Source organism: Coregonus lavaretus, assembly GCF_964263955.1.
Source record: "Coregonus lavaretus genome assembly, contig: HAP1_SCAFFOLD_910, whole genome shotgun sequence".
Taxonomy (NCBI): domain Eukaryota; kingdom Metazoa; phylum Chordata; class Actinopteri; order Salmoniformes; family Salmonidae; genus Coregonus; species Coregonus lavaretus.
Genome location: NW_028158115.1, coordinates 457 through 144,635, shown reverse-complemented (window position 1 = coordinate 144,635; position 144,179 = coordinate 457). Strand labels below are relative to the sequence as shown.

At 43.8% G+C, this 144,179-nt stretch overlaps 8 protein-coding genes and 2 long non-coding RNA genes across 10 annotated transcripts; 3 read left to right on the top strand and 7 right to left on the bottom strand.

Annotated features, from left to right (window-relative positions):
• Positions 1–5,664: 5,664 nt before the first annotated feature.
• On the bottom strand, positions 5,665–14,658 carry LOC311124407 (uncharacterized protein). The gene is made up of 2 exons (XM_084198564.1): positions 14,404–14,658; positions 5,665–8,395 (listed from the first exon to the last, which is right to left on the bottom strand). The coding sequence occupies exon 2, from the start codon at positions 8,094–8,096 to the stop codon at positions 6,444–6,446; it is 1,653 nt and encodes a 550-aa protein (XP_084054690.1). The 5' UTR covers positions 8,097–8,395; positions 14,404–14,658; the 3' UTR covers positions 5,665–6,443.
• Positions 14,659–29,175: 14,517 nt separating this feature from the next.
• On the bottom strand, positions 29,176–32,763 carry LOC311124408 (uncharacterized protein). Its single transcript, XM_084198565.1, has 2 exons — positions 32,535–32,763; positions 29,176–31,600 (listed from the first exon to the last, which is right to left on the bottom strand). Exon 2 carries the CDS (start codon positions 31,454–31,456, stop codon positions 30,191–30,193), a length of 1,266 nt encoding a protein of 421 aa, XP_084054691.1. The 5' UTR covers positions 31,457–31,600; positions 32,535–32,763; the 3' UTR covers positions 29,176–30,190.
• Positions 32,764–58,466: 25,703 nt separating this feature from the next.
• On the bottom strand, positions 58,467–61,942 carry klf1 (Kruppel like factor 1 (erythroid)). The gene is made up of 3 exons (XM_084198560.1): positions 61,571–61,942; positions 60,201–61,128; positions 58,467–59,056 (listed from the first exon to the last, which is right to left on the bottom strand). Exons 1-3 carry the CDS (start codon positions 61,646–61,648, stop codon positions 58,881–58,883), a joined length of 1,182 nt encoding a protein of 393 aa, XP_084054686.1. The 5' UTR covers positions 61,649–61,942; the 3' UTR covers positions 58,467–58,880.
• A 1,898-nt stretch (positions 61,943–63,840) lies between these two features.
• On the bottom strand, positions 63,841–65,191 carry LOC311124401 (uncharacterized protein). The gene is made up of 3 exons (XM_084198559.1): positions 64,351–65,191; positions 64,231–64,290; positions 63,841–64,200 (listed from the first exon to the last, which is right to left on the bottom strand). The coding sequence occupies exon 1, from the start codon at positions 65,016–65,018 to the stop codon at positions 64,500–64,502; it is 519 nt and encodes a 172-aa protein (XP_084054685.1). The 5' UTR covers positions 65,019–65,191; the 3' UTR covers positions 63,841–64,200; positions 64,231–64,290; positions 64,351–64,499.
• Positions 65,192–70,894: 5,703 nt separating this feature from the next.
• LOC311124402 lies at positions 70,895–72,603 on the top strand. Its single transcript, XR_014612747.1, has 3 exons — positions 70,895–70,979; positions 71,372–71,689; positions 72,320–72,603. It is a non-coding gene; the product is annotated as an uncharacterized lncRNA (long non-coding RNA).
• A 144-nt stretch (positions 72,604–72,747) lies between these two features.
• On the top strand, positions 72,748–76,342 carry LOC311124405 (uncharacterized protein; the record flags this gene model as incomplete). Its single annotated transcript, XM_084198562.1, has 8 exons — positions 72,748–72,757; positions 72,800–73,156; positions 73,270–73,302; positions 74,039–74,140; positions 74,392–74,422; positions 74,732–74,781; positions 74,903–74,937; positions 75,870–76,342. 8 exons carry the CDS (start codon positions 72,748–72,750, stop codon positions 75,963–75,965), a joined length of 714 nt encoding a protein of 237 aa, XP_084054688.1. The 3' UTR covers positions 75,966–76,342.
• Positions 76,343–80,190: 3,848 nt separating this feature from the next.
• LOC311124404 (uncharacterized protein) lies at positions 80,191–84,768 on the top strand (the record flags this gene model as incomplete). The annotated part of the gene is made up of 8 exons (XM_084198561.1): positions 80,191–80,235; positions 81,703–81,808; positions 81,922–81,954; positions 82,691–82,792; positions 83,044–83,074; positions 83,384–83,433; positions 83,555–83,589; positions 84,428–84,768. The coding sequence occupies 8 exons, from the start codon at positions 80,191–80,193 to the stop codon at positions 84,521–84,523; spliced, it is 498 nt and encodes a 165-aa protein (XP_084054687.1). The 3' UTR covers positions 84,524–84,768.
• A 6,832-nt stretch (positions 84,769–91,600) lies between these two features.
• misp3 (MISP family member 3) lies at positions 91,601–99,935 on the bottom strand. Its single transcript, XM_084198558.1, has 3 exons — positions 98,441–99,935; positions 97,475–97,548; positions 91,601–93,668 (listed from the first exon to the last, which is right to left on the bottom strand). The coding sequence occupies exons 1-3, from the start codon at positions 99,705–99,707 to the stop codon at positions 93,570–93,572; spliced, it is 1,440 nt and encodes a 479-aa protein (XP_084054684.1). The 5' UTR covers positions 99,708–99,935; the 3' UTR covers positions 91,601–93,569.
• Positions 99,936–108,774: 8,839 nt separating this feature from the next.
• Positions 108,775–112,060, bottom strand: LOC311124399. The gene is made up of 3 exons (XR_014612746.1): positions 111,886–112,060; positions 110,552–110,726; positions 108,775–110,278 (listed from the first exon to the last, which is right to left on the bottom strand). It is a non-coding gene; the product is annotated as an uncharacterized lncRNA (long non-coding RNA).
• A 226-nt stretch (positions 112,061–112,286) lies between these two features.
• palm3 (paralemmin 3) lies at positions 112,287–140,651 on the bottom strand. The gene is made up of 8 exons (XM_084198557.1): positions 140,206–140,651; positions 126,022–126,073; positions 125,535–125,615; positions 122,288–122,403; positions 117,788–117,860; positions 116,435–116,465; positions 116,045–116,101; positions 112,287–115,263 (listed from the first exon to the last, which is right to left on the bottom strand). The coding sequence occupies exons 2-8, from the start codon at positions 126,064–126,066 to the stop codon at positions 114,026–114,028; spliced, it is 1,641 nt and encodes a 546-aa protein (XP_084054683.1). The 5' UTR covers positions 126,067–126,073; positions 140,206–140,651; the 3' UTR covers positions 112,287–114,025.
• Positions 140,652–144,179: the final 3,528 nt, after the last annotated feature.

Sequence of the window (144,179 nt, the reverse complement as noted above, 5' to 3'; positions counted from 1 at the left end):
CAGACAAACACAAATGCACACGCACTCACTAACTCCCTCACCCCCTCCATATTCACTCACTAACTCCCTCACCCCCTCCATACTCACTCACGAACTCCCTCACCCCCTCCATATTCACTCACTAACTCCCTCACCCCCTCCATACTCACTCACTCACCAACATACAGTGTTAACACACACCCTCCCTGCACTCTGTGTTTTTCCTCACTGCCTCCCTCCCTCCTCATTCCATCCCTCCATCCCGCCCTCCTCTCTGACCTACATCCAGCATCAGAGTGGTGGTTATGTAACTCTGGGTTGTGTTGTTCACCACAGGCTCAAACCCAGACCTCTGGCTTCGCTTCGCCCAGGGGCGGACCACTATACTCTGCAGTCACACACACACACACACACACACACACACACACACACACACACACACACACACACACACACACACAGACACACACACACACACAAACACAGACACACACACACACACACACACACACACAAACAAACAAAACCTACAGTCAGAGCTGCACTGTGCTCTATAGTATTAAACTGTATTTCCAGACAGGAAGTTGGGTAGACCGGGAGCCCAGAAACCACACCAGAGGCACTAATGCTATATTATAGGCTACTGTACACCTGTGTGTGAGTGAAAGTATAAAAATAGCAGAATATAATATTTCTTGATGAAAGAAAACAGTGTTCTAGTGCTGCGTATCCCAGGGTAACAGGGCGGGACAGTGGTAAGCCTGTTACCTAATTTCCTGCTACTGGTCATGGCAAACATTTCAAATCCCACCTGTGGCTGTTCTACACGGGTTAGTGTTTTTTGTCATGAATCTTGTTCTGGAGGCAGCTTTGCAGAATGGTCACTAGCTGGCACAGCAAAAAAATCTGATTTTAAACCTAACCTTAACCACACTTCACCCTAATGCCTAACTCTAACCTTAAATTAAGACCAAAAAGCATTTTTTTGTTTTCATTAATTTTTACTATACAGACAATTTTGACTTTGCAATAGCTCAGTTCTGCCTCCAGGACAAGACTCATGACAATAAACATCAACCTGCCTGTTCTACAATGATGACACATCTTTGCACCAAAATGGTGGCACTCCTTACAGCCTTTTGCCCCTAGCCTCAAACCTCTCAAATTTCTTTCATTCAAGACGAATCAAAACGGAAACGTGCACGAGCTTATCAGATGGTATCAGTGTGAACATCAAAGTCTCCCACGTTTTGCTTTTACTTCAGCTGAAGTTACGTCAGTAACAATAGCAGGAAGTCAACAAGGTCTGTGACCTCTCGCATTAGGTTAAAAAAACACCCATTGTGTGTGAGTTCTACCCATAGTGATTTGTCTATGTACAATGTGAGGAGGCTGTATGTGTAATAGGGGTTGAGTCACTGGTCTTCTGTATTGTTCTACCGACCAGCTTCAACCTGTGTGTGTGTGTGTGTGTGTGTGTGTGTGTGTGTGTGTGTGTGTGTGTGTGTGTGTGTGTGTGTGTGTGTGTGTGTGTGTGTGTGTGTGTGTGTGTGTGTGTGTGTGTGTGTGTGTGTGTGTGTGTGTGTGTGTGTGCGCGTGTGTGCGTGTGTGAGAGCGAGCGTGTGTGAGAGCTGCTTTTGATGAATTTGTCCAAGTTTACACTGCAGAGGCATGTGACGTAACCTCCCTCCCTCCCTCCTTCCTTCCCTCCCTCTCTCTCCACTCCTCACTCTGAATTCCCCTTCTCTTCCCTCAACCCTCATCCTCCTCTCTGCCCCTCCCTAATGACCTACTTTTCCATTGAATTGCTTTCGCAAGCTTCTGCATACTACAGCTTTTGAAAAAAAAAAGGTTGAAAAAAAGAAAGAAAAGAGAGGGGGAGGGATGGGGGGAAAGAGGGAGCGAGAAGGCAAGTGAAGCGGTAGAGTCTATCTATACTTTACATACACAAAGCACTGCGGATCTCGACGGAATGTCACCTTGAGTATGTCCCAAATGGCCCTCTATTCCCTATATAGTGCACAACCTTTGACCAGAACCATATGGACTATACAGGGAATAGGGTACCATTTGGGACACAGCCTTGCTATGACTGACTGGCTGCCGTGGCAACATCTGTAAGCCCAGCCAGAGGGGAAATGTATAAGCTAGGATAGAGCCCATAGCTCTCTGGTAACTAATCACCAACAATAGGGTGTCTGTATTCCTGAACTTATTCACAGAATACCATTAAGTCTTAAGATCTATACTATATCTATTGATTCACTGATACAAGATGGAGGAAGACTGAGTGATTGTTATTCTTGTTTAGAGGAAATGAATGGTTAATGATTTGCTTATTATGCAATGATTTCATTATTGTAATTATATTCAAGGCTTGTTATAGAATGTAATATGTAATACACCTTTTAGGGTATATATTACCATATTCCCAATAGATTTACTATAAATATCATGGTGTATTAACTTGTGAATGGCACTTGGAGTGTTTCATTATATTATTTCAAGTGATTTATTATTAATAATGGAACCTATAAATACTAGTTAATCATAGTCACTGATATTCTCATCATGTAAGAATACTGTGAAATATTACCACCACATCAAAGTGACTTGTAGATAGCACTTGGGAACGTTTGATTGATATTATTGTACGTAATTTATTGATAACTTACTCATAATTGCTAATAGATAGACTAATTATAATGTTGATCACGTAACCATACTGTGAAATATCATCTTGTTCCTGACATTCCAGTGAAACTGAGCGCGTGTGCTATTTCTTACAGTGACAGTATGTAACTGAGGTGCCAACCTACTCAAATTCCTCTAGAGGCGTTTTCTTCTTCCAAGCTGTTATATCATTTGTTGCCGTGGTGGGGTGCATTCTGGGACGGATCCCAGTCGGTCACATAAAAGCCATTACTGTTTCAGAGCTAGTGTAACTTGACGATCGTTTACAAAAAATCTAATCATGATGTAACGGGGTAAAATAAATAAATATATATATATAAATAAATATATATATGTGGTGTATATACTGTACAGTATATGGGGGGTGTGTGTATAAGTATGTATAGATATATATGACTTTACTAGACATTCGTTTTTATCAAGAGACATACCTTGTACAGCATAGCTTCTATGGTGTTACATAACCTGACCTGAGACCAATGAGTCTACAGTAATAACTCATGATTATGGGGCTCAGTGGACATTCTCATTCTGTAGATGTATTTCTTTATAAAGAGACACACCTTTATATAATAGCTGATGCAGTGTTGTATAAACTGAGACAAATTAGTTTATTCTCTCATGAGATGGATTATGTGGATATTTCCATAACAGATAGCCTAAGCCTACTGTAGTATATATTATGTAACCTTGTAAGATGTATGAATTAACTGCATTAGCTTTCCTGCAGTCAAATGACCTAGTGGCCTCATGGGTGGAATGTTATTCATTTTTTTGCATAATTTCATAATTCGTAAACAATTAATTTTTTTAAGCAGCCGAAAATCCTATGTCAAACGGTTTTGTTATATTTCAGGCTTCTGTGATGTATATAAAGTGTAATATTGAGATGCAAACTCAAAATGTAATACATTTCAACTCTAAATCTGACATGGTTTAGATATCTTCTTTTTAAGCCCATAACCATGTGTGTGAGTTGTATACTTTCTTTTCAAGAAAAGAAACACTCTGTGTGACCCTGATTTAGCCCACTGCAGTAAAGGGTTCAATTAATCTATTTAGAGACAAGCTTTATACTATTGCCAAATTAGTTTATTATCCCATGATGATTGGGGTATGTGATATTTACATAACAGGAAGCCTGGGCCTAGTGTACTATATTATAACTGTGTTAGGCATATTAGTTTATCAAGAGACAGATGATGCACTGTAGCTACACTATTATATAAACTGAACCCAAAAGTTTTCTGCAAAATGTTGAGGAGCAAAAGCCTCTCACCCATTATGTGATTACTGACTAGAGTGTGAGAGTGTGTAGTAGCTTAGTGTGTGTTTATGTGTTGTACTCAGGACTCTGCCGCCCGGCGGCTTGTTTGTGTCCGTTGGTGGAGTTTAGAGTTTATGACAGTAAGTAGGTCACCACGGTTACGTCATGGATGTTAGATTCCGGTGCCCTAACACGGCCGTTGGGACACAGTGTGCTTGTGTGTGTGTCACGCTGATGCTCCTCACATTACTATTAATCCTCTTTGCCAGGAAAGATGGGAGAGAGGGAGGGAGGGAAGAAGGAGAGGAGATGGGGAACACTAGAATACTGAAGCTATTTGTATGTGTGTAGATTTTAACGGCCTCGTTTTAAAAGTTTAGTTCAGTACAGTACTGGACGGAGGAGAAGAGGGGAGGAACACTAAAATACTGAAGATATTTATGTTGTATCTGTGCAGATTTCTAGCTGTGTTTATAGGAGTACAGGACAGAGTCGAAATGATCAGTGTGTTCTGTGCTAAGATGTGTCCTGTAATAAATCATATTTTGGGGAGTTTTCTACTTGTATATGTTTTATGTCATATAATATATGTCTACTTTTAAACTGCATAAGTAATCTGCAAACTTGATTGATATCAATTTTTTCCCTCAATTTCACTGGTGTTCCATTTACGACCATTTTATCGTGTGTTTGTGTGAATGATGTTTCACAATTAGACCAGAAAGAGTGCAACAAAAGTTTAAAAATCACATTAAACACTATTTTTTATTTATAATGTATTTTTCAACACCCTTTTATTTTTCAATCTTTTCAATCTTTCAACAATCAAAATGAGTTGTTGTCATTATAACCATTGCATTATCCATTTCTGGACAATCAATTTCCTTAACCATCCGGCAAACCACAAACGTTGAACAATATCACAGAGTACAAATGTCAAGGGATAGGGACATGGGTGAAATACATACATTACAGTATCACAATCAGGAAGATACCAGGGGACGGAAAAACACACAGTAACCCCCCAAATAACTGAATAAAATAGAAAAGAATCACAATTATAATAATAACATAATAAAATAATAATAATAACAGTATCCAAGAGAGATAGAGAACTTTACATTTATACAGAACGGCCAGTAGGCAGGCACGTGGATGTGAGACGTTTAACTGGTACAGCCTGTTTGATCCACAGCTGATAAAGCAACTCAATGTAAAGGCCAAGATTGGGGATTGGTTGTATAGGCCTATGAAAAGTAGAAGCACCTTTGAGTGAGAAGAGAGCAGTTTCCCCATTGCTTCTCAAGTGCACTTACTACTTGATTCCTATGATCAGTAAGTCTAATTAATTGAGAATTTGTTGAGCTCTGGATTGCACTGTGCTTTTGTATTCATGGTTTTACCATTCAAAAAGTGTAGTGTGTAGTCTTGTGATATGCTCGTAACTGGCCTTGACAAGGGCTTTCTGTATGTGTGTAAGAGGTCAGTAAAAGGTAAATTGACATTAGGTTGCTCCAGGCATTTTCTAGTGACATGGAATCTAAAATAAAGAGTTTCTTAAAGCGGTGGTTCATACAGACATCTTTAAAGAAAATAACTTGAGGCATTTCAATGACATTGAGAACGGACTGTACAAAAACTTTCTCACAAGGACAAACTGATTGCTTTTCCTTTCCACTTCCATTTCTCCTTGTTATTTTTTGTTGTTTTTCTTTTTTTTCTTTGTAAAATATATTTAAATATATGTACATGTTATATATCACAGTTATGTACAATCCAAGTGCTTGAAAAATGATTGGGTGTCCTATTCTGCATAAAGCAGGGATAGGGGTTTAGGGAGTAACGGAAACTGGTACAGCTGTTTTGTTGGTGGGGAGGAAGAATGGAACTCATTGTCGGGGGGGTGGACGTGTTTCTTTGGTCATGGGAATGTTCCCAGAATGCCTTACCACCCACAAAGAAATGGGCCACTTGAGAGTTCAAACCAGAGCCTGAAAACAGCCTTCCATTCCAACGTTCATTCTAACCTTCCATTGTGATGTAATGTTTGTATTTTCCCGAAGGAAACAGAATCACAGAAATGTGAGTTCCATCCATTCCATTCCCCTCATTCTTTTCACTCCACCACCTTTGCTGAACCAATAAGTGATATATTATTATCATTGTTCATGGATTGGATTGATGATGGAGTGAGGGAAGGAGAAGGGTCCATGTAAAAACATGGTGACACAGTGAACCAAGTCTGATGAATCTGTCTGTGGTGATTGTGAACATCAGTTTGTTTGTCCTTGTTATTATTATCATCGAAGTGGACTGTCTGTTGGCATAGTGGTGACCAGGAGAGAGACACCTGATGATGAGGCAGAACTGAGGTTGGTTGTTGGTCACAGTATCTCAAAGAGTCTTTGGTGCTCTCTTATTCACACCTCTTATTCTTCCTCCCTGCGCTGGATCCCTTTTTGCGTTCCTTCCACACCTCCTCTCTTTCTCTTGCTTCCCTCTGCTAGCAGAACTCTGACTCGTTCTCTGCCTCTTTGCTTTCCCCGTTGCTATGGCTGCCATGTTGGTGGTTGCTAGGCAGGGCCAGGTAGGGATGCTGGGGATGAGAGGGTGAGGGGGATGTGGAGGAGGCGGGGCTACTGTTTGGAGCCTCCCCCTGATTGGACAGTGCTCTGTATTTCAGGCGGAGCTTGTGGGGCAGGTAGGTGGCCTGATCGTCTCCGCTCTGACTCTGTGGCGCCGACGTCTGTGATGTCGCCCTCTGGTTGTAGCTTCCGACCTCGGAAGACGAAGATGACGGTGACTCCTCATCGCTGGTGGAACCACCTTCTTTGTCTGAGCTCCTTTGGTCACCATCACTGGATGAAGTGTCTTTCCCAGGGTGGGACTCTGTGTAGTAGCCCTCTCCGGCCCTGGGGCCGCCCTCGTACGTGAGCACTGGGGGCTCCTCCTCATCCAGGGTACTGACATAGGCGCTGTTGTGGTGGCGCTGGTTGGAGGAGTGGCTTGACTTGTTGCCTTCTTCGCTACTGTGGTGAAGGAGCTCTGGGGCGAATCCTTCCTTGTGCCCGCCATCTTGGTTCTGATAAGAGCTGTACTGGCTTCTCTGTGTCTCCTGATGTCTTTGCTGCTCCTCGCGGGCTCGGTACCTTTGGACCTCCTCTGTGATGGTCTCTGTGTTGTCGGACTGCCTGCTTTGTTGGGCCTGGGACTGTTGTTGTTCCATGTCCTCTGCTTGCCTCTGGTTCTGGCTCTCCATATAGGAGGAGCTAGGGGAGCGGTACATCTGGATCACGCTCCTCTGGGCTGGGGCCGCCGCCTGCTGGGGTGCTGGGCTGGCAGACTCCTGGTGGTAGTTGTTCTGGTGGTTGTGGTGGAAGTCCATGGCACAGTCGGCCTCTTGGGACATGTGTTGGTGGCCACCGTTGAAAGAGATCCCAGTGGGGAGACCAGCATCCATGTCAGTGTCGTTGGACTCCATCTTGATCTCATAACCCATGGGCTCAGGGCTGGAGGAGTCGTCAGACATGCACCCGTCGGAGAGGGATCCTCTTGGGGAGTATTTTGGGAGTGGGGTGTGGCGTTCGCCTCTGGTGGACTGTTCTGCTTCGGACGAGTCGGAGTTCAGCAGAGTGTTACCACAGGCACTGGAGTACCCGCTACTTGAGAAGTAGGGGTTACCAGCACTGGACTGCCCGTTTCCACTGTTGGAGAGCTGCTGGCTCTTCTCCATGTAGGAGGCAGTGCTGATGAGGCCGAAGCGAAGCTTCAGCTGCAGGAGTTCCGTCTTCAGACGGCTGTTCTCATCGTTGAGCGCCATCACACGGTTCTCCAGCACCATGTCGTTCATCCTCCTCTTCTCTCTGGAACGCTTGGCCGCCTCGTTGTTCTTGCGCCGCTTCTCCCAGTAGGAAGCGTCCTTCTTTTCGTCTGAGATGAACTCCCGCTTGCGACGGCTGGACATGCTGTTCTTTGAGCCGCCTTTGGTCTGGCGGCGCGGGACGTCATCGTCACCGGGTCTGGGAGACAGTGGCGGGAGGCTCTCGCTGTAGTTAGAGTATGTGTCTATGTCCAGGTCGTTGTTGTTGGGCGATGCGAAGTGAAGATTCAGGCTTTCCATTGTTGAGTCCTTTTGACCAGATTGGTGATCTGGCATTAAGGGCAAAGGGGGGTAAGGGAGAGGACGAAAGTTCGTTGGAGAGAGAACTTATTTGTATTTTCTTTCTCTTTAAGTCGCAGGATCTGCGAAAAACTCGGGGTGAGGTATTTGTGCTTCTCTAAGGCTGAACCTCATTGGTTAAATTACGTGACAAAGTTTGTGAAATTTGAGGTTCAACTGCTCGAAGTAGGTTCTTCTGTAATCCTTGAAGTCTCTAGGATGTAGAAGTGAATTAGGTCAGTTCGTCTACTGGAAGACTTTTCCTTTGAGGCTGAGATCGCTCACGAGGAAACGCACTATAGAAAGAGAGATAATATGAGAGAGAAGATTCATTAGTTACCATAAATACTGTGCCTTCCCACTGTGACATACATTAGGCATTCAATGTATTTCAATGTTACCGTACAATGGTGATGATCTAGACAAAACATACAGTCCTAGAAACTCATGATGCGATTAGTTCAGGGTATTCTTGAGTTCACATGACTTCATAACTGCAAATCTGACACTACTATGACATAATCATTACATTATGTAAGAAATGTTTAATCTTGGATTTGCATCTGAACATTCCTTTTGATCACCTTTCACAATCCCTCATACTCAAAACTACTTTACTTTGCTAGACGTAACCCTTATCGGAGTTCCGTGGAGGAGATGGTGGGGTATTGACGTGGGCCAGCCCGGATGTATACAGAGAGGGAGGGTGAGTAGGGCAGCGGCACGACTGGTACCCTTTCCACTCCACTCACAGGAATATCGGTCAACTCTGCTCGGAGGGTGCTAGGCAGGCGGCGCGGGTAAGGGAAGTTCTGAGCTGCAGTGTCTAAAGCTCTCTCTGTATAGTGTTGTATAACAGCGCTGCACCAGACAGTCACATAACAGGGCCAGTCTGACCTAGTGCCAGGGCTGCAGTTACTGAGTGACGGGCATTCAGGGAGGGAGAAAGGGAAGGCGGGGAAGGGAGGCCAAACCGTCTATGTATCGACTTCTAATAATGTCCCTCTATAACCTTTATCAGTTGCCAGGTGTGCTATTTGTAAATGTGGCTGTAAGGTCACATTGGTCTCTTATGGCAATATTATCTACAATAATCTATCAAAGACTTCTAAACATGTAGGTGAATGATACACCTCTGCAAATCACTAACTTGTGACTTATTGCTTAGTCTGTCTGTGTGTCATAACAGTGGGTACTGAAGCTGACATATAGACAGACGTGACTTGTTATTCAACTGGCTGTGACTCCCCAACGGCCACACCAGAGGAGAGAGCCAAGGTCTCTGTTACTTTATAAAATGCCAGCTAGAGAGCCTGCCAGGTATTACACAACCACGGTTGGTTAGTATGTATCGAGTGCACTCTGTGCCCCTACCCACGGGAAACATTGCTCAACATCCCCTTTTCTCACAAGTCACCAACATCGCTCGGTGGTGTTGCTGCATACGCAGTTCAGTTGACTCATCTAGATGTTACATAACGTAAATGCGCTAATTCTAGATCTGTTGCACTGATGATTCAGAGACATTAATAATGCATCACTTCACATGGAACGGTGTGTCCTATCTAGATTGTATATTTCTACACCAGAAAAACAGATCTGTGCGGATTCAACCTAATGATCTATCTAGGTCATTACTGTGTTACAATTACTCCTTGTTTCTTTTTTTTTGAAGCAACTCCCTAAGCCAACATGACTGCATCAGTCAAAACATTGACAGAGTCCGTTGTGACAGAGTCCGTTGCCATTTGTGATTCTGATAACAGATCAAACAGAACGCTGAGGTAATCATGATGGCCTGTTCTGATTGGTTGCTGTCTTATTGATTCCAATTTTGGTCAGACAGGAAAACCTGTAGATCAGTAACAGAAGCTTTTGGTCAGATATTGTTTTCTTATCTCTTTTTCTATAGATTCAATATTGTTTCTAATGTTAGGTATTTCATCCGTTCATTTCTGGTCTTTGCTACCACTACTATCAGGCTGCCACCACTATATCTAACAATAGCTCAAGTAAGACTAAATAAGGTCTGGTTTTACTTTTGGGATCTGATCTAAAGCTGGCTCTACTCCGTCTGACACTGACACACTAACTGAACTCAGTACAAGTAGAGTACTTTCTAGCCACTTCATCTGGCTATAGAGCTTGTCTGGGTTACACTACCTGACCTAGTCTCAACCTCATCATAACAACCTGACCTAGTATCAACCTCATCATAACAACCTAGACCTAGTTTCAACCTCGTTATAACAACTTGACCTAGCATCAACCTCATCATAACAATCTAGAGTATGACCTTTGTATTACATAATAATACTAGTTTACAGTATATCTTTCTCACAGTGGCAGCTCGCTTCCTCCTTTCCTCATTTGCATAATATTCTTAGTGGTTACACCTTCCTGGACACTTTTCTCAGTCTTTTTTTTCAGTGGGAGACAGTCAGATACGAATTCCCTCCTCTTTTGCTCTGCTGTCTTTCTTCCCCCCAAAGAATCACCACAGCCACCAGTTGAGCCATCTTTCTGTCTGTCTCAGTTTTGGTTTTCGCCCAGACATAATACTAGAGGATGTAGTATGTTTTAGAGACAAAGTAGCGAGAGATAACAGAAAATTAGAACGTCACAATGTTTCCACGCATCGATCAAAAGAAGGGCGAGAGGGAGGGAGGAAGAGGGAGGGGGAGAGAGAAAGAGGGCGCACTGCATGTCCCACTGACCTAGAAACGGAGCGCTGCGCATCTTCATCTACCGCAACTACCTCGTACCCATGCACATTGATATGGTACTGGTACTCCCTGTATATAGCTTCATTCTTGTGTATTTTATTCCTCACGTTATTATTTTGATTTTTCTTATTTCTTTAACTATGCATGGTTGGGAAAGGGCTCATCAGTAAGCATTTCATGGTAAAGTTCTATCCGGCGCATGTGACAAATAAATGTGATTTGATTTAAACAGAGCTTGCTCTCTGTCTTTGACTGCGTGCCATAAAATAGGTAAATAGAGAGGGGGAGGGATTATAGTGCGCTCTAAAAATAGAGTGATAGAGAATGGGTATTGGGGAGGAAGGCTGGAGGGGAGGGCTTAGAGGATTTCAATTGGTGGACACGACATGAGAGGAATTTTACAGACACTGCGGTACGATGTAATTATTTATTTATTTTAAACTTGAATAGCCTACGTCAGCAGCGCAAAATCGGATTATAAAACCCCTGGTGATACGCAACATTAATTCCTGGATACTCTCTTTGACACCGGGAGGGGTCTCTAGACTCTAGGCTATCTCTATGCAGATGATAAACAGCATGCATTAGAGACAATTTGTTTTTTAATATGATTTTTTAAAAGAAAAATAAGCATTGACGTCAGAGATGGCACACACCCATGTTCCATGCCAAAATCCGACATATCATATTTCATAGAGCTGTGAGCGACCGGGCTGATGTGCTCGTGTTCTGAATGTCATTGTGACAAGCTTACAAAGCAGAGCTTGTTTAATGCTAAATATTAGCCACACCTACAGGTCACCCACTGAGGTTGAATTCTCTCTGTAATATTGCAGTAAATACTGTATGCTATAGCCAAATTATCATCCCAAAGGGATAATACAAAGAAAAAAGCATTGAAGATTTTCAAAAGCCAGAATCTCCCTTGCTTCCCACACAATTATCAAGCCCTAGGAATGACTCACTCACAGCCAGGATTTCACCACCAGCGAGTTTAGCTGGGGGGAGATGTTAAAGACGGATGGGAAATGTTAGCACAGCCAAAGCAGTTCTCAGGCGTTTCACCATCACCTTTGATCCCCCAAAGGCAAGACTGAGTAATGCAAAGCATCCCTTTTTCCCTCCATCTCCCAGACATGATGAGCCACCCACATAAATGGACGCGTGCTGGAGAGGCCGGTCAGGGCGCCTCCATTTTAGGTCTTCTAAGAAAAGGCAACTAGAATCTAGGAAGACATTCTAGGTCAACTCTGAGTTCTATATAAGCATGTCCTCCTCTCTGTCACATGGGCTTGGGGACGAGGCTACCTCCTTCTTTTCTGTCTGCTTCTAGGGAAATGCACCTTATTAATGTTCAATGTTACTTATTAATGTTCTTATCAATGTCCATTTATGATGTACTTAACATAATTTGAATAGGCCAATAAGTTCCAATTGACCAACAAAGTTGGCACCAAACCTCACTAATCACTCTATAACTCCTACCCATAAAGATCTGTAATAATGTAACATGGACTTCTGCTCTCCATTCACTTGCAATAAAATGAGGGTGTTGTTTGCTAGGTGTAAATCCAGGCACCCTTCAAGGTTAAAGCCTAGATTAAAGTACCCTAAAAGTGACTTCACTATCGGGCAGCCAAAGTGTTCAGCTACTTCGGATTCCACAGAGGCTAACTCTAGGAGCGGCAGGAGTCAACTAAGTACTACGTTCTAGTGTTATATGGCCAGCGCATACCAGGCAGGTACACACTTAATTAGAAGTCGGTCAAAGAGGCAGTATGGCAAAGTTAAAGAAAAGCCCTCCTGATTAAGTGTTAGGAGGGCGTTACAGTGAACCGAGTTGTAGACCAAAATGTAGCTCTGAGTCTTTCCACACATCCTGCTTTCCCCCAGTCTGAGTTAGACTAGTTTGACCAATATTGAAATGACTGGGAAAGAAAGGCTGTTTTGTAAACAGACCAACTGGCAGCATCCTAAAAATCTCACAGTGACTGCTGCTCTGCCGGCTGAGGGGTTTCCCTCTATTGCATCATGTCCCGGAGTTGGCCAACTCAACACACACAAGTCCTGTTTTTGATTTATTCTTTTAATTACGCAATAGAGCTAGTCCCAATATGATCCCATGGGAACAAAAACTTTATACAGACTGGAGGAAAATACCTGAATTAAACCACCTGATATAATTGGTGTAATTACACCTAAATACGACTTGAGTGTTTTAGTACAGGTTTTGCAAGAAATATATAAATATAGTTGTATTGATTTAGAAATGACTGTAACATCATTTGCTTAGGCTCTGGGAAATCATGTATCGGCTAGTGGTAAACGTTAAACATATGGCCAGTGGAAACCTCAGGGCATAAGTCTTGATTGGCAACACCTGGTTTTACTTTCCACCAGCCCTCATGAAAGACTCCCTGATTGTATTCATTCTCCTCCTCTCATTCTCCTGTGTAGCTTACTAGTGCATAGCTATTATGTCATATGCCATTCCACCCCTCAGCCAGCCAAAGACTGCTTCGCACTGCTTATAGATGTGTAATAACATGATTATAACTATCCTTTATGCCAAAATTCCATGAGATATCTAGTTTTGACCAGATATTTATCACATAGAATGACTAATGACATAGAAAGGGTGCAAATGCAAGACTTATAGCTAGTAATAACTCTTGTTCCAAGTTCCAGAGAAAAGCTACACGTGACGGCCGAACGTCCTCGCCAGGCACATGGAATGCCTGAGGTTCTGACTTACAACACGACAAAAGGAGGTCACCGATAGGAACGAAATCAATAATGACAAACTTGCCTGCACCAGCAGACAATTTATTGCACTTGAATAAAGAAAATGTTATATTCGTTTTCAGTACACTTTGCCTATAATTAACCTACTTGTCTATTATTAGAACTAGCAAAGCTATTAATGACAACCATAAATAAAATATAGGTCACACACCTACTATTTAGATTTAGCAGCATGTTAATAAACCAAATATTTAAATAAACGATTAAACAAATATTTTTAAGTAAAGAAAGAAAAAACATGTTTTAAACTACAATTATTCTTCAAACTCCAGACAATGCTCTTCACAGCAAGAGGCCACCCCCCAAAACGGGTTCATATTCCAATCTATTGCAGTGGACCTACTATCCATCCATTGACCAAATACCATGAGGGAAAAAACGCCCGACCTGACATTGAGCGCATTGAGCAATGTGCATCGGCTTCTCTTTACGACAGCACCCACCACTTTACAATACAGTGCATTGAATTAAACTGATAATTTGCTAAGCTTGAGGAATATACACTATGAATAAATAATTGTGAAAGGGAATTGGTTTAAAATAAACCACAAATACTCCAAATAAGTCAAAGTCACACATACAGTGGCTGTCTACGGGTAGGGGCGAGTCGCCCGCATGTGAACAATACCCATACCTAAAAGCATCATGAGAATCTGAATCCGCAACAGTGTAGGAATTTTAACCACATCACATTCTAAATAATTCATTATCCAGCATTCAAACCAATTGAACATTTACACAGAAGTACACACATAAATGGTGCTCCAACGTACCTTTTACGAACAAGTGACGTGTCTCCAGGAAAAAATGCACAATGCCGGACACAAAGCAATCGCCTTCCGCAGTTGAAGTTGGTTCGTATCCTCTATTCCTTTCAATAGAAATGATCAAATAGCTAGTTGTTTCAGTTGTTTGAGAGAGAAAAAAAACCTTACGGTGCAGCTCTAGCTCCTTTTACTTGCTCTGAGGTTAGTCAGTCTGGTTGTAGCGTACTAGTAGCCGTGTCTCCCCCTTTTGCTTTGAGTCCCGACTGTTATGTTGGGCGCTTGCTCCAGTTTCTCTCCCTCTCCCCTCTAGAATGTGTGTTAGTGGGTCAGTGGTTGCGTAACAGCTCATAGGCTGCCTCGTCACGTCTTTTTTGTTGGCGCGCGCGCTCCCTGTTTCCCCCACCGTACTGATCCTTATTGCTTCGACCTGATGCAACACGATTTGGCAGGACCGGGCCACCGGGACAGTAGTATCTGAATAGAATAGCGCCAGACAGAATCAGAATGAGATTTCGGTCAAAGATTTGGTTAGGTTGCCCAAAGGGCAAGGTGAAGGCAAGCTTTTTTAGCCTACCTGTGCGTGTGTGCGCGTGTGTGTGTATGTGTGTGTATACACGTTGTAATATACTTGTAAGCAGTGGCGGCTGGTGAAAAATATTCTCGGTGGGGCTGTGCCATACTTTTTTTTTCCTGTAACCATCGCGATATATTTTAACACAAACTGCAGGACAGCAGTGCTCAGTGAAACATTCAGTAATTATTTAATGCCAATATTAAAAAGTTGAGGCATTCTTACACAAAAACATATTACACAAACCCAAGCCTTTCATTTGCATTTAAAGTGAACTTTTCACCATTGGTAGTAAACAGGCAACGCAACAGGCATGCTGTCAGAACAGAGTGGAAAGTGGACAATAACATGAAATTATTATAAAGTTTATAGGAAATCTTACACTGTATAAAAGGATGTATAATATAGAAATGGATATCAAGTGGATGAACTCAAACCTTTGACTGGAAGAATAGCATACAGTATTTTATGATCATACTAAATGTGACTAATTGTTAATGTGCTCCAGAACTGCAACAATTAATTGATACAAAACAACATATATACAGTAATATTAGCAAATACACTATTAAGACTTTCTAGAGTACCATATATAACTGGATTTTTTATGCTAAGGTCAACTATATACAAAGAAACATGCGGCCAGAGCTGCTCTGTGTGTGTGTGTCTGTCATCTTATTTGTACAGGAATTTTATATATATATATAGACAGACAGACAGACAGACAGACAGATAGTGTGTATATACACACAAACTATGTCTAGTAACTGCTTTTAACCTGTGATGTACATAATTAACTGATGTTATTACGTTTTAAAGCCTTTTTCTATTACATTTGTGAGAGGGATGCAACATCATTTTGTTCTGCTGTGCACTTAGCAATAAAGTTAATCTTCAATAACAACTAGGCCTCTTCTAGAAATTGACCTGGTGGACACCTGAATAATTATTACAAACTGTGTAGTACTTTCCTGCATTATTATCAACGTCTGATTGTGTCTTCTCTTTCCTTTTAAAATACTAAAACAAATATAATTGTGACGGCTCTATGATAATCACTCACTTTGATGACCAGACACATTTAGGCTTTTAAACTGTTGTAAGTGAACTATTCATCTTTCTAACAACATCTTTATCAGCCAATAGTAAATATAGTTATTTACCTGATTGTTAGCATGCTGTCTGTGAACCTCTGGACAAGTGCTTTAATGAAGACAGGGTCGATGTTCCTCTTCTGCAGCTGGCTGAAAAGCATGTCCACATTTGGCATGATCTTGTGGAACAGTGCCAGGAAAAAACAGAAAGCCTCGTCTTCGAGCATCCTCACAAAGCCCCCCGCCTCTCTGACAGTCGGGGCATCAAAGTTCCCAGAGTCTCTGATGGTCTGGAAACACGTTAGTGGGTGGAAACGTCAGTCGTCTCGTCAGCTTGAATGGCGATAAAATCAGCACTCTTTACTTCCTCCAGGATGTAATCCTTAAGCACTGACAGCATACATTCCAACAGCTCGTTCTGTATCGTCTTTGACGTGCCCTTAAAAACGGTAGCTGTCTTCAGGTGCTCCTCCAGCACACTGTCGAGGGAGGCAACAAAATCCACTAAGCCCCGGAAAATGCCGGGGTTGTCCGAGGAGTCAGTCTCCTCGTGCCCACGCAAGGCCAACTCAAAAGCCCCACAGAACTTCACACAATCGATAATTTTGGATAGAATGTGCCTGTTTTTATCCACCTCCTCATTGTGTTTCCTCACCGCAATCCTGTGGCCGTCATCCAGCTGCGTAGCAATGTTCACCCTTCCTAATACAGCTAGCTTTACAGAGTTGTCCATGTGTGCCCTGGTGTTCTCATGTTTCTTTACCTTCTCTGACAGGTGCTTCATATCCCTCACTCCGGTACCTGTCCATGCTGAATCTGACCCCGTCGTTTTAAAAAGCAAGCACGGAAAGCAAAATAAAGCATTAGCATCAGTGCACCCAGCTAGCCAAGCCTTCCTGGTGTACCAGCTACGGGAGAAGCCGCGCATATACTGCTTCCCTTTCTCGCTAGCCTGCTGTCTGATTGAGAGGTCAGGTTGATCTGGGCCCAGCTCTTTCACCCGAACTTTCTCTGACAAAGTTCTCCTCTCAAACGGATCTTGGAGGAGAGATTTCACCGAGTTAGGGTTGGGTCTTGGAGGAGTAACGTTTGCGCTCGCCATTGTCGTCTAGTAAAAATGGCGCCACTGGAGCCCGGTCCTTATTTTATCAGGGGCGAGCTTGGGGCGATAAAATAATCGCCCTCCTTGGATTCGAATTAAAATCGCTGATTAGCTACATTTTATGTCATACATTCATATCTTAAATTAGCAATTGGCTTAACTGCTACGTAGACCCGCCTCCTCGGGGCACTTTCTGTATCGCCCAGAGCTGACGAGGCGTTTGACAGGCAGAGGAAAGGTTGCGATTGCGAATATGATTTTCTATCATATCTTACACATATTACTGTGTGCATTCCATATTTCAAACACACAAATATTGACATACTGATGTTTTTATTATTATTATTATTATTTTTATTTATTTTTTATTTTATTTTTTTAAATAATTTTATTTAAGGGGGCGGCGCCCTAGCGCCCTCTATCGGCCAGCCGCCACTGCTTGTAAGTACCAGAAGTCCTCACAAGAATAGTAAACCAACAAAAATTCAGAGAAGTGAGGACATTGTGCTTGTCCTTACTTGCAAAAAGGGTATTTTAGGTTTAGGGTTTACAGTTAGAATTAGGTTTAGGGTTGGGGTTAGGTTTACATTTAGGGTTTGGGATTACGTTTAGAGTTAGTGGTTAGGGAAAATAGGATTTTGAATGGGAATCAATAGTTGGTCCCCAAAAAGTCCTCACAAAGTGTGTGTGTGTGCAAGATACAAGATACAAGATTCTATACAAGATATGCCATACCATATGTGATTGAAGTGTATCATTGCATTGTGTGTATGTTATTATAGGTGTGTGTGTGCGTAAAAGAGCCAGGATGGGGGCATAGAGAGAGAATTACAGCAAGGGTGAGGTCATCACACAATTTATTACACAACAACTAAAATTACATCACAGCTACAACCTGCTATTCAATTCAAGGGTGCACCCTATTCCCTATATAGTGCACTACCTTTGACCCCATAGGGCTCTGGTCAAAAAAGGTGCACTACATAGGGAATAGGGTGCATTGGGACGCAACCCCAAGTCATTTTTCATAGCAAAAGCACTCAGGGCCCAATTCAGCTCACCTCAAAATACATTCAAAGGAAACCCATCAATCACAATGGGTATGAGTGTTCAAATGAACCACTCTAGATAAAATAATGAGATTAGTCAATAAATCCTAATCTTCGACCTATTAGATGATGTGTTACATCTTAAACATGCATAATCGTCAGAATGATGCTTATAAGCATATAATTAATCTGTTTTTATGTATATGCTTCCCCCCTTTTGAGGATTATATATGGACATTGTTTGGGGTTAAATAGCATCACAAACTTCTACCTTTTTGGATATATATATACAGTGAGGGAAAAAGTATTTGATCCCCTGCTGATTTTGTACGTTTACCCACTGGCAAAGACATGATCAGTCTATAATTTTAATGGTAGGTTTATTTGAACAGTGAGAGACAAAATAACAACAAAAAAATCCAGAAAAGTCCATGTCAAAAATGTTATAAATTGATTTGCATTTTAATGAGGGAAATAAGTATTTGACCCTTCTGCAAAACATTACTTAGTACTTGGTGGCAAAACCCTTGTTGGCAATCACAGAGGTCAGACGTTTCTTGTAGTTGGCCACCAGGTTTGCACACATCTCGGAAGGGATTTTGTCCCACTACTCTTTGCAGATCTTCTCCAAGTCATTAAGGTTTCGAGGCTGACGTTTGGCAACTCGAACCTTCAGCTCCCTCCACAGATTTTCTATGGGATTAAGGTCTGGAGACTGGCTAGGCCACTCCAGGACCTTAATGTGCTTCTTCTTGAGCCACTCCTTTGTTGCCTTGGCCGTGTGTTTTGGGTCATTGTCATGCTGGAATACCCATCCACGACCCATTTTCAATGCCCTGGCTGAGGGAAGGAGGTTCTCACCCAAGATTTGACGGTACATGGCCCCATCCATCGTCCCTTTGATGCGGTGAAGTTGTCCTGTCCCCTTAGCAGAAAAACACCCCCAAAGCATAATGTTTCCACCTCCATGTTTGACGGTGGGGATGGTGTTCTTGGGGTCATAGGCAACATTCCCCCTCCTCCAAACACGGCGAGTTGAGTTGATGCCAAAGAGCTCGATTTTGGTCTCATCTGACCACAACACTTTCACCCAGTTCTCCTCTGAATCATTCAGATGTTCATTGGCAAACTTCAGACGGGCCTGTATATGTGCTTTCTTGAGCAGGGGGACCTTGCAGGCGCTGCAGGATTTCAGTCCTTCACGGCGCAGTGTGTTACCAATTGTTTTCTTGGTGACTATGGTCCCAGCTGCCTTGAGATCATTGACAAGATCCTCCCGTGTAGTTCTGGGCTGATTCCTCACCATTCTCATGATCATTGCAACTCCACAAGGTGAGATCTTGCATGGAGCCCCAGGCCGAGGGAGATTGACAGTTATTTTGTGTTTCTTCCATTTGCGAATAATCGCACCAACTGTTGTCACCTTCTCACCAAGCTGCTTGGCGATGGTCTTGTAGCCCATTCCAGCCTTGTGTAGGTCTACAATCTTGTCCCTGACATCCTTGGAGAGCTCTTTGGTCTTGGCCATGGTGGAGAGTTTGGAATCTGATTGATCGATTGCTTCTGTGGACAGGTGTCTTTTATACAGGTAACAAGCTGAGATTAGGAGCACTCCCTTTAAGAGTGTGCTCCTAATCTCAGCTCATTACCTGTATAAAAGACACCTGGGAGCCAGAAATATTTCTGATTGAGAGGGGGTCAAATACTTATTTCCCTCATTAAAATGCAAATCAATTTATAACATTTTTGACATGCGTTTTTCTGGATTTTTTTGTTGTTATTCTGTCTCTCACTGTTCAAATAAACCTACCATTACAATTATAGACTGATAATTTATTTGTCAGTGGGCAAACGTACAAAATCAGCAGGGGATCAAATACTTTTTTCCCTCAGTCAAAAGTTTGGACACACCTACTCATTCAAGGCTTTTTCTTTATCTTTACTATTTTCTACATTGTAGAATAATAGTGAAGACATCAAAACTATGAAATAACACATATAGAATCATGTTGTAACCAAAAAAAGTGTTAAACAAATCAAAATATATTTTATATTTGAGATTCTTCAAAGTAGCCACCCTTGATGCCTTGATGACAGCTTTGAACACTCTTGGCATTCTCTCAACCAGCTTCATGGAATGCATTTCAATTAACAGGTGTGCCTTGTTAAAAGTTAATTTGTGGAATTTCTTTCCTTCTTAATGCGTTTGAGCCAATCAGTTGTGTTGTGACAAGGTAGGGGGGCTATACAGAAGATAGCCCTATTTGGTAAAAGACCAAGTCCATATTATGGCAAGAACAGCTCAAATAAGCAAAGAGAAACGACAGTCCATCATTACTTTAAGACATGAAGGTCAGTCAATCTGGAAAAGTTAAAGAACTTTGAAATTTCTTCAAGTGCAGTCGTAAAAACCATCAAGCGGTATGATGAAACTGGCTCTCATGAGGACCACCACAGGAAAGGAAGACCCAGAGTTACCTCTGCTGCAGAGGATATGGTAGTTCGAGTTAACTGCACCTCAGATTGCAGCCCAAATAAATTCAAGTAACAGACACATCTCAACATCAACTGTTCAGAGGAGAGGAGACTGCGTGAATCAGGCCTTCATGGTTGAATTGCTGCAAAGAAACCACTACTAAAGGACACCAATAAGAAGAAGAGACTTGCTTGGGCCAAGAAACATGAGCAATGGACATTAGACCAGTGGAAATGTGTCCTTTGGTCTGATGAGTCCAAATTTGAGATTTTTGGTTCCCACCGCCGTGTCGTTGTGAGACGCAGAGTAGGTGAACGGATGATCTTTGCATGTGTGGTTCCCACCGTGAAGCATGGAGGAGGAGGTGTGATGGTGCTTTGCTGATGACACTGTCAGTGATTTATCTAGAATTCAAGGCACACTTAACCAGCATGGCTACCACAGCATTCTGCAGCGATACGCCATCCCATCTGGTTTGCGCTTAGTGGGAATATAATTTGTTTTTCAACAGGACAATGACCCAAAACACACCTCCAGGCTGTGTAAGGGCTATTTGACCAAGGAGAGTGATGGGGTGCTGCATCAGATGACCTGGCCTCCACAATCAACCGACCTCAACCCAATTGAGATGGTTTGGGATGAGTTGGACCGCAGAGTGAAGGAGTGGACCGCAGAGTGAAGGAAAAGCAGCCAACAAGTGTTCAGCATATGTGGGAACTTCTTCAAGACTGTTGGAAAAGCATTCCTCATGAAACTATTTGAGAGAATGCGAAGCTGTCATCAAGGCAAAGGGTGGCTACTTTGAAGAATCTAAAATCTTGTGTCCAAACTTTTGACTGGTACTGTATATATATACAGTATCTCACAAAAGTGAGTACACCCCTCACATTTCTGTAAATATTTGAGTATATCTTTTCATGTGACAACACTGAAGAAATGACACTTTGCTACAATGTAAAGTAGTGAGTGTACAGCTTGTATAACAGTGTAAATTTGCTGTCCCCTCAAAATAACACTACATACAGCCATTAATGTCTAATCTGCTGGCAACAAAAGTGAGTACACCCCTAAGTGAAAATGTCAAAATTGGCCCAAAGTGTCAATATTTTGTGTGGCCACCATCATTTTCCAGCACTGCCTTAACCCTCTTGGGCATGGAGTTCACTAGAGCTTCACAGGTTGCCACTGGAGTCCTATTCCACTCCTCCATGACGACATCACGGAGCTGGTGGATGTTAGAGATCTTGCACTCCTCCACCTTCCGTTTGAGGATGCCTCACAGATGCTCAATAGGGTTTAGGTCTGGAGACATGCTTGGCCAGTCCATCACCTTTACCCTCAGCTTCTTTAGCAAGGCAGTGGTCGTCTTGGAGGTGTGTTTGGGGTTGTTATCATGTTGGAATACTGCCCTGCGGCCCAGTCTCCGAAGGGAGGGGATCATGCTCTGCTTCAGTATGTCACAGTACATGTTGGCATTCATGGTTCCCTCAATGAACTGTAGCTCCCCAGTGCCGGCAGCACTTATGCAGCCCCAGACCATGACACTCCCACCACCATGCTTGACTGTAGGCAAGACATACTTGTCTTTGTACTCCTCACCTGGTTGCCGCCACACGCTTGACACCATCTGAACCAAATAAGTTTATCTTGGTCTCATCAGACCACAGGACAAGGTTCCAGTAATCCATGTCCTTAGTCTGCTTGTCTTCAGCAAACTGTTTGCGGGCTTTCTTGTGCATCATCTTTAGAAGAAGCTTCCTTCTGGGACGACAGCCATGCAGACCAATTTGATGTAGTGTGCGGCGTATGGTCTGAGCACTGACAGGCTGACCCCCCACCCCTTCAACCTCTGCAGCAATGCTGGCAGCACTCATACGTCTATTTCCCAAAGACAACCTCTGGATATGACGCTGAGCACGTGCACTCAACTTCTTTGGTCGACCATGGCGAGGCCTGTTCTGAGTGGAACCTGTCCTGTTAAACCGCTGTATGATCTTGGCCACCGTGCTGCAGCTCAGTTCCATGGTCTTGGCAATCTTCTTATAGCCCAGGCCATCTTTATGTAGAGCAACAATTCTTTTTTTCAGATCCTCAGAGAGTTCTTTGCCATGAGGTGCCATGTTGAACTTCCAGTGACCAGTATGAGGGAGTGTGAGAGCGATGACACCAAATTTAACACACCTGCTCCCCATTCACACCTGAGACCTTGTAACACTAACGAGTCACATGACACCGGGGAGGGAAAATGGCTAATTGGGCCCAATTTGGACATTTTCATTTAGGGGTGTACTCACTTTTGTTGCCAGCGGTTTAGACATTAATGGCTGTGTGTTGAGTTATTTTGAGGGGACAGCAAATTTACACTGTTATACAAGCTGTACACTCACTACTTTACATTGTAGCAAAGTGTCATTTCTTCAGTGTTGTCACATGAAAAGATATACTCAAATGTTTACAAAAATGTGAGGGGTGTACTCACTTTTGTGAGATACTGTATATATATATATATATTCTGAGTGTACAAAACATGCTCTTTCCATGGCATAGACTGACCAGGTGAAAGCTATGATCCCTTATTGATGTCACTTGTTAAATCCACTTCAATAAGTGTAGATGAAAGGGAGGAGACAGGTTAAATCATGTTTTTTAAGCCTTGAGACAATTGAGACATGGATTGTGTATGTGTGCCATTCAGAGGGTGAATGGGCAAGACAAAATATTTAAGTGCCTTTTAAAGGGGGTATGGTAGTAGGTGCCAGGCACACCGATTTGAGTGTGTCAAGAACTGCAACGCTGCTGGGTTTTTCACGCTCAACAGTTTCCCTTGTGTATCAAGAATGGTCCACCATCCACAGGACATCCAGCCAACTCGACACAAACGTGGGAAGCATTGGAGTCAACATGGGCTGTTCTGAGGGCAAAATGGGGGCGGGAGGGGGGTTACAAGTCAATATTAGGAAGGTGTTCCTAATGTTTTGAACACTCAATGTAGATTTGGCTCGCAAGGACACTCATTTGGATTACATAGGGAACATAACGATTGAGCCCTGAAGCTCTGTTTTATGTAATAAGACAAGCTGTTTCCAAGGAGATTTTTATAACAACAAGAGTCTCTCTGGATGTCCATGGTGATAGATAACTATAGTCAAGGACAGCTTCAGTTATTCTATTGGCACTCTGAATGGGTTTTTATTCTCTGTCCATGGTGTTTTCTCTATTGTATCATAGAGCAGGCCTGCCATTCAGAATGACCTTGGAGATAAGAAAATAACAGCCACTGGAGAAGGCAATGATGTTGTTTTCAATGGTAGAACATTATCACACATTTAATAGAAGTGGTTATTCCCTCACATTTTCTCTAATACAATACTGCTGTCCATTTGATCTCCCATTTCAGAGTTATGAAAATGGGGGAAAATGGAATTACTTCTTATCATATTGCCTTTAAGCATTTTTGGATATATGGATTTTGTAAACTAACCGGTTGCACTGCAAGGGTGAAAGACACATGAACACAATCAAAATCCTTTTCTTCATAGACATCAAGCATCAAATAGTTTTGAGGACCCTTGAAGTCAACCAATATTGGCTGTTGTATTTACCTATTATTGCTTATTACTTGATGCCTGTCTCAACACACACACACAATGCCATTCTTCAATTTCATATGGTAATCTCTTCATTGCCTCCAATAAACATCCGACAAGTAGTGTTGAGTAGAGTGAGTTTCTATCTCTGTAAGACAAAAGAGGAGAGGTCATAAACTCAAGTGTGAATAGTATCGTTATCAGTGTCAGTAGAGCGTTTAACCCGTTGCAATTTATGGACTATAGCATTGGTCAGCCCATGGTGCATTTACTCCAAAGTCCTCTGTGCTGGTTAGTCATTTTGCTTACTAACCCTACACACACAAAGAAGACAGGAGGGTATCTGACAGTAGATCTGACTGTATACTCCAATATCCAGTTGGAATCCATCCAATTCCAATGCCAATTCAAATGCTTTTTCTTGCCACTTTTTAGTGTGCATATGTTCATTAAAATAGGCCTAGACAGCGACAGTGTCCACCTGCAGACAAATTCTTTCACAGTGTTGCATAATTGCTTTTACATATGCCATGGAGAAGCCCTTTTGGGAACATGGAATAGAGGAATCAATTGGAAAAGATCAAGAAAGAACAGATTCATATCCATCCCTTCTTCTACCCCCCTTTTCTTCCATTCCCCTCTCCCTCCCTCCCTCTCTCCTTCCATCCCCCTCTCCTTCTCTCACCCTCTCCTTCCCTCCCCCTCTCTTTGTTACCACACCACCGTCAGTCAGACAATCTTGGGGAGACGTTGGCCTTAAACTTGGTAGCTCCTACCCCCTCTACTCCGACAACAACCAACCCCCAACACAGAGCTGCGTCTGCTGCACAGTGTTCCCTTGGCAACCGTCATAGCCAGCGTCTGCCTAGCAACCAGCAACCAGACTGTCTGTATGGTCTATGGATTATAGGAATGGGGGTTGGTTGTAGACTAGACTAGAGGGAGGGGGACTGGGGTAGAGTAGACAAAACAACTGATGTGTATCTATTGGGCTATTCAGTGTTATTGTTAGGCAGGCGGGTCGAGTGGAGACAGACAGAGGTAGACTCAGTGAACTGGGGGGTTTCCATGTATGGAGTCCATGCCTGTCAAAAACAATATCTGGGGTGTCTCACTCACACTCTCCACGTTATCACCAGTTATCTCATACACTGAGTGAAAAAGGAAAGAGAAGGAACGAGAAGAGAAAAATAACCAGAATATAAACATAATAACCCTATACCAGGAAATAGGTTAAATCTAAGTAACCAGGCTCACTGCTGATAAGGACTGGTGTGGCATGAGGCATGTGCTATGACAAAAACACTGTAGAGAGTCTACTACTCGATTTGAGAACCTCAATGGATATTTCTACTGTGGGTGAAGCGTTCTGCTAAAGAGAGTGCCGGATGCCACCTGGTGTTGGGTTTTGATCATTGAAGAACAACAGCTTCCAGACCTATTCTGTATGTAGCTCTGAATATCATAGAGCCAGTAGTGAACAATTAGGATCTCTTAGTCTATATGAAGAGTAGGCTCTAATACACTATCTTCATATCTCCTGTATCAGCGTCTCTCCCCCTCCCTCCTTTCACTTCCTTTCACTTCCTTACTTCTATCTACTCTTCTTCTCTCTACCCCTCCTCTACTTTCCTCTCCCTCTTTCTTCTCTAAGTCTTTCCTTCTCTCCATCCCGTTCATATTCAGGTCCAGAAGTGTGTCCTGACATGGGCCAATCAATATCCTGTCCTCTCCTTGAAGCTTAAAATAGCTTCTCCTCCTGCTGCTGCTGCTGACGTTGTCTCTCTGTGTGTGTGTGTGTGTGTTTGGTGTGTGTGTGTGTGTTTGTTCGGTGTGTGTGTGTGTGTTTGTTTGGTGTGTATGTGTGTATGTGATGCTGCTGCTGATGTGGTACATATGAGTCACTCAGAGATCCACTCTCTCCCCCCATCCCATCCCCATCACTGGACAGAGAGGGAGGCCAGATGATGCCCCAATCTCCTCCGAAACGAACTTGTTAATTTTGCATACTGTACCATTTTTGTCCATTATATTGTATTATATTGTATTGTATTGTAACACATTTGCACTGCCCATACTTTACCTTAATGTAAATATTGTAGAGATGCATTGTATCTACAGAACCCCTCCTTTCCCCCCCCTTTACCGCCTTGCTCTGTTCAGTTGTGTGCACTGCTGTGTCCTGCTACTGACCCTTAGTGCGTCACAGAGCTGCAGAAAGAGTGAGGGAGGGGAGAGAGAGGGATGGGAATGGAGGGAGGAGAGGGAGGTAGCGAGAGAGTGAGTAAGAAGAGAGAGGGGGGGAAGATAGAGAGGAGGGAGGTAAAGAGAGGTAGAGGGAGAACGAGATCACGCCTTCATCGTTGGTGAGAGAGAGAGAGAGAGAGTGAGAGAGAGAGAGAGAGAGAGAGAGAGAGAGAGAGAGAGAGAGAGAGAGAGAGAGAGAGAGAGAGAGAGAGAGAGAGAGAGAGAGAGAGAGAGAGAGAGAGAGAGAGAGAGAGAGAGAGAGAGAGAGAGAGAGAGAGAGAGAGAGAGAGAGAGAGAGCGAGAGCGAGAGATCATAAAAGGCTTCTGTAGCCCACTGGGGACCCTGCCTGTCTCATTAGGTTCAAGCACTCAAACAGTAGTCTATATATAGAGGGTTGGAAAAGAGCACCGTTATAGTCTATCACTGATGCAGAAAACACGAGCTGGGTGGGTAGGCTACTACAGTTGAAGTCGGAAGTTTACATACACTTAGGTTGGAGTCATTAAAACTCGTTTTTCAACCACTCCACAACTTTCTTGTTAACAAACTATAGTTTTGGCAAGTCGGTTAGGACATTTACTTTGTGCATGACACAAGTAATTTTTCCAACAATTGTTTACAGACAGATTATTTCACTTATAATTCACTGTATCACAATTCCAGTGGATCAGAAGTTTACTAAGTTGACTGTGCCTTTAAACAGCTTGGAAAATTCCAGAAAATGATGTCATGGCTTTAGAAGCTTCTGATAGGCTAATTGACATCATTTGAGTCAATTGGAGGTGTACCTGTCGATGTATTTCAAAGCCTACCTTCAAACTCAGTGCCTCTTTGCTTGACATCATGGGAAAATGAAAAGAAATCAGCCAAGACCTCAGAAAGAAATGTGTAGACCTCCACAAGTCTGGTTCATCCTTGGGAGCAATTTCCAAATGCCTGAAGGTACCACGTTCATCTGTACAAACAATAGTACGCAAGTATAAACACCATGGGACCACGCAGCGGTCATACCGCTCAGGAAGGAGACGCGTTCTGTCTCCTAGAGATGAATGTACTTTGCAAAAGACCTTGTGAAGATGCTGGAGGAAACAGGTACAAAAGTATCTATATCCACAGTAAAACGAGTCCTATATCGACATAACCTGAAAGGCCACTCAGCATGGAAGAAGCCACTGTACCAAAACCGCCATAAAAAAGCCAGACTACGGTTTGCAACTGCACATGGGGACTTTTACATTTGTACATTTTAGTCATTTAGCAGACGCTCTTATCCAGAGCGACTTCCAGTTAGTGAGTGCATTCATATATATATATTTTTTCATACTGGTCCCCTGTGGGAATTGAACCCACAACCCTGGCATTGCAAGCACCATGCTCTACCAACTGAGCTACACAGGCCTTTTTGGAGAAATGTCCTCTGGTCTGATGAAACAAAAACGGGACTTTTTGGAGAAATGTCCTCTGGTCTGATGAAACAAAAATAGAACTGTTTGGCCATAATGACCATCGTTATGTTTGGAGGAAAAAGGGGGATGCTTGCAAGCCGAAGAACACCATCCCAACTGTGAAGCATGGCGGTGGCAGCATCATGCTGTGGGGGTGCTTTGCTGCAGGAGGGACTGGTGCACTTCACAAAATAGATGGCATCATGAGGAAGGAAAATTATGTGGATATATTGAAGCAACATCTCAAGACATCAGTCAGGAAGTTAAAGCTTGGTCGCAAATGGGTCTTCCAAATGGACAATGACCCCAAGCATACTTCCAAAGTTGTGGCAAAATGGCTTAAGGACAACAAAGTCAAGGTATTGGAGTGGCCATCACAAAGCCCTGACCTCAAGCCTATAGAAAATTTGTGGGCAGAACTGAAAAGGCGTGTGTGAGCAAGGAGGCCTACAAACCTGACTCAGTTACACCAGCTCTGTCAGGAGGAATGGACCAAAATTCACCCAACTTATTGTGGGAAGCTTGTGGAAGGCTACCTGAAACATTTGACCCAAGTTAAACAATTTGAAGGCAATTCTACCAAATACTAATTGAGTGTATGTAAACTTCTGACCCACTGGGAATGTGATGAAAGAAATAAAAGCTGAAATAAATAATTCTCTCTATTATTATTCTGACATTTCACATTTTTAAAATAAAGTGGTGATCCTAACTGACCTGAGACAGGGAATTCTTACTAGGATTAAATGTCAGGAATTGTGAAAAACTGAGTTTACATACACCTTAGCCAAATACATTTAAACTTCCAACTTCAACTGTATATTTATAGTGGATGAGGTTATTTCCCTCCATTACAATGTAAAGCACTTAAACACTTCACTTGGAAAGGTGGTCGGTGTATACTGTGAATCCAATCCATTTAGATCACCTGTTAGTGATATATTTTGTGTTGATGGATTTTTATAATGCATGCTTTTAGCACAATAGAAACACATAGGTTTGTTTAGGAATACATCATGTTTTTTTTACTCTCTATCTTGATCCCTCATATGACTCACTGGAGACTAATCTTCATGTGCTGCGAGAACACTTCATCTGAGTGTGTGGGGTCGTAACCACGTGTACAAGGCTACTAGTAGTGTCAGACTCACTGCCTTTAAAAGAGACTGAATTAGTCACGTAATAGACAGTCATAGACACAAAACACTGATTAGGAAAAACTGTTTATTTATTTACATGTACAGTATATCACATTACTTACAGTTGAAATTAAAGAATATGTACATAGAATCTGTTATTTAAAAAAAATATGTTTTGCCAAATCCGTTTAAGACAAACTGTGTACAAACACATAGAGGTGAGGGATACCATGGCATACAGTAGCAGGATAATCGGACATGTAAAGTAATAATACAAACGGAATGGGTTTCCAAATGATCTATCTATGACATCAGTGTGTGTACTGCTGCATGTACTCATATTTACCAGTGTAATCCAGTGTTTTAAGACTGACCTGTTCAATAAAAGTCTCTAAAGAAAGAATGTGAAACTTTATCAAAGAAACAAGTCATATCAGTGTAAAAAAAAAATATATATATATAGAGTATTTCAGGTATCATACAAAAAAGTATGAAAATGTATGCACTCACTACTGTAAATCGCCCTGGATAAGTGTGTCTGCTAAATTACTAAAAATAAAAATGTAAAAATGTGAATTATATAAGTTACCCTTAAATGCTGTTTTATAGTACTGTAAATCAAACAGCGTATCCTGAAGTATTGGTTTTGACTGAATTGCTATTGTAACTGGTCTTTCCTGTGCTGGTGTGCTTTTATAGTGGTGAAGGCCACTGTATTGTAGTATCTGGAGAATGTGTTAATGAAGTAGTGTTCAGGTTGTCATATGGTTCGTTCAGCTTCCTCACACTTGATAGGGGCTGTTTGCTTGAGATCAATGGGCAGTGCTGTGCTGTGGAAGTCAAGTTCAGCTGAGACCTGAGTCACAGTGAAAGTGTCCTGTGAGAGTCAACGTTCAGGTTGAAGTGAATGTAACTTTCACAGGGAAAGTGTCTTTGAGTCTATACCCCTTTCTCTCTATATTTCTCTCCCCCTCTCTCTCTGTTAAAGTTGCTCTTCTCTCCATCTCCCTCTGTATGTAAATGTAAAATGTTAATGTAAAAATGTGTGTAAAGGGGAGGTCAAGAGTGTGTTCAACCTGATCTCAGACCAGTTTGGAGAGCAGCTGCTGAGAGAACAGCTTCTTGAGCTGGGCTACCTCCTGCGATAGAGAACTGAGCTGGGATTTGAGGGCGCCATTCTCCGCCACGTACTGGGTGTCTGTGGAGGTGGCAGTGGTGGGGCTGTGTGGAGAACCTCCAGAGGGGGGGTAGTGGTGCTGCTGATCATGCCCAGCACGGGCCTCCTCCCTGGGCCACGCAACCTGGCGCTCGCCCCTATGACTGTACCATCCAGCCTGGCTCCTCTGGATGTTTGGTCCGACTGTAGCTACAGGGCAAGGGCGTCTACTGTCAGGGGACCTTGCTGGTATCTCCCCACCTTCGCTACCTCCACCAGGCGTTTTGAAGCGGAGTTTGTGTGGTAGGCTAGAGTCCTGCCTGCCGTGGTACTGTCCTTCGGCCTCCAGCGAGGCGTGAGGCTCATACCCCCCCTGCTCCTCCACCATTCTGGGGGAAGTTCGGCTGTGGTCCCCTAGTCCATCGTCAAAGAATACAGGGCTGCCAATGTTGGAGCTTCCAGGGGAGAAACCAGAGTCCTCGGATATACTACTGCCCACGTCACGCCCTGCTGGCAGCCCAGTTCCTCTCACCCCGTATGGGGATGAGTGGTGGGGATGGTGGAGGTGGAGGTGGTGGGAGGTGGCAGTGTTATGGGGGTAGGAACCATCACCGTGGGGTAGGTAGTACCTCGGTTCAAGATGGTTAGGTGGAGGCACGGACAGCGGCATTATGGCCACGTCAGAGGGGTCCTTGACTAGGCCAAAGCGGAACTTGAGGGCCAGGAGTTCTGCCCTTAGCCGGGCGTTCTCCTCCAACAACCCCAGAACCCTCGTCTCCAGGACCATGTCGTTGGCGCGTCGTTTTTCACGCGACCGTTTCGCCGCCTCGTTGTTCTTCTTTCTCTTATCCCAGTAGCCGTCGTCCTTCTTCTCATCGGGAGTGAACTCGCGTTTGCGGCGCAGAGCGCTGTTGCTATCGTCAAAGTCGTCGTCACTGTTGTTAGCGATAGCATTAGCGTTAGCATGGTTAGCGGTGGCGGCTAGGCTTTCTTTCCGCTTCAGGGCGGAGGTGCAGCCCAGTAGGGAACGGGCTAGCTGGCTGCTGGAGGTCAGGATGGAGACCGCCTCGTCAGTGAAGGACATTGCCCCGCTCAGAGGCCTTGGGTCCAGGCCTTCCAGTCCCAACAGTTGGGAGGGACCACCAGACACATCCTGGAGGATGCTACTGGTGGGTCTAGTATGGTCTTTCATGCTTGGTGTGATAAGGTAACTGCCAAACTCATAGATTGTGTGCTTGAGCTTTGTTTAAGAGCTCACTTTAGAAATACACTCACTGGTTGTTCTGATAATGATGCTGGCTCTGAGTGGCTGTGATTCACGTTGCAATGCCACCATCTAGTGGACAGAGAGAGAAAAGGCAGCGAGGAGGTTAGTGACATTTGAGTAAACCTTATGTAAATTCAACACAATGTTATATATTTACATTTACATTACATTTTAGTCATAGCTCCAAACATTCCTGTAGTGTACAGTGTACTGAACAGATGCACATAGATGGTTAACACTCACATATTTCTCATTATGAAAAACATCCCTAAGCAATTCCATTTTGCGACATGGCAGAAGGACATCAGCAATTTGATAATGAAAGTAAGTTCCTCATTTGTACAGAATATTATATCCTATTCTATTAATTATATCTTGACTATAAATGTATATGCAATACATTCCTAAATGTTTTATTGGGATGAGGGAATTTTCAACGAATGTCAAACACAAGGCTACTCGCCTATAATAATAATTATATGCTACTCGCCTATAGCCTATAAGCCTATAGCCTATAATAGAGGTTGTGCAAAGGAATCCAGTGAACTTTCTGTAAATTCAACAGTAGGCTGAATACTGTAGTTTTCACAGCAACAGTCTTTAACAACTATATGCTCTCACACACAGTCTGGACAAGTTCGACTAAGTGCACACAGTGAGAGGCCAGCCCCAAGGCTTGTAATCATTTCCTCGCGTTACGCAACGTTACAGAGAGGAACATTCCATGCGCGCATGCATGATTTTACCCCGTGTCCCCGAGATACAGCACCCGTGGATGAGAACGGAGGCAGCATAAGCAGCATAACTGACGATCGAACAGGGGAGTCGTGAAACTTTATCTAGTTTTGATATGCTGCCTAGTGCCTACTCCTAACTTTCCCTATCCATCTTAAATAACTAGTTCAGAACCACACACAATACAAATCTTAAAAAACACATTTTAGTCACATTTCTATATAACATAATAAATCAGCATTTTCTTTTCCATTTGTGATTATGTTACCTGTCAGTGAAATAGCCAAATGAAGTTCCTCTTCTTCATGTAAATCTCCTCCAAAGTGCTTCAAAGTGTTCGGAAATGGCCACAATGTTATTAGAAAGACTGTATATGCTCAATTGATTGGGTGATAGGGCGCGTCTCTCACCACTGTTCGCCACGCGCTTGTGTTCTGCTCAGCGAACACAGCCGCTACTCATATTTGTTTCTTCACCCAGTATAGGTTCAACTAGGGTTGTATCCTCACCTCGCCTGAACCCGCGTCCTCAGCCTATAGAATAGAACCACCACGGATGGAACGCAAAGCCGCCTCCCCCTCCGCCTCGAGCCAATGCGCCATCCAGTCACAGCAGCGCGAGCCTATCCGCTTTCAGCTGCTACGCGTCACACACTATTTTTCTCACCCCAATCCACCTCTCTCTCGCTCTTGCTCATTCTCTCTCGCTCTGATTTTCAACCATGTTTTCAACATCTTTGATCAAATTACTGTATGTTAATGTCTCCAAATAAGTTGCAAATCCAGTCCACCATCTCTCCAAATATCAATTTGCAAGACATTAACTGATAATATGCCTATTTTTAAATAATTAGATTAAATACCTACATGTACAACAGCATGTATTGGATTCTGGTTTTACAGGTATAGATGTCTCATGATGTCTGTCCATACACTTCCAATCCCTCATGGTGATTGGCCTGAGAGCTCTCTCCTGAACTGGGATGCCCACTGACTCAGTGTTCCACATGGAACTCAACTGAACTTTACATTTATCCATCCATCCATGGAATTCACCTCCATGTGTAATATATGGAGCATATCTTACTAGCACTGATTTGAATGATAGCTGCTTTATTGAGGATAGTTTACTTGCAATGACTGTAAATGTGGTTGTCTTGGCTACCTTAGTTGAATGCACTGCCTGTAAATGTGGTTGTCTTGGCTACCTTAGTTGAATGCACTGATGGTAAATCGCTCTGGATAAAAGTGTGTCTGTTAAATTACCAAAATATTCCAAATATGTACAAATTACTATTTTTTATTTATTTATACAGTTTATGTTATGAATGTAATTTACATTTACATGTACTGGAAATTTGACCTGTTGACAGAATATAAATAAAATCAAATCAAATTTTATTGGTCACATACACATATTTAGCAGATGTTATTGCGGGTGTAGCGAAATGCTTGTGTTCCTAGCTCCAACAGTGCAGTAGAACAGTGGCTTGCGAAAGTATTCACCCCCCTTGGCATTTTTCCTATTTTGTTGCCTTACAACCTGGAATTAAAATTGATTTTTTGGGGGTTTGTATCATTTGATTTACACAACATGTCTTCCACTTTGAAGATGCAAAATATTTTTTCTTGTGAAACAAACAAGAAATAAGACAAAAAAACAGAAAACTTGAGCGTGCATAACTATTCACCCCCCCCCAAAGTCAATACTTTGTAGAGCCACCTTTTGCAGCAATTACAGCTGCAAGTCTCTTGGGGTATGTCTCTATAAGCTTGGCACATCTAGCCACTGGGATTTTTGCCCATTCTTCAAGGCAAAACTGCTCCAGCTCCTTCAAGTTGGATGGGTTCCGCTGGTGTACAGCAATCTTTAAGTCATACCACAGATTCTCAATTGGATTGAGGTCTGGGTTTTGACTAGGCTATTCCAAGACATTTAAATGTTTCCCCTTAAACCACTGCTTTAGCAGTATGCTTAGGGTCATTGTCCTGCTGGAAGGTGAACCTCCGTCCCAGTCTCAAATCTCTGGAAGACTGAAACAGGTTTCCCTCAAGAATTTCCCAGTATTTAGCGCCATACATCATTCCTTCAATTCTGACCAGTTTCCCAGTCCCTGCCAATGAAAAACATCCCCACAGCATGATGCTGCCACCACCATACTTCACTGTGGGGATGGTGTTCTCAGGGTGATGAGAGGTGTTGGGTTTGCGGCAGACATAGCGTTTTCCTTGATGGCCAAAAAGCTCAATTCTAGTCTCATCTGACCAGAGTACCTTCTTCCATATGTTTGGGGAGTCTCCCACATGCCTTTTGGCAAACACCAAACGTGTTAGCTTATTTTTTTCTTTAAGCAATGGCTTTTTTCTGGCCACTCTTCCGTAAAGCCCAGCTCTGTGGAGTGTATGGGTTAAAGTGGTCCTATGGACAGATACTCCAATCTCCGCTGTGGAGCTTTGCCGCTCCTTCAGGGTTATCTTTGGTCTCTTTGTTGCCTCTCTGATTAATGCCCTCCTTGCCTGGTCCGTGAGTTTTGGTGGGCGGCCCTCTCTTGGCAGGTTTGTTGTGGTGCCATTTTCTTTCCATTTTTAAATAATGGATTTAATGGTGCTCCATGGGATGTTCAAAGTTTCTGATATTTTTTTATAACCCAACCCTGATCTGTACTTCTCCACAACTTTGTCCCTGACCTGTTTGGAGAGCTCCTTGGTCTTCATGGTGCCGCTTGCTTGGTGGTGCCCCTTGCTTAGTGGTGTTGCAGACTCTGGGGCCTTTCAGAACAGGTGTATATATACTGAGATCATGTGACAGATCATGTGACACTTAGATTGCACACAGGTGGACTTTATTTAACTAATTATGTGACTTCTGAAGGTAATTGGTTGCACCAGATCTTATTTAGGAGCTTCATAGCAAAGGGGGTGAATACATTTGCACGCACCACTTTTCCGTTATTAATTTTTTAGAATTTTTTGAAACAAGTTATGTTTTTCATTTCACTTCACCAATTTGGACTATTTTGTGTATGTCCATTACATGAAATCCAAATAAAAATCCATTTAAATTACAGGTTGTAATGCAACAAAATAGGAAAAACGCCAAGGGGGATGAATACTTTTGCAAGGCACTGTATCTAACAATTCACAACAATATACACAAATCTAAAAGTAAAAGAATGGAATTAAGAAATATATCAATATTAGGACGAGCATATAAATATTAGAACAAGCAAATATACAGACAGACTATACAGACAGAATGTAGACCGAGGAATGGACACATAGTCTATATACAGTATATACAATATAGATACAGTAAACAGTAAACACAGAACAACACATAATAATAATAATAGAGTATGTAAAATGGGTTCAATTCGGGTTATAACAGATTCCCAATGCTGTCTATAATCTTCATTTCTTGGGATCACCAATCGCATTAGGCTGGCTAGTCTGAAAGGTGATTTTTGAATTGGACCAAAGGCAACACAGGCTAGCCTACCTACTTAGGAAGTTCACGGATGTAGGGAACCTGATGTGCTCTGGCTGGTCTAGTGGTAATCTATCTACTTAGGAAGCCCACGGATGTAGGTAACACAATGTGCTCTGGCTGGTCTAGTGGTAATGACGCAGCATCTGCCACACATCTACAGTGTTGGTATAGGTCTGAATCCGGCCTACTGCCCTTTGACACAACCTCTCTCTATCTTTCCCCCACTGTCATCCTCTCTCTATCTGTTAAAACAAATCAGAAAATACCTTACAAAAACATAAGTTCAGCTTAACTTAGCTGAACTTTCACAACTAAGCTACTTTGTGTTGTTATCTAGCCTATAATCCTTCCTTCCAAGAATTATCTTTCATGGAATTCACTTTCATAAAAACTACACAAGCATGTATAATACATATGTACATATACATACTACATTTACAGAAAGCAAAAGTGCAACTGCTATTTGTTATTAATTTACTATACTATATTGTTATTTTATATGTTACATGTAAACATGTAATCATGGCATGTACACTTTGCAATTGTCTTTCAATGAAAATGAGTATGTCTACTGAAGGATTGCACAGATGGAGCCATTCAATGGTCCTCAGATTAACTTTCAATACAGCTACCTCAGGTTGTTATCCAGCCTATCAAACCTCCAGGGAAATCACTTTCATAGTATGTATAGGCTACATGTACATCATGGACTCATGGGTTGACGTACCATAGTAAACGTACATTTGCCCCATCAATTTCGTATGATATGTTACGTCCTCCAATTTGTTTTGGCTAACGTTAGCTAGGTGGCTAATGTTGCTAGGCTAGGGTTTAGGGTTAAGGTTAGGGTTAGGGGTTAAGTTTAGGGTTAGGGGTTAGCTAACATGCTAAGTAGTTGCAAAGTAGTTAAAAAGTAGTAAGCAGTTGAAAGGTTGCTAATTAGCTAAAATGCTAAAGTTGTCCGAGATGTGATTCGAACACACAACCTTTGGGTTGCTAGACGCTCGCGTTAAACGCCAACTCATCCACTCCGACCAACCTCCCTCCTTTAGTTGTAGCTTAAAGGGATATTTCACCCAAATTACCAAATTATATGTTTGTTTCCTTACCCTGTACGCAGTCTATGGACAAGGTATGACAGCAATCCATGATTTGGTTTAGTTTCCCTGGCACTGTTTTCAAATGCTAATGTTTTAGCATTTGTGGCACGAAACCCATTCAAGTCACGGTACCGAAAGTAGCATTTTTTGCCCATCATGTTCAAAAAATCTATAAATGACTTTTTGAGCACAATCAATTTTAAGTACATTCAGATTATTTAGACATGATGCACGAAAAAATTATATCGGTACAATGACATTAATGGAATTTGTGCCACTAATGCTAAAACATTAGCATTTGGAAAATGATGCCAGGTAAAATAAAACCAAAGCATTGATTGCTGTCATACCATGTCTAGACTGCTTACAGGGTAAGGAAACCAATGTGTCATTTTGTAATTTGGGTATACTATCCTTTTAAATAACCTTCTTTCTTATGTAACCAAACATAACATATCATACTAATTGCAAGGGAACAAATTTACATTTACTATGTTACGTCTATTCTGAAAGGCCAGGCTGACATATATAGTACATAAGCATTTAGTACATGTGTAGTACATATGAATTGGTACAAATGTACATTTACTATGTCTTTGGTGTCGCTATAGGTTTGAATCTGGCTTACTGCCCTTTGACACAACCTCTTTCCATCTTTCCCCACTGTCATCCTCTCTCTATCTGTTCAATAAAATCAGAAAATACTTTTAAAAAACATATATTACCAAAAAATTGCTGAACCTTCACAACTAAACTACTTTGTGTTGTTATCCAGACTATAATCCTTCCTTCCAAGAATTCACTTTCATGGAATTCACTTTCATAAAAAGTAAACAAGCATGTATAATACATACACATGCAACTGCTATTTGTTATTAATTTACTATACTGTAATGCTATTGTATATGTTACATGTAAACATGTAATCCTGGAATGTACAGTACCAGTCAAAGGTTTGGACACACCTACTCATTCCAGGGTTTTTCTTTATTTGTACTATTTTCTACATTGTAGAATAATAGTGAAGACATCAAAAATATGAAATAACACATATGGAATCATGTAGTAACCAAAAAAGTGTTAAACAAATCAAAATATATTTTATATTTGAGATTCTTCAAAGTAGCCACCTTTTGACTTGATGACAGCTTTGCACACTCTTGTCATTCTCTCAACCAGCTTCACCTGGAATGCTTTTCCAACAGTCTTGAAGGAGTTCCCACATATGCTGAGCATTTGTTGGCTGCTTTTCCCTCACCCTGCCGTCCGACTCATCCCAAACCATCTCAATTTGGTTGAGGTCGGGTGATTGTGGAGGCCAGGTCATCTGATGCAGCACTCCATCACTCTCCTCCTTGGTAAAATAGCCCTTACACAGCCTGGAGGTCATTCAGTCTATCATCCCTATAGGGAAATTACTTTCATATAGTACACACATGCAAGATGTGGGAAGCAAAATGCAATTACTATTTGTTATTCATTTACTATACTTGTATGTACAGCGTTAGACAACGTTAGACACGGACACGAATGATCTGCTTGGCGTGTTGACACACTGGTGATTTGTTGTGGCCGAGTATTGGTGCTAAACCGTGTTGTTGGAGGCTGGCATGCTAGTCGGCTGTATCGTCATAGGATTCGGTGCCCTGGACGGTTTTTACTGAAGAATACTGTACCAAGTTAGCTAGCTGAATAAACTAAGCTAGTCTATTCCTAGAAAACATTGAACCGCTGTAGTTTACAACAATTATAGTTTCTGAGGTGGAAGTTGGGAGAGTTATATTTGGGTGTTTCAGTGTAACGTAAGTGAGGGAGGCCCCGCTCTCTCGCTTTCCCAGATGTTTAGTTCATTTCATTCCGATATCCTTTGCATTATTGTAGCCATTTTCTGTAGCCTGTCAACTATGTGTCTGTCTATCCCTGTTCTCCCCTCTCCGCACAGGCTATACAAACGCCTCACACCGCGTGGCTGCTGCCACTCTAACCTGGTGGTCCCTGCACGCACGACCCACGTGGAGTTCCAGGTCTCCGGCAGCCTCTGGAACTGCCGTTCTGCGGCCAACAAGGCAGAGTTAATCTCAGCCTATGCTACCCTCCAGTCCCTCGACTTCTTGGCGCTGACGGAAACATGGATTACCACTGAAAACACTGCTACTCCTACTGCTCTCTCCTCGTCTGACCATGTGTTCTCGCATACCCCGAGAGCATCTGGTCAGCGGGGTGGTGGCACAGGAATCCTCATCTCTCCCAAGTGGACATTCTCTCTTTTTCCCCTGACCCATCTGTCTATCTCCTCATTTGAATTCCATGCTGTCACAGTCACTAGCCCATTCAAGCTTAACATCCTTATCATTTATCACCCTCCAGGTTCCCTTGGAGAGTTCATCAATGAGCTTGACGCCTTGATAAGTTCCTTTCCTGAGGATGGCTCACCCCTCACAGTTCTGGGTGACTTTACACAAGGCGTATTGCCTGCCAACTGTTGAAGTGTACCTATGATAAAAATTACAGACCTCTACATGCTTGTAAGTAGGAAAACCTGCAAAATCGGCAGTGTATCAAATACTTGTTCTCCCACTGTACTTATAACTGGCAGAGATCACTCTCTCTCTCTCTCTCTCTCTCTCTCTCTCTCTCTCTCTCTCTCTCTCTCTCTCTCTCTCTCTCTCTCTCTCTCTCTCTCTCTCTCTCTCTCTCTCTCTCTCTCTCTCGATGCTTTATTGGCATGAAAAATCAATATTGCCAATGCAACAATTTATACAATAGACATTGTAATAAAATAATAAAGAATAACAAATAATAATATAAAATGGTAGTAAATAATAATAATAACAAATAAAGAAAATAACAACAATAAAATGGTAACAGTCAATAGTAGAAATATAATAAATAGAAAAGGCTAAATATGTTCAAACATCTCTCTCTCCCTTTCTCTCTCTCTCTCACCCCTTTCTCTCTGCCCCCCCCCCACCCCCCCCCCCCCCCCCCACCCCTTCGCCTCTCTGTCTGTCCCATGTCTGCCCACTCCGAGGAAATACACTAATGCTCCCGCGTGTTTAGAGTAACAGGATCTATTGGAGCTGGAAGGACACAAAAAAAGCAAGCCAATATGCTGGATGTTATTATCATCAAGGCTATCTACGTGTACTGTAGTGTGTGTCAATAAATGAATTAGCTATGGGCAATGTACTGTACATTATATGTACAGTATGATCTGTATATGATGTTATGTCTACGGACAGCATATTTACATACAGATTAATTAATTATGTGTTCTAGACAATTTCCCCCCTTGGGGACAATACATTTGATCTGATCCTATTTTGTTTATCCAGTGTAGGCTACACTCTCCTAGACCATTTAGAATACAGTATGTGTGTTTTTTTTTTTTACACGTTTCCTTCCTGTACTGTTCTCAGATGAGATGGGTTCTCGTTGCCAAGAAAAACGTCTGGTGGAAGCATACTATTTACAGTGGGGGAAAAAAGTATTTAGTCAGCCACCAATTGTGCATGTTCTCCCACTTAAAAAGATTAGAGAGGCCTGTAATTTTCATCATAGGTACACGTCAACTATGACAGACAAATTGAGAAAAAAAAATCCAGAAAATCACATTGTAGGATTTTTAATGAATTTATTTGCAAATTATGGTGGAAAATAAGTATTTGGTCACCTACAAACAAGCAAGATTTCTGGCTCTCACAGACCTGTAACTTCTTCTTTAAGAGGCTCCTCTGTCCTCCACTCATTACCTGTATTAATGGCACCTGTTTGAACTTGTTATCAGTATAAAAGACACCTGTCCACAACCTCAAACAGTCACACTCCAAACTCCACTATGGCCAAGACCAAAGAGCTGTCAAAGGACACCAGAAACAAAATTGTAGACCTGCACCAGGCTGGGAAGACTGAATCTGCAATAGGTAAGCAGCTTGGTTTGAAGAAATCAACTGTGGGAGCAATTATTAGGAAATGGAAGACATACAAGACCACTGATAATCTCCCCCGTGGGGTCAAAATGATCACAAGAACGGTGAGCAAAAATCCCAGAACCACACGGGGGGACCTAGTGAATGACCTGCAGAGAGCTGGGACCAAAGTAACAAAGCCTACCATCAGTAACACACTACGCCGCCAGGGACTCAAATCCTGCATTGCCAGATGTGTCCCCCTGCTTAAGCCAGTACATGTCCAGGCCCGTCTGAAGTTTGCTAGAGTGCATTTGGATGATCTAGAAGAGGATTGGGAGAATGTCATATGGTCAGATGAAACCAAAATAGAACTTTTTGGTAAAAACTCAACTCGTCGTGTTTGGAGGACAAAGAATGCTGAGTTGCATCCAAAGAACACCATACCTACTTGTCACGATCGTCTAATGGAGAGGACCAAGGCGCAGCGTTGCGGGTGAACATATTATATTTATTCAACTGATCACACGATCAAAACAAAGAACGAAACGTGAAGTCCTTCGATACACAACCAAAAGGAACAAGAAACCACAAAACACAAAGTGCAAGACAAACAGTTAAATATGGCTCCCAATCAGAGACACCCAGCTGACACTCGTTGCCTCTGATTGGGAGTCACTCAGCCCAACATAGAAAATTAAACATAGACTTACACACCCTGGCTCAACATAACATAGTCCCCAGAGCCAGGGCGTGACAGTACCCCCCCCCCAAAGGCACGGACTCCGGCCGCGCCAAACAACCACAACAGGGGAGGGACCGGGTGGGCACTCCGCCTCGGCGGCGGATCCGGCTCCGGACATGACCCAGGCACGGGTTGTGCTGGACTGACGACGCACACCCCTGGCTTGATGCGTGGAGGAGGAACGGGCCGGACCGGGCTGACGAAGCGCACCCCTGACTTGGTGCGGGGAGCAGGAATGAGCCGGACCGGGCTGACGACGCGCACCACTGACCCGGTGCGGGGAGCTTGGACGGGCCGGACCGGGCTGGCGACGCGCACCACAGACTTGGTGCGGAGAGCAGGAACGGGCCGGACAGGGCTGACGACGCACACCACTGGCTTGGTGCGGGAAGCTTGGATGGGCCGGATTGGGCTGGCGACGCGCACCACAGACTTGGTGCGGAGAGCAGGAACGGGCCGTGCCGGACTGACGACGCACACCACTGGCTTGGTGCGGGAAGCTTGGATGGGCCGGACTGGGCTGGCGACGCGCACCACAGACTTGGTGCGGAGAGCAGGAACGGGCCGGGCTGGGCTGTCGACGCACACTGTAGGCTTTGTGCGTGGAGCAGGGACAGGCCGGGCTGGGCTGTCGACGCACACCACTGACTTGGTGGGAATGGCAGGAACAGGCCGGGCTGGGCTGACGACGCGCACCACTGACTTGGTGGGAATGGCAGGAACAGGCCGGGCCGGGCTGACGACGCGCACCACTGACTTGGTGGGAATGGCAGGAACAGGCCGGGCTGGGCTGACGACGCGCACCACTGACTTGGTGGGAATGGCAGGAACAGGCCGGACCGTACTGGGGACACACACCACTGGCCCCACGCAGGGATCAGGAACGGGCCGGACCGGACTGGTAACACACCCCAGTACCTCTCGCCGTGCCTCCACACTTTCCCTCTCCTCTGTGCCCAGTGGCCCCCCTAACCTGGCGGCCTTCTCTGCCAACGCTTTGCACCGCTCTAACCCGTACACCTGCTGGCCCGACGTCGTGAGCCCCCCCCTAAAAATTTCCTGGGGGTCTCTCCTCCCTCTTGCCAGACTCGCAATCATCTCCTCCCACGTCCATCCTCTCTCCTCGTCCCGCTGCTTGATCCAGTCGAGGTTGCCACGGGGATCTGCCAGCGATGGCTCCTGAACACGCTGCTTAGTCTGGTTAAGGTGGTTTCTTCTGTCACGATCGTCTAATGGAGAGGACCAAGGCGCAGCGTTGCGGGTGAACATATTATATTTATTCAACTGATCACACGATCAAAACAAAGAACGAAACGTGAAGTCCTTCGATACACAACCAAAAGGAACAAGAAACCACAAAACACAAAGTGCAAGACAAACAGTTAAATATGGCTCCCAATCAGAGACACCCAGCTGACACTCGTTGCCTCTGATTGGGAGTCACTCAGCCCAACATAGAAAATTAAACATAGACTTACACACCCTGGCTCAACATAACATAGTCCCCAGAGCCAGGGCGTGACACTACTGTGAAGCATGGGGGTGGAAACAACATGCTTTGGGGGTGTTTTTCTGCAAAGGGACCAGGACAACTGATCCGTGTAAAGGAAAGAATGGGGCCATGTATCGTGAGATTTTGAGTGAAAACCTCCTTCCATCAGCAAGGGCATTGAAGATGAAACGTGGCTGGGTCTTTCAGCATGACAATGATCCCAAACACACCTCCCGGGCAACGAAGGAGTGGCTTCGTAAGAAGCATTTCAAGGTCCTGGAGTGGCCTAGCTAGTCTCCAGATCTCAACCCCATAGAAAATCTTTGGAGGGAGTTGAAAGTCCGTGTTGCCCAGCGACAGCCCCAAAACATCACTGCTCTAGAGGAGATCTGCATGGAGGAATAGGCCAAAATACCAGCAACAGTGTGTGAAAACCTTGTGAAGACTTACAGAAAACGTTTGACCTGTGTCATTGCCAACAAAGGGTATATAACAAAGTATTGAGAAACTTTTGTTATTGACCAAATACTTATTTTCCACCATAATTTGCAAATAAATTCATTAAAAATCCTACAATGTGATTTTCTGGATTTTTTTTCTCATTTTGTCTGTCATAGTTGACGTGTACCTATGATGAAAATTACAGGCCTCTCTCATCTTTTTAAGTGGGAGAACTTGCACAATTGGTGGCTGACTAAATACTTTTTTCCCCCACTGTATACAATCCCAGTTGTGAAACTATGGTAAAGAACAGAGTCAGGGTTGGGTTCTATACGATCTCATCTCATTCAATTCAATAATGCATTGCATTGAATCACCAGTCAAGAATAGGTTACTTTTCCAATCTGTTCATAGCCAGTAATTTAATTTCCAAGAAATGTCGTAGTATACATGATTAGTCCCTAACCTTGATGTAGGCAGACAACATAATAATATGATGGTTGCATATTATGTGCTTCTTTTAGTCTTCCATTGAACATAACAAGCAGAGACTTCTTAGAAGTGATTTGATAACCACAATTGGCCCGGGCATCTAAGGATAACTAGATTAGATATAATACATAATCCTGTATTCCGCTTTCCCATTCACCACAGTGGTTCACCATGGGGTCTGCAGTTCTTAAGAAACGTTTCACAACAGAATCGGAGTAAAGAATATGCCCCCAGGTCAACCATGTTTAACCTACCTGTGTCGGACTACAGTGATGGCGACCTGGGTCACTGTCCTTATACACACTGTTTGGAGATGACCTCAAACTACAGGTGTCCAAACAGAGGCAAAGGGCGAGAGAGGGGTCCCTGGTTACCTTGAAAACATGTGCCTACCAGACAGACAGACAGACAGACAGAAGTGGAATCCCCCTGATTAAGCACATGATGGTCTTATCATTCTTACTGTATCAGTCAACACATGTATTTAGCTGTTATTATTTTCTATATTTCCCATAACCGCATCGATATCATGTTATTCCAACTAGAAAATGACATTTACTGAAGTAAATGTGGTGTGCTTGCTAGTCTTGAAGTATTTATGGTTGTGAAATAGTAGTAGCAGTAGCAGGAGTGGTAGTGGTAGTGGTAGTCGTAGTAGTAGTAGTAGTAGCGGTAGTAATAGTAGTGGTAGTAGTATTAGTTGTAGTAGTAGTAGTGGTAGTAGTAGTGGTAGTGACGGTAGTAGTAGTAATGGTAGTAATAGGGTTTTCATAGGCTATGTGTTAGTTATAGTGATCTATTTTTGGGTGGTTTGTAGGTGTGGACTTCTTATAGTGGGCTAGTATAGTAGGCTATAGGTACACCACCCGGTTCACCTAAATTGTTCACTTTTATAGACAGTGAGTCAAGTCACGTGGCCGTGACTTGCCATATAAAGCAGGCAGACAGACACCGAGGCATTCAGTTACTGTTCGACTGAACATTAGAATGGGCAAAACTAGTGACCTAAGCGACTTTGAGCGTGGTATGATCGTCGGTGCCAGGCACAACGGTTCCAGTATCTCAGAAACGGCCGGCCTCCTGGCCTTTTCACGCACGTCTAGGGTTTACCGAGAATGGTGCGACAAACAAAAAACATCCAATCAGCGGCAGTCCTGTGGGTGAAAACAGCGGTCGAAGGAGAATGGCAAGAATCATGCAAGCTAACAGGCGGCCCACAAACAGGCAAATAACAGCGCAGTACAACAGTGGTGTGCAGAACGCCATCTCGGGAACGCACAACTCGTCTGTCCTTGTCACGGATGGGCTATTGCAGCAGATGACCACACCGGGTTCCACTCCTATCAGCTAAAAACAGGAAGAAGCGGCTCCAGTGGTAATGCCATCACCAACACAGGACCATTGAGGAGTGAAAAAACGTTGCCTGGTCCGACGAATCCCGGTTCCTGTTGCGTCATGCTGATGGTAGAGTCAGGATTTGAGTCCATGGCCCCATCCTGCCTGGTGTCAATGGTACATGCTGGTGGCGGTGGTGTAATGGTGTAGGGAATATCTTCCTGGCAGACGTTAGGTCCCTTCATACCAATTGAGCAACAATTCCATGCCCGAAGAATGAGGCTGTTGCGGAGGCAAAGGGGGTCCAACCCAGTACTTGATGGGTGTAACTTATAAACTGGCCACTGAGTGTAGTTTGAATGGCGTTTCTAGCTTAAACGGTTGAGAATGAGTAACAGTCCAAACTTTTACCATGTTAACCTAAGGCCAATTAAATGCATTGGGATTAATGCAAATATGGTTTCAGCGTGAAAAGTATAAGTAGTATCAAAACAGTTTTTTTTTGTAAGCACACTAACCCATGGTAGTCTGGACGATTTTAAAGTTGTTTTGGTGTTGGTAGCTTCTACGGTTTTGGAGCTAGAGGTTCCAGCAGAATAATAATAAGTAGTATGAACAGGTTCTAAAGTTGTGCCTCTTCTTTCAGCAGGCACACCTAACTAGAGGTCATACCCAGACTAGAACAAAACAATGGACTTCTTTGTACTAGGACGTCTGAGAAACAGCATGAAAAAATGTATCATTACATGGATAGCTATAAGGCATCAAACAAGAGGTAATATGAGGTACGCGCACACACACACACACACACACACACACACACACACACACACACACACACACACACACACACACACACACACACACACACACCACACACACAGGCAAGTGACTAATTCACCCAAAGGTTCATGCTGGGCCATGTCAATATACATTATACATGAAGCGATGCGCAGAGAAAAAGAGGGCAAACAGATTAAGAGAGAGCGATGGAGAAAAAAAGGAGAGTGGGAAAGCAATGGGAGGGGGGCTGGTGCTATTATGTAAGGCCTCTACAGAGAGAGAGAGAGAGAGAGAGAGAGAGAGAGAGAGAGAGAGAGAGAGAGAGAGAGAGAGAGAGAGAGAGAGAGAGAGAGAGAGAGAGAGAGAGAGAGAGAGAGAGAGAGAGAGAGAGAGAGAGAGAGAGAGAGAGAGAGAGAGAGAGAGAGAGAGAGAGAGAGAGAGAGAGAGAGAGAGAGAGAGAGAGAGAGAGAGAGAGAGAGAGAGAGAGAGAGAGAGAGAGAGAGAGAGAGAGAGAGAGAGAGAGAGAGAGAGAGAGAGGTTCTGGTCGGCTGAGGTTAGCTACTCGGAATAAGGAGGAATGGGGAGTGAGAGAGAGAGGAGAGAGAGAGAGAGGGAAGGGGAGAGAGAGAGAGGGGGAAGGTAGGGAGAGAGAGAGGGGGAAGAGAGAGGGGGAAGGGAGAGAGAGAGGGAGAGTGAGGTTAGTTACTCAGAATAAGGAGGAATGTGGGGCTAACGCCTAATGATTAATTTAATAATGTGACAACATCCACCGTCCATATAGATTCTACATCACACCAAGCTGTCCCCAGTTACACTGCAGTGTGTATGGCTGGTCCTTATACTGTTAGTCATTCATTAAGTCTGTGTGTGTGTGTCTGTGTGTCTGTGCGTGCGTGCGTGTGTGTGTGCGTGTGTGTGTATAGGATGGAAGGAATAGCATATTTTCACCAACACAGTCAAGGTCTATTTCCCGTTCTTCCATAGTACCTTTCAGAGGATGTTAGGAATCCCTCAAAAACAAATAGAAGGATTTTATGGGCAATCAGTCATGTCGGAAATGTTTTTGAGGTTTTGCCAAGGTAAGAACAGCAAACATAACATGATGAATGATACTGTACAGTCATTTAGTCCAATGAGAATTTAAAAAACGTTATTTATCCCCGTGGGTCAACTACTTTGGCCACGTGAGAGTCAGCAGCAACAACAACAAGAACAAGAACAACAACAGTAACAACAACATAACACAACTGACATACTACACAAGTATATTTAAACTGTATGTAGCTCTGTCCTTGGGATGTTCCTGACTATGTAGCTCATGTGTGGACCCCAGGAAGAGTAGCTGCTGCTTCAACAACAGCTAATGGGGATCCTAATAAAATCCTAAAATCCTATCTCAATGATCTGATTGGGAATACTAGAGCACTCAATGCTATGTAAAGGGAATAGACCATGGTTGCATCTGAAATTGCACCCTATTCCCTATATAGTGCACAACTTTTGACTAGAGCCCTTGGCAGCAACTAATGGGGATCCATAATAAATACAAATACAAAATACACTATATAGGGAATAGGATGCCATTTTAAACACACATAAGTGTTCATTGTGGATACATTCTTAATGCTATGATGGTAATAACTGAGATGAAGGGAAGTCCACAGTACGTACTATGTGTTTAACTTTGTACCCTACTGCCTATAAAGCTATGTGTTCAAAGTACAGCACGTGTGTACATTAACACTGAGGTTAAGTAAGGTACGGTTGCGATAGTGTCATGTAATCACAGGTCAATACAACTACAGTGTGTGTGTGTGTGTTGGGGGGCGGGGGGTGTACTGTAGCATGTTTGCACAATAAGGTCACGCTTTGACTAACCTCAAACCAAGGGGACAGTAACAGACACACACAGTCATACAGCAATTTAAAGTGTACATTAGCTTTGAGGGCAGTTGGAAAGTGAGGGGAGTTGGAAAGTCTTGTATGACTCAGTAGGTGGTTAGCAGTTCACAGAGGAGACTAGTAAGCGTCTCACCCCTCCCTCTCTCTTTCTCTTCATCCCTCTCTCCTTCCATCCCTCTCTCCTTCTTTCTGTTTCTCCTAACCCTAAAACTCACTGTAAAAATACTCACTGGGTAAGGGCTTCTAATTAAGCATTTCATGGTAAAGTCTACACCTGTTGTATTCGGCGCATGTGACAAACACAATTTCATTTGACTCTCCCTCCATCCCTCGACCCCTCTCTTTCCCTCACCCCTTTCAAATCAAATCAAATCAAATCAAATTTTATTGGTCACATGCGCCGAATACAACAGGTGCAGACATTACAGTGAAATGCTTACTTACAGCCCTTAACCAACAGTGCATTTATTTTAAACAAAAAAAGTAAGAATAAAACAACAACAAAAAAAGTGTTGAGAAAAAAAGAGCAGAAGTAAAATAAAGTGACAGTAGGGAGGCTATATATACAGTAAAATAAAGTGACAGTAGGGAGGCTATATATACAGTAAAATAAAGTGACAGTAGGGAGGCTATATATACAGGGGGGTACCGTTGCAGAGTCAATGTGCGGGGGCACCGGCTAGTTGAGGTAGTTGAGGTAATATGTACATGTGGGTAGAGTTAAAGTTCCTAACCCCCTCTCCCTTCCTCTCTCCCTGCATCCCTCTATCCCTCTCTCATTTTTTCCCAACACTCCCTCTTTTTCCCCTCGTCCCTCACCCCCTCTCTCTCCCTGCATCTCTCTCTCCCTCTGTCTGTTTCTCCTAACCTGATCCTGACACTCCCTCTCTACAACACTCTACTCACCTGCCGTAGAGCTCTTTATACTAATCCTTATCCTGGAGTTGGACAGGGAGCCAAAGTTCACATTATGAGAATTTGTGTAATAACCGAAAAAACAACAGTAACATTTACTCTGGCTTACCCACTGTGGGGAGGAGAGAGAGAGAGCGAGTGAGTGTTTGTCTGTGTGTGTGTGTGTGTGTGAGAGAGAGAGAGAGAAAAAGCATAACATGTTTATTTATCAATGTACAGTTTACATATTCATGTTAGCCTATATTAGTATCTGAGTAATCTGTCCACCACATGCGATACACTGACTTTATGTATGGGACAACAAAGCTGAGTTAGGATAGGATACGAACTGCAATGCAGGGATAACATATAAACTTGATTGTTTTTCAAACACACCAACAGGCCAGTAGCATTCACAACCACTAGCCAGATGGTCTTACCAGCTAAGAACCATGTAACAACTGGAACAAAGTCTGATTGTGTGAAAAAAACGTTGCGGGATCAACAGATTTTCTGCTGATAACAAGCTCAGGAAACAATATTGCCTTTGTCCTCACACTAAGGTGACTGTCCACATATTTAGTAGAGATAGAGAGAGAGAGAGAGAGATCCTAGTCTAATTATACCAGGGAACTGGGATGGAAAATAGTCATGAGATGTCCTCCAAGAATAGAGTAACATTGTCCAAAGTAACCCAGACTGTCTAGAACCTCTTTTAAAGCTCTTCTGAGAAAGATAATTCCCACCATAGAAGTATATTATATTGTCTCATATACCATGGCTATCGGCCAATCAGCATTCAGGGCTCAAACCACCCAGTTTATAATGTTTCATATACCCTGGCTATGAGCCAATCAGCATTCAGGGCTCGAACCACCAGTTTATAATGTCTCATATACCATGGCTATCAGCCAATCAGCATTCAGGGCTCGAATCACCCAGTTTATAAAAGGCCATTGAACACAAACAATAGGAGGATTCAACAAGATGTATACAAAAAAGAACAGAACTTGGTCTAAAGAGCCTGAAGTATGAGCTTATTATTGACCACCGTTCACCGTCTATGGGTTGTGTACCATAGAAAAGTTATTGTCAAATACCATAATCCTACAGTATCGAAATGTAAAGCATTTTCATTGTTGATCATGTGCCCCCTTATCCTCCTCGCCCACATCCATTCTGGATTTTTCATCAAATGTTCTCTGGACTGATCTGGAATGTTTATCTAATGTTCTCTGGACGGTTGGCAGATTGGATTACAATGGATGTAATCAGCATTGTGTCTGTATCACACTAAGGCTGTACTCTGTCTAAATGAGTTGTGTGTCATGCCTTGAACAATAGGGGTCAACAACACGTCTCTCTCTCTTCCCCCTCTTTCTCTCTCTCTCTCGCTCTCTCTCATCCTTACTTTCCTACGAACACCCTCTGTATCCTCAATCATTCCTGACATACACGCTATTTTCTCCCTCCTGCAAAAACAACAATCTGTCAAACAACATAAAAAAAGACTGAATCCAAGTCCATGGCTATTCTAGTATTGCTAAGGAAACCATCCATGCTATATAGATCTGCTATCTTCATTTGACCGGTTTCTTAGAGCAGGAAAACACACTGAGTCCAAGTCATTCCACAGAGGGCTGAGCGGCTGTGGGTTTTCACTCCTCCCTTGGACTTAATTGATGAATTAAGGTCACTGATTAGTTAGGAACTCCCATCACCTTGTTGTCTAGGACTTAATCGAAAGGAAAAACCAAAAACCAGCAGACACTAGGCCCTCCATGGAATGAGTTGGACACCCCTGCACTGAGTATACAAAACATTAGGAACACCTTCCTAATATTGAATTACACCCCCTTTTGCCCTCAGAACAGCCTCAATTCATCGGGGCATGGACTCTACAAGGTGTTGAAAGCATTCCACAGAGATGCTGGCCCATGTTGACTCCAATGCTTCCCACAGTTGTGTCAAGTTGGCTGGATGTCCTTTGGGTGGTGGACCATTGTTGATACACACGGGAAACTGTTGAGTATTAAAAAAAACAGCAGCGTTGCAGTTCTTGACACAAACCGGTGCGCCTGGCAACTACTACCATACCCCGTTCAAAGGCACTTCAATCTTTTGTCTTGCCCAATCAACCTCTGAATGGCACACATACACAATCCATGTCTCAATTGTCTCAAGGCTTAAAAATCCTTCTTTAACCTGTTTCCTCCCCTTCATCTACACTGATTGAAGTGGATTTAACAAGTGACATCAATAAGGGATCATAGCTTTCACCTGGGTTCACCTGGTCAGTCTATGTCATGGAAGGAGCAGGTGTTCATAATGTTTTGTACACTCAGTGTAGTCCTGCTCAACAGGAAATGTGAATTATTATGTGGATTATCATTCATGGACATTTTTGTAGGGGTTGATAAATTTTTCGTTAGGGCAAATCAAGTCTGACATTTTAAAGTGGGAGTTACAAACTTTAGAAGCCTTTTTAAAACTTGAATACACTACAAGTTAGCATTTCTGAATTGGCTCCATTTAATAATGCAGTGTACACATCTTTTTATAGATGTTCAGTGACGGAGAGTTGTTGAATATTAAGGAGTGTGTGTGTGTATATATGCGCAGGGGGAACGTATGTGTGTGTGTGTGCTCATACTCGCGCCAGTGCACATTCGTCTGTAGGGTGGGGGGTATATGTTGCGTAATCCACCCTGCCTGAGTACTTATGTAAGCGTGTACGTTGCAAAAAGAGAAGTCAACAGTCCAATGGATATAGATGGCCTAGTTTTAGGAGGGACGGGAGAGCGGCAGAGAGAGTGAATGCAGGGTACAACGCATTCTCATGGATAAAATGTATGCACACATGACTGTAAGTCGCTTTGGATAAAAGCGTCTGCTAAATGGCATATCATTATATTATTGTCAGAAGTCTAGAACATTCCTCGTCCTGGAGTGTGTGTGTGTGTGTGTGTGCATGCGTACATACTCAGGTCAATCTCAGGAGTCTATAGAACATTCCTCGGGCTTGGCTGCTGGTTCTGTAGTGTCTGTGATGTCGTCATAACATGACATCAGAGATCTGTTGTCTTCATAACATGATCATGATGTGACATAACATATGGAGGGGTAACCTGGGGTAACATAACATGGAAACTTTGCATTGCTACTGTAGACTGACTGGTGCAGTACAGGAACTACTAGTATTAAAAGAGTGATATTTCACAAAACATAAAATATGATTTGACGCACACACAGTATATCTCTATTTGATGATAGGATCTCGTGAGGGTTTTTTTAAACAAAAAAAGATGTATTTCCCTTTCAATCAATCAATGAAATGTATGTTGTAAAGCCCTTTTTACATCAGCAGTTGTCACAAAGTGCTTATACAGATACCCAGCCTAAAACCCCAAAAAGCAAGCAATGCCTGTCCCTTATCCTGCACACAAACAGTTTTAGTTATTGTTGTGAATAAGCTTTTTTTGGAAAGCTCTGCCATACCCATCCAGCAACTCTCCTATGATCTGGGTCAGGTCACACTAGGACAACTAGTAAACAACTTCCCCTCACTTCCTAGTACTGATCCTCTTACAGACTGGGGTTGCCTGGCAACAAGTCTCGGTAGGCCAGGACAGTGGACAATTGAGAGAAAGTAGTACCAGAGATATAATGCCCCTTGATACTTACAGGCTTTGGAAGTACTTAGAACCCAGAGTACAAAACACTGAGGAAGGATACATATTTGATGTGAGCTTTTAGTCAACTCAGAGTCTCCCATTGTTGGTGCTGTGCATTGAAAAACTTAATTTGCCTGTGTTTTATAAATATTTCCCCACTATGAGATTGGAAAATTACATTGAAATTGTGAAAGTAATGATAATGCCCTTTTAGTGTAAGAGCTAGCTGTTTGAAAAGACCGCCTGAAATGTCCAGTGGTGGAAAAAGTACTACCCAATTGTTATACTTGAGTAAAAATAAAGATACCTTAATAGTAAATGACTCAAGTAAAAGTGAAAGTCAGCCAGTAAAATACTACTTGAGTAAAAATCTAGAAGTATTTGGTTTTAAATATACTTACGTATCAAAAGTAAATGTAATTGCTAAAATATACTTACGTATCAAAAGGAAAAGTAATAGTATAAATAATGTAAAATTCCTTATATTAAGCAAACCACAAGGCACCATTTTTTTGTTTTATTTATTTACGGATAGCCAGGGGCACACTCCAACACTCAGACATCTTTACAAATGAAGCATTTGTGTTTAGTGAGTCCGCCAGATCAGAGGCAGTAGGGATGACCAGGGATGTTCTCTTGATAAGTGTGTGAATTTGACAATGTTCCTGTCCTGCTAAGCATAAAAAATGTAATGAGTACTTTTGGGTATCAGGGAAAATGTATGGAGTAAAAAGTATATTATTTTCTTTAGTAAAATTAAAAGTAGTCAAATTAAAGTAAAATTAAAAGTAGTCAAAAATATAAATAGTAAAGTAAAGTACAGATACCCCAAAAAACTACTTAAGTAGTAGTTTTACTTAAGTACTTTACACCACTGGAAATGTCAGCTTGTTTTGCATGGGTGGGGTTTGGTTTAAGTTAATAGACCAATAACAAAGAAAGTTTGCCCTCCTCTCTGCCAATAACAGCTAGTGTCAGGTTACATATCCCTCTGTAGCTCAATTGGTAGAGCATGGCGCTTGTAACGCCAGGGTAGTGGGTTCGATCCCCGGGACCACCCATACGTAAAACAATGTATGCACACGACTGTAAGTCGCTTTGGATAAAACCGTCTGCTAAATGGCATATTATTTATTATTATTATTAGGCTCCTCCAATTAGGCCCCTCACTCAGACCACTCCCAGACAGTCCAAGCTAAATTCTTGCTTGAGAAATTGCTTTTTGCTAAGAAGCTATTTCAATTTTTTTGTAATCATTTATATTGAAAACAATCACAGTAAGGTACTTAATTGTCACCCAGAAAAGATTTTATATTGAGTTAAAAATGGCTCCATTGGATCTTTAATTAAAAAATAGGTTTTAGTGTGTCTCTCTAAATAGAATGCTTAGAGAGGGAAGTGTAGCATTTCCAGGAAGTGTATCAGTAGGCTATGTACTGTATGTGAGATGTGCATCATGGTACATCATGTTCCAATGGGTAAAGGAAAGCATTTTGCTGTAACAAGCATTTCGCTACACCCCCAATAACATCTGCTAAATATGTGTATGTGACCAATAACATTTGATTTGAAAACATGTTTTATTAATTTAGTTACTTAACTAGTGTTATTGCACTGTATTCTGTTACAAGTTTGAGGAAGGAAAACAGAAAAAGGAATACATTTGACAGGAAGGGTTAAGGTTAGGGTTGAGGGTCAAGGTTGAACTGGGGTGTAAACATGAAGCTTAGGTTAGGGTAAGGGTTGAGGGTTAGGGTTAGGGCTGAGGCTAGGGTTAGGGAAATGGCTGTAGTTAGGGTTGAACTGAGGTGTGTACATGAAGCTAGGGTTAGGGTAGGAGGATCCTCAAAGAACACCAGGGAGAATTGTCACTTGTTTTCCCCTTTGTGCATTCTGCCAAAGACAGAGTGAGAGAGAAAGACAGAGAAAGAGAGTTGAACAAATGTATTCATTCATTTGAGGGGCAGTATGTATAGAGTCATTTAGGACACTGAGTTTCAAGTCTTCCCTTACATCACCCCTCATGGTGTGTTATGTTTTTCTGTGTTTTTTCTGTTTGTATGTTTGTTTGAGACAGAGAGAGAATGAGAGAAAAATAGAAAAAGAGAGAAGGGAGGGTGTAAGGAAAAGGTTGCATTGTGGGCCATGACACAGCCTCTGTCCTCAAACTACCTCCTAAATCCCCTCCATTTCCCCCTCTCTCCTTCCCTCCCTCCCTCTGTTTTATCCTCAGAGTGCCTTACAATACATGACTATCAATGACGGGGCCATAACATGAGATAATATGATGATTTTTAGTTGTTCTTCTCTGCCCAGCTCAACACATCTGTAGGGGGTTGGGTTCCAACAGAACACTTGGAACTCTTTCATCAGTTCTGATGCCAGGTTGTCTGTGCCCTGTGCCGCACCCTAATTCAACTCTTACCTTGCCTCACCCCTTGGCCCAGCTTCACCCTCTTAGGTTAGCATCGCTCCTACCAGGGTTGAGTCAATTCAGGAAGTAAACTGAAATTCAAATTAAATCATGGAAAAAATTACATTTATTTTCAACGATTTGTCAATCAACTGAAAAGGAGAAGCTATTTATTAAAAAGTTGAATTCAAATCATTTCCTGAATTGAGTGACTTCAATTTGAATTGACTCCAACCCTGGCTCTTACAGTAACCAACAGGTACAAATACTGAGGTCAGCCTTTTCATCCCTGGGTGCTATGTCAATATTGCACCATTTGGCAAATACCAATAGTTTGTGTCCTTGAGACAGCATGTCCAGTGTAATCATTCATCATGATTCATGCATCATCATGAGTGGGGGACATTTTTGAGTGGGTATGTGTGATTTTGCAATGTAGCACAGAGTAGATATCTGGCTTTGACATCAGTCCACTTAGGCCTACCTTTAAATCTATGGAAATAGATAGCCTGACCTGGCTTCAACTTTGACCTTGCTTCACCCCTGACCCTGCTTCAAACTAAGGCCTACATGCTCCGGTCCGCATCTCTCCTACAGTAACAAACAGGTACAAATACTGACGTCAGCCTTCTCATCCGTTGATGTTCTGTCAATAGTACACTGTGTCCATTATGAGTAGTAATCATCAAGCTTGGACGTCAGTTCACTGACCGTTTTAAAATAATAAAACACTATTTATAATAAATATGGAAATCCATGCTTGCGTTCAAACTATGATCTGAATATGATGAGATGAGTTTGTGTGGCGTGTTGTCGAAGCCCAGAATATGAAACAAACAAACAGATGGGCCTTTTAGATCACATTATCATGTGGATTTGTAATAGAATGTGGTCTGTTATGATGGTGTGAGACAAAATAGCGTGTATGAATGAGAGTGGGTGTGTGAGAGAAAGAAAGATTGATGGAGAGAAAGAGAGAAAAAGAGATTGAGATAGAGAGAGAAAAAATAGAGTCAGAGAGACAGAGCGAGACAGAGGGAGAGAGACAGAGAGAGATAAACAAACATAGTGATGAGCTCCATAATGTGGGTGAATCACCACAGTGCGGCTGGGTTATGTAAAGAGATTATCTCTCTCTCTCTCTCTCTCGCCTGCCTGCCTGCCTGCCTGCCTGCCTGCCTGTATAACAGAACACAACAGCTCTGTGAATAACACCAGCTGTCCAACAGCAAACACAGTCAGGTCCATGGGCACCATCACATTCAGAAGATGCCCAAGATGTGGACCGCAGCAAAGTCATGCAGCTATCTCCCCATACTCTTGTTGGTGCTCGTTCTGCCCATCAGCAAGGGAGACTGTTAGCGCTACGGACAATGTCACCGTACTTGACTCCAAAGCCAATCCAACTCAAATTCTAACCAAGGACAATCGTGATTGCACCTGCACGAATCATGAAGTGGTGGAACGCCAGGACACAGTTTGACTTACTATGACTGTGATATGTGGTTGTCTTACCTACCTTAAGATGAACGTGTTAACTAAGTTGCTCTGGATAAGAGTGTCTGTTAAATGACAAAAAAGTTAAATATGTAATCACTTCATAATATCCCTATACAACAGAGACGCCTAGTGGTTCATTGATACATTTGCGCTTCACTCGTAAGTGTACACATTTATTGAATGAATTTACATTTTACTGCAGATAACTTCGAAATTAGAAACAAACGGAATCATGCAGACTCAAATAGCTTTATTAAAATTAGCAAATTATACAAATACAACTTTTGAGAGAAGTTTGAAGCACTCAATTACCAAAGTGATATAAAAAGTATGAAGTTATTAATTATATTAATATGAAAAGCCTTGCAAATAAATACATTTTTTAAATTGGAAATTATACAAAATTGATCTGCTTGGTGTATTTTCGATGTGGTTTAGTTGAGGTGATCTGTCTCTATGAAATTAAGACAATAGTAACTTTTACCACATGAAAAGTTGATATCTTAACCAAATCTTAACCTTAATTTAAGAAACACATCTTAGCCTTAATAAAACAACTTTTATCTACAGATAATTTACAGGAAATATTAAGATCCATAAATATAGCGTTGGATATTAGAAACAACACATATTTGTAAGAAGTTCCTTATACAACGTTTCAGCCAAAATGACACTCCCCAGTGACACAGCCTGTATTTACCTTTGAACTTTGTGTACCTTTTGGGTGCTAATGTCCTAACCTAGGTTCCAGACTGCCTTCCATTGGACGTCTCCACTACAAGAGCAGCAAGAGGAACTGCCCCTCCTTACCTTCAGGCAATGCTCAAACCCTACACCCCAACCTGAGCACTCTGTTCTGCCACCTCTGGTCTCTTGGCCCTCCCACCCCTACGGGAGGGCAGCTCCCACTCAGCCCAGTCCAAGCTCTTCTCTGTCCTGGCACCCCAATGGTGGAACCAGCTTCCCCCTGAAGCTAGGACAGCATAATCCCTGCCCATCTTCCGAAAGCACCTGAAACCCTACCTCTTCAAAGAGTATCTTAAATCATCCCCCTCCTCACCTCGACCCCAAAGAAATACTACAAAAATAATAATTCCAACACCAACACTTGCTCTTTACTCTTTACTCCGACCCCGCCTTTCAATAACTATGTTATTGAGGAAAAGTGTACTTTCTATGCCTGTGATATGTGGTTGTCCCACCTAGCTCTTAAGATAAATGCACTAACTGTAAGTCGCTCTGGATAAGAGCGTCTCCTAAGTGACTAAAATGTAAATGTTTATTTTTAGTGTTAAGTCAGTCTGTAACTGTAAGGCTCTTTGTTACTTTAGCTGTTTATAGTGTGTGGACAACGTATATCCACTGTATATCTTTGAGTGGTCACGTCTCCTCTTCATCCATGATAACACTACTCTGCCTAATAGTTGTGTGTGCACCGCGTGTGTGTTGATTAGATTAGTGTGCGAGAGAGAGAGAGAGAGAGAGTGATCGAGAGAGAGAGAGAGAAAGAGAGAGAGAGAGAGAGAGAGAGAGCGAGAGAGAGAGAGAGAGAGAGTGATCGAGAGAGAGAGAGAAAGAGAGAGAGAGAGAGAGAGAGAGAGAGAGAGAGAGAGAGAGAGAGAGAGAGAGAGAGAGAGAGAAAGAGAGAGAGAGCGAGAGAGAGAGAGAGAGAGAGAGAGAGAGAGAGTGATCGAGAGAGAGAGAAAGAGAGAGAGAGAGAGAGAGTGATCGAGAGAGAGAGAAAGTGATCGAGAGAGAGAGAGAGTGATCGAGAGAGAGAGAGAGTGATCGAGAGAGAGAGAGAAAGAGAGAGAGAGAGAGAGTGATCGAGAGAGAGAGAGAAAGAGAGAGAGAGAGAGAGTGATCGAGAGAAAGAAAGAGAGAAAGAGAGAGAGAGATAGGAGACAACAGGAGAGAGAGAGAGAGAGAGAAAGAGAGAGAGAGTGATCGAGAAAAAGAGAGAGAGCGAGAGAGAGAGAGAGAGAGAGAGTGATCGAGAGAGAGAGAGAAAGAGAGAGAGAGAGAGAGAGAGAGAGAGAGAGAGAGAGAGAGAGAGAGAGTGATCGAGAGAGAGAGAGAAAGAGAGAGAGAGAGAGAGAGTGATCGAGAGAGAGAGAGAAAGAGAGAGAGAGAGAGTGATCGAGAGAAAGAAAGAGAGAAAGAGAGAGAGAGATAGGAGACAACAGGAGAGAGAGAGAGAGAGAGAGAGAAAGAGAGAGAGAGTGATCGAGAGAAAGAGAGAGAGAGCGAGAGAGAGAGAGAGAGAGAGAGAGAGAGAGAGAGAGAGAGAGAGAGAGAGAGAGAGAGAGAGAGAGAGAGAGAGAGAGAGAGAATGAGAACCAGAACGACAGTGGAGAGTGTGTGTATACAGGTACACACATATTAGTGTGAATAATCTCACACAGCCCCAGTCATACCCATCCTCCTCTCATCTCCTCTCCTCTCATCATGTGTGTCTCTTCATGTGCAGGGCCAGGTGGTCTGAGCGGGAGAAGGCTCTCTGACACAGCAGACACTCGTAGGGCTTCTGACCCGTGTGTTTACGGTAGTGACGGGTCAACTCGTCTGAACGGGCAAACTTCCACCCACAGCTCTCCCACGTACAGTGGTATGGTTTTTCCCCTATGGAATCAATAGCACACAAAAGCAACCAGTGTCAAAATCAGCCATCAGTTGGCTCATAAGTGACTTGTTTTAAACACTCCGTAGCAATTGTAATCCCTCCGCATTTGTTGATAGAAATGTGTTGATAATTCATAGTGTAAATTGTATCCTATTCAATAGGGTTAGTGCAGTCCAAGATCCTTGGGACGTCCCTACCCTAACCTTAACCCCTACCCTTACCCTAACCATAACCCCTACCCTTACCCTAACCATAACCCCTACCCTTACCCTAACCATAACCCCTACCCTTACCCTAACCATAACCCCTACCCTAACCATAACCCCTACCCTTACCCTAACCATAACCCCTACCCTTACCCTAACCATAACCCTTACCCTTACCCTAACCATAACCCCTACCCTTACCCTAACCATAACCCCTACCCTTACCCTAACCATAACCCCTACCCTTACCCTAACCATAACCCCTACCCTTACCCTAACCATAACCCCTACCCTTACCATAACCCTTACCTAACTCTAACCGTTTTACATTTCAACTTCAATGGGTTGACGTCAGAGTTGGGACGTCCCAAGGATCGTGATATGTGGTTGTCCCACCTAGCTCTTAAGATGAATCCACTAACTGTAAGTCGCTCTGGATAAGAGCGTCACCTAAGTGACTAAAATGTAAATATTTATTTTTAGTGTTAAGTCACTGGTTGACGTCAGAGTTGGGACATCCCAAGGATCATTTAGACTTTTTCTATTCAATAGCCATTACTACTAAAAGCCATAAATCATTATTTATCCATATGAAGTTGTCCATCATGCAGTTCTGCCTATTAGCCGTAATGAATATGTAATGAATATGCATTATGCATTAATGCCTCAATACCAGTGTAATGTATTCTAATCTCTGTATTCTTACCTGTGTAATGTATTCTAATCTCTGTATTCTTACTGGTGTAATGTATTCTAATCTCTGTATTCTTACCTGTGTAATGCATTCTAATTTATGTATTCTTACCTGTGTAATGTATTCTAATCTCTGTATTCTAATCTGTGTAATGTATTCTAATCTCTGTATTTTTACCTGTGTAATGTATTCTAATTGATGTATTCTTACCTGTGTAATGTATTCTAATTGATGTATTCTTACCTGTGTGCGTGCGGAGGTGAGCCTTGAGGTGGGAGCTCTTGGTATATGTCTTACTACATCCTGGGTATTCACAGCTGTGGATGGCAGCCCTCTTCTTCACCACCATCCTGCGGCTGCGCTTCCCCTCCAAGTCACCAGGGGGAACCCCTGAGTAGACAGCCAGATGGGGCTGCTGGGGCTGGGAGTGGGGGAAGTGGCTGGAGGAGGCTTGTTGGTGGTGGTGGTTGTGGAGATTGTAGTTGTTCTGGTTGCGGTATAGACCCGGGTGGTGGGGGTAGTTTTGGAGGACGCTGTAGTGGTGGGTTCGAGGTTCAGAGGTCATAGAGGTTGTCATGGAGACAGGGGCTTGGAGGAATCTTCCATCTTGAAAGGTCACCATGGAAGTGTATTGTTTGGGGTAGTAGTGTCCCATTCCAAAGTCCCATGATTTGGCCTTAGTGAGGACAGCAGTGGCTCTATCGCTGCCATGTCTCTCCTGGTTTCTACCGGGGGTGAAACCATACTGGTCCACGTCTGGTTGAGTGGGGAATGATGATAATGATGATGATGATCGAACCTGTTGGTCATCACTAAAGGACCAGTTGTAGAGTTCTGGTATGCCTGAACCAATGGTCTCCAAGGGGGTGAGCAGCTCACCCATCAGGCTACTGCTGCCCATATGAAGCCTGTCTGGAATTATTTGGTCCTTCAACACCCCACCATCATGGTACAGTCCAGTTTGGTCCGGTTGCTGAGTGTTGTAGTCCAGAGAGGGGTTCAGCTCAGGTGATGGGCTGCTCCAGTCAGACAACAAGAACTCCATGTCCCATGAGGTTTCACTTTCATCGTCCAGGTGAGGAAGAACCGGCTGCTGGTCACTGGTGTTGCCAGGTGACGTCCTCTTGGTTTGAGAGTCCAGACTGAGAGCGCCATCCTCAAATTTCCACACCTTGTGTGATAGTACAAAAACATCAGTTCATATCAAGCCTCTCTAACTTCACATAAATATGGAAATAATATTTTACTCTAAAAACCAAACAACACCAACTAACAAGTTAAAATAACACTAAAAATGCAATTGCAATTAACCATTTTATAATTAAATCCTAGTTTTGTAATTACTTTTGAAATAAAATCCATTTGATTTGAACAGGTCTTAAATCAAAATAAATGTATTTTATTAAATGTTTTGGCTTTGTTGGGGATATGAGGCTGTGCTTGTGCTCACAATGCCTCTTCATTGCGAGTCAAAACATTTTGTTCAAAGAAATGTTAATGGCATTTAGACACGGCTATTAGTCCCAACACTCACCCTCTTAAAACAAAGTTATTCAAGTTTTTTTAATTGTTTCAGCAAAATGTAGAAATAAAATAACAAGTGGAATACATACCTTCATATTGTCATTAGAGTGAACAAAGTTTGAGAAGGAGCTAAAGGATGGTAGCACAGCAGCTTGTATCCCAGCCATCTGATGAGTTAGAGTTAGATGGCAACTTTACACGGCTTACAGTGGTGACAATATTGTGAGGTTTGTATTTTCTTTTACATGACCATCTCACAATGCTTAGACTATTGCAAATGTTAAGTAACCAGTCCTCCCGAAAACAGTTCCACCTGTCTCTTATCCAATTTGACATAGCAAGTAGCCTACTTCTCTTTTTTTACAGCTGTCGTCTCTCCATTCTACCCCTCTACCGTATCCCCCCCTCTTTCTCTCTTCTCTCTCAGTTTGGACGTGACTTCAAATCTTCTCTATTCATGTATCTTCTGATGACCGTTGGGGGTGGGACGTAAGTGTGTGTACTATGCCAACTCCTTTTCTTACTCCAGTCCTCTCTTCTAAACCAGGAGAAAGAGTGAATGAACAGTTGTGCTATCTCCCCCCCGCTACCTTCCTGTTTCTGGATCCTGAGTAGAAATCCAACCTGTATGATGCTGACAACACCAATCTATGGCCAGCAAAACAATTCCAAACTGATGTAATTCTAGCTAATTAATGTTATGCACTTTGTTTTGCACAAAACAACTGAAAATGTAATTTCAAGTGTATTAGAATTAGTGTTTCTCTGACACAACGTTATGGCATACAGTGCAAGCAGAATACCATACTGACATTTGCCTCTTCATTCAGCTTTCAGCTTCATGAACCAACTCAAACTCTCCTCCCCCACTACTACAACTGCTACACACACATTGAGCAGTACACACACCTCTGGGACATATGGTTCTGAGAAGACCTGTGTGTGTAGTAGGTGATTATGTGGTGGGCTGTGTTTATCAGTCTGTATGGGGGCCAAGAGAGGCCCCTGTTTGACAACAGATAATGGTGCTACTGACTACTGCCTGTCCCTGTTGACTGCTCCATACACAGATAAAGACTCTCTCACACTTTTTTTTAACAATCTTTCACTTTACGTCTACAGAGAAGTACTACTAGGGAAAAACCTTGTGTTAGAAAGGAGCTACACTTAAGTGTTATGAATGCCCTAGCCACTAATAACATGTATATTATGCCATCATCATTGTACAGAATTTGTGCCATCATTGGTGTAATATAATTCAATGTACTGTATCGGTATACATGAATTGTACTAATAATCAGATTATATTAATGTGAAATGTTTATATTTGCAAGCAATTATTTAATTGCCAAAATGTCCACCTACTTCTCAACCTCATTCTCCACATCCTTCTCCACCTCCTTCTCCACCACCTCCAGAGCCTTCACCTCCAGAGACTACTTCCCCAGAGGCTTCACCTCCAGAGACTACTTCCCCAGAGCCTTCACCTCCAGAGACTACTTCCCCAGAGCCTTCACCTCCAGAGACTACTTCCCCAGAGCCTTCACCTCCAGAGACTACTTCCCCAGAGGCTTCACCTCCAGAGACTACTTCCCCAGAGGCTTCACCTCCAGAGACTACTTGCCCAGAGCCTTCACCTCCAGAGACTACTTCCCCAGAGCCTTCACCTCCAGAGACTACTTCCCCAGAGGCTTCACCTCCAGAGACTACTTCCCCAGTTTCCTTCACCTCCAGAGACTACTTCCCCAGAGCCTTCACCTCCAGAGACTACTTCCCCAGAGGCTTCACCTCCAGAGACTACTTGCCCAGAGCCTTCACCTCCAGAGACTACTTCCCCAGAGCCTTCACCTCCAGAGACTACTTCCCCAGAGGCTTCACCTCCAGAGACTACTTCCCCAGAGCCTTCACCTCCAGAGACTACTTCCCCAGAGCCTTCACCTCCAGAGACTACTTCCCCAGAGGCTTCACCTCCAGAGACTACTTCCCCAGAGGCTTCACCTCCAGAGACTACTTCCCCAGAGGCTTCACCTCCAGAGACTACTTCCCCAGAGGCTTCACCTCCAGAGACTACTTCCCCAGAGGCTTCACCTCCAGAGACTACTTCCCCAGAGGCTTCACCTCCAGAGACTACTTCCCCAGAGGCTTCACCTCCAGAGACTACTTCCCCAGAGGCTTCACCTCCAGAGACTACTTCCCCAGTTTCCTTCACCTCCAGAGACTACTTCCCCAGAGCCTTCACCTCCAGAGACTACTTCCCCAGAGGCTTCACCTCCAGAGACTACTTCCCCAGAGCCTTCACCTCCAGAGACTCCTTCCCCAGAGGTTTCACCTCCAGAGACTACTTCCCCAGAGGCTTCACCTCCAGAGACTACTTCCCCAGAGCCTTCACCTCCAGAGACTACTTCCCCAGAGGCTTCACCTCCAGAGACTACTTCCCCAGAGGCTTCACCTCCAGAGACTACTTCCCCAGAGCCTTCACCTCCAGAGACTACTTCCCCAGAGCCTTCACCTCCAGAGACTACTTCCCCAGAGGCTTCACCTCCAGAGACTACTTCCCCAGAGGCTTCACCTCCAGAGACTACTTCCCCAGAGCCTTCACCTCCAGAGACTACTTCCCCAGAGGCTTCACCTCCAGAGACTACTTCCCCAGAGGCTTCACCTCCAGAGACTACTTCCCCAGAGGCTTCACCTCCAGAGACTACTTCCCCAGAGCCTTCACCTCCAGAGACTACTTCCCAAGAGGCTTCACCTCCAGAGACTACTTCCCCAGAGCCTTCACCTCCAGAGACTACTTCCCCAGAGGCTTCACCTCCAGAGACTACTTCCCCAGAGGCATCACCTCCAGAGACTACTTCCCCAGAGGCTTCACCTCCAGAGACTACTTCCCCAGAGGCTTCACCTCCAGAGACTACTTCCCCAGAGCCTTCACCTCCAGAGACTACTTCCCCAGAGCCTTCACCTCCAGAGACTACTTCCCCAGAGGCTTCACCTCTTGAAAGTCCTCCTCCTCTAAAGGCTTCACCTTTGGTTGAAATATACCTCAGTGCAGCCGTTGAGGGAAATCATGTTTTCAATGTTATAGGTGGCATCAAAGTCCACAAAGATATTGGTTGACCTCCAGTGGAGCATGTGCTTGGCCACTTGGTGGTCTTGGCCAAATGCCCTCTTGAAGATCCTCATGAACTTCACACTGGGGCCAAACTGCAGACAATAGGCTGTGGTCAGTGACTCTGGCAGGGGCTCAGAAAACAGCTCTTTCCCAATGGCGACGTCGTCCGGGTTCTGATCAGGTTTTCCGGGTAAGCCTCCAATCCGGTTGATGGACTGGCACATCCGGTGGATTTGATCTAATATAAGCTGGATCATGGTGGCAACGATGGAAGGGTCTTTGACCGAGGCAGATGACCAACACCGGATCTGCATCACACTTAGCAGGCAGAGCAACACCAGCTTCATGTTGCAGCCAGGTGGTGGAAGGTCCCCGTCAATGGCCACACCTGCGATCTTACTCAGGACCTGGTGAATGATGATGCTCATCTTAATGCAGAGAGCCAGCAGGTCCTGCTTGGCGGAGGTCGAATGAGAGCAGTTGAGGGGGGTTCAGCTGTAGCAGGAGTTTAATCATGACGTCGTCAACAAACGCGCTGCTTATCGTGTAGGTCAGGAAGGGGGCCCCCTTTTGTAGGCCCACGGACCAATACATGTTTTAAATAAATAAAAATATATTTAGGAACTCAGTCGGGGTCTCAACTTACTGTTGAGAGTTAGAATAATAGAATACACAAGGTGCAATTTCGAAATTTGGTTGTGCATCAGCAGTCACTCAATTAGCCCATGTCAGCATTTTATTTTTAGATTGGTAAATTAGTCTAGCGGCTAGCTAGCTAAACTTTTAGTAAGCATGGTCGAATTACCGACCGGGGTGGGGCCCATTGATCATCAGTTATCATATTAAAAACTGCAAACATTTGCCTCCACCCTATGGCAAAATGTTTAGAATTGCAGGAAATTAGCTGTAAAACTAAAATTTATTTCTCTCCACCCCATGGCAAAATGAGTAGAATTGCATGAAATTAGTTATAAAATTGCTAAATCTTCTCTCTGCCCCATGGCAAAATGTGTAGAATTGCAGGAAACTTGCTTTAAAACTGCAACATTTTCTCTACGCCACATGGCAAAATGTGCAGAATTGCAGGAAATTAACTTTAAAATCTAATTTGTTCTCTTCGCTGCTAAAATGGTACGCAGACCCACAAGTCACTGCGGCCCATCCCTGATATAGGTCAAGGGAATGCTGACTTGCCTCAGCATCTTCAATGGGATCCCTGCCTCTTTCTCTGATGCTGAAAACTCATCCGGTACGCGCTTGGCCACCTTCAGAGCCACTACATGGGAGATGTAGCTGCTCAAGCTGAATGATCAGTTGGCGACGACCTTCTCAAGATCCTTCCGCGAGCCCACCACAAGGTCCAGCGTCATGATCACGTCTGAGAATTTCAGGAAGATATTTGCCATGTCTTCATCCTCGGTGACCAGGACCAACGGAAAGGTCTTCAGCAGGATGGTGACCTCTGCCATGAGGGGACTCACCTCCGAGTTGAGGTCCTTGTTGATGAAGGCCTCGTGATTGATCCTGACCAATGTTTGGATCAGGATCTGTTGGCTGGTTGAGTCTAAGACCACCACCTGCCATGGGAACATGATCCTGGATGAAGTCTTATAAAGCTTTGCTTCAATGTCCTTCAAAGCCATGGCAGATGGTGTCCATTGTACCATCAACTAGGGTCAACCTTGTTTTCGATCCAGTGTCGGTGTAGTGATTGGCCTGATGAAAGGCGACAGCGACGGAAGACCCAGGGTGCTTGGTGGAGTGAGACGAGAGTGAGCCTTGAAGGTCACCTATCGCCATGATGCTCTGAGGAAGGTCGGCCATGACAGAGAGGAGGTTTTGCTTAAAGAGATTCTCCAGTACTTTTGTATATTTTTTAGCCAGTAGTTCTGAAAGTAGTGCTCACGAGCCAGAAGTGGTCCCCGAAAATGGTGTACTACGTCACATATGTGCAGATATGTGTACCACGTCATTGCTCTCTCTCTCTCTCTGCTGGGTGTGCATCTTGCTAGCTGTCAATTAATTGTAGAGGGGCTGAAGCTCATTGGCAAAACTCAAATTGCTAGGGGGCAGGCCCACGTGGGGGAAAATGGAGGGAAAATGGAGCAGCACAGCTTCCAGAAAAACAGCCGCTTTAAAACTATGGGATTCTGCTCATAGATTATGCATTTATGAACTACACATTGACAAATCCAGCCCAAAGCGGGATATTTACAAAATACTTAGTTGTCGCCAAAGTTCCAGAGCATGTCTTTAAGGTTGATCTCCAACGATGATGGTCGAAGTGGACACAGAGTAATCTTCAAATGAAAGAGACAAACATTTTATCAAACAATATTTATTGTATACTGTATTTTTGTTCTGTGATAAGCAGTTTATGCAAAAGGATGTCACTAAGATGTTTTCATACCTTTCTTACCAAATATAAAACAAGGTTTCTTGTATGTGTCCAGAGATATTAGGAGTGTATGGACAAGGCATTGTCTACATTGCAAAGATGTTGACATACAGTGCATTCGGAAAGTATTCAGACCCCTTGATCTTTTCCCAAAAAAATTACGTTACAGCCTTATTCTAAAATTGATTAAATTGTTTTGTTCACCTCATCAATATACACACAATACCCCATACTGACAAAACAAAAACAGGTTTTTAGACATTTTTGCAGATTTATAATAAATAATAATAATGGAAATATCACATTTACACATGTATTCAGACACTTTGGAAGCGATTACAGCCTTGAGTCTTCTTGGGTATGACGCTACAAGCTTGGCATACCTGTATTTATGTCTCCCGAGTGGCGCAGTGGTCTAAGGCACTGCATCGCAGTGCTAGCTGTGCCACTAGAGATCCTGGTTCGAATCCAGGCTCTGCTGTAGCCGGCCGCAACCGGGAGACCAATGGGGCAGCGCACAATTGGTCCAGGGTAGGGGAGGGAATGGCCGGCAGGGAGGTAGCTCAGTTGGTAGAGCATGGCGTTTGCAACGCCAGGGTTGTGGGTTCGATTCCCATGGGGTATGAAAATAAAAAAGAATAATGTATGCACTAACTGTAAGTCGCTCTGGATATGAGCGTCTGCTAAATGACGTAAATGTAAATGTATTTGGGGTGTTTCTCCCATTCTTCTCTGCAGATCCTCTCAAGCTCTGTCAGGTTGGATGGGGAGCGTTGCTGCACAGCTATTTTCAGGTCTCTCCAGAGATGTTAGATCTGGTTCAAGTCCGGACTCTCCTGCGTTGTCTTGGCTGTGTGCTTAGGGTCATCGTCCTGTTGGAAGGTGAAACTTCGCCCCAGTCCTGAGCACTCTGGAGCATGTTTTCATCAAGGATCTCTCTGTACTTTGCTCCGTTAATCTTTCCCTCGATCCTGACTAGTCTCCCAGTCCCTGCCGCTGAAAAACATCCCCACAGCATGATGCTGCCACCACCATGCTTCACCGTAGGGATGGTGCCAGGTTTCCTCCAGACATGACGCTTAGCATTCAGGCCAAAGAGTTCGATCTTGGTTTCATAAGACCAGAGAATCTTGTTTCTCATGGTCTGAGAGTCCTTTAGGTGGCTTTTGGCAAACTCTAAGCGGGCTGTCATGTGCCTTTTACTGGCCACTCTACCATAAAGGCCTAATTGGTGGAGTGCTGCAGAGATGGTTGTCCTTCTGGAAGGTTCTCCCATCTCCACAGAGGAACTATGGAGCTCTGTCAGAGTGACCATCGGGTTCTTGGTCACCTCCCTGACCAAGGCCCTTCTCCCCCGATTGCTCAATTTGTCCGGGCGGCTAGCTCTAGGAAGAGTCTTGGGGGTTCCAAACTTCTTCCATGTAAGAATGATGGATGCCACTGTGTTCTTGGGGACCTTCAATGCTGCAGAAATGTTTTGGTACCCTTTCCCAGATCTGTGCAGAACTCTACGGACAATTCCTTCGACCTCATAGCTTGGTTTTTGCTCTGACATGCACCGTCAACTATATAGACAGGTGTGCGCCTTTCCAAATCATGTCCAATCAATCAAATTGACCACAGGTGGTCTCCAATCAAGTTGTAAAAACATCTCAATGATGATCAATGGAAACAGGATGCACCTGATGCATCGAGTCTCATAGCAAAGGGTCTGAATACTTATATAAATAAGGTATAAAAAAAAAAAATTGTATACATTTGCAAACATTTCTAAAAACCTGTTTTCGCTTTGTCATTATGGGCTATTGTGTGTCTCTCTTTTCTATCTCTCTATCGATAAGGCATGTACAGTGTATGTCTATTCTGATGTAATGGCTGCTGCTGTAACAACCAGATTTTTTTTAAACTAAAGAATGTCTGAAAGTGGTGCATCAATACCTGTTCCTCATATTTGGAGTCCTCCACGGAAAGAGAGGTTCAGTGATGACTTTATCATCCATTTTGATGATAAATATTACATCCCAGGAGAGCAACGAATTATTCAATGAACAAAATTTAGAGAAGAATATCCACTAATGACAGTAAAAATATTGTGATTTCAATAATTTTGTTTTGCTCAAATGATCAAGAAAGCGACAAGCAAGAGGGAGCTTTAGGTTAAAGACTGCCAAATCCATACTGTTAGGTTCACAAGAGGTTGGTGCCACCTTAATTGGGGAGAACCTGCTCGTGGTAATGACTGGAGCAGAATTGGTGGAATGGTAACAAATACATCAAACACATGGTTTCCAGATGTTTGATGCCATTCCATGTGCTCTGTTCTGGCCATTATTATGAGCAGTTCTCCCCTCAGCAGCCTCCTGTGGTTAGGTTCAACAATCTATTTTCAAAGTTAATAAGTATTGGCATAGAGTACCATCATAATACCCATAAAACCGGTCAAACAGGGAAATCGTTTTTCCACCATTCATTTTTCCCATATGGGATTTTAGAAACACTTAAAATAAGGGGCTGTGTTTCGTGTGTATCAATACCTGTTCCTCATATTTGGAGTCATCCACTTGTTCCGCATATTTGGAGTCCTCCACTTATTTTAAGTGTTTCTAAAATACCCTATGTGAAAAATGAATGGTGGAAAAACGATTAGAACCATTTCCCTGTTTGACCGTTAGGTTTTATGGGCATTATGACACCTCCACTGTGGACACCTCGATTATCGCGCCGCATTTACGCAGCAAACGCACTGTTACCACTTTGAAATCGATATCTAGCTTCGGTCCAGGGCGCAGTCCTTCACTGGTAGAGGCTAGTAGAGGGACGCGCACTCAGACAATGGACCAGAGCTAATCGATATATCCCTTTGTTTAATAAATGTCAAAGCAATACATTAAATATCACAAATTAAATGAATTCCATTGAAATATGATGTTAAAATCACAATTGATTTGACTTTAAATAGCGTTAATGTTTGGTTTTATTATGCTTAAGTTCTACAAATGTATAGCAGGACGGCAGTGCAACTTTTCATCCACTAGGTGTCAGTGTTGTACTGCAAGGCAACTCCAGATTGAATACACTACTTTATTGTGTCTGCTCTGTGCATGTAGCCTATTTACCCATATGATTAATGAACTTGTGAAGACTACTTAAAGAGAACAGCCTCAATTCGTCGGCGCATGGAGTCTACAAGGTGTCGAAAGCAAAGGTGTCGAAAGCATTCAACAGGGAGGGATACTGGCCCAAGTTGACTCCAATGCTTCCCACAGTTGTGTCAAGTTGGCTCGATGTCCTTTGGGTGGTGGACCATTCTTGATACACACAGGAAACTGTTGAGTGTGAAAAACCCAGCAGCGTTGTAGTTCTTGACACAAACCAGTGTGCCTGGCACCTACTACCATACCATTCTATGACCTCACATCCCAAAGGCACTTAAATATTTTGTCTTGCCCATTCACCCTCAATGGCACACATACACAATCCATGCATGGCTCAATTGTCTCAAGGCTTATAAATCCTTCTTTAACCTGTCTCCTCCCCTTCAACTACACTGATTGAAGTGGATTCAACAAGTGACGTCAATAAGGGATCATAGTTTTCACCTGGATTCACCTGGCCAGTCTATGTCATGGAAAGAGCAGGTGTTCTTAATGTTTTGTATACTCAGTGTATGTCTCATACTCTGTGTGCAGTATGCATGCATCCACACACCAGGGGTTTGGTTTATTGTTATATAACCTAACATCCCATTAACAAACCCCTTAAAAGGAAGTGTGCTTGTATATTGTATTTCCCTCATTCCTATTTTAAGATGTCATACTTTTCACACACACACACACACACACACAGCAGATCCTGTTTGCCTCTACCTAGAGCAGATGCTTCCACACCCACACAGAAGAGAGGCTGCTTGCACCTTCAAAGATGCTTGTCTGTCGATACCATCTATCACGTTGGATATTTGTTCTGCTTATCTGTTATCTACAATTTTGGGGTAAGTACTTTGAATAGGAATTTACTGACACTTACGCTATAGATTTCAGGGTAAAGAACTTGAGCCATTTCAGTTACAGAGATATTTCAATTATGTTTGGCCTCTCTGTTCTGCCATCTTTATTTCCTGACAATTTAAAAAGTCTATTTGAGTGGGGTAATATGATCCTAGATCACAGGAGGTTGGTGGCACCTTAATTGGGGAGGATGGGCTCGTGGTGATGACTGGAGCGGAATAAGTCGAATGGTATCAAATACATGATTTCCAGGTGTTTGATGCCATTCCATTTACTCCGTTCCGGCCATTATTATGAGCCTCCTGTGTCCGAGATCTGTTTAGTGGAATACAGTGTTTACTATTACTGGGTCTCAAACTTGACTGCTCCTCCCCAGATACAGTATCCTCAGACCCCCATCCGGCCATCCCCCCAACACCCTCCCTCACCCAGGCCTCCTCTGTAGGCAACACCATCCTGGGGGCTGTGGTCCTAGTCTGTCAGGCCCCTGAGGGCCCTGGAGGGACCCTGTTCAGACTCCACCGGGTTAAAAAGCTGGTGGACTCCATTACTTTCCCCAGTGAGAGACAGCAGGCCCGGTTCACAGTGAGAGTGAAGGAGGATTCAGCCCGGGAGGATATATACTGCTGCCTGTATCAGAACAGCCAGGGGATGTATAGCTCATACAGCCACTATATAACTCTGAAACAACAAGGTGAGTTTTATGATTGATGATTCTGAATCAGGTAGTTGACTACTGTGGAGCTGTGAATCTGGGACAGAACCTACTGCAAGCACCATGATCACTACAAATAATGATGATAATCATGGTCACAGAAATCTTTTCTCAGATTTATTGTAACAGTAAATGGAAATGCTATTTCAAAGTGAGAAACGGTTCTGAGATGTATGCTAGGTTTAAAGCCACTGGTGGTGGGAGACAATAAACACTCCCATCCGCTTCTCCACCACCAGCAAAACTGCTGTAGGTTTCTCAGTGGTTACATTTCCTCTAGCTCTGTGTGTGTATTGTACCATTACATCCTGCTGGTTATATAGAAACCACACATCAAGCTATGTTGACGGTTAAGGCAGGAAGTGTGAATGACAACAGAGGGTAACTTTCAATGGCACTTCTCAAATTACCTCAAATATCCAATATCTAAATGTATAGTTTCAGCTGCTTATTTGGGTACACAATGCCTATAGACTATTTGATTTGATAAAGTTCATGACAAAAGTAACAAGCTCTGGAGTTGAAAGAATACTCCCTTCTTTACTTCTCTTATACTAGGGCATAAGACTTCACCATTACAACCCCTTTATTCTCTCTCTCTCTCTGTAGCCTCTCCTAGAGCTCTTCCTCCTCCTCCTCCTCCTCTCCTCCCACCCCTCCTCTCAGTTGATCCCCCAGGTGGTCAGGTGAAGCGCGGCCAGACATTATCCTTCCACTGCTCCCCCCCTCCTCCTCACTCCCAGCAGAGCCCCAAACCAGAGGCATTTCTACTGCTGTGGACAGCTAAAGCGACTGGGGACTCCGGGGTCTACCCCCAGGCCTCCCTGGCGTCCCGCTCCACAGCCCAGACCGGAGCCTTCCGCCTGGGGCCTGTGAGGGGAGGCGAGGGGGGGTCCTACACCTGCCTCTACCAGGTTACAGTGCCTTGTCAGGGACCGACTAATTCAACCGCCAGTCATCCAGTTCTTGTCACGGTCACAGGTGGGAGATCTGGTTGGGGGTTGAAGTTGCAGCTAGATACTGATGTCAGTTATGTAATGTCAGATAGTTATTGTATTCCCAATGGTTAAGGTTAGGATTGTGTGTGAGGAAATCTGATACACGTACTCTCTCTCCCTCTTTTCTCTGGTGGGCCTGCCATCCCAGAGCTATTGCCGGTGCCCACTCTCTCGCTCCAGAGGCAGGCTGGGGAGTGGGCCTTGGTGTGTACCGGCTCACCTGCCTTCCCTGGTGCCCGCTTCTCTCTATACCAGCTGGGAAGTAGCTTCCCTGATGCCACCCGTAGTGCCCCCGTTACCCGCCACCGGGCCCTTTTTGCTCTCTCGTCCCTGCCTGCCCAGGACGGCCCGCTGTCGGACCAGTACCAGTGCCAATACAGTGCCCTGCTGGGAGCAGAGTGGAGCCACTCAGAGAGAAGTCCACCACTGGCTGTGTCGAGAGTCATAGGTCTGTGTCTCTGATTTCTGTGTTTGTCTGAGCCTGTGTGCATCAACTCATACCACTCAAGAGGCAGCTGGAATTATTTTCCACCTATAATATTGTCTGTCATTGTCTTCCAGAAAAGACCACCACCTCCCCTCCCTCTTCGCCAGGTAACTCACTGAAATACTACAATCAACAAATCCCTGTCTGACTGGGTATTGATATTAGACACAGTGTGAGCCTGGTGCTGGGTATTGATATTAGACACAGTGTGAGCCTGGTGCTGGGTATTGATATTAGACACAGTGTGGGCCTGGTGCTGGGTATTGATATTAGACACAGTGTGAGCCTGGTGCTGGGTATTGATATTAGACACAGTGTGGGCCTGGTGCTGGGTATTGATATTAGACACAGTGTGAGCCTGGTGCTGGGTATTGATATTAGACACAGTGTGAGCCTGGTGCTGGGTATTGATATTAGACACAGTGTGGGCCTGGTGCTGGGTATTGATATTAGACACAGTGTGGGCCTGGTGCTGGGTATTGATATTAGACACAGTGTGGGCCTGGTGCTGGGTATTTTATGTGTAGCCTACTCTACAGATGTAGGATCTTAATTTGATCACCCTGTTGCAGGAGAACTTTCCTGCAATGCATGAAATTAAAAACGTGTAGTGCATTTGAGGTTTAAAAAGGCTTCGGAAGGTTGTAATATCCACAGATTTTTCCTTATATTTTTATTTCTCCAACTTCTACAAAAATGTCCATTAATTATAATCTACATAATAATTCACATTTCCTGTTGCTGCAGGATTATTTTCCTGCTGTAGGAAACTGGCTCAAACTAAGATACTACATCTGTATCTGAGAGCTCATTGATTGACAGGTAATATTGTCTTTCTGGTAGGGCTGACTGGTGTGGACTGGCCTCTGGTGTTGGGATCTCTTTCTGCTCTAGTTCTGTTCATCACTGCAATGGTGGGCATGGGTGTGGCGGTGCAGAGGAAAGGTACTGTTACACCTGTTAACCTATACTCTGTTCCCAGATCAGTTTGTGCTCTCGTCAACCAGGAGCGGTTGACCTTACGGTTGACCTTAATAGGAGTTGGCAAGACAGCACAAACTGATCTGGGACCAGGCTAGTAAACATTTGAAGAAATGCCCTTTACCATTCAAAATGTGACCTACTGTGACATCACAGACATTACACCTTCTCGCTTAATTTTTCTCTTCTCTCTCTTTTCTCTTTCCATTGTTCAGTTAAGGCAATGGCGGAAGAAAAGCGTAAAAGGTGGGTGTTGGATCATCTATCTATGAGTCTCCAACTTTCAGGGAAGTACAGTAATATCATAGAGCATGAGATGTTTTAAAATAGTATTTCTAATAGTATTCCACTCTTTAGAATAGTATTTCTAATAGTATTTCTCCCTTTAGAATAGTATTTCTAATAGTATTTCTCCCTTTAGAATAGTATTTATAATAGTATTTCTCCCTTTAGAATACCATTTATAACAGTATTTCACTCTTTAGAATAGTATTTATAATTGTATATCTCTCTTTTAGAATAGTATTTATAATTGTATTTCTCTCTTGTGTCTAGGGAGGGGGCTCTTCTATGGGCCAAGCTTCATTCTGGGGACCATGTCCTTGGTGAGTGTTTTTTAAACAAATAGAGTGATTCAATGATCTTATGTCACATAATGCTTTCATATAATCATCGTCACTGACATCCATATTTACATTATTCTTCATTATTGTTATTGTTTTCCAGACCTTACCCTAAAACGTGTCAGCATTACCTCTCAGGTAAGGACATCTTCTCTGCTACTCTTTCTCTGTTATTGTTTTCCAGACCTTACCCTCAAACATGTCAGCATTACTTCTCAGGTAAGGACGTCTTCTCTGCTACTCTCTCTCTCTCTATTATTGTTTTCCAGACCTTACCCTCAAACATGTCAGCATTACTTCTCAGGTAAGGACATCTTCTCTGCTACTCTCTCTCTCTGTTATTGTTTTCCAGACCTTACCCTCAAACATGTCAGCATTACTTCTCAGGTAAGGACATCTTCTCTGCTACTCTCTCTCTCTGTTATTGTTTTCCAGACCTTACCCTCAAACATGTCAGCATTACTTCTCAGGTAAGGACATCTTCTCTGCTACTCTCTCTCTCTCCGTTATTGTTTTCCAGACCTTACCCTCAAACATGTCAGCATTACTTCTCAGGTAAGGACATCTTCTCTGCTACTCTCTCTCTCTCCGTTATTGTTTTCCAGACCTTACCCTCAAACATGTCAGCATTACCTCTCAGGTAAGGACATCTTGTCTGCTACTCTCTCTCTCTCTCTCGCACTCTCTCCCTCGCTCTCTTTCTATGATGCATTGCAGATACATCAGTGAACTCTGCCTCCCTACTGAACACAAGCATGCTTTGAGTCAACTTCTCATTACTGCTCCTCTGTGACCTGGGCCTGCCTGCATGGGCTCTCATTAGCTGTAATCATCTCATTCATTAGTTTGAAGGCTCTCCCCAGACAATGTGTTAGTATATGGGTTACTGTGGACAGAGTCAACTCAATGCTATCATCATGACTTCATGTGAAGCTATAATCCATAAGGGGAAACGGACTGTCTTTGGATCCTAAGAGGGTCTTCGAAAGGAAGTGTTTAGACTTTACGTAAATGTGCTGTAATAATGAAACCGCATTTGTGTGTGCATGTGTGTGTGCGTGTGTGTGCAGGAATGGGGTAACGACGACAGAGCAGCAGAGACAGCCTTCAGCAGGTCCCCTCCATGGAGAACTCCCTCTACGTTTGGCAACACACCATCCTCCTGACCTCCTTCACCTCTCCCTCTTTCCCTCTATTCACTCGCTCTCTCTCTCTATCTATTTTTCTGTCTATCTTCTTATGTCTCTCTCCCTGACCCCTCTCATCTCTATACTCTTCACGCTCTCTGTCCTTCTTTGCGAACTTTCATTCTCTCTGTCACCTTCTCTTTCCCTCTCCATCCTTCTCTTCTCTCTCTTTCCCTTCTCTATCCCTCTCTTCTCTCTTCTCTCTCTCCCTGAACCCTTTCCCTCTCTATCCTCTCTTCCTTTTCTATCTCTATTTATTTATCTAAAAGGTAAACCTACTGACTCTCTCTCCTCCCCTCCCTCCCTCCCTCCCTCACCCTGTTTACATGTTTGCCAGTAAACCTAGCAGTGACTACAGGAAGAGAGAAAATAGATATGTCCACATTTCCTCTAACATGTGTTGTTTCACAAGTTTGCAATAGGTCACTTCCGCTGAATCTGATTGAATTTCATAAGTTGTTTCATGTACATAAAATCTATTTTATAATAAAAGCTGTAATTTAATTATAATCTAGCTGCTTCATAGCTCATTTATGTTTGAGTGTGATGCATTAAAGGGGAAGTTCACCAATTTGTACATTTAGACTTATTTTCACTCTTTCTGAAAATAAGGCACATGTAAAAATGTGTGAACTTCCTCTTTAATCAACAGTTTCTCCATTTGCCCAACTTTTTTTTTTACATTGAAGTTCCTTGAAAGAGACACTAGAGGGCACTCCATGCAGAGTTTGTACTTTTACAGTGATAGCTTTTCTTTTACAATTTGTTTGTTTGGAAATGATTGAACATACATCAGTTCAGCTCCACCTCACCAATTTAATGTCTCACCCACAGTTACAGCAAACGCTAGAACTCTGGAATAATGTGTTCACAATAAATACAGGAGAGGTAACCACATATTGTGATGTATTATTATTAGATGTGTGGTTGTTGCTTAGATGTCCAAAAGGTGGAGGAAGTCAATGAGACACACTGCTAGACCGATACTGAGCAATACAACAAAAGCGTTATTAAAGGTAGAGAGAGGAGAGAAATATTAGGGTGATACATCACCGATATCTGTTTATGAGTTTCTATTACAGACTATAAATCACACAAGCAATAGTAGCAGCATTGTACGGGTGGCAATTCGTCAGAAAGGATACACTGTATGACTCCTAGTTGTATAAGTTGCACAGGGTTACATGGGATTGCTGCTAGCTGGACCTGTGAGTTAGAGGTGGCCGTGAGATAAGACTTTAGGAGATAAGAGCTGCTGATGAAGACTGTGTCCCAAATGGCACCCTATTCCCCGATATAGTGCACTACTTTTGACCAGGGCCCATAGGGCTTTGGTCAAAAGTAGTGCACTGCATAGGGCGTAGGGTACAGACTAATCCAGCGTCACTGTTTACTGTCTCATCAGCTTTAGCCAAAGGCTGCACTGTATTCAAACACTCAACATGAATATTTACATTTACATTTACATTTACGTCATTCATCAGACGCTCTTATCCTGAGCGACTTACAAATTGGTGCATTCACCTTATGATAGCCAGTGGGACAACCACTTTACAATAGTTTTTTTTTTTTTTTTTGGGGGTGGGGTAAGGGGGAGTAGAAGGATTACTTTATCCTATCCCAGGTATTCCTTAAAGAGGTGGGGTTTCAAGTGTCTCCGGAAGGTGGTGAGTGACTCCGCTGTCCTGGCGTCATGAGGGAGCTTGTTCCACCATTGGGGTGCCAGAGCAGCGAACAGTTTTGACTGGGCTGAGCGGGAACTGTGCTTCCGCAGAGGTAGGGGAGCCAGCAGGCCAGAGGTGGATGAACGTAGTGCCCTCGTTTGGGTGTAGGGACTGATCAGACCCCTCACAGCTCCGTAGGCAAGCACCATGGTCTTGTAGCAGATGCGAGCTTCAACTGGAAGCCAGTGGAGTGTGCGGAGGAGCGGGGTGACGTGAGAGAACTTGGGAAGGTCGAACACCAGACGGGCTGCAGCGTTCTGGATGAGTTGTAGGGGTTTAATGGCACAGGCAGGGAGCCCAGCCAACAGCGAGTTGCAGTAATCCAGACGGGAGATGACAAGTGCCTGAATTAGGACCTGTGCCGCTTCCTGTGTATGGCAGGGTCGTACTCTGCGAATGTTGTAGAGCATGAACCTACAGGATCGGGTCACCGCCTTGATGTTAGCGGAGAACGACAGGGTGTTGTCCTGGGTCACGCCAAGGCTCTTTGCACTCTGGGAGGAGGACACAACAGAGTTGTCAACCGTGATGGCGAGATCATGGAACGGGCAGTCCTTCCCCGGGAGGAAGAGCAGCTCCGTCTTGCCGAGGTTCAGCTTGAGGTGGTGATCCATCATCCACACTGATATGTCTGCCAGACATGCAGAGATGCGATTCGCCACCTGGTTATCAGAAGGGGGAAAGGAGAAGATGAATTGTGCGTCGTCTGCGTAGCACTGATAGGAAAGGCCATGTGAGGATATGACAGAGCCAAGTGACTTGGTGTATAGCGAGAATAGGAGAGGGCCCAGAACTGAGCCCTGGGGGACACCAGTGGTGAGAGAACGTGGTGCGGAGACAGATTCTCGCCACGCCACCTGGTAGGAGCGACCTGTCAGGTAGGACGCAATCCAAGAGTGAGCCGCGCCGGAGATGCCCAACTCGGAGAGGGTGGAGAGGAGGATCTGATGGTTCACAGTATCAAAGGCAGCAGATAGGTCTAGAAGGACGAGAGCAGAGGAGAGAGAGTTAGCTTTAGCAGTGCGGAGAGCCTCCGTGACACAGAGAAGAGCAGTCTCAGTTGAATGACCAGTCTTGAAACCTGACTGGTTTGGATCAAGAAGGTCATTCTGAGAGAGATAGCAAGAGAGTTGGCTAAAGACGGCACGCTCAAGAGTTTTGGAGAGAAAAGAAAGAAGGGATACTGGTCTGTAGTTGTTGACATCGGAGGGATCGAGTGTAGGTTTTTTGAGAAGGGGTGCAACTCTCACTCTCTTGAAGACGGAAGGGACATAGCCAGCGGTCAAGGATGAGTTGATGAGCGAGGTGAGGTAAGGGAGAAGGTCTCCAGAAATGGTCTGGAGAAGAGAGGAGGGGATAGGGTCAAGCGGGCAGGTTGTTGGGCGGCCGGCCGTCACGAGTCGCAAGATTTCATCTGGAGAGAGAGGGGAGAAAGAAGTCAAAGCATAGGGTAGGGCAGTGTGAGCAGGACCAGCTGTGTCATTTGACTTAAACGAGGATCGGATGTCGTCAACCTTCTTTTAAAAATGGTTGACGAAGTCATCCACAGAGAGGGAGGAGGGGGGGGGGGGGGGGGGGGAGGAGGATTCAGCAGTCAATGGATGACCTGAGCACCTTATGTCTTTACTGTAATACATCACTGTAAGTATATAGCCCACTATATGGGGACACCTGGCTGTGACCCACACGTCACCCTATGGGCCCTGGTCAAAAGTAGTGCATAGAGTGCTATTTGGGATACATCCTAGGAATGATTAGTATGAATATGTAACTACCCATGATGGATTGAATAAGTGATGTGATTGTTTATCACAAATCTACAATCCCTAAGGTCAGGATGTTGTTTCAGTAATAACCATTGGTTTATTGCTCGGAAGGAAGCATAAATATCAGTTGTAAAGGTATCAGGAAATATAGATTATAAAGTAGGACTATTACACCATTCCTGAGCATCGATCATCACATTCCTGAAAGATACATGTCATTTATTTAGGGTCAACACTGATGCTTTTTTCACATATCGTGCTAACCCTGTCAATACTGTCATTTTCACATGGTCCTTTATAGCACAGTTCCAGACACTATGGTGGATGAATAACCAGGCCAGCTCGATACGGCTCGGCTCATTAGTGTGAAAAGAGTATGAACCTCCCTCTTCAACCAGCTCTAAGAGTATGTGACTAACTGAAGAATTTCATTCATTTCTCTGTTCTGCCAGGTATCAACAGAACAGAACAGAGCAAACTCCCTTTCATCTAGAACACACACACACACACACACACACACACACACACACACACCTATGCCAGTGAGTCACCACCACCACTGTCATTGTTGTATTAGAGACTATTACTGGTATCTGTATGGTGTTTGTCAGCATACCTGGCTACTTATAATGACAAGGCCCCACCCAGCCCTAGGAGGCCATGGATACAATAGGGAAATAGTGTTTTACATGGCTCCTTGTAAATGAATGGGAGATGAAAACTGAACAATCGCCCACCTTTCCCATCTCAGTGAAGCAGGTACACTGTGTTTACTGGCATGTTGGGTTACAAAACACACATAATGTGCGCATGTGTGCACGCGCACGCACACACACACACACAACTCTCTGGTTGTTCTGTCCTTGCCACAAAGACCCATTACAACAGGCCTACTAATCCACTCAACACCTTCACCCCCCCCCCCCCCCCCCCCCGTTTACAGAAATTATTATTATTAGAGGGATAGTTCAGATAGATCTTTTAGTATTTTGTAAATTAGTCCATTCAATGGGCCCCAAAATCGTGCATGCCATTGTCAGCAGTCAAGTTTTTAAGATAAAGAACTTTTAGTACAGACTCAGAGCAACAACAAAAAAATATTATGCATTTTGCATCATATGATGAGCTATCACATTAAATGTTCAATTCTATACTTTATGACTTCACTTCATATGGTGGTACCCACACTGTCCAGGTTTCATCATTAAAGTGTGTGGTGAGGTGTGTTTGATTTATTCTTGATATTGAAGTTCTGTCAGGTGATATATCATTTTGATGTTTTAAACAGTTTGGTTGACGTTCCATGTAACTTGGCATCGTACAATATTAGTCAGATAAAATGTGTGTATTATGAATTAGTCAGTATACAGATGATGGTGCTGGAGAATTGTGTGCGTGTCATATTATTAATTTTGTGCACCACCAGCCAGCGTTGCTATGGCAGCACCAATGACATACAGCCCATAATGTTTGCCAGCACCAATGGGCTTCGTCCAGTCAGACTGGAACTGTTGAATTATTAAAAGGAGAGATTGCGGAGGTCACTAAAAGCGTGATCTTCAGGTCTTATGATCTCACCTGTGTGGTTCAGTGTATGGTTCAGTGTATGGTTCAGTGTATGGTTCAGTGTATGGTTCAGCGCATGGTTCAGTGTATGGTTCAGTGTGTGGTTCAGTGTATGGTTCTGCGCGTGGTTCAGTGTATGGTTCAGTGTATGGTTCAGTGTGTGGTTCAGTGTATGGTTCAGTGTATGGTTCTGCGCGTGGTTCAGTGTATGGTTCAGAGCGTGGTTCAGTGTGTGGTTCAGTGTATGGTTCAGTGTGTGGTTCAGTGTGTGGTTCAGTGTGTGGTTCAGTGTATGGTTCAGCGCATGGTTCAGTGTGTGGTTCAGTGTATGGTTCAGTGTATGGTTCAGAGCGTGGTTCAGTGTATGGTTCAGTGTATGGTTCAGTGTATGGTTCAGTGTATGGTTCAGCGCATGGTTCAGTGTATGGTTCAGTGTACGGTTCTGCGCGTGGTTCAGTGTATGGTTCAGAGCGTGGTTCAGTGTATGGTTCAGTGTGTGGTTCAGTGTATGGTTCTGCGTGTGGTTCAGTGTATGGTTCAGAGCGTGGTTCAGTGTGTGGTTCAGTGTATGGTTCAGTGTATGGTTCAGTGTGTGGTTCAGTGTATGGTTCAGCGCGTGGTTCAGTGTGTGGTTTTGCTCTCTCGTCCCTGCCTGCCCAGGACGGCCCGCTGTCGGACCAGTACCAGTGCCAATACAGTGCCCTGCTGGGAGCAGAGTGGAGCCACTCAGAGAGAAGTCCACCACTGGCTGTGTCGAGAGTCATAGGTCTGTGTCTCTGATTTCTGTGTTTGTCTGAGCCTGTGTGCATCAACTCATACCACTCAAGAGGCAGCTGGAATTATTTTCCACCTATAATATTGTCTGTCATTGTCTTCCAGAAAAGACCACCACCTCCCCTCCCTCTTCGCCAGGTAACTCACTGAAATACTACAATCAACAAATCCCTGTCTGACTGGGTATTGATATTAGACACAGTGTGAGCCTGGTGCTGGGTATTGATATTAGACACAGTGTGAGCCTGGTGCTGGGTATTGATATGAGACACAGTGTGAGCCTGGTGCTGGGTATTGATATTAGACACAGTGTGGGCCTGGTGCTGGGTATTGATATTAGACACAGTGTGGGCCTGGTGCTGGGTATTGATATTAGACACAGTGTGAGCCTGGTGCTGGGTATTGATATTAGACACAGTGTGAGCCTGGTGCTGGGTATTGATATTAGACACAGTGTGGGCCTGGTGCTGGGTATTGATATTAGACACAGTGTGGGCCTGGTGCTGGGTATTGATATTAGACACAATGTGGGCCTGGTGCTGGGTATTTTATGTGTAGCCTACTCTACAGATGTAGGATCTTAATTTGATCACCCTGTTGCAGGAGAACTTTCCTGCAATGCATGAAATTAAAAACGTGTAGTGCATTTGAGGTTTAAAAAGGCTTCGGAAGGTTGTAATATCCACAGATTTTTCCTTATATTTTTATTTCTCCAACTTCTACAAAAATGTCCATTAATTATAATCTACATAATAATTCACATTTCCTGTTGCTGCAGGATTATTTTCCTGCTGTAGGAAACTGGCTCAAACTAAGATACTACATCTGTATCTGAGAGCTCATTGATTGACAGGTAATATTGTCTTTCTGGTAGGGCTGACTGGTGTGGACTGGCCTCTGGTGTTGGGATCTCTTTCTGCTCTAGTTCTGTTCATCACTGCAATGGTGGGCATGGGTGTGGCGGTGCAGAGGAAAGGTACTGTTACACCTGTTAACCTATACTCTGTTCGCAGATCAGTTTGTGCTCTCGTCAACCAGGAGCGGTTGACCTTACGGTTGACCTTAATAGGAGTTGGCAAGACAGCACAAACTGATCTGGGACCAGGCTAGTAAACCTTTGAAGAAATGCCCTTTACCATTCAAAATGTGACCTACTGTGACATCACAGACATTACACCTTCTCGCTTAATTTTTCTCTTCTCTCTCTTTTCTCTTTCCATTGTTCAGTTAAGGCAATGGCGGAAGAAAAGCGTAAAAGGTGGGTGTTGGATCATCTATCTATGAGTCTCCAACTTTCAGGGAAGTACAGTAATATCATAGAGCATGAGATGTTTTAAAATAGTATTTCTAATAGTATTCCACTCTTTAGAATAGTATTTCTAATAGTATTTCTCCCTTTAGAATAGTATTTCTAATAGTATTTCTCCCTTTAGAATAGTATTTATAATAGTATTTCTCCCTTTAGAATACCATTTATAACAGTATTTCACTCTTTAGAATAGTATTTATAATTGTATATCTCTCTTTTAGAATAGTATTTATAATTGTATTTCTCTCTTGTGTCTAGGGAGGGGGCTCTTCTATGGGCCAAGCTTCATTCCGGGGACCATGTCCTTGGTGAGTGTTTTTTAAACAAATAGAGTGATTCAATGATCTTATGTCACATAATGCTTTCATATAATCATCGTCACTGACATCCATATTTACATTATTCTTCATTATTGTTATTGTTTTCCAGACCTTACCCTAAAACGTGTCAGCATTACCTCTCAGGTAAGGACATCTTCTCTGCTACTCTTTCTCTGTTATTGTTTTCCAGACCTTACCCTCAAACATGTCAGCATTACTTCTCAGGTAAGGACATCTTCTCTGCTACTCTCTCTCTCTCTATTATTGTTTTCCAGACCTTACCCTCAAACATGTCAGCATTACTTCTCAGGTAAGGACATCTTCTCTGCTACTCTCTCTCTCTGTTATTGTTTTCCAGACCTTACCCTCAAACATGTCAGCATTACTTCTCAGGTAAGGACATCTTCTCTGCTACTCTCTCTCTCTCCGTTATTGTTTTCCAGACCTTACCCTCAAACATGTCAGCATTACTTCTCAGGTAAGGACATCTTCTCTGCTACTCTCTCTCTCTCCGTTATTGTTTTCCAGACCTTACCCTCAAACATGTCAGCATTACCTCTCAGGTAAGGACATCTTGTCTGCTACTCTCTCTCTCTCTCTCGCACTCTCTCCCTCGCTCTCTTTCTATGATGCATTGCAGATACATCAGTGAACTCTGCCTCCCTACTGAACACAAGCATGCTTCACATTACTGCTCCTCTGTGACCTGGGCCTGCCTGCATGGGCTCTCATTAGCTGTAATCATCTCATTCATTAGTTTGAAGGCTCTCCCCAGACAATGTGTTAGTATATGGGTTACTGTGGACAGAGTCAACTCAATGCTTTCATCATGACTTCATGTGAAGCTATAATCCATAAGGGGAAACGGACTGTCTTTGGATCCTAAGAGAGTCTTCGAAAGGAAGTGTTTCGACTTTACGTAAATGTGCTGTAATAATGAAACCGCATTTGTGTGTGCATGTGTGTGTGTGTATGTGTGCAGGAATGGGGTAACGACGACAGAGCAGCAGAGACAGCCTTCAGCAGGTCCCCTCCATGGAGAACTCCCTCTACGTTTGGCAACACACCATCCTCCTGACCTCCTTCACCTCTCCCTCTTTCCCTCTATTCACTCGCTCTCTCTCTCTATCTATTTTTCTGTCTATCTTCTTATGTCTCTCTCCCTGACCCCTCTCATCTCTATACTCTTCACGCTCTCTGTCCTTCTTTGCGAACTTTCATTCTCTCTGTCACCTTCTCTTTCCCTCTCTTCTCTCTTCTCTCTCTCCCTGAACCCTTTCCCTCTCTATCCTTCTCTTCCTTTTCTATCTCTATTTATTTATCTAAAAGGTAAACCTACTGACTCTCTCTCCTCCCCTCCCTCCCTCCCTCCCTCTCCCTGTTTACATGTTTGCCAGTAAACCTAGCAGTGACTACAGGAAGAGAGAAAAGAGATATGTCCACATTTCCTCTAACATGTGTTGTTTCACAAGTTTGCAATAGGTCACTTCCGCTGAATCTGATTGAATTTCATAAGTTGTTTCATGTACATAAAATCTATTTTATAATAAAAGCTGTAATTTAATTATAATCTAGCTGCTTCATAGCTCATTTATGTTTGAGTGTGATGCATTAAAGGGGAAGTTCACCAATTTGTACATTTAGACTTATTTTCACTCTTTCTGAAAATAAGGCACATGTAAAAATGTGTGAACTTCCTCTTTAATCAACAGTTTCTCCATTTGCCCAACTTTTTTTTTTTACATTGAAGTTCCTTGAAAGAGACACTAGAGGGCACTCCATGCAGAGTTTGTACTTTTACAGTGATAGCTTTTCTTTTACAATTTGTTTGTTTGGAAATGATTGAACATACATCAGTTCAGCTCCACCTCACCAATTTAATGTCTCACCCACAGTTACAGCAAACGCTAGAACTCTGGAATAATGTGTTCACAATAAATACAGGAGAGGTAACCACATATTGTGATGTATTATTATTAGATGTGTGGTTGTTGCTTAGATGTCCAAAAGGTGGAGGAAGTCAATGAGACACACTGCTAGACCGATACTGAGCGATACAACAAAAGCGTTATTAAAGGTAGAGAGAGGAGAGAAATATTAGGGTGATACATCACTGATATCTGTTTATGAGTTTCTATTACAGACTATAAATCACACAAGCAATAGTAGCAGCATTGTACGGGTGGCAATTCGTCAGAAAGGATACACTGTATGACTCCTAGTTGTATAAGTTGCACAGGGTTACATGGGATTGCTTCTAGCTGGACCTGTGAGTTAGAGGTGGCCGTGAGATAAGACTTTAGGAGATAAGAGCTGCTGATGAAGATTGTGTCCCAAATGGCACCCTATTCCCCGATATAGTGCACTACTTTTGACCAGGGCCCATAGGGCTTTGGTCAAAAGTAGTGCACTGCATAGGGCGTAGGGTACAGACTAATCCAGCGCCACTGTTTACTGTCTCATCAGCTTTAGCCAAAGGCTGCACTGTATTCAAACACTCAACATGAATATTTACATTTACATTTACATTTACGTCATTCATCAGACGCTCTTATCCTGAGCGACTTACAAATTGGTGCATTCACCTTATGATAGCCAGTGGGACAACCACTTTACAATAGTTTTTATTTTTATTTTTTGGGGTGGGGTAAGGGGGAGTAGAAGGATTACTTTATCCTATCCCAGGTATTCCTTAAAGAGGTGGGGTTTCAAGTGTCTCCGGAAGGTGGTGAGTGACTCCGCTGTCCTGGCGTCATGAGGGAGCTTGTTCAACCATTGGGGTGCCAGAGCAGCGAACAGTTTTGACTGGGCTGAGCGGGAACTGTGCTTCCGCAGAGGTAGGAGAGCCAGCAGGCCAGAGGTGGATGAACGTAGTGCCCTCGTTTGGGTGTAGGGACTGATCAGACCCCTCACAGCTCCGTAGGCAAGCACCATGGTCTTGTAGCAGATGCGAGCTTCAACTGGAAGCCAGTGGAGTGTGCGGAGGAGCGGGGTGACGTGAGAGAACTTGGGAAGGTCGAACACCAGACGGGCTGCAGCGTTCTGGATGAGTTGTAGGGGTTTAATGGCACAGGCAGGGAGCCCAGCCAACAGCGAGTTGCAGTAATCCAGACGGGAGATGACAAGTGCCTGGATTAGGACCTGTGCCGCTTCCTGTGTATGGCAGGGTCGTACTCTGCGAATGTTGTAGAGCATGAACCTACAGGATCGGGTCACCGCCTTGATGTTAGCGGAGAACGACAGGGTGTTGTCCTGGGTCACGCCAAGGCTCTTTGCACTCTGGGAGGAGGACACAACAGAGTTGTCAACCGTGATGGCGAGATCATGGAACGGGCAGTCCTTCCCCGGGAGGAAGAGCAGCTCCGTCTTGCCGAGGTTCAGCTTGAGGTGGTGATCCATCATCCACACTGATATGTCTGCCAGACATGCAGAGATGCGATTCGCCACCTGGTTATCAGAAGGGGGAAAGGAGAAGATGAATTGTGTGTCGTCTGCGTAGCACTGATAGGAAAGGCCATGTGAGGATATGACAGAGCCAAGTGACTTGGTGTATAGCGAGAATAGGAGAGGGCCCAGAACTGAGCCCTGGGGGACACCAGTGGTGAGAGAACGTGGTGCGGAGACAGATTCTCGCCACGCCACCTGGTAGGAGCGACCTGTCAGGTAGGACGCAATCCAAGAGTGAGCCGCGCCGGAGATGCCCAACTCGGAGAGGGTGGAGAGGAGGATCTGATGGTTCACAGTATCAAAGGCAGCAGATAGGTCTAGAAGGACGAGAGCAGAGGAGAGAGAGTTAGCTTTAGCAGTGCGGAGAGCCTCCGTGACACAGAGAAGAGCAGTCTCAGTTGAATGACCAGTCTTGAAACCTGACTGGTTTGGATCAAGAAGGTCATTCTGAGAGAGATAGCAAGAGAGTTGGCTAAAGACGGCACGCTCAAGAGTTTTGGAGAGAAAAGAAAGAAGGGATACTGGTCTGTAGTTGTTGACATCGGAGGGATCGAGTGTAGGTTTTTTGAGAAGGGGTGCAACTCTCACTCTCTTGAAGACGGAAGGGACATAGCCAGCGGTCAAGGATGAGTTGATGAGCGAGGTGAGGTAAGGGAGAAGGTCTCCAGAAATGGTCTGGAGAAGAGAGGAGGGGATAGGGTCAAGCGGGCAGGTTGTTGGGCGGCCGGCCGTCACGAGTCGCAAGATTTCATCTGGAGAGAGAGGGGAGAAAGAAGTCAAAGCATAGGGTAGGGCAGTGTGAGCAGGACCTGCGGTGTCATTTGACTTAAACGAGGATCGGATGTCGTCAACCTTCTTTTCAAAATGGTTGACGAAGTCATCCACAGAGAGGGAGGAGGGGGGGAGGGGGAGGAGGATTCAGCAGTCAATGGATGACCTGAGCACCTTATGTCTTTACTGTAATACATCACTGTAAGTATATAGCCCACTATATGGGGACACCTGGCTGTGACCCACACGTCACCCTATGGGCCCTGGTCAAAAGTAGTGCATAGAGTGCTATTTGGGATACATCCTAGGAATGATTAGTATGAATATGTAACTACCCATGATGGATTGAATAAGTGATGTGATTGTTTATCACAAATCTACAATCCCTAAGGTCAGGATGTTGTTTCAGTAATAACCATTGGTTTATTGCTCGGAAGGAAGCAGAAATATCAGTTGTAAAGGTATCAGGAAATATAGATTATAAAGTAGGACTATTACACCATTCCTGAGCATCGATCATCACATTCCTGAAAGATACATGTCATTTATTTAGGGTCAACACTGATGCTTTTTTCACATATCGTGCTAACCCTGTCAATACTGTCATTTTCACATGGTCCTTTATAGCACAGTTCCAGACACTATGGTGGATGAATAACCAGGCCAGCTCGATACGGCTCGGCTCATTAGTGTGAAAAGAGTATGAACCTCCCTCTTCAACCAGCTCTAAGAGTATGTGACTAACTGAAGAATTTCATTCATTTCTCTGTTCTGCCAGGTATCAACAGAACAGAACAGAGCAAACTCCTTTTCATCTAGAACACACGCACACACACACACACACACCTATGCCAGTGAGTCACCACCACCACTGTCATTGTTGTATTAGAGACTATTACTGGTATCTGTATGGTGTTTGTCAGCATACCTGGCTACTTATAATGACAAGGCCCCACCCAGCCCTTGGAGGCCATGGATACAATAGGGAAATAGTGTTTTACATGGCTCCTTGTAAATGAATGGGAGATGAAAACTGAACAATCGCCCACCTTTCCCATCTCAGTGAAGCAGGTACACTGTGTTTACTGGCATGTTGGGTTACAAAACACACATAATGTGTGCATGTGTGCACGCGCACGCACACACACACAACTCTCTGGTTGTTCTGTCCTTGCCACAAAGACCCATTACAACAGGCCTACTAATCTACTCAACACCTTCACACACCCCCCCCCCCCCCCCCTTCCTTCTATGACAATTAATGATTTGTCAAGGTAAAATTCAGGCTTGTATAAAGCTGTTTCAGTTGGAGATTTGCGTTTACAGAAATTATTATTATTAGAGGGATAGTTCAGATAGATCTTTTAGTATTTTGTAAATTAGTCCATTCAATGGGCCCCAAAATCGTGCATGCCATTGTCAGCAGTCAAGTTTTTAAGATAGAGCACTTTTAGTACAGACTCAGAGCAACAACAAAAAAATATTATGCATTTTGCATCATATGATGAGCTATCACATTAAATGTTCAATTCTATACTGTATGACTTCACTTCATATGGTGGTACCCACACTGTCCAGGTTTCATCATTAAAGTGTGTGGTGAGGTGTGTTTGATTTATTCTTGATATTGAAGTTCTGTCAGGTGATATATCATTTTGATGTTTTAAACAGTTTGGTTGACGTTCCATGTAACTTGGCATCGTACAATATTAGTCAGATAAAAGTGTGTGTATTATGAATTAGTCAGTATACAGATGATGGTGCTGGAGAATTGTGTGCGTGTCATATTATTAATTTTGTGCACCACCAGCCAGCGTTGCTATAGCAGCACCAATGACATACAGCCCATAATGTTTGCCAGCACCAATGGGCTTCGTCCAGTCAGACTGGAACTGTTGAATTATTAGGAGAGATTGCGGAGGTCACTAAAAGCGTGATCTTCAGGTCTTATGATCTCACCTGTGTGGTTCAGTGTATGGTTCAGTGTATGGTTCAGTGTATGGTTCAGTGTATGGTTCAGTGTGTGGTTCAGTGTATGGTTCAGTGTGTGGTTCAGTGTATGGTTCAGTGCATGGTTCAGTGTATGGTTCAGTGTATGGTTCAGTGTATGGTTCAGTGTATGGTTCAGTGTATGGTTCAGTGTGTGGTTCAGTGTATGGTTCAGTGCATGGTTCAGTGTATGGTTCAGTGTGTGGTTCAGTGTATGGTTCAGTGTATGGTTCAGTGTATGGTTCAGTGTATGGTTCAGTGTATGGTTCAGTGTATGGTTCAGTGTATGGTTCAGTGTGTGGTTCAGTGTATGGTTCAGTGTCAGGTTCAGCGCATGGTTCAGTGTGTGGTTCAGTGAGCATGTGATTTTATTTATTTTATTTAACCAGGCTAGTCAATTAAGAACACACTGGCCACAGCACAACTGAAACAGCAAATAAACAGTGGATGTGTGTGTGTGTGTGTATGTGAAGTAAAACAACATGCTTCCTTACATAAGGAAACGCAAACTAGTGACAACTAGAAACAACTACATGTCTCAACTACCTGTTCATCTATTTGTCCTTTGAACTTCTCCAGGGACACCAGGTTCTGTAGTTTTAGGTCGGCTTGGAGGGAATTCCAAGACCAGGGGGCTGAATAATCAAACAACCTTTTTACATGCTTGGTTCAAATTTTTGGGACTCTTAGCATAAAACAAGATTGAGATCTGAGCTTGTATGTGTTTTCATTTCGAGCTGGAAGAGAGGATAGATAAAATAGCAGATTTCCTAAAATGGCCTTATAAATAAGAATGTACCAATGTTTGTTTTGCTAGTTATGTCTACCCGACAGCACTGTAGAGAACACAATGGTGAGTTACACATCTCTGATTGGTGACAAAACGAAGGGCTGCTTTCTAGCAGAAAAGGAAAAACAAGCTTTGTGTCGGTAATAAAACCCAATACGCAGCTTGCGTTTCCTGACAAGGTTATCTACATGAGTGGTGAAGCTCAACTTCTCATCCACCCACACTCCCAGATGACATGCTCTATAGAATGTCCTTCCAAAGTAGTAATTACATGGTTCAGTGTTTAGTATTGGAAAATACCATGCATTCTGTTTAAGAGGAATTCAGAACAATCTACAAATCGTACAGATTCTGTTGAATGATGTTAAAAACTGTTTGAGCTTTTAAAAAGTCAAACTGCTGCCATTTGAATAGAGAAAAGTGTCCTCCGTATAAAAATGTACATCAGCTGTCTCAATATGTCTCCCAATGTTGTTGCACACCTGAGCACAACTCTACGGCGCAGAGTGCAGAAGAAATATAGGCCCACAGTGAGAAGCACGAGATTGAACGTCACTCAACTTTCTCTAGTTTTCCCTGTTTGTTAACACTATCAATGTTTCCCTTTACTGTGGCAATTGTGATCAAATCAATGCAATATTAGCCACTTTCAATGCAACATACCGAAACAAAATGAACTATGCAGAATGCATCGGTGTAGGATTCTATTGCGCACGACTCAGCCCATACTGTACGCAGACCGGTGCAGCATAACCAATCAGAGCTGCAGTAGGCCTATATGCAAATAGACCATTGCCATATATGGATCTGTGCCATTTACTTTGAACTGGACTGTGTTTACAGCTGTGGTCGTGAGTAGATGCACTTGTTTTGAGATCAAAGCAAGAGCTGCATGTAGCCACGTGTGCACATTTTGTTAAATTACTAGTTAGTGAGTAATTAGCTCAGTTATAGATAATTTGTATTCAGCAATAGGTGAGTGATTGCTTCCTACAAGAGCACAAAACGTGTACCTTTCTAGACATCTTTGAAAAGCGAGTCAGGTAAAGAGTATTTTTTTCTTAAAGGGGCACTGTTGTATTTTGAGACAGGCTTGAATAAACTAAGTAGCCAATAGGCAGAGGGTAGCATAATTTGTCTGATTCGCTGTAATAATGGTATGGGAATAATAATGCATTTTATTTTGTAAAGTGGTTTCTTGCATCAAACAACACAACAACATTTTCTGTCACCTCCTTGTCTGAAGGACAAGTGGATAAACAGGTTAATGTCAAGCCCTGCATGTTTTTTCCCAAAGTCTCATGGAATGTAGGCCTACATTGAACACAACACATTTGCTGCTACTGTAGGCTGAATGATAGAACAGCTATTTCCATGTTAAAATGTTATGGGATGTATTTTCTCCGTTGTTTTTGATGGTAGGCCACTCTGGTAGGCTTACATTACAATCAAAAAGCCACAGTAGCCTACTTGGCCTCTGTTAAAACTGTAACTTAAAGCGGGTACAGCCTCAGTTTTCACAGTAAATGCGCGCTGGAAGTTGTACAGAATTTTCACAACTTTCAAGTTTGCGCTCAGCAGACCTGAAATTTGCCCAGTGCCTACATCTTTTGAGGGAACATTGCTCTACAGTCTCCTACTTAACAACCATCCTAACACACTGGGTTCGACTTGACAGGCAGTTCACAAACCACTCCAACAACACCAAGTTTGTGGGTTCAATTCCCACAGGGACCATTAGGGCCAGAATATGTTTCCTGAATCACATGACCTGACCAGAGGAAAAACTCTTTGCCCTAATTATTAGGGCTGCAATGACCAGGGTGTAGAGTTTTTCCTGGTTGGCGTGTAGTCAGGAAAACTGCTGACACTAATCCTCACACAACCAGTCGCCATGGTGACAAATGTTCTAGCTAGCTCAATCATTGTTCGACACAACAACCTAAAAAGGGCAAGGTACATGTCATTGGTTAGGCGTTTTAACTTGAAACAAAACTTTACGAAGCCACACCATTGATGTCATTGTCACTATGCTGTCATTCATTGATTGAGTGTATTACATTTGGACGCCCTATGCCAGTGTCAGCCCAGCCCTAAGGCTGTATAAACTGGGCAAGGCTCACCAGTTATCCTCTGACAATGGGTGATCCACCCTGCTGATACAACAGCTCCTCAAGTCACTACTACTGTCTACCTAATCATTCTTCCTTGAAGGTGTGTTTTAGTAGCAATCAGACACAAACATGAAAGCAGAAAGACACTGGGTTTATATGTATTTGTTCATCTTGACTAATTTATGGAAATCAGAGAGATACTGTATGTGCCAAAAATCATCAAAAATAATATTGCATAAAAACACTGTACATCTCTGTGGAATGATTATGTTAGAATGGTATCATATATTAGATTTCGTTGTATTGACTATATTGACTGACTTGATTTGTAGTAGCTGACAATGTAGATTACATTTGTTAATCACTTATTAAATACACATAATTATATCATAATGTCAACTTACATACTGTAGAAACGGCTTATCTATAGTAAATAGAAACTACGGGGAAGGAAATACTCTCCCAAAATAGATTTGTCACAAAATGTGCATTATATACATTTACATATACATCCGTGCTGGGACATGGGCTCAAGAAACAATACAACTTAACCCATTTCAACCTCCTTCAACTTCAGCCTCCTTCCTTAAAACCTCACAAAAATCATACTGTAGAGATTCAGCCAGTCTCTTCTGGTAAAAACATCTTCCAATGAGCATCCATTGGTTCCAATCTCTCCCACTACATTCCAAAGCTCCAATTTACAGTTCAGTTCCAAAGTTCTGATTTGACATTCAAATGGTTCCATACTCCAACCGTCCAGAGTTCCAACCACCAAAACCTCTGTTTCTCCACTGCATTTTCAGATGTTCTACTTCCCTGGTTGTCTGTTTCTAATTCTTAATTCCAATGATCTGGTTTCTTCCCATCCATCCCCTGGGCTTTCAGCAGTAGATCAGGGCCCGTATTCATAAACCGTCTCAGAGTAGGAGTACTGATCTAGGATCAGGTTCCCCCGTCTATGTAATCTTATTCATTATGATCTAAAAGGACAAACTGACCCAAGGCCTGTCTTAGTCCTCCTCCTCCCCATGGCCGTTCATGATCTGGCCGGTCTCCCAGCGCTGCAGGAGAGGAGTCTTCTGTCTGGGGGTCTGCGGGCTCTGGAGGCCCTGGAAAGAAGAGAAGGTGAGAAAGAGAGGGAGAAGAAAGAGAGAGAGAGGGAGAGAAGTGTGTGTGAGAGAGAGAGTTAAAAGAGATAATAAGAAGAGAGAAATATGAGAGAAGTGGACAGCGAGAAAGAGAGTAGAAAGATGGGAGAGAAGGGGACATTGAGAGAGAGAAAGAAGTTATAGAAAGAGTTATAATAGAGAGTAGAGAGAGTTATAATAGAGAGTAGAGGGAGTTATAATAGAGAGTAGAGGGAGTTATAATAGAGAGTAGAGGGAGTTTAATAGAGAGTAGAGAGAGTTATAATAGAGAGTAGAGGGAGTTATAATAGAGAGTAGAGGGAGTTATAATAGAGAGTAGAGGGAGTTTAATAGAGAGTAGAGGGAGTTATAATAGAGAGTAGAGGGAGTTATAATAGAGAGTAGAGGGAGTTATAATAGAGAGTAGAGAGTAGAGGGAGTTATAATAGAGAGTAGAGGGAGTTATAATAGAGAGTAGAGGGAGTTATAATAGAGAGTAGAGGGAGTTATAATAGAGAGTAGAGAGAGTTATAATAGAGAGTAGAGAGTAGAGGGAGTTATAATAGAGAGTAGAGAGTAGAGGGAGTTATAATAGAGAGTAGAGAGAGTTATAATAGAGAGTAGAGAGTAGAGGGAGTTATAATAGAGAGTAGATGGAGTTATAGAGAGTAGAGGGAGTTATAATAGAGAGTAGAGAGAGTTATAATAGAGAGTAGAGAGTAGAGAGAGTTATAATAGAGAGTAGAAAGAGTTATAATAGAGAGTAGAGGGAGTTATAATAGAGAGTAGAGAGAGTTATAATAGAGAGTAGAGAAGTTTGAAAAGAGGGGAAGATGAAAAAGGATGATTAGTTTTCGCCCCTAGAGGTCATCTCATGGATCAACATCGTTAGCACCGAGGTCATGTCAAATCAAATTTGTCACATGCTTTGTAAACAACAGGTGTAGACGAACAGTGAAATGCTTACTTACGGGTCCTTTTCCAACAATGCAGTTAAAGATTAAGATAAAAAATATCAAATGACAATCAAATAAAAATGTGAAGCTAATACGACCGTGATCCATAACCATGTTATGCTATTCTCAGCGCACTGCTCTAAGTCGACAATCATCGCTATCTATCTCCCTCCATTCGTTATTATTGAATCTTTCTTATCAGTAGTCTGTGTAGGTATACACTGTAGATTATGTAGCGGGCAGAGGCAGAGTGAACCCCTTTGATCATTGTCAGCACAAACTGATCTGGGACCAGGCTAAAGGGACTGCATGGGGCTCAGGCTAGCTGTCAGACTGATTTACAATTATGGCTGATTTATAAAGCTGCAGTCAGTCAGCCGATGCTAATCTTGTAGTCGCTTTAACTTCAGAGAGATGATGTGTAACCCAAGTCTCGAACTCAGGAGGGACTCTTTCTTTCTTTCTTTCTCTCTCTCTCTCTCTCTTATCTTAATTTATAAACATACGGATGTGGTGTTATTAGCTCTGTGGGTTGAATTTGTTGAGAAAACAAAAACCTTTTTCCCAGCGTGATCTGGTGCTATATCTGGCACCATACTGGGTTAAAGATTGAGTCTAATGTAGAGATAGTGTCCTGGTGCATATGTATGGAGTGGACATGGTTGTTTGGGTATGTTATGGTTTCCACTACACTCTTAGAAAAAAAGGTGCTATCAAGAACCCAAATAGGTTCTTCAGCTGTCCCCAAAGGAGAACCCTTTGAAGAACCCTTTTTGGTTCCAGGTAGAACACCTTTGATTCCACAAAGGGTTCTAAAGTGCCTTGCAAAAGTATTCATCCGTTTTTCCTATTTTGTTGCATTACAACCTGTAATTTAAATTGATTTTTATTTGGATTTCATGTAATAGTCCAAATTGGTGAAGTGAAATGAAAAAAAGAACTTGTTTCAAAAAATTCCCAAAAATAAATAACGAAAAAGTGGTGCGTGCATATGTATTCACCCCCTTTGCTATGAAGCCCCTAAATAAGATCTGGTGCAACCAATTACCTTCAGAATTCACATAATTAGTTAAATAAAGTCCACCTGTGTGCAATCTAAGTGTCACATGATCTGTCACATGATCTCAGTATATATACACCTGTTCTGAAAGGCCCCAGAGTCTGCAACACCACTAAGCAAGGGGCACTACCAAGCAAGCGGCACCATGAAGACCAAGGAGCTCTCCAAACAGGTCATGGACAAAGTTGTGAATAAGTACAGATCAGGGTTGGGTTATAAAAAAATATCCGAAACTTTGAACATCCCACGGAGCACCATTAAATCCATTATAAAAAAATGGAAAGAATATGGCACCACAACAAACCTGCCAAGAGAGGGCCGCCCACCAAAACTCACGGACCAGGCAAGAGAGGCAACAAAGAGACCAAAGATAACCCTGAAGGAGCTGCAAAGCTCCACAGCGGAGATTGGAGTATCTGTCCATAGGACCACTTTAAGCCGTACACTCCACAGAGCTGGGCTTTATGAAAGAGTGGCCAGAAAAAAGCCATTGCTTAAAGAAAAAAATAAGCAAACACGTTTGGTGTTCGCCAAAAGGCATGTGGGAGACTCCCCAAACATATGGAAGAAGGTACTCTGGTCAGATGAGCTTTTTGGCCATCAAGGAAAACGCTATATCTGGCGCAAACCCAACACCTCTCATCACCCCGAGAACACCATCCCCACAGTGAAGCATGGTGGTGGCAGCGTCATGCTGTGGGGATGTTTTTCATCGGCAGGGACTGGGAAACTGGTCAGAATTTAAGGAATGATGGATGGCACTAAATACAGGGAAATTCTTGAGGGAAACCTGTTTCAGTCTTCCAGAGATTTGAGACTGGGACAGAGGTTCACCTTCCAGCAGGACAATGACCCTAAGCATACTGCTAAAGCAACACTGGAGTGGTTTAAGGGGAAACATTTAAATGTCTTGGAATGGCCTAGTCAAAGCCCAGACCTCAATCCAATTGAGAATCTGTGGTATGACTTAAAGATTGCTGTACACCAGCGGAACCCATCCAACTTGAAGGAGCTGGAGCAGTTTTGCCTTGAAGAATGGGCAAAAATCCCAGTGGCTAGATGTGCCAAGCTTATAGAGACATACTTGCTGCAAAAGGTGGCTCTACAAAGTATTGACTTTGGGGGTGAATAGTTATGCACGCTCAAGTTCAGTTTTTTTGTCTTATTTCTTGTTTGTTTCACAATCTTCAAAGTGGTAGGAATGTGTAAATCAAATGATACAAACCCCCCAAAAAATCCATTTTAATTCCAGGTTGTAAAGCAACAAAAAGGAAAAATGGCAAGGGGTGAATACTTTCGCAAGCCACTGTACATGGAACACAAAAAGGGTTCTCCTTTGGGGACAGCTGAATAACCCTTTTGGAACCCTTTTTTCTAAGAGTGTAGATAGCACAGCCAAAAAGTAAAAATCATTAAAACAAAAATGTTATTTTTTAATTAATTTAAGGTTAGGCATAAGGTTAGCAGTGTGGTTAAAGTTAGGGGTAAGGTTGGGGTTAGGTTTAAAATAAAAGTTTAAGAAGAAATAGGCAGGGTTTACGACTTTGTGGCTGTGGTAACTAGTGACGACCGTATGTTAGGGCCAGGTGTTTTTACTGACCGTGTGACTTAACCAGGAAATAAACTTTGAGCACCCTGTGTTTTTTTCTATGCACATGACATAAACTAAGAGCGCTAGTCAAAGCTTATGATTAAGCCCCAACGTTTTACCTGCTCAGGAAAACTCCTGGGCCTATATAGATTAAGTTTGGTGAGGGAAGGATATAACATACCTCTGACTGGCTATCCGGACACTCATCTGTCTGGGGTGGAGGCCACATGCCCAGCTTCCCAAGAGACTGTCGTGCTGGAGAGAGAGGGAGAAAGCAAGTGAGAGAGAGAGAGAGGATTTATAGTTACATAATGATCTATGATTTCTCAGATACGGAGTCACAGTGGACTCTGTTCTATTGGCATACCCTAACCCTTGCATCCGTCAACATACACAATACGCCCAGTTTACCTTGGCATAGCACATCGGAATAATACTGGTACTAATTATTACTATGATAACAGCTTTAAATGAAAAGCATTTTTCATACTGGTCACATCACTAAGCACTTTGAAGGATTTCCAAGGGTGATTTACGCCCTGAAATGTATAACCATTAGATTGTATTAGTTATTTACATATTAATTCATGTTAAACATCCCTTAGTGTTTACTAACTCCCAGAATACAAAGTTGCCTCACAAGCATATATTCTAGGCTTCCAACTCATCTTGGAAAATATTTTCTAAAGCACTTATTTTTTTGCTGACACAATGAAGGGTCAAGACATGAGTCAGGGTTTTTCACTTTTATATATTTTCACTCACTTTTGATCCGGCAGTTAATTCTACAAAAGATCCCAACTTTAGTTCAGTCAGTTACCCTGTAGTGTATCATTCAGCCTGTTGCCAAGGGTTGCGTCGCAAATGGCACCCACCCTATTCCGTGCACTACTTTGGCACCCTATTCCCTGGTCAAAAGTAGTGCACTATTTAGGGAATAGGGTACCATTTGGGATGCATTCAAAGTCTGTGATCTCTGGAGCAGAACTATTGATGACAGTGAGAATGTTGTATTAGATGTTTGAGGATGTAGCAGTAGCTGACCCAATATCCTCACTGAACTATTACATAGTATTTTCATCATCTCTCCTGATGCAAAAGCACACACACACAGAAAAAATTGAACACACACACACTATACACTAACCTGTTGGTGTTGCTGAGGCTGTCCGCAATGAGGGGGTCACAGATAATTCAGGGGTCGCCAGTCCATTCTGTAGTAATAGAGGTGGAGGAGGAGAGGTGTGACTCTGTACCTCTCTACTGGCAGGCCTCCCCCCTCCTCCTCCTCCTCCTCCCCCGTACAGACTGCTCCTCTGCCTCCGCAGCTCCTTCTCTCTTTCCCTGGCTTCCCGGATATCCTGCTCCACCTTGTCCTGAGACACCGATGAGGAGCGCAGCTTGAAGAAGGGGTTCTCCTTGGGAAGCTCCTCTTCCTCCTCCTCTTCCTCCTCCTGCTCCATCCTCCCTCCATCCTCATCCCTCCAAAACCCCATTCTCTCCTCTCCGCTGAGTGCACTGGTTGAGGAGTATATAGAAGCAGAGTCGACCACGGTGAGGCCCTGGGTCTCGGTGAGCGTGCCCGTGCTGTGGGAGTGCCTGAGGGGCTTGGAGGCATGGTGGAGGTGGGCCGGGGCGGGGAGAACCAGGTGGTGGTGGTTTTCCAGGATGATGATCTGGCCCCCGCTGCTCTCGGAAAGAGTGGGGCCCCGAGGGACAGGGGCCCCATGAGGGATGTAGGTGATGCCTCTGGGTGTTCCAGAGGGGCTCTGGTTCTGGGTCTGGGACATCAGCTCCAGGCTGCGTCTTCTCTCCCCAAATGAGCCTCCGACAACGGACACAGACAAAGCATCGTCCCCCTGGATCTCCAGGGTGGAGAGGTCACACGCCGACACCCAGGAAGGTGCCTTGCTCTGGGACAACATCATCGAGGACGTCTCCATGGGCTCCTGGAAAGCTTCGAATAACTTCTTCCTTTCCTTGAGCTGGCGTACTGTCCCCTTGTCATAGGAACCTCTAACTTTCCCTTGTTGAACCAGGATCTGTTCCCTCTGGGTCTCTACACTGATCTCCTTCTGCATCTTCTTCCCCGCAAACTGACGGTCCTTCCCCCCCTGGCTCTTGTCCGATTTGGAAGGCAGGGTCTGGGTCAAGATTGACTTCCTTAGGGGGATGTCCACATATTCCTGGGTGGGAGGCTTGTTGTGGAGGCCCCTGGATCTCCTGAGGGACTGTTCACGCTGCACTGCCCGACGGATCTCTCTCTCGATGGGGGTCTCGTCGGCCGGAGGCGAGGTGAGGGTGGGGGGGCTGTCGGGGGTGGTTTGGAGTTCCACGGTACTACCAGGGGAGAAGTCGGCAGATACGCCGCTGTCACTCTGGCTGTCATCGAACAAGTCTCCTCCCAACTTCATCTTGGAAGCTTTGCTGTGACTGTCTCTCGACTTCAACAACCCAGGGTTTGTCCTCTCTTCTCCTCTCCGTTTCTCTTTTTGTACTCTCTCTGAACCCTGCTCTGCACCTTGCTTTTCTTTCTCTTTTCTCTTCCTGTCTGCCTCGCCCGCTGCGCCAAGTCCACTCGCTCTCTGCCCTCTCTCTCCACCGGTTTGCCTGTTGTCTCCCTCCCTCTTTCCCTCCTCCCTCTCTCCACCCGCCTGCTCTTTCACTACAACACAGCCAGAGCCAAGGAGACCTGCCTTGACCTGATTAGCTGGCTCCTTGGCGACCGTCGCCAGGGGCGGAGCCGGAGTTGCTCCCTTGAACACCTGTTGTGCTGCCACTTCCTGGTTACTATGATGCGTCAGGGCAGCAGTGACATTTTGTAACAACTGCTCTCCCTGCTGTTTATCTGGTGTAACTACACCCTGGGGCTGGGCCAGGTCTACTAGGAGGCTACAAGAGGACGATCTAGAGGATGTGGATTGCTCAGGCTGGGGGGGTTTGCTGCTGGTACTGTCCAGCCTAACCCACTGCCTCCGGGCTGAGCTGATGTCTAAAGGCTTGGAGTCAACACTCTGGTTCTTTCTTCCATCACGGGCAATAGCTGATTCAAGGTCTTCTGGGGACTCATTAGAGAATATGTCATCGGAACTCTCTCTTTTTAGAGGAGAGTGGGTGGTAGCGCTAGTTTCAGTAGCCTTCATAGTATCATGGTCGATATTGTCTGACATTGTCTTCTCTCTGTTACTACTGATTGGGCCCTCACTAGCCTCTTGCTTGTCAGCTACCTCCACTGATGGGGTACTTCTGCTAGTTTCAACAGGACCTCCTTCTACAGAAGCCTGTTCTGTAGCACACACGGTCTCTGACAGCCCCTGATCAAGTTTATTACTAGTTGGACACTCTGTGTTCAACTCCAACTGCACAGCGCCATTTTCCATCATCTCAGCAGACTGAGATTCCTCTACTTTGTCTTCCTTGGCACCATCTTCCTCTTTGTCTTCCTCCACAATGTCATCAAGGTGAGATCTCGGGGGCCACTCCTGGCTACCCTGGCTGTCAGATGACGACATTTCCTCCTCTACAGGGTCAGAGATCATCTCCACCTTACCATCACTGATACAGTCAATGGTCTTCTTTTCTTCTTCTTCCTCCTCCTCCAATGGATATTGCTGGGTCTCTGTCTCTGGAGCGCCCTCTGCAGGTGAGGCTTGGTCAGTGCAATGAAGAGGCGATAGAAAAGCAACAGCATCACCCTCCTGGTTTCTATTACCAGGCACCTGATTTACCCCAGAAAGTGCCATCTGCTCCATTTTAGGAACCACTTCTGCCATTTTGTTTGTTGAGTCTGTAAGGTTCTCACTTGATGGAGACACTTGAGGTCTAGGCTCTGGAGCATCTGGAGATTCTGACCCCAGGTCTTCTGACTCTACTCTGGGTGCCTGTTTGACCAGCGGATGAGGAGGAGGGGTAGTGTCCTGGGCCAGAGTGGGGTCCATTTCACCCTCCTCTGTCCCCCAAACCTCGCTGGCCCACTCGTCCAATGAGTCGGCTGATCTCCGCCGGTTGGCCACCGGCTCCATTGTTGCCATGATGAGACGGGTAGATTGCCAATTGGCTAGCTCTGTTGACCTGAAATAGCAGTCTGGACTAGAACAGTTTGTAACGGTCAGCCTTCAGCAGGTCGGTCTGGGAAAAAGAGGACAGAGAGGAAAACGAACGATTAGCGGAGCTGAACAAAAAACAAACCTGGCGTGGCAACCCATTTTCAGATCCATTTTACAAACACATGCAGTATAATATTGTTGTATTATGTCATTCATACTGTATTCCCATACTTCTTACTGTTTGACACACCATTCACTCTGTGTTGTAAAGCTAAATGGTTTATAAACCTGTTACAATGCTAACCAATTGTTGTTGTTCATGCCTTGCAGAATGGTTATGGCATTTTATTGCATTGTTAGGCTTTGGCAATGAGGTGAGAATTTCTACTACACACACGATTCTCCTCCTCTGCAGTAGCCTGACGACTCAAAACTGAATTCTTCCGCTGCTTTATAGTTCGCTACATACTTCATTGAGGAGAAGAAACGTTCATGGGTGTGGCGTTTGCTTGGAGCAATGTAGTTGGGTAGCCAGGCAACCTCTGCAGTGCAACATGTAAAGTTTTCTGCTGAGTAGCTCAATCTTTAATGAGCTTAACCACCTCAGAGCAAGAGGCTCAGTAACACTCTCTCTCACACATGCAAGTGTTGTACACCAGTTAAGCGAGCAGAACAATTGGTCTGTACTTTGTCCTCATTATTGTCATGGCATCCTGGCCATAGGGACAGCCCAACCTCTCACTCTCTCCCTTTCAAAGAACTTTAATAGGTTCATTCACACTCCAAAACAGTCTCACTTTCCAATTTATCATTCAAGCCCCAAAACCACTATTCCAAACTTTTTCTCCCCATCCTTACTCTCATCCATTTTCTCTCTCACACTGTCACACTTTCTCTCTCTCACGGTCACACTTTCTCTCTAGCTATCTCATTTACCCCCCTTCTCTCTCACAGTCACACTTTTTCCCTCCCTCCCTTGCCCAAATCCTCCCCATGCTCTCTCTGCCTGGTTGCTCAGCTCTCCAGTTTCCTAGCACCAGACAGAAAAAAAAGATGCCGCATCCATCCCCCTTGCTTCCCCTCCCTACTAAACCATTCACAGTGTGATTCACAGTGCAGTGGGTTTTAACACACACACTCACTCACACACACACAGTGCACTGGGTTTTGGCACGCGCTGTAAGGAATCATTAGCAGAGGAATGTGGGACAGAACAGAGAAGACTGGTGGTGAACCAATGGGATGAACAGTAGATCTGGGACAGTACGACAGCGTGCAGCGGTCCTGGCCTGGTATACTGCACATTACATTCAGAAAACAATGCCATGTCCTGTACATGATTACATTCACATAACAATGCCCTATTGGAGCGGACAAGCCTGGACACCTTCAATATGAATGGAGGAACATGGGGTGATTGGAGTCTAACTGGCCATAGGGGCCTGCCCTGCAGGCTATTCATTGGTGGGAAAATGCTGTGGATAGAGATATAATATCAAGATTGGACATGCTCCTTTTTCCAGATAAATTATATTGTGACAGACAAAGCTGTCCCCACTAACCATTACATTTCTATCTTTAAAGTAGATCATACTATTTACAACATATATTAATATTGGAGATGTGCAAAGCAACCACAAAGGTAGTGCACTTTGGGATGCAGCCTGACTTAGATTCCAACAGTTCATACATTTCCAATGTAACTGGGTGTTCCTCCACTTGAGAAAATAACAGGTCCTTGGGCTATGAAAGAGGAGGGACACACACACAACATGTTATCTTCAACTCGCCGCTTTGCACAGTTGCAGAGTGAGGAATGAGACACTGATTTCCCTTTTCAATATTTATAAACAAACAAACTCATTAGGATGAATCTTGGTCCAATAGCTTTGTTGTAATAAGAGTTACATTGTTGAACTATAGAGAATATACACTACATGACCAAATGTATGTTGACAAATCATGGGTATTAATATGGAGTTGGTCCCCCCTTTGCTACTATAATAGCCTCCACTCTTCTGGGAAGGCTTTCCACTAGATGTTGGAACATTGCTGTGGGGACATGCTTCCATTCAGCCACAAGAGCATTAGTGAGGTCGGGCACTGATGTTGGGCGATTAGGCCTGGCTCGCAGTGGCCGTTCCAATTAATCCCAAAGATGGGGTTGAGGTCAGGGCTCTGTGCAGGCCAGTCAAGTTCTTCCACACCGATCTCGACAAACCATTTCTGTATAGACATTGCTTTGCGCAAAATGGCATTGTCATGCTGAAACACGAAAGGGCCTTCCCCAAACTGTTGCCACAATGTTGGAAGCACATAATTGTCTAGAATATAAATTGTATGCTGTAGCATTAAGATTTCCCTTGACTGGAACTAAGGGGCCTAGCCTGAACCATGAAAAACAGCCCCAGACCATTATTCCTCCTCCACCAAACTTTACAGTTGGCACTATGCATTGGGGCAGGTAGCGTTCTCCTGGCATACGCCGCCAAACCCAGATTCGTTCATTGGACTGCCAGATGGTGAAGCGTGATTCATCACTTCAGAGAACGCGTTTCCACTGCTCTAGAGTCCAATGCCGACGAGCTTTACACCACTCCAGCCGACACTTGGCATTGCGCATGGTGATCTTAGGCTTGTGTGCGGCTGCTCTGCCATGGAAACCCATTTCATGAAGCTCCCAACGAACCGTTATTGTGCTGACGTTGCTTCCAGAGGCAGTTTGGAACTCGGTAGTGAGTATTGCAACCGAGGACAGATGATTCTTCCACGCTACGCGCTTCAGCACTCACCGGTCCCGTTCTGTGAGCTTGTGTGGCCTACCACTTTGCGGCTGAGCCGTTGTTGTTGTGGTCCTCTGTAGCTCAGCTGGTAGAGCACGGCGCTTGTAACGCCAAGGTAGTGGGTTCGATCCCCGGGACCACCCATACACAAAAAATGTATGCACGCATGACTGTAAGTCGCTGTGGATAAAAGCGTCTGCTAAATGGCATATTATTATTTATTTAGACGTTTCCACTTCACAATAACAGCGCTTACAGTTGACCGGGGCAGCTCAAGCAGGGCAGAAATGTGACGAACTGACAAGTTGGAAAGGTGGCATCCTATGACGGTGCCACGCTGAAAGCTCTTCAGTAAGGCCATTCTACTGCCAATGTTTGTCTATGGAAATTGCATGGCTGTGTGCTCGATTTTATACAACAGTCAGCAACGGGTGTGGCTGAAATAGCCAAATCCACTCATTTGAAGGGGTGTCCACATACTTTTGTATATATAGTGTATTTTACAGGGAACCCAAAGCTAACCTCCAATGGAACTGTCCCAGGATATTCCCATGTGCCGTGGGGTAACAGGGAGTTGAGAAAGATGTGGATTAGTGGGCTATAATATAATAGGCTTCTATTTCTCCTCATTAGCAACGAGGCTAAACTTTATCAAAGGAGCTTTAGGAAATGTGATCATCATTAAACATACATTTCCCACAGGGGGTATTGCATATAAACCTCATATTTTATTTTATGGGTGGCAATTATTTTATATGGACATCTAGTGGTGTCTAAAATATGTTGTCCATATAATTAACATTTAATAAAGACAATAAACCAACAGTGTATTACAAAAGAGATCTGTAACAGGAATGTATAATCTGATAAACAAAGCTAAACTTCTCCACACAAGGACTACTACACTGTAACAATACAATGGCTACAGACAGTACATGGAACACACTGTGACATCCCTTTAAAGGAGCCCTTCAATACCTAATACGTTTATGGCACCTACCTGTTGATATGGTATCGTCTGTGCTGGTGACGATGCCACTGGACTGTAAAGTTTCTGATCTACAGCGGACCTTCTATTTTTGGTGGAATTTGGGACGTCAAGCCTAAAGGGATGTCATGTCTAATCAGAACCTAAAGTAAGACCAAGTACCCAATAGTTCTGAAAGTAGGTTACCCCCCCCGCGGCCCTGTCCATACTCACACCCACATTTCCCCCTTGATTGTGCACGCCCACATTTGCAGAAACACTCTCTCACTCACAAATTATGAATTGTTCACTGTTCCATCCAGTTTAATCTGAGAATGAACAGTATGAGCATTTTAATGCATGGACAAACGAGGTTATGCCAAATTATACAAAATTAATCCAATTACAAAACAACACTTTTCCTTCCCATTGTGTATAGAGTTTAGAATTTTGAGCGGCCCTAATGACGTCCCGACATTCCTGCTGGATCCCACAGTCTCTGTGAATTAGCTTAAGCTCTTGGACATTAACTCTGTGAACGCCAATACATCTGTTAAAGAAGCCAGAATTATATGACAAATCATGCATATTTTTTCCCAAAATTCTATAGTACATCGAGAAACAGTAAACACAGAATTGTTGTATTACAAAACTGATGACAGAAAAAGTGTCTACATCTGTCTCACTACCCCCACTCTCTGATCATCGCTACTCTCTCTGATCATCGCTACTCTCTGATCATCACTACTCTCTCTGATCATCGCTGCTCTCTGATCATCACTACTCTCTCTGATCATCGCTACTCTCTCTGATCATCGCTACTCTCTGATCATCACTACTCTCTCTGATCATCGCTGCTCTCTGATCATCGCTACTCTCTCTGATCATCGCTACTCTCTCTGATCATCGCTACTCTCTCTGATCATCGCTACTCTCTCTGATCATCGCTACTCTCTCTGATCATCGCTACTCTCTCTGATCATCGCTACTCTCTCTGATCACATTGATCCAGCTTCTTCTTCTATCCAGATTAGACGAAAGACATAATATCCACAGAGGGCTTTCCCAGGCTCCATCACCACTGGCAGAGGCAGCCCCAGGCACTCCACCTGTCGCATGTACTCATCCATCTCCTCTTCCTCCACCTCTCTCCCACCCTCCACCTTCCTCAGCAGTTACAGGTCCGTGGACTCCCTCCTCCTGGAGCTCACCTCCCAACATAAAAAAATATATACTTTACTGTTGTACTTTTCTTTCTTACACTCACTCCCGCACTTGTTTTTCTTCCTGGCACTGATTTAGCTGATAGAGCAGGGGTATTCAACTCTTACCCTACGAGGTCCGGAGCCTGCTGGTTCTCTGTTCTACCTGATAATTAATTGCACCCACCTTATGTCCCAGGTCTAAATCAGTCCCTGATTGAAGGGGAACGATGAAAGAAAGCAGTGGCTTCGAGGTCCAGAGTTGAGTTTGAGTCTGATAGAGGCTACCCACTGGGCACACACTGGTTGAATCAATGTTGTTTCCACGTCATTTCAGTGAAATTACTCCCGTGCCCAGTGGGTATTTTGAAGAACGGTTCACTTGCAATGATTGTAATGCAGTATGTGGTTGTTTTGACCTACCTGACCTTAGCTGAGTAGCCTACACCAGTGTTTCTCAACTCCAGTCCTAATTGACCCCCAACACATTCTTGTAGCCCTGGGCAAACACACCTGATTGAACTTGTCAAGGCCTTGATGATTAGTTGACTAGTAGAATCAGGTGTGTTTGTGTGGGTCTACAACAGAAATGTGTACTGTTGGGGGTACACCAGGACCAGAGTTGAAAAACACTGGAATACCCCCTAACAGTAAATTGTTCTGGATAAGAGTGTCTGCTAAATGGCTCAAATGTACAATTATATAAATGACCCACTTCATCACCAGACAGTCTGGGCAGGAGGTCTCCAGGAAGACCCCAGTGAGGTTGAATCGGCCCCCCACGTTGAACTGGAAGGTGCTGTAGCCGTTGTTGACAGATATTGTAGGTTAGATACTCGCATCGGTCGCCGAAATGGTTATCTTGAGAATAGTTGAGTATCTGGAGCATCAGCAATTGTGGGTTCGATTACAGGCTCAAAATGGCCAGAAACAAATAACTTTCTTCTGAAACTCGTCAATCTATTCTTGTTCTGAGAAATGAAGGTTATTCTATGCGAGAAATTGCCAAGAAACTGAAGATCTCGTACAACGCTGTGTACTACAGGTTTTTAAACATTTTTGCACATTTATTAAAAATGTAAAACTGAAATACCTTTTTTACATAAGTATTCAGACCCTTTGCTATGAGACTCGAAATTGAGCTCAGGTGCATCCTGTTTCTATTGATCATCCTTGAGATGTTTCTAGAACCCGATGGTCACTGACAGAGCTCCAGAGTTTCTCTATGGCGATGGGAGAACTTTCCAGAAGGACAACCATCTCTGCAGCACTCCACCAATCAGGCCTTTATGGTAGAGTGGCCAGACGGAAGCCACTCCTCAGTAAAAGGCACATGACAGCCCACTTGGAGTTTGCCAAAAGGTACCCAAAGGACTCTCAGACCATGAGAAACAAGATTCTCTGGTCTGATGGAACAAAGTTTGAACTCTGAAGTTTGAAGCCTGAATGCAAAGCAACACGTCTGGAGGGAACCTGGCACCATCCCTACAGTGAAGCATGGTGGTGGCAGCATCATGCTGTGGGGATATTTTTCAGTGGCAGGGACTGTGAGACTAGTCAGGATCGAGGGAAAGATGAACGGAGCAAAGTACAGCAAGATAGTTGATGAAAACCTGCTCCAAAGCGCTCAGGACCTCAGACTGGGCGAAGGTTCACCTTCCAACAGGACAACGACTCTAAGCACACAGCCAAGACAACGCAGGAGTGGCTTCAGGACAAGTCTCTGAATGTCCTTGAGTGGCCCAGCCAGAGCCCAGACTTGAACTCGATCGAACATCTCTGGAGAGATCTTAAAATAGCTGTGCTGTGACGCTCCCATCCAACCTGACAGAGCTTGAGAGGATCTGCAGAGAAGAATGGGAGAAACTCTCCGAATACAGGTGTGCCAAGCTTGTAGCGTCACACCCAAGAAGACTTGAGGCTGTAATCCCTGCCAAAGGTGCTTCAACAAAGTACTGGGTAAAGGGTCAGAATACTTATGTAGTGATATCAGTTTTTTACTTTTAATACATTTGCAAACATTTCTAAAAACCTGTTTTTGCTATGTCATTATGGGGTATTATGTGGAGATTGATGAGGGGAAAAAACTAACAATTTAATCAATTTTAGAATAAGGCTGTAACGTAACAACATTTGGAAGGGGTCTGAATACTTTCCGAATGCACTGTAGGTGTGGCTGAAGCCTATGTGCGTGCGAAAAGGTTAAATTACACCCGCAAAGGTTGCATGTTCAAATCTCATCACGGACAACTTTAGCATTTTAGCAACTACTTAGAATGTTAGCTAATCCTTCTCCTAACCTTAACCCTTTAACCTAACCTTAACTATTACCTTAACCCTAAGCTTAACCCCGATACAATCAACAAATGACTCGTTTTTATATCTTGTCATGGATGATATATTTCCACAAATATTTATTTATGCAATTAATACTTTACATTTGTGTTTTGCACTATTTATCAAGCGTTGGTGCTTATGTTTATGGCAAATCATTTGACTGCGCTTTGCAGGTATATTATTTTTTTTACTTTGTAAAAACAAGCTGCTACTGGACTCTATGAGTAATCGAAGCTACCAATAAAATGTATTACATTGTGGTGTTTTATTGCAAGAAAAAGGAAAATAGCCTGTGTTGCAGTAGGCTTATTTAGCATAATACAAAAGTAATCCATACTTGCATTAAAAAACTAAATATTCTTAAAACGTGACAACATCCAATCTAAAATATTTGGGGGGGATTATTTAGGTTTCTAACAACACAGCAGATGAATCTGATGCGTAGGATAAAGGTGACGCCCGACAGCGTTCTCTACCACGTGGTTTCCCAAACCTCTCCTCGCCCCCCCAGGCATCTCACATTTTTGTTTTAACCCTAAACTGGCACACCTGATTCAATTAGTCAACTAATCATCAAGCCTTGGGAAACCCTCTAGCCGGTACTTCTACTGTATGCTGAGAAGCCCAGTGGTTCTAGGGTTAAAACAACACCCAAAACGAGTTACTGTAAAACTGCAGGTGTTAATTCCATAACACTGAGAAAGTGTAATGGCATCAGCTCTAAACAAAGTGTTAATTTAGCTCTGAATAGTGTGGACCCTATACACTCTGGAAAAGTATTAAATTGAACTCAGAGTTGATTTAACGCTGGAGAATTTGCTGTGAACATTCCTGCTGGATTCCACTGTCTCTGTGAATTAACTGAGCTCTTGGACTATAATTAACTCAATGAATGACATTAAATCTGTTAAAGAAGCCAAGATAAATAATTCAGTACAGTCATACAGTATATCAACAAACAGTACATACAAAATTGCTATATTACAAAACAGAAATGTCTCTACATCTCTCTTTCACTGCCCCCACTCTCTCAGAATCTATACTTTTATCACATTGATGGATCTTCTTCTTCTTCTACCCCTGTCTTAAGAGGGTAGGGTATCAGGGATGATAGGAATCACTGAGGGGTTTCCCAGGCTACACCACCACTGGCGGCGGAAGCCCCAGGCACTCCACCTGTTTCCTGAACTACTCCATCTCCTCTTCCTCCACCTCTCTCCCGTCCCACCCTCCACCTTCCTCAGCAAGTACAGGTCCGTGGACTCCCTTATTACGGCGCTCACCTTATATTGAAAAGGAGACGAGATACCATTATGTTAGCTTGAAGAACATCTTTAATAAGACCAAACAGGATATGTTACACAGAGCATTAGGGGTACTGTAGTTAATCATGCTACCCACCTCATCTACAGGCAGTCTGGGCAGGAGGTCTCCAGGGAGACCCCAGTGATGTTCCAAAAGCCCCTCATGTCTAACTGGAAGATGCTGTTGCCGTTGACGATGGATATGCTGTTGGGTATATACAGTACTTGCACCAGCCGCCATGCCGGTCAGCCTGAGTATAGTGGATGGTCGTGGTGGTGTTGGGGTTCTGGTGTTGGGGTTCTGGTGTTGGTAGCGGATGCAAACTCCATGGTGACTGTCTTTTCTCTGAGAGAAGAGATGTGGTTATTATTAGTTGTTTTCATACAGCAGCCACAAAAACAATAGAAACAATCACAATATAAAAAACAATCAAAAAACAATGACAATGAACAATGTGGAATGACAAGTAACATGTAGCCTAGTAGACATGTCATTTATTTGTATTATTAATCCAAAACGGCACCCTATTCCCTATATAAAGATAATACTTTAGACCAGGGTCAAAAGAAGTGCTCTACATACAAAGAAGAGGGTGCCAAATAGGGAATAGGGTCCTACCTTGAGAGCGAACATGGTTGAGTAATACGAGGGGTGGCTCACACTGCCTGCGACGAAGGCCCATCTCCCCAAGAGCTGCTGGTCTAGTCGTGGTGATCCATGGGCTTAAGGAGCTCCTCACAGGTTAGAGGAGCAGCAGGAGCTGATTGGCTCGAAGACAGGAAGCAGAGGAGAGCTGTGGCATATAGAACGAACATGGCTTCAGTATCTAGGTTTCACTATATCTATGCATCATATCTACAGTATCTACAATATGTATCACTATATCTAGCTTATATTTCTATATCTACAGTATCTATACTTCACTGATGTGTGTAGTGAACACTGGTGCTGGGCTAGAGAGGTCCAGTCTTATAGCTCTGCTGTCCTGCTATGGCACAATGTTCTTCAATATCATAAAGTTCCACAGTTGTAGAGTGCCAGGAAAATAGCCCTTTTCTATGGTAAATTCCAGGATCGCAAAATAAAAGCTTTTTTTAATATATTATTTTTTGGTGCTCATCTCATGTACAGTTGTGTGCTCACACCTGGGACTTTTCATTTTACATTTACATTTTAGTCATTTAGCAGACGCTCTTATCCAGAGCGACTTACAGTTAGTGAATAAATTTTTATTATTTTTTTATACTGGCCCCCCCTGGGAATCGAACCCACAACCCTGGCGTTGCAAACGCCATGCTCTATCAACTGAGCTACATCCCTGCCGGCCATTCCCTCCCCTACCCTGGACGACGCTGGGCCAATTGTGCGCCGCCCATGAGTCTCCCGGTCGCGGCCGGCTGCGACAGAGCCTGGATTCGAACCAGGATCTCTAGTGGCACAGCCTTAGACCACTGCGCCACTGCGCCACTCAGGAAGCTCATAGTCTTCTTTTCATCTTTTCATAGTCACATACATATCAATGCATTTACATTTTAGTCATTTAGCAGACGCTCTTATCCAGAGAGACTTATTGGAGCAATTGGAGTTAAGTGCCTTGCTCAAGTGCACATCAACTAGTCGGCTTAGGGATTCGAACCAGCGACCTTTCGGTTAGTGGCCCAACGCTCTTAACCACTACGCTACCTGCTGCCCCATTTTTTAATTCTCCCAATTAATACTCAATTTCTTAGTAAGATTTTTTTCTACAGACAAACAGTAAATCAATTGCTCTGGAATAGTATACTTAAGCAATAAGGCACGAGGGGGTGTGGTGTATGGCCAACATACCATCGCTAAGGGTTGTTCTATAGCACGACGCAACGCAGAGTGCCTGGATACAGCCCTCAGCCGTGGTATATTTGCCATATACCACAAACCCCCGAGGTGTCTTATTGCTATTATAAATTGCTTACCAACGTAATTAGAGCAGTAAAAATAAATGTTTTGTCATTCCCCGTGGTATACGGTCTGATATACCACGGCTTTCAGACAATCAGCATTCAGGGCTCAAACCCCCCAGTTTATAAAAAACAAGTGACCTTTGGTATGTTCAGAGCACTGGTGTGGCAAAAGCCTGTTTGTGTGAAAAAGTTAGTGTCTGCGTCCCAAATTACACCCTAATCCCCATGAGCAAAAGTAGTGCAACCATAAAGGGAATAGGGTGCCATTTGGGATGCCGTCACGTTGTGCGCTTTGACTCTTCCCTTCAATGATTACTCCATAATCTGTGTGCTTTATCTTAGAATGGAGCAACATGGTCGTTTTTCATCGTCCAATGTTGACAAAGCAAAGAATGGTTAGACAGGACATCAAATAATATTTCACAAATCTCAGTTTAATCATTAAACCATTATTCATTGATTCAAAAGTATCCTGTTGAAAAAACATACATTCTATACATAAACCAAGACCCCACTCCCGATTGAATTCATGGTGGCTATATACATGCAAAAGAGCTGTGTATTCTATGGAAAATACACAACTAAAATACATCAAATTTAGATATAAAAAAATTACTTTCCCTTTAACAAGTGATAATGGACCAAAATAAGATTCAAACGGTAGGGTTGCAAAATCCTAGTCACTTTCCCAAAATTCAGAGGTTGTCCAGAAATCCCATTTGGAAGATTCCCAGAATCAGGAAGGAATAAACAGGAGATCAAAAATCCTCCAACCAGGAAAACCTGGGAATTTGTTTTAAGTTAATGGAACTTTGCAAACCTTCACAACACTCAAGTAGGCGACAAGGCTAACACATACAACATATAGAAAGACAATGTGATAAAGATCTCAAACTGTACGTAGACTATGACGCTGGGACATAAACGCACCCAAAAAGGCACACTATTCCTATACTTACCACTGTCTACAAAACGTTAGGAACACCTTCCTAATATTGAGTTGCATCCCCTTTTGCCCTCAGAACAGCCTCAATTCGTTCCAGGCATGGACTACATGGTGTCGAAAGCGTTCCACAGGGATGCTGGCCCATGTTGACTCCAAAGCTTCCCACAGTTGTGTCAAGTTGGCTGGATTTCCTTTGGGTGGTGGACCATTCGTAATACACACAGAAAACTGTTGAGCGTGAAAAACCCAGCAGAGTTGCAGTTCTTGACACACAAACCGGTGCGCCTGGCACCTACTACCAAACCCTGTTCAAAGGCACTTCAATATTTTGTCTCAAGGCTTTATTATTAAAATTATTATTTAACCTGTCTCCTCCCCTTCATCTACACTGATTGAAGTGGATTTAACAAGTGACATCAATAAGGGATCATAGCTTTCACCTGGATTCACCTGGTCAGTATGTCATGGAAAGAGCAGGTGTTCCTAATGTTTCGTACACTCCGTGTACTGCTTTCGACCAGAGACCTATAGACCCCGGTCAAAAGTAGTGCACTATATAAAAGGACTTGGGTGTCATTTCTGACATCCCTACTGTACTGGTCATGATACAATCCTCAAGCCTTGTATTGGACAAAATAAGACAAGGACCTTCGATAAGCATTTCCCTCATAAAATAATTCACTAAAACACACACACAGGCCCTTCAGTGATCGGAACTCTTATCACAACCTGTACATTTAGTCCAGTTCAGTTCAGTTTAAAGCAGGTTCTTTGTGAATAGTAGGGTGGATACACAGATACAGCATAATGGATCAAGACTGTCCTTTCATTCTCACTACCAGCCAACAGTAACACAGCCAAGGCTGACAGGGTCATGTTCATTAGAACCAAAAGGAAAAAACGTACTCAAACAGGGAGGGCTTTCCTGAACCTGGTCCAATAAGGAACACACTAGTTTTCATTTTCCGTTTCAAAGTATTTTAAAGTGTTTCGCCCTACTGAACAAAACCCAGGTTCCTCTGGATGGGTAACAGAGCTATACTCTTAGGGAAGGAGATCCACAAGGCACTTCGATAATAACACACCATCTTACCGCCCACCATTCATTCACAGTGTCAGAGGCAGTGTCAAGTCCCTCTTGTAGTATACAGAGAATGCATTGGAAAACTTTGGTAGAGTGAGAGCGCGAGCGAGCGAAATGATCGATCACATGACAGAGCAGCACTGGCGGGTCTTGCGTTTGGGAGCCACACCGACCCCTCCCTCCGCCTCTCCCCTGGTAGGGGTGAGTGTCTCTGGGGCGGCTGGAGCCCGCTCCCCCAGGGCCAGGGTCTGGGCCTTGGATGGGAACAGCAAGGGCTCCTGCTCTGGCTCTGACTCAGTCTGGGGTTCCACTAAGGACACCTCCAGGAACTGGCCCCCAGGGAGGGTGGCTGTTTCTGGGGCCACCAAGGCCACCTCTTCCCCCTTGACTTCCACTTCAGTCTTCACTTCCGCATCACCCTCTGCCGGCTCGCCTGCAGCCTCTCCCTCTGCGTCGGGCCTGGGGGTGAGTGAGGTCTCAGAGTAGACGGGAACGGCCGCCACAGCGCCATCTAGGGCATCATCTGGGGACTGCAGGTCAGACACAGGAGCTTCCTCTACTGGCTGTGCCTCTCCACCACCGTTCGCCCCACCCTCCATCTGTCCTTCTCCTAAATCTCCTGTTACTGTGTCCATCTGTCCTTCTCCTAAATCTCCTGTTACTGTGTCCATCTGTCCTTCTCCTAAATCTCCTGTTACTGTGTCCATCTGTCCTTCTCCTAAATCTCCTGTTACTGTGTCCATCTGTCCTTCTCCTAAATCTCCTGTTACTGTGTCCATCTGTCCTTCTCCTAAATCTCCTGTTACTGTGTCCATCTGTCCTTCTCCTAAATCTCCTGTTACTGTGTCCATCTGTCCTTCTCCTAAATCTCCTGTTACTGTGTCCATCTGTCCTTCTCCTAAATCTCCTGTTACTGTGTCTGCCTCCACCTCAGTCTCTTTTGCTACTTCTGAGGACTCTTCAGGAGTTGTCTCTGGTTTCACCTTCTCATCTCCTCCTTCCTCAGGAGATTCTGAGCTCTGATTGGACGCGGCCGAGTCTACTTCTAGTTCCTGACCCGGAGGGGAAAGGTCATCGGCCAGCTCGTCTCCCTCGTCCGTGATAGTCACTAGCTCCGCTCGCATCATGATCAATCCTCCTTCCTCGTCGTCCTCGATTAACGGAGCCTCGCTTGGCTCCGCCTCAGTGAACCCCAGGAACGTCATGGTAACTGTACCGTCGCCAGGGATGACAGTCACTGGACCGTTGGGCAGTCCGCCGTCTGATGCATCGTGGGTAGCAGCTTGCCCCTCCCCCTCTCCTCTCCCATTGGTGAGGATCTCAGCTCTTTCCAATAGAGCCGCCTCAACTGTTCCTAGAACTGTGACAAGAGAGACAGATCATAGTTAGGAAATGTTGAAATCATCTTCCCAGCCTTCTATCAGCAAGACCATTGGCAAAGACGCACATTCATCTTACCAAGCTCTGCAAAGCCCAGCTAGAATAGTGAGCACAGAAGAAAACAGGAGAGTTGAACATTTGTTGGAACTTGGAGAAAGTTATGGAGAGTGAAGGAGAAAGACAAGAAAAGAGGCCGGCCAATGGAACGAGTGACATTAGAAATCCAAAAGAAGAGAAGGGAGTGCAGCTTACAGAATCACCGCTGTTCTATTCTGGACTCATGACAGAAGGTCATAATGATAAGAGGGACATTTTAGCACCAAGCCAAAGGCATGTTGCCAGTCCCTGTGACCCTGAATCCAACCAACCAGAACATTTCCACTGACTTGGCTTGTGTTGTGTGCTCTTTGCCCCATAGAAATATAATTACTAGACCCATCATGGTGCAGCCAAACAGCAGTGGTCTAATGGGATGTTCACGTTATATAAATAATATTTCTGTGCTTTACCCTCTGATAACTTAACTTAACACATGAGATTCTTCATCAGCATCAATGTATATGTATTCCATATAATTAAAATGCATAGATATTCACTGTATGCATGTATGAACTTCCACTGACGTATGAATACAATGTTTCGCCTTTGTAATACAAATGCCATCAAAGGCTAGTACAGTCTGTAGCATCTTCTGGGACTACAACCCATTTGAGTTGATTCAGAGTGGAGGAGCGATGACGTTAACATTGTTAATCCCTTACCGGATTCGGCCTCTACTTCTTCCTGTCCATTCTCCAAGATAACTGCATGGACTGCTTCTGTGGGAATAGGTAGATGGAAATAACACTTTTTTTAAATCAGTGTTTTATTAAGCCCACCATTCAACTGAAGATCGAAGGGAATTTCAAATCAACTGTCCCGATTCTGGTCGGGTTATTTAAAATCATGTATTTTTACCACACATCACATTCATTATCAACTCAAACAGAAACATAAAGACGTATTATTTTATCTTTCCGCAATTAAATTGATTGAATCAAGTAATATAAAGAAGTGCTAGTGGAACAACGATTGCTACCAGCGGTTGCTAACAGTAACAGGTGGTGACAGCTAGACAGTCATTAGTTCATTCACAGACAGGTCACACCTACCTGCTGTAGCCTCCACCACCATCGCTGCATTCTATTGGAGGAGACAGACACAGGCGGGGTTAGATAGGCACATTCCATTCTTTAATTATTTTCAGTCTCAAGTTGTAACCATGACCATAGATGAGCAATGCCATTATAAGAGTAGATGAATGTCGTCATTCATGCATTTTCAACCCACAAGGGGATGCAAATTAGCCTTTCGGGCCCACCTTCCACCAGTGACTATTCAATACTAGATATGCCTACCTTAACAAGGTAGACTCAGCGGAATGACGTTGCCACAAGCAGCACAGCAGATATTGAGATGAATGAGATGCAAAGACTTCTCTCTAACACAGTCACACACAGTATCTGCACGTCTACAGGGTTCGCTTCGTTACAGCCTGGTAGCCAGGGCACCAAAACAGCATACAAGTTGAGCCTCGCGCTTCAACGCTCTTAGTTGTTGCGGAAATTGATCCACTATGCAGTTTACTTTATGCATCTACGTCAAATCACTGAGTCTACCTTTAAAAGAGGGTGGGAGCACACACTCTTTATAACAAGAGCAAATTGTTGTGAGTAGTTCCATCTCTGCCATGCCACAAAAAGCCGCTATCATACGAATCAACCTTCACTGGTCTGCTCCTAGTCTACGAGTCAAAATAACACGCTCGGTTTGTGATTCACGTCTCTAAAACAACCTCTAAAAATCAAGGTTAGGAGAAGAAATACAAACAAAAGAACAAAAGACTTGAAGAGGAGAAGAGAATTTTTGTTCTAAAATAAAAGGTCATTCTGAGGTAAACAGTCACGGTTTCCTTGAGGTGGAACAATTATACACGTCTAAGTGGTACATTGTTTATGCAAGAAGGGCCTTTCTAAAGTTCCTGCTTCTGAACAAGAGGTGCTACATCAAAGCTGCATTAACGTATTATTATGGAAAAATGTATTATTAATCTAAAAGGAGCCTCGTCGGTCAGGACTGGTGGGAAGAATTGACGTAATGATGGGGCTACTTGTTCTGCATGTATTCTAGCTAGCCCATTCAATTGGTTTGTGTGCGTGTGTATCAGTGTGTGTTTATGTGCATTACTCACAGCTTGGCCATCCTAATTCTTTCTCCCTCTGTGTGTGTGTGTAGTGTAGGTGTACACGTTTTAGTACCAGAAGGCCTCACAAGAATAGCAAACTAACTAAAATTCAGAGAAGTGAGGACATTTTGCTGGTCCTCACTTGTAAAAAAGTATATTTTAGGCTAAGGGGTTAGAATTAGAGTTTAGGGTTAGGGGAAAAATGGGAATCATTGGGAATCAATTGTTGGTCCCCAAAAGGTCCTCACAAGTACAGTAAGACATAGTGTGTGTCACTCACAGCTTGGCCATCCTCCATCTGCTGCTCCAGTTTCTCCTCCTCCTCCACTAACCGTTGACTCTCTGTCTGCAACCTGACACACACATAGACACACGCACTTTGTTGGCGTTCCATTACAATCTCAGCCAGAACAAACCATTCACTTTTAATCTTGCATTGATAAAGGCAGTGCTTTCATACACTTACAGTACATGAAATACACTATAAACACTATGAGGTGTAGAGACTATAAACACTACTAGGTGTAGAGACTATAAACACTATGAGGTGTAGAGACTATAAACACTATGAGGTGTAGAGACTATAAACACTACTAGGTGTAGAGACTATAAACACTACGAGGTGTAGAGACTATAAACACTGAGGTGTAGAGACTATACACACTATGAGGTGTAGAGACTATACACACTATGAGGTGTAGAGACTATAAACACTATGAGGTGTAGAGACTATAAACACTATGAGGTGTAGAGACTATAAACACTATGAGGTGTAGAGACTATAAACACTATGAGGTGTAGAGACTATAAACACTATGAGGTGTAGAGACTATAAACACTATGAGGTGTAGAGACTATAAACACTATGAGGTGTAGAGACTATAAACACTATGAGGTGTAGAGACTATAAACACTATGAGGTGTAGAGACTATAAACACTATGAGATGTAGAGACTATAAACACTATGAGGTGTAGAGACTATAAACACTATGAGGTGTAGAGACTAAACACTGAGGTGTAGAGACTATAAACACTATGAGGTGTAGAGACTATAAACACTATGAGGTGTAGAGACTATAAACACTGAGGTGTAGAGACTATAAACACTATGAGGTGTAGAGACTATAAACACTGAGGTGTAGAGACTATAAACACTATGAGGTGTAGAGACTATACAGTGAGGGAAAAAAGTATTTGATCCCCTGCTGATGTTGTACGTTTGCCCACTGACAAAGAAATGATCAGTCTATAATTTTAATGGTAGGTTTATTTGAACAGTGAGAGACAGAATAACAACAAAAATATCCAGAAAAACGCATGTCAAAAATGTTATACATTTGTTTGCATTTTAATGAGGGAAATAAGTATTTGACCCCCTCTCAATCAGAAAGATTTCTGGCTCCCAGGTGTCTTTTATACAGGTAACGAGCTGAGATTAGGAGCACACTCTTAAAAGGAGTGCTCCTAATCGCAGCTTGTTACCTGTATAAAAGACACCTGTCCACAGAAGCAATCAATCAATCAGATTCCAAACTCTCCACCATGGCCAAGACCAAAGAGCTCTCCAAGGATGTCAGGGACAAGATTGTAGACCTACACAAGGCTGGAATGGGCTACAAGACCATCGCCAAGCAGCTTGGTGAGAAGGTGACAACAGTTGGTGCGATTATTTGCAAATGGAGAAACACAAAAGAACTGTCAATCTCCCTCAGCTTGGGGCTCCATGCAAGATCTCACCTCGTGGAGTTGCAATGATCATGAGAATGGTGAGGAATCAGCCCAAAACTACACGGGAGGATCTTGTCAATGATCTCAAGGCAGCTGGGACCATAGTCACCAAGAAAACAATTGGTAACACACTACGCCGTGAAGGACTGAAATCCTGCAGCGCCCGCAAGGTCCCCCTGCTCAAGAAAGCACATATACAGGGCCGTCTGAAGTTTGCCAATGAACATCTGAATGATTCAGAGGAGAACTGGGTGAAAGTGTTGTGGTCAGATGAGACCAAAATCGAGCTCTTTGGCATCAACTCAACTCGCCGTGTTTGGAAGAGGAGGAATGCTGCCTATGACCCCAAGAACACCATCCCCACCGTCAAACATGGAGGTGGAAACATTATGCTTTGGGGTTGTTTTTCTGCTAAGGGGACAGGACAACTTCATCGCATCAAAGGGACGATGGACGGGGCCATGTACCGTCAAATCTTGGGTGAGAACCTCCTTCCCTCAGCAGGGGCATTGAAAATGGGTCGTGGATGGGTATTCCAGCATGACAATGACCCAAAACACACGGCCAAGGCAACAAAGGAGTGGCTCAAGAAGAAGCACATTAAGGTCCTGGAGTGGCCTAGCCAGTCTCCAGACCTTAATCCCATAAAAAATCTGTGGAGGGAGCTGAAGGTTCGAGTTGCCAAACGTCAGCCTCAAAACCTTAGTGACTTGGAGAAGATATGCAAAGAGGAGTGGAACAAAATCCCTCCTGAGATGTGTGCAAACCTGGTGGCCAACTACAAGAAACGTCTGACCTCTGATTGCCAACAAGGGTTTTGCCACCAAGTACTATGTCATGTTTTGCAGAGGGGTCAAATACTTATTTCCCTCATTAAAATGCAAATCAATTTATAACATTTTTGACATGCGTTTTTCTGGATTTTGTTGTTGTTATTCTGTCTCTCACTGTTCAAATAAACCTACCATTAAAATTATAGACTGATCATGTCTTTGTCAGTGGGCAAACATACAAAATCAGCAGGGGATCAAATACTTTTTTCCCTCACTGTAAACATTAAGGTGTAGAGACTATAAACACTATGAGGTGTAGAGACTATAAACACTGAGGTGTAGAGACTATAAACACTATGAGGTGTAGAGACTATAAACACTATGAGGTGTAGAGACTATAAACACTATGAGGTGTAGAGACTATAAACACTACGAGGTGTAGAGACTATAAACACTACGAGGTGTAGAGACTATAAACACTACGAGGTGTAGAGACTATAAACACTGAGGTTTAACAAACAGCCACAACCCTAGAAAGAAACATGGAGAGTATAGAAAGTCTTCGAAAGTAAGAATATTTATACAGCTACTGTGTAGACTATGAGGTGAGGCTGGCCTCCTACAAACACCCACTGCATGTACGGCCCAAGAAAGATACTAGAAAAAAAAGTGTGGTGAGTATCTAGTGAGTCTACAGGTAATGTGGTGAGTATCTAGTGAGTCTACAGGTAATGTGGTGAGTATCTAGTGAGTCTACAGGTAATGTGGTGAGTATCTAGTGAGTCTACAGGTAATGTGGTGAGTATCTAGTGAGTCTACAGGTAATGTGGTGAGTATCTAGTGAGTCTACAGGTAATGTGGTGAGTATCTAGTGAGTCTACAGGTAATGTGGTGAGTATCTAGTGAGTCTACAGGTAATGTGGTGAGTATCTAGTGAGTCTACAGGTAATGTGGTGAGTATCTAGTGAGTCTACAGGTAATGTGGTGAGTATCTAGTGAGTCTACAGGTAATGTGGTGAGTATCTAGTGAGTCTACAGGTAATGTGGTGAGTATCTAGTGAGTCTACAGGTAATGTGGTGAGTATCTAGTGAGTCTACAGGTAATGTGGTGAGTATCTAGTGAGTCTACAGGTAATGTGGTGAGTATCTAGTGAGTCTACAGGTAATGTGGTGAGTATCTAGTGAGTCTACAGGTAATGTGGTGAGTATCTAGTGAGTCTACAGGTAATGTGGTGAGTCTCTAGTGAGTCTACAGGTAATGTGGTGAGTATCTAGTGAGTCTACAGGTAATGTGGTGAGTATCTAGTGAGTCTACAGGTAATGTGGTGAGTATCTAGTGAGTCTACAGGTAATGTGGTGAGTATCTAGTGAGTCTACAGGTAATGTGGTGAGTATCTAGTGAGTCTACAGGTAATGTGGTGAGTATCTAGTGAGTCTACAGGTAATGTGGTGAGTATCTAGTGAGTCTACAGGTAATGTGGTGAGTATCTAGTGAGTCTACAGGTAATGTGGTGAGTATCTAGTGAGTCTACAGGTAATGTGGTGAGTATCAAGTTTTTTTTGTGCTTTTTTATTTAACCTTTATTTAACTAGGCATGTCAGTTAAGAACAAATTCTTATTTACAACGACGGCCTACCCTGGCCATACCTGGACGACACTGGGCCAATTGTGCGCCGCCCTATGGGACTCCCAAACCCGGACTATTTGCACTGCCCCCCCACCCCATCCTTTTTACGCTGCTGCTACTCTGTTAAGTATTTATGCATAGTCACTTTAACTCTACCCACATGTACATATTACCTCAACTAGCCGGTGCCCCCGCACATTGACTCTGCAACGGTACCCCCCTGTATATATAGCCTCCCTACTGTCACTTTATTTTACTTCTGCTCTTTTTTTTCTCAACACTTTTTTGTTGTTGTTTTATTCTTACTTTTTTTGTTTAAAATAAATGCACTGTTGGTTAAGGGCTGTAAGTAAGCATTTCACTGTAATGTCTGCACCTGTTGTATTCGGCGCATGTGACCAATAAAATTTGATTTGAAACACGGCCGGTTGTGATACAGCCTGGAAACGAACAAGGGTCTGTAGTGACGCCTCAAGCACAGAGATGCAGTGCCTTAGACCGCTGCGCCACTTGGGTGTCCATTACCTGTAGACTCTAGTGAGTCTACAGGTAATGTGGCGAGTCTACAGGTAATGTGGCGAGTCTACAGGTAATGTGGCGAGTCTACAGGTAATGTGGCGAGTATGGGGTGTACAATAGAAGATTCCTACTTGTCTATGCGTTGCTCCATCTCCTGGGCCTGGGAGCCCCACAGTGGGGAACGGGGCTCTGAGGATGTGGGGGAGGAGGGGCCGTCCATCAGCCACTGGTCTCTCAGAGACTTCCTCTGGATGGAGAGAGAGCGGTAGCACGAGAGGGAGCGAGATGGAGAGGACACAGGGAGAGAGGACAGAGGGAAAGAGAGGACAGAGGGAGAGAGAGAGAGGACAGAGGGAGAGAGAGAGAGGACAGAGGGAGAAAGAGAGAGGACAGAGGGAGAAAGAGAGAGGACACAGGGAGAGAGGGAGAGGACACAGGGAGAGACAGCGAGGACACAGGGAGAGACAGCGAGGACAGAGGGAAAGAGAGGACAGAGGGAGAGAGAGAGGACAGAGGGAGGGAGAGAGAGAGAGGACAGAGGGAGAAAGAGAGAGGACACAGGGAGAGAGGGAGAGGACACAGGGAGAGCGTCACCACAGTCATCATCCAAATCGTGCACTCATACTCAGACACAACCATAACGCAACATGACAGTCTTTACATCTGACAGGCTTGTCTTCATTCTCACACACTATTGTTATGGTGTCAGCAGGTGGATGTGACCTTTAGACCTCCCCATCCAATTAGCATAGGTCACATCTCTCTATTAGACCTTATTCCCCACTCCACTTCTCCCCTTCCCTTTAATAAACCCCTCAACAGGTGTCCCATCCCTTTAACCCTTTAATAAACCCCTCAACAGATGTCCCATCCCTTTAACCCTTTAATAAACCCCTCAACAGGTGTCCCATCCCTTTAACCCTTTAATAAACCCCTCAACAGGTGTCCCATCCCTTTAACCTTTCATTAAACCCCTAAACAGGTGCCTGTCCCTTTAACTCATATCCCATACATTCGGACAGGAACACACTCCTTTCTGCCCCAAGTGTGAACTTGCTCGCTTCATTTGATAGATTTAAAAAGATTACTAGCCCATGCTTAGACCAATCAAATGCTTTTAAATGCATGAGGGGGAGTGAATGAGTGCACACTTTTGGGAGCAAGGTAAAGAATTGGGACACAGGGTCTCTCCTTTCCTCTCCTACCACTCCCTTCCCCTCCTCTCCCCTCCCCGCTGGCTCCCTCTCACCACCTCAGCTGAAGGTGAACTGTAGAGCAGAGCCCTGACAGGAAGTCTGCAGAGAGCACTTCCTTCCTGTTCCTGTAGCAGCACAAGTCCTCTCAGAGTGCCAAAATGTGTTTGTAGAACACCTCCCTCTAACCAAACAGGACTAATACGAGGTTCAATTAAATGTAGCGTTTTCTCTTCTCTTCCATAATTAAGAAAGACCTCATCAAAAAGGGGACCATCGTGCTCTCCCAGGAGTTTGGTTGGTGGGTAAAACCCGTAAATTCAGATAAGCAAAAAGGTGTGATGGGTCCGCACTCAAAAAGATGTCGCATTTTATTATAAAAAAATATATTTTCACTGCATTAGTGTGTAGGTACTGAAGGCTGCAAAGACGAAACATCTGTGTACGCTATCCCTGATGCAGTGAAAATACAGTATTTAAAAAAATAAAAATGTAGTAAACTTTATGCGACATCTTTGAGTGCAGACCCATGACACCTTTTCACATAATTATGAAATACCCACTATCCTCCAAGAGTGGCTGAATATAAAACAGGACACCTCCCTTCTAACCACAGAGGACTCATATGATAGCACATTGAATGATGATGATAACAATTATAAGGTTATAGTACCTTTTCATAAAGAAATACCCAGCCATTGTCCTTTAAGAGGTTGAATCTTTCTCTCACACATCCAGTTGTTCTTCAATTTCGATTCATGTACCTTTGTTGAACTGCGAAGTTGCAACTTTACAGGCTACTTTTACACTCCCTCTGAAGTATGCAGCTTCAATTAGTGTGTTCCCTTAATAGAAGTAAGACCTCTTTAAAAGCAGTCAAATTAACTTTGCAGTTAGCATTGTGTGATTTGGGCTTGTTATTATTCATGTTCTGTAACTTCAATAGCCCTTTTAAAGATGTGGGGGTGATAAGCAGGCTGTAATTGACCTCTGAGGAAGTCTAGAGACCACTGCTGGTGACAGCCATTGAGAGGTCAACACTACCTTTACCTCTGAAGTGTACAGAGCAGGGTTTGTTCCTTCAGTAGTGGGGACAGTACAGTTGTAGACAGAGGCGTTCTTGTATGGTGTACTTGTAGGTTAGAAGGTAGCCAACCAAAAATGGTGGTTTATGCAAGTTTGTTACAATTTAGCCTTATAAGCGTGGTTGGGGAATCATTGTTGGAGGTGGCTCCAGGTAGCAGACTTAGGCAGACCAGTCACCTGAAACCATTTTATCATTGGGTGTACACAAACACACAGAAAGGATGAACATTGCGCCCTAGGGCAATGTAACACGGTGTTGTAGGAAGCGGGAACGCCAATCTGGAAATTGTGTGAAAACAATAGAGCAGTCCAGTGCAGAGAGCAGGGCACGTAAACACACACGATTCCAGCGAAGGAAGGCCAAACCTCCAACCTCTGGCAGGCAATTTCAGGAAGTGTTTGTGTGCTCTCAAGTGGACTAGGAGCTGTGTGTTGCTTGGAATGGAATCTGGAACTGAAGTTAGCCCCTTGCTAACAAGCCCGTACAGGATTTTGGCAGAACAACATTATGGCCACATTCTACATTTGTTGGGAAATAAGAATGTTTCAAATATTCAGGCTTTTCCCAGAGTGTGGGGGTTCTGTCCGGTATCCACCACCATACTCAGAGAGAGAGCATGTGTGTCTGAGTGTATGTGGTCACTTATCTGGCCATTTGATATTACACTTCAAAATAAATAGTCCTACACAGTGAGGGGGGTGTGTCGGGGACAGTGAGGTGTGTTTGCCGGGGACAGTGAGAGGGGTGTGTCGGGGACAGTGAGGGGGGTGTGTCGGGGACAGTGAGGGGGGTGTGTCGGGGACAGTGAGGGGGGTGTGTCGGGGACAGTGAGGGGGGGGTGTCGGGGACAGTGAGGGGGGTGTGTCGGGGACAGTGAGGGGGGTGTGTCGGGGACAGTGAGAGGGGTGTGTCGGGGACAGTGAGAGGGGTGTGTCGGGGACAGTGAGAGGGGTGTGTCGGGGACAGTGAGCGGGGTGTGTCGGGGACAGTGAGAGGGGTGTGTCGGGGACAGTGAGAGGGGTGTGTCGGGGACAGTGAGAGGGGTGTGTCGGGGACAGTGAGAGGGGTGTGTCGGGGACAGTGAGAGGGGTTTGTTACCTTGAGCTGCTGTAGCCTCAGCCTCTCGTCCTCCAGCTCCCTCTTGGCCCTCTCCTGCTCCTCCTGCAGACGACGCTTCTCCTGAGAGACAGAGAGAGAGAGGCGAGAGCGAGGGAGGGGGCGAGACAGCGAGAGAAGTGGAGTGATAAACAAAGAGGAAAAAAATAGAAACAGAGAGGGAAAGGAAGAATAAAGAGAACAGAAAGAAGAGGGGTAGAAGAAAACTAAATAGAGAACACCTGGTCAAACCTGTCACATAGGCACCATCGCCATAGCGAGGTAGCCACCCCATAATAGTCACTGTGTCTCAATGTGTCTCCATTGAAATTGCGTGGCGTTGTTTTACTGGGCTGAGGGAGGCGGCCTGGTGCGACACACTGCACTCTGGGTAAATTATTCAGTAGCTACGGACGGACAGCGCAAGGAGCAGGGCTTAGTTTCCATGGGCCTGTATGTGTGGGTGCGTGTGTCAAGGTGCTTGACTCACAGTGATCGCCTGCAGTCTCTGTTTGTACTTCTCTGCCTCGTCCATCTTCAATCTGTGTGACAAGACAAGAGGTTAAAGGTTATAGGTCACAGGTTAAAAAGGTCACAGATATCAGTTACCTTAGGAAGTAGTTGAAGTGCTGTTCTAGGAACAGTTTTGCCTTTTAGATCACAATGAATATGATTATACGGACAGGTGGGGACCTGATCCTAGATCAGCACTCTGACCCCAAGATGCCTGGAAGCCTTTGTTGTTTTTCAGGGAATTAATCTGGATGTTTCTATCTAGCTTGTGTCGTTTCACATGACGTATCCCTTGTGACATGGCCTCAGGCATCACAAGGCAAATGACTGTGTAACTACATGTTTAGAAACAGATCATATAATAATATATGCCATTTAGCAGACACTTTTATCCAAAGCAACTTAGTCACGCATGCATACATTTTACGTATGGTTAGTCCCGGGAATTGAACACACTATCCTGGCGTTGCAAACGCCATGCTCTACCAACTGAGCTATAGAGGACCAGGAAATAGAAACAGTGTTATTTCCTACTCCAAGGGAACATTGGAGACTGGACCCAACGCACACAAAAGGATCCAAGTCCACTAGAAAAACATCACAGTCACTAGTTTATACCTGCGATCTGGTGTAAAAAGCAACCATCACCACCTACCCTTCATCCTTCTACATACAGTTCATATCCTCTGCTCCAAGCCTTAGAAAACACCCTGATACCTCCCTCAAAACCCAACCTCCCTGGTGTTTGGAGGCATTGGGGCTATGACAGGCTATAACCAGCTTATGAGCCTCCGTAGGGACTACGTCAGGTCTCGTGGGGAGCCAGGAATAGCAGTGAGGAGATAAACAAACCGTCTTTGATGAAGAGCATTGTTGAGCTCCCTACAGACAGACTGATAATTAGATACAATATGATACACAGCAGAGGGAGAGAGAGAGGGGGGGAGGGAGCGAGTAAGTTAGAGAAAACGTGCACACAATGGCTTGGTATTAGCCCAAGACCGTAATCCATTGTCTTAACAGTATTCACTGAATTGTGGAGATCGCCTACATGTTTTTATGCCAAGAGGGCCCGTGTGTAACAGACCCTTCTCCTAGACCAGGTCCCTGGGCCCTACACCCTTAACTCAATAAAATGTACAATCAAATTGTATTAGTCACATGCTTTGTAAACAGGTGTAGACTAACAGTGGCATGCTTACTCACGGGCCCTTCCCAACAACGCAGAGAGAGAAATAATAACACGAGGAATAAAATACACAATGAGTAACGATAACTTAGTGTATTCAGACCCCTTGACCTTTTCCACATTTTATTACGTTACAGCCTTATTCTAAAATGTATTAAATAAAAAATGTTCCTCAATCTACACACAATACCCCATAATGACAAAGTGAAAACAGGTTTAGAAATGTTTGCAAATGTATTAAGTAGAAAACAGAAATACCTTATTTACATAAGTATTCAGACCCTTTGCTATGAGTCTCGAAATTGAGCTCAGATGCATCCTGTTTCCATTGATCATCCTTGAGATGTTTCTACAACTTGATTGTGGTAAATTCAATAGATTGGACAGGATTTGGAAAAGCACACACCTGTCTGTATAAAGGTCCGACAGTTAACAGTGCATGTCAGAACACAAACCGAGCCATGAGGTCAAAGGAATTGTCCGTAGAGCTCCGAAACAGGATTGTGTCGAGGCACAGATCTGGGGAAGGGTACCAAAACATTTCTGCAGCATTGAAGGTCCCCAAGAACACAGTGGCCTCCATCATTCTTAAATGGAAGAAGTTTGGAATCACCAAGACTCTTCCTAAAGCTGGCTGCCCGGCCAAACTGAGCAATCGGGGGAGAAGGGCCTTGGTCAGGGAGGTGACCAAAAACCCGATGGTCACGCTGACAACCATCTCTGCAGCACTCCACCAATCAGGCCTTTATCGAAGAGTGGCCAGACGGAAGCTAGTCCTCAGTAAAAGGCACATGACAGCCCGCTTGTGGAGTTTGCCAAAAGGCACCTAAAGGACTCTCAGACCATGAGAAACAAGATTCTCTGGTCTAATGAAACCAAGATTGAACTCTTTGGCCTGAATGCCAAGCGTCACATCTGGAGAAAACCTGCCACCATCCCTACGGTGAAGCATGGTGGTGGCAGCATCATGCTGTGGGGAATTGAACCCGATCGAACATCTCTGGAGGGAACAGAAAATAGCTCTGCAGCGACACTCCCCATCCAACCTGACAGAGCTTGAGAGGATCTGCAGAGAAGAATGGGAGAAACTCCACAAATACTGGTGTGCCAAGCTTGTAGCTTCATACCCAAGAAGAGTTGAGGCTGTAATCGCTGCCAAAGTGCTTCAAAGTACTGAGTAAATGGTCTGAATACTTGTGATAATTCTGTTTTTTATATTTTATGAATTTGCAAAAATGTAAAAAAAACAGTTATTTTGTCATTATGGGGTATAGTGTGTAGATGGATGAGGGAAATAAACAATTTAATCAATTTTAGAATAAGGCGTATCCACAAAATGTGGAAAAGGTCAAGGGGTCTGAATCCATTCCGAATGCACTGTATATTTGCCCTGTGAGGAGGCTATATGGTTTCTGCTAGCGTAGCGTTAGCGCTCGCTGTGGGAACAGAAGTGAGCAGGCAGGTGGTTGTATAGCAGGGGGTTATATGGTTTATATGGACATGCAGCATTCTTCCTTTAAGGTGCCGCCACCATGTCTGTCTCTCACAGACACACCATTACTCAGCAGTAATAACAGGTGTCTACAAATTAAGTCACAAGGTTATGGGAATGTTGAGGTGTCATGCACAAGTACACATCATGGTGGACGGGTTGGGGGGTTGTGTCAAACTCACAAGCATGCAGCCATGCGCACACACACACACACACGTTTAAGTAGTCCGAAAACAGACAGCAGTGAAGGTTTAGTCCAAGCCAAGGCCCAGTAGCATATGGGTATAGGTCAGTGAGGTGTTTCTAATAAAGCCCCAGTCCCAGATCAAATGATGAGGGTCACGTTGGGAAAAGGCCAATCAGTCCAGACGGTGACATAACCGTGGCGATCAAACCGAGCTCAGCCACGCACACTGACACAATTACCCCCGTGTTGCCGTCGGCGACCGACGCAGCACGACACACTTCACAGCATCAACTGTTTCTGCTCCATTTCCTCCTGACATTTGGAGTTAGAGAGGGAGAGAGACTGGGCTGATCCTGTGATGTTCAGACAGACAACACACACACACCTTTGTCCATTAGCACAGGTCAAGTAGTACTTGTTAGTGGACCACGTCAGCACTACCTCAATTAGTGCATATCTGTTGATAACATTACTGCCTGATATTATCAGCCAATTAAATGTACAAGTATGGCTTCATCCACATATGATGTTTTCAGGGTGCAGACAACAGTTGTACATTAGTGGCTAAAACATAAACAGACTAGTATCCCATCCAGGCTATTCCACTAGTACGTCAGGGTTCTAATAAGAACTTATCAAATGTATTTATCAGCAGATGTCACAAAATGCTTACACAGAAACCCAGCCTAAAACCCCAAACAGCAAGCAATGCAGATGTAGAAGCACGGTGGCTAGGAAAAACTTCCAAGAAAGGCAGGAACCTAGGAAGAAACCTAGAGAGGAACCAGGCTCTGAGGGGTGGCCAGTCCTCTTCTGGCTGTGCCAGATGGAGATAAGAGTACATGGCCATTATGGCCAGATAGTTCGTCAAGATGTTCAAACTTTCATAGATTACCAGCAGGGTGAAATAATAATCACAGTGGTTATAGAGGGTGCAACAGGTCAGCACCTCAGGAGTAAATGTCAGTTGGCTTTTCATAGCCGAGCAGTAGTAGGCTCCTACTAAGGTGTCATGCCATGGGATAAGACAATGGTATACACTACATTGGAGGTTGCACTGGAACAATACGCATTGCACTGGAGGTTGGGTCACTCGGGAGTGAAGATGAGATCGGAAAAGGGCTCACTTGTTGATAGATTAATTATGAATGACTAATTATTACACCTTGAAACTGTGTATAATGTGTTAGAAATGTGTGAGTGTAGGACCAGTAAAGGCTATGGCATTGAGCCACTATTTAGCAATGTGAGTAAGAGTTAGGCCAGACAACAAAGACAACTGAGAAACTAAGATAAAGAGGCCTCCCAATTTAGGGAGGGGAGAAACTGTTATGAAAACATGGTGCAGAATATTGTGAGAACGGCAATAACTGAGTAATGCAGGGAGTAGGATATGTGTGTGTGTGTATGTATGTATGTATGTGTGTATGCATGTGTGTATATGTGTGTGTGTGTGAACTGAAGGTCAGTAGAGCAGTTTTAGAGTGGAAAACTACAGCCCGCCTACAGAGGGGAGGGATTTCTTTTTGTATGACGTATGAGGATAAAAGATGGACTCTGAAATTGTGATGGCAGAATTCTCAATGAATAAATATCTCTGACTATGCAGACCGGGACTCTGGCCGTTACTTAAATCCCAAAAGACTTACAACCTTTTGGGAGACGCACAGAGACACTAAAATAGTTTGTTAAATAATTCACATAACACTTGTTGCCATGGAGACAGAGTTAATCCAAACTAAAGTATGAAAATGTTCATTTTAAGTCGGAGCGGCCAGAGGCAGTATTTTACATTCCGAGATTACTTCATCAACAATCAGATTTATCTGGGATCTACGCCCTAGCCTCTGGGAGGAAGTGCATCTGTGCTCGACTAGCCTTGACTGGCCACCTCGTCGACAGAAAGGAAGTCCGGTCTGGTGTGTGAATGTGAGAAAGATGTGCTGTGGGGATAAGGTGGTGTGTGTGTGTGTGTGTGTGTATGTGTGTGTGGAGACAGGCTTCAGCATTCAGCACCTAACCCAACAAGACAGCCTGTCAAAGGATGCTGAATAGCACCATGGGCCCAAAAATGTTTTACAAAAAAATCAAAGCCTCTTCCTCTTTGTCTGACATCAACAATATCATATTCAGGGTATATCCGTATCAGACACTTGGAGGAAACCGGTGCATTGCTACAGTCCAAGGCCATTGGAAACCGGCATCACATCTCTCTGTTTGGGAAGAGGAAAGAACACACACTAGTAAGTGTCCTCCAGACGATCGGCGACGAGCCATCCAATCACAAAGACCCAGACCTCACACACATCCCCTGCTGTCGTTATTGGCTGCCAGTCAGGAGTTGATAGAAATAGACCCCACCAATCCTAATGTAGAGTTCCTGGAAAGAGTCCTCATTCTCTATGTGTGTGTGTGTGTGTGTGTGTGTGTGTGTGTGAGAAAGTAATCATAGAGGCAATTCCTGTGTGTGTGTGTGTACTCAATCATAGAGTCTGTAGCTTGAAGGGGCGATTTGTTGCAAAGTGCTTTTTCATCACCCATAGATTTTCAGTTCCTCACAGAGGGTCAGTCTAGCAGAGAAATCCTGTTTGTCATGGTTGTGCTGCTGGTTTAGATACAGACACCAACCTAGGAGGAGACAGATAAATCAATCATAGTGCAGTGATGGTGTGTGTGTGAGAGAGAGAGAGATGGGAAGAGTGTATGTGTGTACATGAGCGAGTGTCTGATATATATATATATATATATGTATTTTGTGTGTGTGTGGTATGACAGGAATCTATTGTGTTTGCTTGGGCCAGATCCAACCGCACACTGCCCACTATAAGAAATTAGTGACAGCTTGGGTCAGGGGAATGAAAACACTGCATTCCTATTGAGCTCTGTGTGTGTGCGCTGCAATAGCAGCACAGTGCCAACAGTGAACAGACTGGGAGTGTGGCAGGGATTACCAAAGTCAACTACAGATCACTGTTCTTAGTCATATATCAAGCTACCCCACACAATCAATGTCTAGTGGATACAATCACTTCCCACACATCCACACACACAGAAATACGGCACTTGATTATTTCAGTATTGAATCATTATCTACAACGGTGCTTGGAGTGCACAGTCTAATGTCATTATACAGTACATCATGTGTATAGGTCCCATGACAAATAACATGTAGGTTTGTGTGGGATGTTTTCCCCCTTCCTCCTCCTCCTCCCATAGTGTAGGGCTGTAAGGAGTCTCAGCCCAGGGTGCATCAATGCCCCTCTGTCAGGTGCTCCTTTGGGTACCGCACACACACACACACACACACACACACACACACAATAGTGTCTCTGTTCGTCCAGGGGCAGGCCCTTCTCCGCCTCTACAGCGCTCCCCGCAATATCCTCCCCTGGTGCAGCCATGGAACTCTAAGGTGCAACACACACTCTTCCTTTCCCCACCCCCTCTACAGACACACACCCTTCCCTTCACTCACTGCCTACCTGATCCCTCAACCCTGGAGGCAGCTCCCTAAGCCTGGCCTACTGAACACATCTCTGAGGGGAATGACCAGCTAAACTATCTGAACTACAGGGACTGACAGTGTCTGCGTCCCAATGGAACCCCATTGCCTACATAGTACACTACCTTTGACGAGAGCTCTATGGGCCCTGGTCAAAAGTAATGTACTACATAGGGAATAGGGGTGACATTGGGACGCATCCAGTGAATTGAGGAGAGTTAAAAGGATACATACCCGGCTAAAAATAAAGTTACAAACTTTTGACAGTGACCGTAGTTCCCATTTTGCCGTTGATACGGTGGAGGGCTGAGGGTTCTATGTAGTTTCAGAGAGAAAGCCATGCTGTCTGTCTGTCTAAGACTGTAAGCCATGAGAGAGAGGGGACAAGAGATGAGAGGGGACAAGAACATTCTACTGAAGACACAGAGCAGGACACGACATGCTGTTGAAACACCGACATTATGCACGTCTGTGTATGTGATACGTGTGTGTAAGGCTTATTTAATTTCCTCATAAGCTCTCATATCTCAGGAAACGTGGGAATGTGTGTGTGTGTGTAGAGGTGAGAGAGGGATGAAAGGTCAGTATGTAAGTCTCATATATACAACCACTGTTTAAAACACAACCTGACAGGTAACACAAATCACACCACAAACACACAGAACACAGATGAGGTGAAGCACCAGTTGATTGACATAACCAGGAGAGGGGGAGGAGTCAGAGTGGGAGGGGTGAGACAGAACTGCTGGGTACATTATTATCTCTGTCATCATTGATTTAAAATGTTCTTATGAGTTTGCTTTGGCAAAATGTTTGACTTTGTAAGTTGCTACACTTTCCATATCAATAAACTTTGGTTCTTGAATTGAGAATTGTGAGAGAGAAACAGAGTGAGCAAGGGAGAGAGCAAGTGAGACCGAGTGAGAAAGAGAGCGAGAGAGAAAGAGAGCGAGAGAGAAAGAGAGCAAGAGAGAAAGAGAGCGAGATCAAGAGACGATAACAGGGGCCCAGGTTGAGATGACACCCCGGGCTGCCTCACAGCACAAACATGTCACCCTGTCACACACACGATTTCCAATTGTCGCCAGAGATGTTCAGATGTTTTTGAGAACTGACTTCCCTACTTAGTATCACCTTTGTTCATCACCGACTCCATCAGCTCAGTTAAAGCACAAAATGACATGACAAAACCAGCTCGTTGAATATACAAAGGATCATGCGTATTCACACACACACACGCACCTAATACAAACACAGGCTAAGCCTAGCTGCTCACACAGACAGTAGGATGATATTGTATGGTTCTGTCATTTGACCTACTTTTGATCAAACTATTTTGGGCTGTTCTGTAATGAGAATATTGAGTCAACTCCGTCTAACATTGTCTGGGTGCAGCTGCAGCAGCAGTAGTAGTAGTCTCATCCCAGCTCTGTGCGGTGACGTGTAACGGCTTGCTTCAGTGGTTTCGCCCTGTTATGTCTCTGTGTGTGTGTGTGTGTGTGTAAAGGATTATAGTGTGTGTGTGTAAAGGATTATAGTGTGTGTGCGCGAACGCCTGCATGCATGCATGCATGTATGTCTGTGTGTGACTCTAAAACCGGTTTGGAGAGAGGTATCCAGGACTGGTGTAATCTGGTCTCAGTTCATCTCCACTGTTATCATTGGGTGAAGACCAGGAGCAGTGTTTGTCTTGGGGCCTAGCAGCTAAGCTAACATGTCTAAGCTAAGCTAACAGAGAACGCAAATCTAAACTGAAGGACCCATTTCAGACAGGTCACAATGACTGGCCCTACTTCTGAAACAGAGACAAAGTCCTTGAATAGATGTGCTCCATCTGCAGATAGACAAACGTTCTAATGTTTAACGTCAACATTCCTCATTATCACCCAGGACAAACACACTCACATTCCAACCCACTGGAGGAAAAAATGAGACAATACAACACCCCTTTTCTCTGGAATTATATCAGAGAGAAGATAGGTGATTGGATTAATATAAGGATACAGTATATTAGGGTACGGTATCCCTTCAAAGGCCAACGTTGGGTTTCGACTCTGGACCAATGTATGCTTGCCATCTGGGGTTGTGATTCACCAGCAGGTTGTGATTCACCAGCATGTCGTTATGAGTCTAGCCATGTTGACAAAGCCTTGGGAATCTAAGGGGAATACACATTTCCTAAGAGATGTCTCTGGTATCCAGACAGACCATGGTATCCCACACGGTCACCTCCTGACCCTGGTGTACTGGTGACCCAGCTCAGTGCTGAGAAACTAGGAGTGACCTTTGAACTCTGCTTCTATCAGGTCACCAGTCTGATCTGGTCTAAGTGGGACCGTTTAATCTCAGTCACCATGTTATTAACGGCCAAGTCGGCTACCCGACTGACCTAAGCAAACAACTCAGGGGTGGTGGGCGTGGCTGTCAAACGGAAGCAAACCGATACCATATATTAGACCAATGTCTGATGTGAGGTCAGTCAGTGAACCGAAGCTAAATGGATGGACATCAAAACTTTGTGAAGTTCCACCCTTCCCCCAGACATCCAAACATGTCAGTTGCATTTGTATTTCACACTGCTTGCACAGATTAAGCGTGCCCGGCACAGGAGTACATATCTAACAAACAGTAGGTGATCATGCAAATAGTATTCAAAGGACACTGCAAAATAAGAGTCCTTATCACTGTGAGCAAACTATCAGCTAATGTTGTTCAATGTAGTGAATGACTCTATAGTAGATAAGTGACCATTCTAACTAAACTGACTCAAAGCCAAAAAGGTGGGATGAGGTTAGTCCACACCCATAGGACAAGTCAGCTCTTTCACACCATGGCAACCTCTTGGCATCAACCTGCGGGCAGCTGAAATGCCCATTGATCAAAAACCGAATTCACAAACCAGGCTCCTCTACTTCACACGGAGTAAGCACACCGCACACACACACACACACACACACACACACACACACACACACTGCAGTAAAAATCAGTCTCAATGGCTACTATCACTGTTAGATAGCAAAGATAGTTAAGGTTAGATAAACATTGTGACAAACTTAGTTTATGACTGGGAGGAGAGACCATATAAGTGTCTGGAATAGCTTCCTTAATTAGGATCTCCAGGCAAACTACTCCTACTGGGCAATTCCAATACCACTACCATACACACACACACACACACAAATCAAATCACATTTTATTGGCCACATGCGCCGAATACAACAGGTGCAGACATTACAGTGAAATGCTTACTTACAGCCCTTAACCAATAGTGCATTTATTTTTTTGAACATAAGGTTCATGTGTTGCTTGCAATGATGAAGGGCTAGGTAAATACTAAGAGCTAAAGAGCTGACTTTATGACAGAATAGGCCCTATTTCCTTGTTTATATAAAATCACCCCCAGACCATTACATTGACACCAATAAAACATGATTTAAAGTGTCTGTAGTGGTGCCTTGCCAGCCGGTGTGGAGGAGGTGTTTGTACTGTGGGTACAGGAGAAAGTAAACTTTTCAAAAGAGTAAATGTTTTTTTTTCGGGTCACTGTCAGCTGGGGTTTCTCTGGCGTAAACAGATGATTCCAGACAGTGGGACACACACACACAATGTAAACTGTACCATCTCGTTCACACTACCTTCCAGGACAAAGTCAAGACACTGACAAACAAAGGTTGTGTGGTGAAAAGAAAATGGAGACGCACAAAGATTCCCACTTACACATACCGACAACACCTGGGGCTTAGGCATGGTCTGGGGAGCCTCTAAGATCAGGTATGACAGACAAAACACACTGATATCACACAGACATATGATGCAGATCACTGGAGTCCTATACATGTATTATAGTGTAAAGACCATGGGCTCTCTGTTACAGTACTTCTAATGGTAATAATTAGTCAGTAAATGTCATGTACAGGAACTGCTATGTTATGCAACTGAGCATAACTGAACCTGCAAGAGGGAATGAAAGAGAGAAACAGACAACGATAGAGGAATTAACTGAAAGAAAGAGAGCAAAATGGAAACAAAAAAGGGGTAGCGATATTGAAAGACAGAAAAGAGAAGAAGTTAGAGAAACAGAGAGATATATAGAAACAGAAAGAGATAAAAAAAGACATTGAAATAGAGGGGAACATTGTTTTTGAGAGATAGAAACAGAGAGAGAAAGAGGGGCAGTGTTTGAGGCAGTGAGGAATTTCCCCTCCAGCAGACTAGTCACTCCATCTCTCCCTTCACCATGATGTTTCTCTTCTCCCTTCATTCCATCTCTCCGTTTTTATCTCCCGCTGTCTTGTCAGTGTGACACTCGCGCTCTTCAGCAGGATAGCAGATAAAAATCCAACTGATATGGTTACACTTCAGTTTCTCTCAGTTCTTTCTTTTAAGCCCCACCCCCTACACATCTACCAATATATTTCACACATACAGTATATACACATACATACAGTACCATTGAAGTAGTATTTGCCCCCTTTCTAATCTCGTCACGGTATCTCTGTGCATTCAAATTGTCATCGATAAAATGCAATTGTGTTCATTTTCCGTAGCTTATGCCTGCCCATGCCATAACCCCAACGCCACCATGGGGCACTCTGTTCACAACGTTGACATCAGCAAACCACTCGCCCACACGACCCATACATGTGGCCTGCGGTTGTGAGGCCGGTTGGACGTACTGCCAAATTCTCTAAAACGATGGAGGCGGCTTATGGTAGACAAATTAACATTCAATTATCTGGTAACAGCTCTGGTGGACATTCCTGCAGTCAGCATGCCAATTGCACACTCCCTCAAAACTTGGGACATCCGGGGCATTGTGTTGTGTGACATAACTGCACATTTTAGAGTGGCCTTTTATTGGTGCACCTGTGTAACGATCATGCTGTTTAATCAGCTTCTTGATATGTCACACCTGTCAGGTGCATGGATTAGCTTGGCAAAGGATAAATGCTCACTAACAGGGATGTAAACAAATGTGTGCACAAAATGTGAGAGAAATAATAAATGTGAGGAACATTTCTGGTATCTTATTTCAGCTCATGAAACCAACACTTTACATATACACACATACATACATACACATTGTCGGTGATCGTATGCCCACTTGAGCCGCTTCTTGTTTTTAGCTAATCGGTTTGGAACCCGGTGTGGTCGTCTGCTGCCATAGCCAATCCGTGACAAGGACCGACGAGTTGTGCGTTCCAAGATGCCGTTCTGCACACCACTGTTGTACTGCGCCGTTATTTGCCTGTTTGTGGCCTGCCTGTTAGCTTGCACGATTCTTGCCATTCTCTTTCAATCTCTCATCAATTAACTGTTTTCGCTCATAGGACTGCCGCTGACTTAATGTTTTTTCACACCATTCTCTGTAAATCCTAGACACTGTGGTGCGTGAAAATCCCAGGAGGCTGGAACCAGCGAACTGGCACCGACGATCATACCACACTCGTTCGCATAAGTCACCTGTTTTGCCCATTCTAACGTTCAATCGAACAGTAACTGAATGCCTCGATGCCTGTCTGCCTGCTTTATATAGCAAGCCATGGCCACGTGACTCACTGTCTGTAGGAGCATACCAATTTCGTGAACGGGGTGGTGTACCTAAAACTGGCCAATGAGTGTATATTTAAAAACTAATATGAAAATAACTGACTTAATCTAATAGTGCGCTGCGTTACATTTTACACAAACCAACCACACACAGGTATCAGAGAGAAAGACTTCAGTGAAAGGCAAACACAGATGGTTTAAAGCAGAACAACCAGTTGGATGTCTCTGAACCCTGTCTGGTTTGCATTCACTCAGCCTGCTCTGATAGACTAGACCTAACATAGTAAATGTAAATCTAGGACACTCAAATTAGTACTATATGTTACGTTTGGGTATGGTTACATAAGACAAATGGTTACTTAAGGCTAAAACGAAAGGAGGGCCTATAACGTGAACGTTTAGCAGCCCAAAGGTTGCGTATTTGAATCTCATCACGGACAACTTTGGCATTTTAGAAACGTTTTACCTACTTACTACTTTTCAGCTACTTTGCAACGACTTAGCATGTTAGCTAACACTTCCCACAACCTTAACCCTTTTAGCTAACCCTTTAACCTTAATAAATAACCCTAACCACTAGCCTAGCTAACGTTAACTAGGTGGCTAACATTAGCCACAACAAATTGGAATTCGTAACATACCATACAATATGGATGATGACATCCACAAATGTATACAAACCATACGAAACGTGACATATCATACTAAATGGAATGTCCCGGATTTAGATCCAGAATAATACAAAATACTCTGAGACAAGGTTGGTTCACTAGATACCAAATGGAAGAAAACCGTTTGAAAGGGAGTAACTACCCAGATTTGTCCATTCAGAAACACTTGTTTTCGCTTTCCGATGCAAAACAGAAAGCTACATACAATGTGCAGTAATTAATATGGTTACAGGGACTTAAAGAGTGAACTGAACACCATATTACTTCCTAAAAACTAAATGAGTCAGGGGTTCAGTTATGTTCATAACACCCTCGGGTTAGCACACACACACACACAGTTAGGGCCTAGGGGTTCGTGAAGGAAGACTTTAAAGAGTACGTCCCTGGAGACCTGTTGGGTGTCTCCCCTGTAACCTGGGGTCCCTCCCCTACCATTCCACCCCTGACAGAGTCCCACCACATGCATGTGTCTTTCTGTGTGCTAGCTAAGCAGATCTATGTGCAGTTGGTTTTGGATGGCTCATGTTAAAGCGCTAGGCTTCTCTCTCTCTCTCTCATAGAATGAGACCAGGCTTGGTCTAAATAATGACATCACCTCAGCAGTTTACCCTTAGGGGAAGCTCAGCAACATTGTGTTAAACATGGTTTACAATGCAGCAGAGTGAATGAGCAACTCTGTGCATTGAACGACACATTGGCAAGAATATAGGGAAATTACACACACAGTCCATGTGTCTCAGCACACTAGTAGGCACATACCTTATGTGTTCACATATTATGCAAGTCAACTCCTACATCTAACACAGTCCCCTGCATTTACTCAGTACACATAACCAGTGTGAGCCAAGGCATTCTGTTAGATGGGTAATAGTTTAGGGTGTACAATATTGGTGGTATGTGGTGCGACAGCAGCTGGACATGATTACCATGCTCTATTAGTCTCAGCGATAGAAAGCTGGCCCAATTTCTTCCATCATCCCAGAACGCATTAACTAGGTTATAATGAGCTACATTTACCCGTCACTTTGAGGTATATTATATTCTCTGTATTTAAATACTCCATTAAAGTGTATCATGGTTTCTGAATGTACCCTTTAGAAATGTGGGAAATCTGTGAAATAACTCGAATTTATATGGAAAAGCTCAACATAATTTTGGTAACATTATGCAACCTCTCCTTCAAAATGTTTGTTCTATGTGAGGCCCTTCTGTGACTTTCCACACTCACTGTCAAGTTAATTTCTAAACTGATGCTTGAATGAACATATCAACAAATAAGGTGGGACCAAATGTGACTATGATTATATAATCCTTTGGTGAATATGTGGCTTCATAGTATACAGAGGTCAAGCACGTCGCAAATCATCAGCTTGCAGCCAGGCCTGTAGTTCCTTGCGCACAAGGATCACATTTTTAGCACGAGTTGGCACGAGCTCAAAAGGTGTCAACCCAAGGACGTTTACGAACTTTCTTCAGTCAGGAAAACTGTCAAATTCAGTAGAAAACAAAAGCAAAGTAACTTCGAAATCGAAAGGTGTAGGCTAATAATATTATTGCAGACACTTACCTGTTTGTTCCAACGTGGCCACTCGGCGTTGTCGGTGGTTACAAATTAAATATTTAAAAACGAAACCAAGGAAAACACTGACGTGGTAAACAAAAGTATTTCAATAAAGCAATATACCGCAGTGGAAAACCTCCCGTCGCTGCTCTACTTAGGAATAATAAAAAGGCCAAAAAAATCAACCTATGAAAAAACAAACACCTGAGCGTTTTATCCGCCTTAAAAATGCAAAACTCGTCACATCAGTGCAGAAGACACACGAACACGTGAAACTTAAAACGTCTATAACGTTTTTAAAATAGGCATGAGAGTACTGTAAAATCCCTTTCAGATAAATATGTTTGTCACTCCCTGCCTCCCAAACCGAGTCGGTGCGTGTCCAAAATTCACCGGACCTCAGAGGAGGCAACGTTCTGTTACAGTTACCTGACGCATGTTCCGTGCTGTGCTGTTCTGGGTGGCCAACCCTCTTTTTAGAAAGCAGTACACCGACACAGGCATAGTTGCCTGTTGTTCGTATGTACGAACTGTAGGTGGTGAGACGTGGACTTTCCTTGCCACAGGAGCAACCATAGACATTAAAATCAGGGAGCAACAGGTAACACAACTGACAATTTGTTATTCTGTGAGGTGAAATGGAGAATGGGCAATGTGGACAACACAAAAGTTATCGACAAACAAACAGTAGATACAACTATTGTAGTCTATACCCTGTTCCCTCTGGTGTAGGGTGAAGTTGCCCTAGATGCTGATCTTGGGTAAATTTAGCATTTCCCCCCACAAATACAGTTTAAATTAGGATGTGTTAGAGCAGTGGTATTATTATTCGTTTTTTAACGGGGTAATTTTTACCGCCAGAATATCTGGGGACCCCATTTTTCCACCAATACTTTTTGCTACCCCACCCCAAATCGAATGACATTAACAAAATGAAAATAAACCAATAAATAGGCGTACATTTACTCCATAAAATTGTATTTTTCAAATTATCTTTCTCAAAAACGTTTGTATGTTATCCAATACAATAATATGTAGCCTACTCTTAATCTTTTGTACCAAAAAAAACAAAACATGATTTTTTATTCATTACATTTTGGCAACCCCACTGCAGTTCCCCCGCGACCCGACTTTGAATACCACTGTGCTAGCTGATCCTAGATCTGTACCTAAGGTACACTTCACCCCGGAGCACATCTAGAAGGGAGCATTGAACAGTAGTAGCTTGATCCATCCCAGTATCCTCCTGATATATTTTCTCATTATACAAGCTTGATATTGGAATATAGGCTATATGCAACAGTGGAATTGCTATTTTAAGGTCTGGAGATGTGGGCAATATTCTCGTAAATTACAGATTACATATATATTTTATTGCTCCATATTCCGATCTGAATATTTATTTATGTCCAAACTAACTCCCAAACAATTTAAACAGAATTTGCTTGGCTGTAGTCAAGCACACACACACACACACACACATACACACTGATACTGTAAACACACACACACACACACACACACACACACACACACACACACACACACACACACACACACACACACACACACACACAACCTACATGAAATGGGCACATAACACGTACCCTGAATCGGCCTAGTTTTGATTCCTGAAGAAAAGGGAAACTGTAGGAGTTCTTCACATTGATAGCCAAACACTGTAGGCACACAGTATTAGTCATATCCCTTCCCACAGTGTGTGTGTGCGTTCATGCGCACGTACAGTACCAGTCAAAAGTTTGGACACACCGACTCATTCAAGGGTTTTTCTTTATTTTGACTATTTTCTACATTGTAGAATAATAGTGAAGACATCAAAACTATGAAATAACACATATGGAATCATGTAGCAACCAAAAAAGTGTTAAACAAATCAAAATATATTTTATATTTGAGATTCTTCAAAGTAGCCATCCTTTGCCTTGATGACAACTTTGCACATTCTTGGCATTCTCTCAACCAGCTTCATGAGGAATGCGTTTTCAACAGTCTTGAAGAAGTTCCCACATATACTGAGCACTTGTAGGCTGCTTTTCCTTCACTCTGCGGTCCAACTCATCCCAAACCATCTCAACTGGGTTGAGGTCGGGTGATTGTGGAGGCCAGGTCATCTGATGCAGCGCTCCATCACTCTCCTTCTTGGTCAAATAGCCCTTACACAGCCTGGAGGTGTGTTGGGTCATTGTCCTGTTGAAAAGCAAATGATAGTCCCACTAAGCACAACCAGATGGAATGGCGTATCGCTGCAGAATGCTGTGGTAGCCATACTGGTTAAGTGTGCCTTGAATTCTAAATAAATCACAGACAGTGTCACCAGCAAAGCACCCCCACACCATCACACCTCCTCCTCCATGCTTCACGATGGGAACCACACATGCGGATATCATCCGTTCACCTACTCTGCGTCTCACAAAGACACGGCAGTTGGAACCAAAAATCTCAGATTATCAGACCAAAGGACAGATTTCCACCGGTCTAATGTCCATTGCTTGTTTCTTGGCCCAAGCAAGTCTCTTCTTATTATTATTGGTGTCCTTTAGTAGTAGTTTCTTTGCAGCAATTCGACCATGAAGGCCTGATTCACGCAGTCTCCTCTGAACAGTTGATGTTGAGATGTGTCTGTTACTTGAACTCTGTGAAGCATTTATTTGGGCTGCAATTTCTGAGGCTGGTAAATCTAATGATTTATCCTCTGCAGCAGTGGTAACTCTGGTTCTTCCTTTCCTGTGGCGGTCCTCATGAAAGCCAGTTTCATCATAGCGCTTGATGGATTTTGCGACTGCACTTGAAGAAACTTTCAAAGTTCTTGACGTTTTCTGGATTGACTGACCTTCATGTCTTAAAGTAATGATGGACTGTCGTTTCTCTTTGCTTTTTTGAGCTGTTCTTGCCATAATATGGACTTGGTCTTTTACCAAATAGGGCTATCTTCTGTATACCACCCCTACCTTGTCACAACACAACTTATTGGCTCAAACACATTAAGAAGGAAATACATTTCACAAATTCACTTTTAAGAAGGCACACCTGTTAATTGAAATGCATTCCAGGTGACTACCTCATGAAGCTGGTTGAGAGAATGCCAAGCGTGTACAAAGCTGTCATCAAGGCAAAGGGTAGCTACTTTGAAGAATCTCAAATATAAAATATATTTTGATTTGTTTAACACTTTTTTGGTTACTACATGATTCCATATGTGTTATTTCATAGTTTTGATGTCTTCACTATTATTCTACAATGTAGAAAATAGTAAAAATAAAGAAAAACCCTGGGATGAGTAGGTGTGTCCAAACTTTTGACTGGTACTGTACGTGCCCCCATGTGTGCGTGCACAAGGCAGAGAGTGTTTGTCATTGTGTGGATGCTCTACTTTAGTCACCACAGTGGACCTGTCTATTGAGGTTGCTGATTGTGGATATCTCCCTGGCATATAGCAGCAAGGGGCAAGGGTTACCTAGCGGTGTTCGCGCTCACTCCAGCAGGGGTTTGGCAATGTCTTGGGCGTTGTTTAAAGGGTTGACTATAAGATATATTTGTGCTGCGGCAAGTTGTCATCACCACACCCTTTTGAGGTTTTATCGCTTGGATGTCACTGCTCCCAGTATAGCACACAGTGTTCTTACGGCTGGGACAGGGAAAAGTCACTAGGCAGCGCGTCGTGTGCTCAATACCCAGACTGACGCATCTAGCGGGGTCAGTTCTGGGTGGTCAGTTCAGTTCTGCCATGTGTCATTTCATTTAGTATCCGTTGGGGTCGGCTTGGGACGTGATTATATTTCCCCATAGTACAGTGTTTCCCAAACTCGGTCCTGGGGACCCCAAAGGGTGCACATTTAGTTTTTTTCCCCTAGCACTACACAGCTGATTAAAATAATCAAAGCTTGATGATTATTCCATCACAGTTGATTATTTGAATCAGCTGTGTATTGCTAGGGCAAAAAACATTACGTTCCCCAGGA

Bases quoted from the DNA above. Each gene is read 5' to 3' on its own strand.
- LOC311124401 (XM_084198559.1), bottom strand. From the start codon at position 65,018: ATGAGCATCATCATTCACCAGGTCCTGAGTAAGATCGCAGGTGTGGCC.
- palm3 (XM_084198557.1), bottom strand. From the start codon at position 126,066: ATGGACGAGGCAGAGAAGTACAAACAGAGACTGCAGGCGATCACT. The intron at 117,861-122,287 runs GTAGGAATCTTC...TGTGTGTGTCAG, and splicing joins ATGGAGCAACGCATAGACAA to GTTGCAGACAGAGAGTCAAC. The intron at 116,466-117,787 runs GTGAGTGACACA...CTCCTCCAATAG, and splicing joins AGATGGAGGATGGCCAAGCT to AATGCAGCGATGGTGGTGGA.
- klf1 (XM_084198560.1), bottom strand. From the start codon at position 61,648: ATGGCTGGGATACAAGCTGCTGTGCTACCATCCTTTAGCTCCTTCTCA. The intron at 61,129-61,570 runs GTATGTATTCCA...CTATCACACAAG, and splicing joins ACTCTAATGACAATATGAAG to GTGTGGAAATTTGAGGATGG. The intron at 59,057-60,200 runs GTAAGAATACAT...TTGATTCCATAG, and splicing joins TCACCTCCGCACGCACACAG to GGGAAAAACCATACCACTGT.
- LOC311124408 (XM_084198565.1), bottom strand. From the start codon at position 31,456: ATGAAAGACCATACTAGACCCACCAGTAGCATCCTCCAGGATGTGTCT.
- misp3 (XM_084198558.1), bottom strand. From the start codon at position 99,707: ATGAAGTTGGGAGGAGACTTGTTCGATGACAGCCAGAGTGACAGCGGC. The intron at 97,549-98,440 runs GTTAGTGTATAG...CTCTCTCTCCAG, and splicing joins AGCCTCAGCAACACCAACAG to CACGACAGTCTCTTGGGAAG. The intron at 93,669-97,474 runs GTATGTTATATC...TCTTCTTTCCAG, and splicing joins GTCCGGATAGCCAGTCAGAG to GGCCTCCAGAGCCCGCAGAC.
- LOC311124407 (XM_084198564.1), bottom strand. From the start codon at position 8,096: ATGCCAGATCACCAATCTGGTCAAAAGGACTCAACAATGGAAAGCCTG.